Source organism: Cheilinus undulatus, linkage group 11 (genome assembly GCF_018320785.1).
Source record: "Cheilinus undulatus linkage group 11, ASM1832078v1, whole genome shotgun sequence".
NCBI classification, from domain to species: Eukaryota; Metazoa; Chordata; class Actinopteri; order Labriformes; family Labridae; genus Cheilinus; species Cheilinus undulatus.
Window position 1 is genome coordinate 2,879,329 of NC_054875.1, and position 102,967 is coordinate 2,982,295.

A 102,967-nucleotide genomic window follows, 5' to 3' on the forward strand; every position below is an offset into this window, starting at 1 on the left:
GGTTCTGAACTTGGGTCTAACCTGAGGACCTAACAGGGTCAATATTTAACCATAACACGTCAAGCTTATTTTCACCAGAAATGAATTATGGGGGTGAAAGACTTGGCACTGATGGTAAATGATTTCACAATTAAAAGGTGAACACGATAATTTGAAAACTGAGAATCTGAGATAAAAAGTCAAACTTAAAAGTTTTAAGGTAAAAACATGACATTTAAAGTCAAAACAATGTTTTTAAAAAGGCAAAATATGAGACAGAATACTGAAACCATGAATTTAAAAAGTCAAAAACTGAGATAAAATTAAAAATGGTGAGTTTTTAAGGTAAAAGAATGGGAAATATTAAAGTTAGTAGTTCAGAAAGGTCAAAACATGAGGTAAAAGTCAAAAACATGACTTTAAAAGGTCTAAATAGGATTTAAAATTTAAAATTGTTAATCATAAAGGTAAAAATATGAGATAAAAAGTCAAAGTAATGAGATGTAAAGGTGAAAATATGAAATAAAAAGTCAAAACCATAACTTTTAGTCATAACTGAGATGCAAAATTGAAAATACAGAGGAAACACTAATTTCTTCTGACTTTTATCGAATTATTTTTACTGTTTATTTTTTCTAATTTTTATGAACCAGCAAGGAAATTCTAAATTATCAAGGTTAAGGTTACATCTTTATACTGGAGAAAATCTGTAGACCTCATACTGGTGGGCCAGGTTTTACTGCACCATGGGCCGCATTTGGCCCCCTGGCCTCGAGTTTGACACCCGTACTTTAGATAGTCATTAGTTTTTAGGCGCCTAAGCAGTGAATTAAATTCTCTTTGTTTAAAATGAAACTACTCAGTTTTGAAATGTTAAAATCATAAAAAGTTTACTAGAATGTAAGCTTTATGAGGGAAAGAGTGTGCTTTTATTCATAATCAATGATTTTGTGTTTCTATCTGAATTTCCCTCATTTTTTTCAGTGTTCAGGGTTGGATGCTCAGACTCCTCTCTTATTTATATCACTAGCTCTAAATAAAGCGAGAACTGCTGTAAAGCACTAGTCCAGATCTCTAACCTCTGATCTACCATGGCGCCCACGTAAAAATTCATGTAGCCCTGCCTTGTTTTAACAGATCCTCCTTAAGAAGTATTATTCTGCTTTTTACTAGTCAAACTGTTTAGAGTCAGTTCAACACACCTGATAAAATGTTTGATAAAAGTCACCATACAAGGGGCGTAGGTGGCCGAGTGGTTAGGCGTACGCGGACGGCCTGGGCTCAAATCCAGCCTGAGGCCCTTCACCGCATGTCTCCCCCCCGCGCTCATCCCTGTTTCCAACTCTATCCACTATCCTCCTCTATCAAAATAAAGGCACAAAAATGCCCAAAATAAACCTTTAGAAAAGTCACCATACAATATTGAGACAGAGGCATCAAAGTTCGGTGTATATGACCAAAAAAACTTTTGTCTTTTATCATGTAACGTTTCATAAACTGAACATTAAATCAGATTTTTTAGCCCTGGTCCAGTAAGCCGACAAATCTCACATGGCTCTTATTTTTGACTGTTTTCTACTCGATCAGTGGGTTGTTTCTGAGTTCAGGTCTTTAAAAGTCTTGAATTTAATTTTTAAAGTGTGTAGGAGCCCTGTAGAAAAGCCTTAACCTGCATTCTTCCTAACAGCCAGTAGGGGGCGCTAACTTACTGGATGCAATATCATCCAGCCTATGAATCCAGAGACACTTCCTCTCTGCTGATTTATTCCTTCAGTAAATGTTTTCCTACTGACTTTATGGCCATGATCTCTCTTTCAGCCTTCTTCAATGCAGCATTTTGCTTATTTAGTAAATTATAATCCTATTTACAGTCAGATCAACCTCAGGACCCGCCAGCTATCATTGTCTATTATTGTCAATGAATCAAACTTTATTTATACAGTGTGCTTTACAAACAGATAACTAAATAAAAGGACATATGACGCTCTTCCATCCACCAAACCCTCTAACACCCCACAATCCACACACAGTGTAAAAAAAACCTCATAAATAAAAGAAACCATGAGACAAATATTTATGACTCTAGTATGTACGGAGGAAACACTGGAGGTTAAAGTAGAATAAAATATTAAATTAAATAAAATTGAATAAAAACATGCTAAAAACACTCAAAGATAACTCATGGAAATATTCTCATGTAAGAAAATAAAACACTTCAGGAGAAGTTGGTGAAATATGATAAACAATAGACCACTAAGAGATAATTCTGAGGTTGAAACAGAACTAAATGAACCTAAATCACTAAAATAGATTAAGATGAGGAAAATAAAATCAGGTCAAAGCCAGAGTGAAATGACAGGTCTTGAGTTTGTTTTAAAAACAACATTTAAACCTTTGTTTCTCAACTGGTGGGTAGGGACTAGGGGTGGGAATCACCAGTGGCCCCACGATACGATACGATACGATACGATACAGTGAGCATCATCATACGATATATTGTGATATATCGCGATCCTAACGTCAAATGGAACGTCCAGATGGATGGAGTAGTGGATGGCCACCATGTCCCACCTAGGCTGTGACGTCAGCAAGGAGGGGGCGGAGTCATGGGAACAAAGCTGGCAGCACTTTTTCCAGCTCTTAAGCTGATTTAGCATTAGTCTTGCCCTCATGTTTGTTGTATTTCGACAGTATTTTATTTTCATGTAGCACTTCTTACAAACCTCATGTGTCGTGTCCGTCTCATTCGTGCCCTGCTGTCGTTCTAACATCCTCCTCTATGACCGTCACCTCTGCCAACCTCACTGGACAAACAATTGATTTTACTTTTCCATTATCATAGACTTGGGTTCATATTAGCAATTAATTTGAAAAGAAAAACATTGATACTTGGTGGACGAGACGATACGATATATCACCAGACAAAATATCGCGATAATATGCTGTATCGATTTTTTTCTCCCACCCCTATTAAGGACCCAAACATGGATCGCAGATTCGTGCCTGGAACAAAATATGAGGCAAAAAGTCTGATGTGCTTTTATTTTGAAAGGAGAGTCTTCATGTCCAAACTGCCTCATTTTACAGTAAAAATATTATGATTGAAAAATGTTAGAAAATTGGGGTGTTGAATCGTCGTGGTGGTCTGGATGCTAAACCAGTTTAGAACCACTGGTCTAAAGCAAGGATTCCCAGTCTGGGGTCTGGACTCCCCCAAAGATGAGGCTCTGCTGAGAGCAGCTCTAAAACCTCGCTGTGTTCTTGTTTTTAAATTCCAAACAATAAGAGACAGTCTCATTCTCTTCATTTTTGAAGACATTTCCTTGATGTAGCTCTCTCATACCAGAGCGTCTACAAAATATTTCAATAAGTGCAGCCTCTTTTTTTTTTTCTTTTTTTTTTAAATCTGTTTTCAAGCTTTTTGTGATCAATAAACCCCTTTAAAAATGCATTTTTTTTATTCAGAAGAGTTGCACGGTCTACAAAATTACCGTCCCAAGAGATGCCAGTTCTCATAGTATAACCTGTGAACCTGTGGATGAGCTTAAATATATTTTTACCCTGGAATATTACTTTATAAACTACAGACCTGGTCGATTCACAGTGGATTAAAAACTCAGACAGCCTCTGTGATTATTACTGATAGGTAATGCTAACCCCATGCAAATAAGCTTTGGAGATGGTAGATTCCTCTGGAAACAGGTGTTTATTTCTCCAGTGAAGGCAGCTGTTGATTTAAGATGACTTCAAGGCAAGACTTCCTTTTCTGTGTGGCGTAAATGTCGACATAAACACCTTCATCTTTTGTCTGTGACATCTTTTTGGTCATATTTAATAGAAACAAACATTCATGATACCAAAATCCACGTCTGGAGGATATTTTACAGCCTGTTTAAAGGTTTACCTCTGAACATAGAACGAGGCTTCAACTCAAACTCTCAGAACGAGATAAAACTGAACTTTTATGCTGATGATTTGACGTTTTTCCTCCAGAAGCTGCTTCATGTCAACCCTGGAGGAACCGGGAGGAGTCAGACCAAGAGTAAAGAAATTCACAGTGAGAACAGAAAGGATGAGACCAACGCCATTACAGGAAGCATTTCTTCACCACAGACCACAGCTCCGCCCCCACAGACAGCCGACAGAGCGCGCACACCAGCCAACATTGAAGCCGCAGAGAGGCAGACAGCGGAGGAGACGGCCGACTGGTTTCAGCAGCAGAATAACTCCAACAGCAGGATACAGGAGCTGGGTGGGGGCAACCCTCGGAGCCCCGCTCAGAGCGTTTACATGAACGGGGATTTACAGGGAAACACTAGCACCTGGAGTGGGAGCAGGGCGTGGGAGAGCGCCTCGTCTGCTCAGCAGGAGTGCGACTTCACCGAGCTGGAGGAGGAGGAGAGGATCGCTCAGGTGAAAGCCCGCCTCCGACAGAGCGAAGCCGCACTCCGGAACATGAAATCCTCGTAGTGACATAAGAGAGATGGAGACTTTTAATATGAAAGTCTGAAGGATGTAAAATAGAGACTTTTAATGTGAAAGTCTGACGGATGTAAAATAGAGACTTTTAATGTGAAAGTCTGACGGCTGTAAAATAGAGACTTTTAATGTGAAAGTCTGACGGATGTAAAATAGAGACTTTTAATATGAAAGTCTGAAGGATGTAAAATAGAGACTTTTAATGTGAAAGTCTGACGAATGTAAAATAGAAATTTTTAATGTGAAAGTCTGGACCATATTAATAGAAAAGACGAGCTTTGTTGTGAAAATCTTCGTTTTTGCTGCTACCTTTTTACCATCTTCTTTAGTGTGCTTGTGTTTCTTCCCTCCGTTAATCTGTCTCATGATTTTCATATTTAATGTAAATAATCTTTTGGCCCGGTGTTTCATCAATGATGACTTAAATCTGATGACTTTTTGTTTGTGCAAATATTTGCAATAAAGAAACGAGTGTAAGCAGAAAAAAAGGTCTTTACCTGTCATTAACTTTATTTATGGAGCATATTTTAACAAAGTTGCAGAGTTATGGCGTGCTTTTTTGAGACCATGCATCTTCTATGAGGTAGTTTATTTGAAAATAACGTGACAACATGGAGATGCATGCTGTGCAGAAATAATCCTCCAGGTCAAAACACTGAAGTTTAAACATCAGATCAACTTTGGAGAGAATATAAACAGACTAGACTGATGGATCATTTAACTGTAAACTTGTATAAAAATATTAAAGTATCAAACATCGAACAGTGTCCTATAGAACCAACCAAAGCTCAGCCCTTCTTGGTTTCTGTTCCTGAGTTTGACAAAATCTCTTGTTGCCCCACTCCTTCACATTTAAAACAATAAAAAATACACTGGGATGTGACCAATTTGAAACCAGTAAACTTTCCAGGACTGACCCTCCTGAAAATCTGCATGTACATATGAGGACTTTACACTTAGGCTTTTCTACAACATAAAAATACTGCAATTACATTTTGTTGGATAATTGTCCAGGATATCCATAACAATTTAAGTAATTTGATTCAAATGTTGGGAAAATCTCCTTTGAAATCTTAATGAATTTCCATGAAAATTTAAGGGAATTTCTTTGGATATTTTGGAGGACTGTCTTGGAATTTTTCAGGTATTTCCATAGAATATTTAATGATATGTTTTTATATTCTGGAAAGCTTCATTGGAAGAATTTTGGACATTTATTTGGAAATTAATGGGGAAATTTATTCAGGGAATTTTTAGGTATTTTCTTGAACATTTAGAAAGTGTTTTTCAAATTTTGGAGAATGTGACTTGAAATTTTTCCATTGTTTTTGCTTTGAAATTTTGAAGTTTTTTGGGAATTTTATTTCTTTTAAACGTTCCAGAATTTCCACAGAATTTTGCAGAATTCATTTGTTAATTTTTGTGAATTTGATAAGAAATTTGGGGAGAATTTGCTATGAGATAGTGTGAAATTTTTCTATGAAAATTTAATGGAATTTCTTTGTATATTGTAGAGGACTTTACATGGAACTTTTCAGGCATTTCCATGAGAAATTTGGGGATATGTTTTTATATTCTGATAAGATTTATTGGAAGTCTTGGGTAAAACTTTGAGTGGAAATTGGGAAATTTATTTGGAATTTTTTTTTCTGATTTTGGAGGATGTCATTTTAATTCGATTGGTTGAATTTGCTTTGAAATTATTAAGTTTTTGGGGAGTTTGGTTCTTTGAAACTTTCATAAATTTTCATGGAATTTGGAAGAATGCAATTGTTACTTTTGGGCAATTTGATAAGAAATTTTGGGGGGCATTCCTTTAAAATTTTGCTGAATTTGTCTCAAAATTTCAGGAATTTACAAGCAATTCTGTGGTCATTTCTAGTTTATATATATATATAATACTATATGTTATATATTATACTATATGTTATTTATTATACTATATATTATATATTATAAAGTATATTTAGGCTTTAAGACAAAATTTCACTGCAACATTTGGAAACATTTGAAGAAATGTTTGCGTACTTATGGGATGCTTTAAAAGTTTAAGAATTCTCAAAGAAATAACATAATTTCTGTGATATTTTAGGGGATACGTGTGGTTTTAGGAGAGGAAGAATTCTAATAAATTCAGAACTTTGACTTATCCCATATAAACGAGTGGAAATAACTTCTAAATAAAGGCTCTGATATCACTGTCAGCTGTGAGGCCTTCTATAGGGAGGGGTGAGCCTTTAGAGTCCTGTCCAATCAGGTTAATTTAGCACAGGTGGATTCCAGTCAAGGTGTAGAAAAATCTCAGCAATGATCAGAGACATGGAAATTTTTTTTTTTCTTTTACTGTAGTATCAGGATGAATACTTTCTGAATGATCTGTATTTGTGGTCAAATGAACATCCTGGAACCAGGACGCCTTTCCTCCAGCCGTGTCCGATGTGAGCCATCAACACTCTTAGATTTCAGTATCACAGACATTTAAAGCTGTGATTCTGCCTCGTTTTCATCTCTTACATGCTGACAAATTCTGAGGGATTTCCCTTAAACTTTGCACCAAACGCCACCTTAACTCAGGGGTGAGCAGATCAGATTTGGGAGGTCAAAGGTTGGAAACACTCACCACTGTCTGTTTATTGTTTACCTCCTTATGCACCAGGCTGGAGTTGTAGTTTTTATTCATACAGTCCTCTAGAGGGGACACAAACTGAATCACTGTAACAGAAACGTGTTTAAGTCGAGTCTCAGCCTTCAGAAACGCTATCATGTTTATATTTGTGATAAATCTGCAGGGAGAACAACAGAACTTGTTCCTCCGCAGTGACAGAGCGTTTGAAATCCTCTGATAGGAGCTGAGGAGGGAGGAAACGTCGAGCCGTGGTCCTCCTCCTCCTCCTCCTCTTCGTCTCCGTCCTGCATGAATAAAAGTCTGCAGGTCTGCTCCAGTCTTCCACACAGACAGGATGCACTCGTCCTCTGCCCGACCACGGACTCTGAAGGTAAGAACACACACTCTTTATTTCTCTAAACTGGGACTGAAACCATGATTCTGACTGCAGCTCTGGCTTTTCTACATCTCAGAAACAGAAGCTACATCTTTATGAACATTTTCTGTCTTCTCCTGATCCACAAGACTCCTTCAAGTCTGCACAGTCCTGGTTTAACTGTAAAAACTCATAAAGGTCTTTAGATGGTATTTGCCTCTTATTTAAAGAAGAAGAAGTTGAATTAATCCAGCCGTAGTAATATTTTGTGTGGTAGACATGCAAAATTAATTCTTTTCCTGCAGCAAAGCATGCAGAAAAACATCAGCGTATGATAAAGGAAAGTCAGAGCTTTTTTTTTGCATTGAATTGAAGCATTTATTTTAATATATAAAGCAATCCTTCTGAGTGTTGGCAGATCTTGGGTTGCAGTTTGCCTTTGATAGTAATAAATAAACATAAAACATTGTTTTAAGTAGTGGCTCTTTTCTGGTCTAGCCTCAGGACGTATCATGACTCAACAATCCTTTAGATGGAGCAATGATTGAACAAATAGAGGATAAAACAAGCACATATAAAAGCTCAGAAATCCAGGGACAGCATGCATATATATCTTTTTACTAAGTTTCCCAGGATAGCATGTAAATTTTGATTGTTTTCTTGAGATCTTTGGAAATCCACACATCGTCATAGCAACACCAGCCTTTGTATACCAAAATAATCACAAAAACAAGTAAAGATCTTCAAAAAACATCAAAAATTACCTGTTACCACATCAAAACAGAGTGAAATAAGAATATATTGCTGCATGTCCACTCAGGAACAAACATCCTAGACTTTTTGCCCCATCTTTTTTTCTAAGCCCACATTTGTGACCCACTAGAGCAGCTCTGAGACCATTCTTCAGTTGAGAACCCCTCATTTAACGGATATAGTAAATAAAGGACAGAGTTTTGAAAGTGAAGCAGGACTTTATCTCTGTAGTTTGGATTTAAACAGTTCTGCAGTCTAAACAGAGCGGGTGAGGACACGACGTTAGCTCACTGGTGGACGGGGGGGGCAGACTCCCCCACTGGAGCTCTGTTTGAAAACCCTTTGTCCTCTAGGTGAACAGATCTGTAAAAATGTGCTTCTTACCTGTAATTTACACATACTCCGCAGGTGAGCAACCTCACACACTGAAGTGAGTCTAGTCCAGTGGTTCCCTGAGGAGTTCATGCAGGAATAGGACAACAACAGTTGATTATTTTGCCTTTTCTGGGTTGATTTGTCGTCCATACTGACATGATTCTATGTTTTTATTGATTCCACCATGGATGAGTGCTTTATGATGTTAAAGGGTTAATGTTTGCTTAAAGCAGGGGTGTCAAACTCAAGGGCCAAATCCGGCCTGATCAGAAAGCTCCAAACAGGACCACTGGAAACGTTAACTTTTGAGGTAAAAAGCCACAGAAACATTAACTCTTTAACTTCCTGAAGCACTCACCCATGATGGAAGCAATAAAATCATAGAATCAGGTCAAAATGCAGTCTGATCTGGAACCGTAGCTCTAAAGCAGGGGTGTCAAACTCATGGCACGGGGGCCAAATCTGGCCTGTCGTAGACTTATACCCAGCCCGCAAGATCATATCATACTTTAATTCTAACTGGTACATCGGTATGAGGTCTGCAGATTTCCTCCAGAATAAAAATATAAACTAAACACTGCTGATTTAAAATATCCTCAGTAAGTCATAAAAATTAGAATAAATAAGAATAATTAGATTAAAAGTCAGGAATGTGGGAAATAATAGACTTGTGATTCATTTTAAACTCACATTTTAAAGTTTTATCTCATGCTTTGATCTTTAAAATTCATGATTTTGACTCTTATTTTGTCTTTTGACATTTTTCATTCAAAATTTTGATCTTTTTTTGTCACATTTTGAATTTTTAGACTCACAATTTAATGTTTTGACTTGTGTTTTGACCTTTAAAACTCCCAATTTTGACTTTTATCTCATATTTTGACTTTTTTAATTCCTCATTTTGAGTTTTTTTAGCGATATTTTGACCTTTTAGACTCACAATTTAACATTTTAAGTCATGTTTGACCTTTTCAACTGTAACGTTGAATTTTAAGCACATATTTTGACCTTTCAGGCTCAGTTTTACATTTTATCTCATATTTCAACCTTTCAAACTTGTGATTTTGACCTTACTCTCATAGCTTTACCTTAAAAATCTTCATTTTGACATTTAATTTTGAGTCTACACCTTCTGAACTTAAACGTTTGACTTTTATTTCAGATTTTGAGCCTTTAAACTGATCATTTAGACTTTTTAATATTAAAATAATTTATCATCAGTGTTAAGTTTTGTTTTTCTCATATTTTCTTACTGTGCAAAATGAGTTTAACAGTTTCTGGTTGAATGTTGACCCTGTTAGGCTCTCAGGTTAGACCTAAATTCAGAACCCGGCCCTGCTGGGACTGAGTTTGACACCCCTGCACTAAAGAATAAAGAAGACAAGGATCCAATACTTGTAAATATTAACTGTGACAGTCAGAAACTGTATTTATAGTTTAAACTTTATTGTGATTTTCACCTTTTTCATTCGATGGTTCTGTTCAGAGGCTGTGGTCCTTTAAGTGGGCCGCTCTGGACCGTGGCTCCTCTCCTGCATGTCCTTCCTCGCTCTCTCTCCAGTTTCTGTCTCTTTCCACTGTCCTTTCTAGAATAAAGCCCAAACAGAAACTTCATTTATTTCCACTTCCTCTCCGTCTCAGGTGTGGTGTGTCCGGCTGTGTCTGTGTTTCTCCACCATGTGTCTCTCCTCGGAGGCCGCCAGACTACGCTGTGGATCCGACCTCCTCAGTGACCTCTTGTTCGTGTGTGGGGATCGAGGAATATACTTGGGTGAGTCTGCTGTGGAGTTTTATACTTTTATTGGACATAAATGTGACAGAGAAGTTCCTGTGAGGTCTGAATTTATCTGGTATAAAAGCAGAAACAGGAGACGGTTTAGCTTAGAGTTCAGAGTCCTCCATGATCTGGTCTCAGACCAGGTCTTGATGCTTGTCCTCTTTCTCTCATATTTCCAGTCTCTCATCAGCTGCCCTTTCTACGTAAAGGCAACATCACCTCATTTTTTTTTTGTTTTGATTGAGAGCCCCCTAGTGGCTGAATTTACATGCAATGATCCATCAAATATATGAAAATCCCGTCCCGTCTCTACTGTGATTATTAAAAACATAAGTATCCTGTATCTTGTTTGGCAGGTTGATAATATTCCCTCTAATGTAGATGTTATTAAATATTACAGAGAGCTGATAGGGCTGCTGTTATCAAGGTTATTCTACCCTGAGAGTTAACACGAACACAGCAGAGCTTCATATCTCAGATATGGTCATGGTCAAAGCGTCTACATGAAAACAGTAGAAACTGAGAGAGTTATCAAACCTGCATTAACAAACACGTCCTGACCAGCCACAACAACCTCAGCTGTCCTACAGCTCAGCGCAGCGGCGCTTTACTCTCACAGGAAATCTGATTTTCTGCAGCTAATTTACTTTAGATACCGTATCTCACAGCGGGTCAGCTTTAGACACAATTATATCTACACCCTCATCACCTTATTTGACGTCATATCTTTAAAATGCACGTAGAAATTTACCCACAAGCCTTTTCACTCTGTAACTTTTCCCCCGCTCTGACCAAGGCCTCCATCTGCTATCAGAGCGATGTTGATGCTCCAACATGGCCGCAGGACGCTGTGCCTCAGTGTGATATGTGTTGTTAAAACAAGTTAAATAAATAAAAACAGACTTTATCAAAACAAAAAACAAAACAAAACAAACAAAAAAAAAAACAATGCAGAGAGAGAAACAGCACAAAGATGCTCAGATATAAATCACCATGAAGACTCTGGGAGTTTAAAACAGCCCCTTATGGTGTTCTGCTTAACTGTGGACTCTTCAGACGTGGCACTAGGGGTGTCTCACCAGAATGGTTTCTAGATTTTCTTTCACTTTTCTCTCTCACAGAGCTGGTTAGCTTGTTATACATCAAGGAGAGACAGTAATGCATTAATAATAATAGACATATTAGTGATTTATGTGTTATTTTCTGACTTGTTTTAACACAGACACAAAACTAACTCTCTGTATGGAGTCATTATTGTCGCAAAACTCAAGAGCACATTTTCAGATGGTTCAGATGAAGGAGGAAGGAACAGGTTGACAGTGTTGTCTTTGCTGGGATTTTAATGCTAGGTCTGTTTATTATTAGATATTTATGATAATTAATAATTATTATAAATAACTAGAACAAATAATCAATATTAATAACTAACAGGGCACCACCTGAAGACAGGGAACAACGACCCAAAAGGAGCAAAATCAGTCTCAATTAAAATTTAAATATCATTGTTATTTCACTAATAAATAGAATTTAAATAAATAGAAAGTGTAAAATCAAGCATGGCCCTCTGCACAAAAACATCTTTATTCCTATAATAGAATTTATTCAACAAAGCAGCACCAATCAGAATCAAGGACTATTAGTTAAATATTTATTATAAAACTAAACGACAACAAATAAACTATTATAAAGAAAAGCAAAGGGAAAAATTTGAGCATGTAAGAGAGAGAGAGAAAAGTTTTAGACGTTTTTAAACTAGCCGACTAAAAAAGAAGACAATATGGCCGACACACACACGGCTACACATGTGCTTCTCACATGTTTAGCCTGAAAACAAAGAAAGCTCAGGCTAAGGAGTCTACAAACTCAGAATAATAACTACAGCAGTCACACAAGTGTTTGTGTAGGTGAAGGCACTGTAGTGGATATAAATGGACACAGCAAAGGAAATCAACAACACATAAGCTGAGGCAGAATGACAAATAAAGCTGCATTAGCTTTAAATAAAAAAAAATAAATAATAATAAATACAAATTTAAAAACTAAAAGATAATAGTAATGAAAATAATAAATAAATAAAATAAATAAAAATAATAAAATAAAAAATAAAATAAAAATAAAGATAAAAAAATGATGATAATAATAAAATAAATAAATAAGAGCTGCATTAGCTTTTAGTGAGTGCACATGAAATGCTCCTACAGCTGTGATCCAGAACTGGGTAGAGGTCAGTCTGTTGGAGTTCCCTCCATGGTTCCAGCAAGTTAAAAGTTGTGGGGCTGAGATTTGGCTTTAGGATGAGAGCAGGGCTGGTATCGTCCTGCTTCATTTACCAGTGGGCTTTCTGCAGCCCTCCTGTCAGGATGGCGTCTTGTAGTTGACCTGCCAGTTGATGAATGTGCCAAAGTTTAGCTGAAGCTGGAAGCACGAGCTACAGCCCTGATGAGGGGATCGTTGTGGGTTTTATTACCTGTGGACCCCTTGCAGAGTCTCCTCAGGTCTGCAATGTAGACCAAGTCTTTGTTTCATGAAATCCACCATGACAGCTTCCCAACATGTTCAGCCAGGAGTAAAGCGTCTAAAAACGCCAGGGCCAAATGTTCTTCCTAACACACCGCTGTGTCCATCATACTTAAAAGGCCATCATCAGCAGACTGCAGGGAGTCTAACTCCACCCTCGGGGTCAGAGAAGTCTACCTAGTACCCCAGCAGAGGGGGAGCAAAAAGACAGACAGTACTGGTCGATTATTCTGATAATTTCCTCCAACTTTTGAGAGGACACATGCTATTAATTATATATTGTATTGAACCGAAATGAGCCAGACCAAATAGAGGAAACAGCTTAAATGGTGGACGACCCCCCTCTACTTCCTGCCACAGCCGGCTGTTTCTGCCCATATAAAGATTAAAATTTGTTCTCATCTGTTTGTATGGTGCTTGTGATCTCTGTAAACATAAAAACTTGATTATTCTCATTTTTTAAGAACATTACAAAAGAATCTCATGTTTAATATTCTTCTCTCTGGTGCAGGTAGAGGTTCGGGGTCTCGTTACAACACTCGGCCCCGGGGTAAAGGGATCGTGGATCAGTGCTGTCGACCTGCCGGCTGTGAACTTCAACATCTGGAGCTGTACTGCGCTAAACCAAAGAGTCAGCCATCGACCACGGCATATCCATCAACGACAACAACAGCTTCACAAACCACCACAGAACCTGTCACGGTGAGTCTGGACTACATCAGCACACTTCCAAATAAAAGAAAGAATCAGCTCATTGGTGGACTGGGTGCAGATTTCATCGATCCTCTCAAAGACTAGACACAACAAAATGAACGTAAATGTGAGAAATGTGACTCGTAACCTGAAGTAAAACCACAATAAAGCTGATATCTGTGTTAAATCCAAGCTGGGCCAAGGTTAGCCACCCCGTTAGCCGCGCTCTCCGTCCTTGAGTCATCTCTGTATTCTGTCTTTGTCCTGCAGGCACAGCAGATGTTCCAGACCGTGTTTCAGAAGAGACTTCTGCAGAACCTCGGGGCTCCCAACAGTCCAAAAAGAGACGCTTACAGAAAGAAATCAAAGCCTTCACTGAGAGGGAAGAATAAAGCTTCATCATGGCGCAGGAGGACGAACACGACCAGCGTGACTCCTTCAGCCTCCAGGGGTCAGACTCAAAGAGTGGCGAGTTCTGGATCGTGACTTCAATTCTCCTGAAAGAGTGAATATTCAAAGACCTGGACGGGTCCCAAAGACAGACGGTTACAGCTGAAATACAAACTTAGAGATTCTCCTCCTCTACGTCTGCATCACAAATTTGAAGAGTTCCATGATCGGATCCTGCCTCAGGATTGGCTGCTGTAGTGCTCGCCTTTGGTGCGTTTAAATGCACAGCTAAGGCTAACTACAGTTAAAGCTTGATTTAGCAGACTGGTTTATGTATGGATGGACGACTGCACAGCTCTGTTTACATCATAAACGCTCTACTCTTTATGTCTGGTACGGATCTCCAGCTCTCTCTGTGTTAACAGTTTGATTCTCCTGAACTGAGAGACGATGAGACGGGTTTAGAATGATGTTAATATTTGTTTTTTAATGCTGGCTTCACTAAGATGTTGTGTTGCTGGTCCCGTCTGCTGAAGATATTTTTTTTATTATATTTATCATTTACATCCTGTAAGGCCTTTAAAGATCAAAATAACTTATTCTGCAGCATTTCACGTGCATTTTTACACTTTTTAGAGCACTTTCTAACTGAATAATAGTCTTTATCAGTTCACTCAGTACATTTACATGCACTGGACCGAGCTGTTATAGCTCCATTAGGATGCTGAACTGGTAAATGCCCTTGTCCCAGTATAAATGTCCAAAAGGGAAATCCGTTTATTGATATGATTTAATGTTGCACTACTTGTGCAAAACAAAAGGCTTCATCTGGTCTGATCTGAAGTATTGGTTCTTGTAAATTTACGACTTTCAAAATCAAAAATGTTGACTTTTTCTCGTAAAATTTTGACTTTTCAATCACAAAAATGTTTTTTTTCTTCTTGTGTTTTTAAGACATCTTAAACTTAAATAATAGGATTTTCCCCCTCGTAAATTCAGGACTTTCTAAACTCAAAATCTTTAATTCATTTCCTCATAAATTTGTGACTTTCAAAATCTCAAATTTTAATTTTTAAAATAAAATTGAGATTTTACAAACGTGAACATTTTAAATATTTTTCGTATTAATTTATGACATCATAATCTCATAAGATTGTATTTTTTTCTCAGGAATTTCTGACCTTCTAGTTGAAAAAGAGGGATTTCTTTCCCCTCATAAGTTTCAGACTTTCAAACTTCAAACTTCAATACTTTGATTTTTTTCATGTGGTAGTGACTTTTAAGCTTGAAATTTTTTTTTTTGTAAATTTGTGACTTTCTAAAAAGTGAAAAACAGGATTTTTTCACCTTATGAATTTAAAACTTAAAAAAAGTTTTCTCATAATTTTCTGATTCTTAAACTCTAAAAAATTTTTTTATAAAAATAATACTTCTGAAACATGACATTTTTGATAATTTTTCTTAATCTATTTTTGACTTCTCAAATTAATTAAATTATATATTTTTGCGTGTAAATTTATGACTATTCAAACTCTTAAAATAGTTGTCTGTTCTCATAAATTTGTGACTTTTAAAATTAATAGATTTATTAATTTATTTAATTTATTTCATCATAAATTTTCAACATTTCAAACTTATTAAATTGGACTTTTTCACATGAATTATTGACTTTTCAAACTCTTAAATTTTGACTTTTTAACAGTAAGTTTGTGACATATCAATCTTGTAAATTGAAAAATTTGGATGTTTTTTTGTAAGTTGAAAATATTCTAAACTGAAAATAGAACTTTTTTTCCTCATGAATTTAAGATTTTTCAAACTCAAACGTTCGGAGACTTTTCTTGTAGTTTTTTTCAATTTTTTACACCCCAAAAATAAAAACAACCTTTTACCTCAAAAACTTTGAGTCCCCCCGTATATTAGTATTTCAACATTGAAAAAAAATTCCCCATAATTGTTTGACTGTTTAAACTCAAAAATGTCAGTTTTCTGTCTTGAAAATTAACAAATCCTTTTAATTCTTAAACTTTTTTAGAGTGGGCCACTGACAAGAAAGACTGAAATTAAAAATGGTCCCTCTTTCTCTATCAGGCTTGGTAAAAAAGAAAACAAGAAAAAAAAAACCTGACTTGCATAACAAATTCACAGTACAAGGCCATTTTGCCTCTTATTGAATTATTGAATTATTCACGGTGAATAGAAAATAAAGAATGGGAAAGGTTGATTTGTTGCTCTGACTTGAACTGTTAGAATGTAAACAGAAAAGTCTGAACAAATCTGTATTAGAGCATAAATGAGCCTTTAGTCCAGCTTAGAGAAACTCAGTCCACTTTTATTCCCACTCATTACCTTGACTTTGTCCCCCTGCATGTAAACGTACTGAGTGTTATTGTGGAGAATGTACTGATTGAGTTTGTGCACTTTTTGCACCGTCTGTTATGTCTGCTTCAGTTTTAATTACATTTTTCTGGAGATTGGTGTTTATTCCTTGTTTTTATGTATAAAATGTTCCATTAAAATGTTATTTATTTCAAAATCATGTTTATTAAATACTGAAACTTTTAAACATTGTGGCGTTTGTCTCGTCTTTTATTGAGCTTCTCAGCTAAAAGCGGCCTTTCTCTCTGCAGGGTGGTTATTTTGAGTTTGAGCCGTTATAAAAATATGACAATATTTAACACACAATGATCTTTTGTTTTGGCGTGCAGCCCCGGTATCATCCCAAACAGCTGACTCATTTTTCTTTGACATAACTACAGCTATCATCTCTTCTAAAGGTCTCTCAGAGCTCTGAAGGCCGTCTGAAATCTCTGTTGATCCTGATATTAGAATTAAACGCTTCTTCATGTTTAATCATCATAGTTTGGTGTGTTAAAGGTAACCTAAGTTCAGAGGAGTCTGAGAGGTTGTGTGGTGAGACTTGGAGCATGCTAACTCAGCTGGAATGTACCAGAAGTGCCAACCAGGCCGCTCACAGCTGTGCGGATTTAGGACCGGATATTGGTGGGATTTTAGGAGACCGCAGGGCGGCGATGGCACACCTGATGCTTTCATGTGGATTAGAGGAGCTTTAAAAGAGCTAAATATGAGGCTGGCTGCACATGAGACGGTTTCAGGACGGATTCTAGGCCTGATTCAGCCAAACCCCAGGACCACACACCTCAAGGGGGTTTAACCATGAGGCAAGGGAGGCAATCACCTGGGACCGGGTCCTCTAAGAGACCTATAGATGAGCCATTATAGGCGTACATAACATTAAGGCAGGGGTGCCAAACTCAATCACAGCAGGGCTGGACTCTGAATTTAGGTCTAACCTGAGGGACTAACAGGGTCAATATTTAACCAAAAACTGTCAACCATGTTTTCACAGGTAATAAATTACAGGGGAAATAAAACAGTGATGATAAATGATTCAGATTTTTTTTAAAAAGTCAAAAAGATTAAATATCACAGGATTAATGCTACTGTGTGTCCATGTCAAATAAATACTGAATAAATAAATAAATGAATTAGTTTAAAGGCTCAACATCTGAGATAAAAAGTCAACTTGACAAGTCCTAAAGGTCAAAATACAAAATTAAAAGTCAAAATGAGGTTTTAAAAGGCAAATATATGAGATAAAATACAAAAACAAAAATTTAAAAAGTCAAAATAGAGGATGAAATTCAAAATTGTGACTCTAAAGGGTCAAAATATGAGATAAGGTTCTCAATCAAGTGTTTAAAAAGTGAAAACACAAGATTAAGAGTCAAACTTAGGAGTTTAAAAGTTCAAGATTTTATTTAAAATGAAAATTTGTGAATCTTAAAGATCACAATATGAGAAAAAAGGTAAAAACAATGAATTTAAAAGATCAAAATATGAAATAAAAGTTCAAAATCCCAAGTTTCAGTCATAATTTTGAGATGCAAAATGAAAATATGAAATAAAAACACAAATTATTTCCTTTCCCCCATTCCTGCCTTTTTATCTAATATTTCTGCTCTCTACTTATTCAGGTTTTTATAACTTAACAAGGATTTTTTTTTAATCTTCAAGGTTAAATTTACATTTTTAAACCAGAGAAAATCTGCAGACCTCATAGCAGCAGGCTAGTTCTAATAAAGATGTGATCTTGTGGGCCGTATTTGGCCCCCGGGCCTTGAGTTTGACACCTGAGCATTAGAGGGACACATCTCAGATAGGTTCAATGATTAAGACATATATCTTAAAAATAAATAACATGCCGGAAGTGAATAAAAAAGCATCGAGAGAGAGTCTGACTTTTCAGAAAAGTCCCCGGCCCCAAATCTTCCAGAAAGCCGAAATCCCCAGCTAGGTGGCTGTGAAGCAACAAATAACTGCACAAATATAAGTAGTTCAATAGTAAACTCCATCAAAATTGTAATTTCTGCTGAAATTGCGTGGGGATGCTAAGAACTGCTGAAAATAGCCAAAAGGACAAAAATTGCTGAAAATAGCATAAAATAGCATAAAACAGCATAATACTAGCAGAAAATGGCATTCAATAGCACAAAAAGGGATAAAAATAGCTGAAAATAGCCTAAAAATAGCAGATTTTGGCCTAAAAGTAGCTGAAAATTGCATTCAATGGGTGAAAAAGCATATATAGCTGAAAATAGCATGAAAATAGCTGTATTTCAAAGATCATGAAAGTTAGAAATGAGAAAAGTCATAGCAGTCGAATGACGAAGAAACTGATTTTTTTTTAAGTTAAACAGCGCTGATACGACAAAGTATGAAGGAGGAGATAGCCAGTGTGGAAGAAGAAAAGTAAACAAAATGGCCGACGCAAATATCAATAGTGTGGATGCTCAGCATCCCCACTAATGAGGTTTTGAAATGACAGTTATCATATAATCTTAATCCATCTGTTTCAATGCATTATGGTCCCTTTAATTTAAACAGGCTTTTTTAAACCTGCTTGTAGCAGTAGTAATGTCTTTCTATTTGAACTGCCATTGACTTCTGCTGATGGCAGGGACCTGAGGAGACTTCATCACTATCCTTATACCTCTGTTTCAAGGACAAGGAGGCTCTCTACAATGAGGAGAAAGGGAGAAAGACAGAAATGGGAGCAAGCTTTGGAGTTGGGAAAAATACTGGTGTTTAGAATAATCAGTCAGATGAAGATCTAACATTTAGTGTCTCTTCTGCTCCCTTATGTTGTGTAATTGTCCTTTAATTGTGGATTAAATGACAGCCTTAATCCTGCTGCCTGTGCAGCGAGTCGTTCGCTTGGTATGATCTGTTTTAGATCTGGTTCAGATCTGGTTTATATCTGGTTCAGATCTGGTTTAGATCTGGTTCAGATCTGGTTGAAAGGTCTCTTCTCAGGCTCAAAGGCGTTTCTCACCTTTAGACTCCACAACAAAGTAACAGCTGTGGGCGGCGAGCTCGATAAGGCTGAAGAAGGAGCAATTTCTCCTTGTGGTGGCGGACGTCAGACTGTGATAGTGATTCCCTCCCGTGCCCTCCCCTGCAGAGCCGGAGCAACCCCCACCCCCACCCCCCATATCTGATTCTCATGGCCATGAGCGAGCTGTTGTTGTCGGCCTGAAAGGTCAAACGTAACAATGTGAGCACAGTACAGCCCAAAATCATAATGGAGAAATACAGTTACTATTATGTAGCGTCACAAACGCTGGTTTGACATGAGAAACGTAGACTTTCTGCAGCTCTCGACCTTTGCTGTGTTCTGTTTCACTTCTCTCCACAAAGTTTCAACTAACACACCTTTCACTCAGACGTCAGGGTTTGACGTTTTTCATCTGTGTGACTAAAAGGCAGCTGCAGGCAGGGTCACTACTGCACAGAGACGATATTTATGCAGGAAGGAAGTCTGTTAGACCACATGGGCCGAACCTGGCACCACAGATGCATTTGTTTCACACATCCATCTGGTAAACTTCTCATAGACAGTGTTTGGAAAAAGGCAGAGCCTTTGGAAAAACAACTCGGAGGGTGACAGAGCTACATAAGAGTATGAGGAGCAGACTGATGTGTGAAATAGTGACCTTTGACCTCTAAAATTGAATGAGTGATGGGTGTTTGTCAGTCAGATGGTGAGTCTGGGTTTGGAGGATGCTTGGTGAACATTTTCTGTCTGACTGTGGGGTTTAGTGGAGGGATAATGGTATGGGGCTGTTTTTCAGGGTCTGGGCTAGACCCCTTATCTCCTGTGAAGGTTAATCTTAATGCTTTAGCTGATCAAGACATTGTCAACCTGTGTCATTGGTCCATCCAACATAATCAGCCAGTGGCTGATGTTTGCAGATACTGCTGCATCTGTGCATCCCTCAGCAGAGCTGTCACCTGCCTCTTTCTGCTTATTAAAGCTTTGATGGTAATTACTGCTAGGATTGTTAACACTTTTTACAATGCATTGTGGGATACAGAGGGTGCACAATCAAAAACCTCTGCAAACTGGAGTACTGTGCTCTAGAGGGTGAGCTTTAGGTCATGGCGTGTTTCTCATTTTCATCCTAATAGCTGCTGTTATGAGGCAGCGGCAGTAACTCTGTGTACGTACACAAACTCGGCTGTTTTCACTGCTGCAGGCTGGCAGAGGAAACAGAGCTGAGCAGGTGTTTAGTAGTTACATGAGCGCTGGGTTTTCCCACTGAGTGAATGAAACATGAACACAGCAGATAAGGCCCCTCAGTCCAACGGGACAGAGCGAGAACGCCGTAGTCTGAGAGCGGGGAACGACGTGTGACATTAGATCAGGCTGACTTTTAGTCAGAATTATCTCTGAGTGAGTTTGACTTAAAGACTCACACAGAGGAAAAGAGACAGAGAGAATTACCTGAAATATTTTAGCTGTTTAAACTTTGGGCCTCAGTCACTAACCGGTCTGAAAAACAAATAAGATTCTGACATTTACTAAAGATTTATTCTCTCTGATTTGGTCTCAGCTGAAAACAAAATCTAAGATGCTCCAGATCTCTCTGACCAACATTAAAGTGCTGATATCACAGGATAAAATGTTAAATTTAGCACCCAAACACACTGGATTAAAAATAAGACAAAAAAGTAACATTTTAATTCTACTTTATTGCCTTTTTAATGATTGGAACACATATATTAGAATAATATGCACAAATATATATGATTTTATTATGTATAAGTAGTAATTTAACCATGCAGTGTTTGATCTTTGCTGCAGAATCTTAAAATATGAATATAAATCTATCAGGTGCAGGAGTTTAATCATAACACACTTCATTAAAAACCGCCACACACAGGTGTGTGTGCATTAGCGGGTATGAAAGAGTTTAAATGATGTTACATCATTTAAAAGTCAGATTTTAGAATAAACACAGGTTTGATTCAAATCAGACTCACTTTTAACCCTAATTTAACTATTTTCTAATTCATCTGAATCCATTCCTCCATCCAGCACATATCTATTATCAACTACTGGTGCTATAAATAGATCTTAAATCTTCTTTTTTATTGTTATAATTTAAAGCAGCTCTACATCCACTTTACAACTAACAAAGTATTGTGATTGTTTGTGTAGATTATTTCTACTTACTGACATCTTTCTACTCCTCTCTCTGTGTGCCTTCTGTGTTTGCACACTGCCCTGCAGACTCATGAGCATTAAAGAGGCGTTTCTCTATGTTAAGTAGGATAAACTTACATCTGCTTCCATCATTCCGGTACCTGGAATTCAACAACTTCAGAGCACAAGAGAGAGCATTTCAGCCTTTTAGGAACGTGTTATGAATCTCACAGAGGTTTTGCAGAGGAACTTTGAGAACTAATTTAGGAAAAATCTGAGGAGGATGCTGGCGAATGAGGCCCGTCAGTCTGAGGCCTGTCCACACTGAGACGAAAACAAAGTTTTCTGTAAACACGGGATCGTTTCAGGAAATGACCATTCAAGCACGGAATCACTGAAAATGCTGTAGTATATCTGCCAAGCCTGTGAGTGGCACTGTAACACTGCTACTGAAATGCACCAAAAAAGAGAAGAAGATACAGAAAACTGCCCCAAACTTTCTCCTGGTTTCCCTTCTGGTTGTTCTCCACTGTGGATTTAAGAACATCTGGTGTTTGCTGTTCTCGGTGGTAAAGGAGCATCAGATTCTGCTGTAAAAGCCATAACAAGCTCAGTAGCCTCTGCAGCACGAACACAACCCTGTATCCCGCCATTGCTGTTTGGCTCCATCCACGCCTGTGGCTTAATTATGACGCCCCGCACATATGCTATGTATGACGAAATCGTTTCAAGAGAGATGGGGTTGGCTGTCCACACAGAGACGAAACGGTAAGCGTTTACAGATTTGTTCACTCTGTTTCAAAAAGTAGCATTTACAACCTCCCAAAACGCCGCTTCTGTGTGGATAAAACGCCGACACGACAACAACTTTTGCGTATACTCCTGAATTTGTCTCTATGTGGACTGGGCTTAACTAAACCTTCCATAGACAGCGTTTGGGAAAGGGCAGTGCCTTTGAAAAAAAATCTCTGAGGGTGATTGGATGAACGTTCTGTCTGTCACATCTTTACGGGCCAATCAGAGCAACAAAACACGTGACGTAGCAGCTACCGAGGAGTTAACTCCATAGAGAACTGCATAACATGAACCATGGCAACTGTAGACATGTCAGTACTTGACTTTTGTCGTTTTTGAAAAGAAAACATCTCACTGCTGTTCTTTGTTCTTCTTTTAACAAAGAAAAGTCATCAAGTTCTGATGAAACTGGAGCTTTAGCAGCATCCACGCTAATCTCTTCCACCATATCTGCACCGGCCTCTTGTCGCTGCTTGCTTACGTCACGACTCCACCGAAACCGAAAGTACTGCCCCTCGTCACTGATTAATCCTGCCACTTTCTAAAACGGTTCAGACGGGAGCTTTGAAAGATGGATTCACCAGTGAGAAACACGGAAATGAGCGTATCCATCTGCTTTGCAAAGCTAGACTGGGCCTGAGTCCGTCATCAAATAAAGACAACAGAGAATTCATTCGAGGAGAAGTCTTGACCCTGAAATTCCACATAATCTGGCATAGTGGAGCAAATCCCTCCCCTTCTTGTCAGTCTGTGCAATTAAACGGCATAAACTCTTGTCCTTGTGATGCGCACTAAAAGCACCACTCCTCTCTACACTGCTCGAGAATCTATTTTCAGTTGAGCTTGCAGCCAAAACACGTCAATCCACGAAGAGCAGGTCGATCCAAACAGCTGGAAAACATGCAAAGTATCCGGTCAACTTCAACACGATGCACAGACTCCTGATTGTAAATCTCATCATTATATCAAACCTGCAGTCTGATACAGCAGGTGGCGATGTGTACATAGCTGGTTTGCAAATCTGCAAAGGAGAAGAAGGAAAAAGAAGCTATGATGGCAAACACTGGGGTCATGACCTCAGCTACGGTTGCATTCACACCTCATGCATAATATGCAAGAATCCACCTCCCTCAGTGGGCCAGGACTCAGTGACTGAGTGTGGTATGATTGCATTCATGCTGTCTAAACAGAACCAGACTTTGGGCTCCAGGTCTGGGCCCCTGATGTGAAAGACCCCAACATTACTGGAGTCAGGCAAAGAGACTCATGTTACATCTGGTAGATTCAGGCAAAGGAAGACAAGGAACATCTTCAGCCATCCTTATCATGTTTGGTAAGTTGATGGCCATGCCTTCAGGCTGCTGCTGTGTAGATGAATTATTGTTGCAGCCAGAGTGGTTAGATGTGTTAGCATGGCTTTGTTTTTGACAGAAATATTATAGAAGCAGGTGGATCAGCTCAGGTATGAGGGATGAGAGCAATCATAAAGTCTGTGGACTTTTTCCACAACATTTAGACTTTTTCCTTGAAGATTAGGATGAAAATAAACATCTTCCTCCTCGTCTTTTTTTTTTCATGCCTGGCCCTCATACTCTTCCAGTTTCTGGTCCAGGTCGGCTCCAGCATGTTTTGGTGTTAGCAGCTGTTGTCTTGCAGGTAAACAGCTGCTGCTGATAGTGAAGCAGGAAAAAAGGGAGCGTTCAGATCCTGCAGCAGCCTTGAAGGAGAGATACAACACAGCCTCAGTGAAGCTGAGGGGCTGAGGAGGGCCCACCTGTGGAAATATCTCTGCTCATGTGCAAATCAACACAGAAAGAAAGGAGAGCATTTTCTGCAAAGCACAGCAGAAAATCTCTGAGAGTCTGATGTCAGAGTGTCTATGAATTTATGCATCAGTGTCATTTAACAGGTAAGACACTCGATACCTCATATCAGTGTTGTCTTTACCCCGTGCACATGGTGTGACCATTTTGAATTTCAATAAAACTGCAGGAGAATCAACATTTCTGATGCTTTTCTGCTGAGGCCTGTGAACCTGATTGACTGATGAGGGCTCAGGGTTAGGCAGGGTTGTCAGGTCTACGGTTTTCCCGCAGAATTGGGCTACTTTCAACGTACTGATGCGAGTTGTCCTCCTCCTTTACAGCATAAAGCTTGATGCACCCTAATATTCAGATTCATGCTACTGTGGATTAATTGCTCTGAACTAATTTCATTCATATGAGGGTTTCTTGCCATGCAATCCAATCCAGGGGGAATCTTTAGAGCTAAACTGTAGATCCACGAGGAGAGGGTTCCTGACTGAGCTGTGCAGAAATGTCTAAACCAGTGGTTCCCAGCGTTTATTCCTCAGGGCCCCCCAACTCGCATTAAAGAAAGCTAAGCCCCCCTCGGACCCACTCGGAAAAAGTACACGTCATTTGATATTGTTTTATTGACAAAATCCCAACATAACAGACCTATACAGACTTGCTCTGGACTAAAGATCTTTGTCCAAACTATCCATTATTACGACATTAGGGCCACTCTTGGAAAAAAGAAAGGCGAATTTCAAGAAAGAAAATCAGATTTAAAAAGTTAATTCATAGGAAAAATAAATTCTGATATTGTGATTTTTTTTTTCTTGTTAATTCCTGACTTTTGAAACTCTGAAATGTTGGAAATATAGGACTTTATATTCTCAAAAATCTGGATTTTTTTTTCCAAACTAATTTTGACCTTTTTGATTAGAAATCTACAGATTCTCCTCATATTTTAATCTTTTATGTTGGCCCCTGTATTCCATTGTGTATTAGGTTTGTAATCATGTTTTTAAATGAACATCTAGCTTTGAAAATGTCAGAGCAGACAGGGTCCCCCCCCAGGGGTCCCCGGACCCCAGGTTGGGAACCTGGTTGGTGTAAACCATACATGATAGTTATTCCTGTTTGTCTTTGTGATTGAATGCACTCTGTGTTTGTTCTCTTGGCCTGTTTAAAGGGTCTGTAATCTCAGTCTCAGCGTTGTAAATTGGGTAAAAGTGATATAGTGATAAGTGTCTGAGCCTGCTGTTAAGATAAGTCAACATGTAAACACACAGATGATTACCCAGTTTGACCAGGAGAGAGTATCGTCTTTCTCTAATGCGTCTTCTTATCTGCCGCTGACACACTTCTCTGTACAGTAACAAGGAAGTCTAAGCTGCTTTCTCCTGCTGCAGTGGTGGACTAAGGATGTTTGAGGGGCCAAGATAATAACCAGGACACCTGCTGTATGAGGTGGGCACCAGCATGCAGAGTTTAAAGTGAACTGGTTGGAAACCCTGGGTAAGGTTACATGTTTGTAATCACTGGTATTCAATCAAACACAAAAGTACTGAAAAGGTGAGGGATATTTAACTGATTAACATTCATTTCACCAACAGTGCTGGTGTTTATTTTTAGCAGTCAGCTGACTTTGGCCCTAACCTCTGATAGATGTGATGTTTGAGCCTCGACGAGCAGCATGCTGGATTTATCTCTAACTCGCTCTTTGACGTGGGCTTGGACTCGGTGAATCTGGAACATGTGGGACAAGGACTTCATGATTATTCACTGTAACAGACTGTTTCTCTGAGAGACGTCACTACAACATGGACAGGAAGTAGATATGACACTGGCAGAGAGAGTTTCATTACAGCAGAGTTACTCCACCCTGCTCAACCAAAGAGCCAAATGTTAAAAAGTACATTTGCATGAGCCACAATCTAGGTGGTGAAAGTGGCAGTTAAAATAAGTTAAAGGTGGCAAAAATGGTCAGAAGGTGACCAAGTAATGAGTTAAAAGTGGCAAAAACGTTGCAAAAAAATGAGTGAAAGGTGAATGAAATGGGCAAAAATCAGAAAAAAAGGTGGGGAAAATGGGCAAAAAGTGGCATTTAATCACAAAAAACAGCGTAAGTGGGTGAGAGGTGTCAAAAAGGGGCAAAAAAAATGCAAAAAGCTGGATAAAAGAGTCAAAAACGGGAGAAAAGTAACAAAATAAAGTGGCAAGAATGAGCTTAAAGTGGAAAAACTGGGAGAAAAATGGCAAAAAAATGGGTGAAAGTGGCAGAAAATGAGTAACAGGAGGCAAAAATGGTCTAAAAGTGGCAAAAATGTGGAGAAAATGATTGAAAAGTGATTAAATAGGCAAAAAGTTGCATTTAATTGCAAAAGATAGCCTAAATGGGTGGAAAACGAGGGAAAAAGTGCAAAAACCAGGATAAAAGTGTCAAAAAGGGAAGAAAACTGACAAAAAGAAAAAGCAAAAATGAGCTTAAAGTGGCAAAAACTAAAAGAGAAGTGGCAAAAAAAAAGGCAGAAAGTGGCAAAAAAATGATCACATGTGGCAAAAATGGTCCAAAAGTGGCAAAAACGTGAAAAAAAAAGAGGGTAAAGTGACTTCAATGGGCAAAAGCCATAAAAAAAGGTGGGGAAAATGGACACAAAGTGGCATTTATTACAAAAGACAACCTTAATGGGTGAGAAGTGTCAAAAAGGGGCAAAAAAAAGAAAATGCAAAAAGATGGATAAAAGTGTCAAAAAGGGAAGAAAACTGACAAAAAGAAGTGACAAAAATGAGCTTAAAGCAGAAAAGACTGGGAGAAAAGTGGCAAAAATTGGGTGAAAGGTGGCAAGAAATGAGCAACAAGTGGCAAAAATGGTCCAAAAGTGGCAAAATCGTGCAACAAAAAAGAGGGAAAAGTGACTTAAATGGGCAAAAATCCGATTAAAAAAGCTGGGGAAAATGGGCAAAACACATCAAAGAGTGGCAAAATAAGAATTAGTGGCATTTAATTGCAAAAGGCAGCTTAAATGGGAGAAAAGTGGCAAAAAAGGCAGCAAAAGGAGCAAAAAATTGCAAAATGCTGAATGAAAAAAGTCAACAATATGCTAAAAGCGGTAAAAAAGGGAATTAAAGAAGCAAAAAATTGCAAATAAGAGCAACAGAAATATGCAGGCAGAACAAAAAGGTTGACAATAAAGTTTAACAATTAAAGCCTGAAACAAACTAACTAATGTGACTTGCAAAGGATAATTTCTTAGGTGAATTTTTCCTTCAAGGTCTCAGTCAGCTCTGAGTCTGTGTGGATAGGTCTCAGTCTCAGCTCTGAGTCTGTGTGGATAGGTCTCAGTCTCAGCTCTGAGTCTGTGTGGATAGGTCTCAGTCTCAGCTCTGAGACTGTGTGGATAGGTCTCAGTCTCAGCTCTGAGTCTGTGTGGATAGGTCTCAGTCTCAGCTCTGAGTCTGTGTGGATAGGTCTCAGTCTCAGCTCTGAGTCTGTGTGGATAGGTCTCAGTCTCAGCTCTGAGTCTGTGTGGATAGGTCTCAGTCAGCTCTGAGTCTGTGTGGATAGGTCTCAGTCTCAGCTCTGAGTCTGTGTGGATAGGTCTCAGTCAGCTCTGAGTCTGTGTGGATAGGTCTCAGTCTCAGCTCTGAGTCTGTGTGGATAGGTCTCAGTCTCAGCTCTGAGTCTGTGTGGATAGGTCTCAGTCTCAGCTCTGAGTCTGTGTGGATAGGTCTCAGTCTCAGCTCTGAGTCTGTGTGGATAGGTCTCAGTCAGCTCTGAGTCTGTGTGGATAGGTCTCAGTCTCAGCTCTGAGTCTGTGTGGATAGGTCTCAGTCAGCTCTGAGTCTGTGTGGATAGGTCTCAGTCAGCTCTGAGTCTGTGTGGATAGGTCTCAGTCTCAGCTCTGAGTCTGTGTGGATAGGTCTCAGTCAGCTCTGAGTCTGTGTGGATAGGTCTCAGTCAGCTCTGAGTCTGTGTGGATAGGTCTCAGTCTCAGCTGTGAGTCTGTGTGGATAGGTCTCAGTCTCAGCTGTGAGTCTGTGTGGATAGGTCTCAGTCAGCTCTGAGTCTGTGTGGATAGGTCTCAGTCAGCTCTGAGTCTGTGTGGATAGGTCTCAGTCAGCTCTGAGTCTGTGTGGATAGGTCTCAGTCAGCTCTGAGCCTGTGTGGATAGGTCTCAGTCTCAGCTCTGAGTCTGTGTGGATAGGTCTCAGTCAGCTCTGAGTCTGTGTGGATAGGTCTCAGTCTCAGCTGTGAGTCTGTGTGGATAGGTCTCAGTCTCAGCTCTGAGTCTGTGTGGATAGGTCTCAGTCTCAGCTCTGAGTCTGTGTGGATAGGTCTCAGTCAGCTCTGAGTCTGTGTGGATAGGTCTCAGTCTCAGCTGTGAGTCTGTGTGGATAGGTCTCAGTCTCAGCTGTGAGTCTGTGTGGATAGGTCTCAGTCACAGCTGTGAGTCTGTGTGGATAGGTCTCAGTCACAGCTGTGAGTCTGTGTGGATAGGTCTCAGTCTCAGCTCTGAGTCTGTGTGGATAGGTCTCAGTCTCAGCTGTGAGTCTGTGTGGATAGGTCTCAGTCTCAGCTCTGAGAGTGACTGGGTACTGGTCCACCTCCTCTCAGGGTTTAGTCAGGGTTGGTTTTGGACCCAGTCATAAATAAATGGTCAACTGTTTAGTTCTCTAAAAACCGCACCGACACAAGCAGACTGTTTACCATATTACATTCATTATCATGATAAAATTTTATCAGTTCTGTTTCCTTGAGCCTGAAATGTAAACAGAATAAAACAGGAAGTTGATAACAGGCCACTGTTATTTAACATACTCTAGGTTAAAGATTATTCAATGGATGTGACCTACTGCGGTTTGATATGAGAGTTATATAATGGCTCTAAATCTCTGAGCCTATCTAGGTAAATGACAAACTCATTGTAAGAAATGACAGGTAAACCTTTCTTTAACAGAAAAGTTACCTTACACTTAACAGTGCTGGTTTGCAATGCACTCTGGGTAATGATGTTCATTACATATATACATGAGTCATCCTTAAAACTGCTCTCAGCATAAAGAATGACTGTAGGATTAAGAACATCACTACCCAGCATGTATTGTGCAATAACTGCAGCCTACATTAATTTATTAACATTAATTTATGTTCTAAGATTTCTCAAAATTACAAAAAACAGTGTTTCTTTGAAAAAAAACTATCTAAAAACACAAATGTTGATCTAGTACACTCCTCCTTTCTTCTTTTAACAAGAGACCTCATTAAAAAAAAAAAAACTCAAATAAAGCTCAGTGGGCAAGTCAGAAGTCAACTGCACCTTTCTATTAATCTCTTATTTCTGTCCATAGCAAGTTCCTTTTTAATTGTTGAAGTGTGTTTAATTTCTTAGACAGGAGAGGAAAGGACTTGTCCAGTAGAAGGCGCTATTGCAGCATATTAAGTCCAGACTCTTGGCCTGCAGTCTTGAATCAACAAAGATGGAAACTGTTGTGCAGCCTTTGTCCGCTAGGCGGCGGTAACGCAGCTGTAAATCGTCGGTGAAACCAGGGCAGAAGAAGATCACGAACCAGAGGAACTGAGGAACTCGGCTGGTGCTGCTGCCCCCCATCATGTTATTGATCACCATGTCGGTGTTAGAGGAAAACTGAACCAAGGAGAACCATCCTGAGCCGAAACGGGGAGTTTAACATGGCCGGAGAGGAGGAGAGGGGGGTGGTTCGAGTTAAAGTCAAGGTACGATGTTTATCCTGTTTTCGGTTTAGGAGAGAGTCTACCAGCCGCTGCTAGTTAGCTAGCTTCCCGTTATCCTGCTTATAGAATCCACTGCTGAGTGTTTGACTGTAAAAACAACCACGTCGACAGGTGAACACACCTATGTCACCGGTTATTTTACCGTGTTTGTACAAGTCTCCTCCTCTAACCGAGTATTTGACCGTGTTGTTTACCGACAGCTTTGTTATTGTTGACGCTGACTGCAGTATGACAGCCGGAGGAGTTAAGCACTAACCACACAGCTACTGTTGTCATGGACGGCAGTAAAATAAACTATAAAGAAACCTGTTAACGGTCATGTTTACCCGGTTACAGCATAATAACCAACAGCAGAGAGACCCTCAGACTCGAGCTGACGTCACCTGCCTGCTCAGCATCTGCGTGCGTGGACGCGCGCAAGCAAGGCTTCATGACGTCATATGTTACCTGAAGAGAGGCTTTCTGTGGGCCTCACCTCTCCCCTCATACTGCTGCATGTTTAAATTAGAGTGGCTTTGAAAAGCTGAGTTTGTCCGTGATTTTACTGTAAAAGTCAACCTTTCATATGCTGTAGATCAGGGTCATCAGCTACATTAGTTCAAGGGCTTTTTCCTGATCAGGCACTTTCAAATAAACTAAATAAGCTTTTTAATAAATGGTCTAATCAGCATTTTTGTATATATATTTTTGTTTGATTTCAACTGTTTGCAGTCTTTAGGCTCCAACAGTGAAATCAGTCCCTATATCTCAGTCACCGAGGGGCCACTGAGGTATTTAAGTATATTTCAGTGGTTGTAATATTTTCAATGCTGCATCATTTCCTACAGATTCCATAGAAAACGTCAGTTTTTATCAAGGGTGAACTGATAAATATGTGTCTAACATACGATATACGTGCTAATAATGGCTTACAGGTGGATTTCTGAAAAATTAGTCATTTTTAATAGCTGTAGGGAAAAATAATCCCAAAATACAGCAACATTTTCCCCTAGACCAGTGATGCTCAACATGCGGCTCTTTTGTGTCTTAATTTGAAATATTATTCCCCCAGAAAAACTTAAAGGGAAACTTTTTTGCCCTTTTTCACAATATTTTGCCACTTTTCACCCATTAGAGCTACCTTTTGCTATTAAACACTACTTGTTCCCCATATTTTGCCCATTTTTGCCACTTCTTTTTGCAACTTTTTATCCAAATTTTTCCCGTTTTTTTTCCACTTTTTACCCATTTAAGCTACTTTTTCCTATTAAATACCACTTGTTTCCTATTTGTTTGCCCATCTTTGACACATATTTTTGCCACGTTTTTTTTTTTTTTTTTCATTTTTACCATTTTTACCATTTTTGCCTATTTAAGCTACGTTTTGCCATTAAATACCACTTGTTTCCTAACTTTTTGCCCATTTTTGCCCCTTTTTTTCCACTTTTTACTTTTGTTTTTTTGCCACCGTTGGTTTACTTTTAATGCTACTTAAGCTGTTTTTTGTTTTGTTTTGTTTTGTTTTGTTTTGTTTTTTACCACTGTTTACCACTTAGACTGTGGCTCTTGCAAAGGTATTTTTCAACAGTTTGGCTCTTTTGTTGAGCAGGGTTGAGTAAAACTGGTCTAGAGACTCTTTCCTCTGCACATATTTTGAATTTGATCATGTTCTGGGGGCTGGATGGGAAGATATGGGGGGGCTGATGTGGCCTCCGGGCTGCCAGTTGATGATCACTGCTGTAGATTGATGACACATTAAGTTAAATATTTCAAGTTTTTTTGTTAGTTTGTTTTAATCCAGATACAGCTCATGAAAAACAACAATCCACTATCTCAGATTATTAGAATATGACATTAGATTGTGTAAAAGGGTTTATGATACAGATATTTTACATTATGAAGCCCACGTTTCATTGATAGCAGACTTAATCACTTCTGTATTGTTGGCTCTGCTTCTTGGTAATTCTACAAACATTTCTGTGGACCTCAGGTCAGACCAGCTGGCTGGCCAGTCAAACACAGCAATACTATGGTTAGTAAACCAGTTACTAGTAGATCTGGCTTTACTGGGGACAGGTACCAAGTCCTGCAGGAAAAGAAAGTCAGCATCTTCATTAGGTAGGAGTGTAAAGGTGCAGTACACATTTACATACCGAACTGTTAGAGTACAGCACTTTCTCTGTCCAGTGCAGATGTGTACTGATCCAAATACATGTAGGAAAAAAATATAATTCAAATCTGAGTTCCCTCAGACTAGAAAGTGAAAGTTTATCACACTCATCATGGGAGCAAAAACCATACATCAGTTCTTATAAATGGAAAGAAGAACATGAACTCAAAGCAGATCAGCTTTGTAACTCAACCCACAATGCAGTACCTTAGACAGTCTTTAGGTGGAAAATGAACTTGAGTTGGCAATTAGGAGAATCACATTCTAGTTGACTAGATCTACGTTCGTTCAGCCCCTCCCCTCCTGATTTGGCAATGCTTTTTTAATAAACGTGTTTAAAGCTATTTCTTGGGGGGGTTATCAAAGAAACAGTTAAACAGATATTTTTGTTTGTTTTTTGTTTTGTTTTGTTTTGTTTTTTTGACAACAGCACATCAGTTTTTTTGGTGCAGGTTTTTGGGAGGATTAGCTTTGTTTCTAAAGAAGTGGAGGATCCAGGGAAATGGTTGGGAACCACTGCATGAGATCAGTGGTTCTCAACCTTTTGTTCTATGAGCCCCCCTTACTGGCGTCATAAAGGAGCTGAGGACACACACAAGCTAAAAGTGATACATGGATGTAAAAAATTAACATCAAATTTAAAAAAATGTTCAGATCTTTATAAAACAGCCCCACACAAAGGTTTTCTTATCAAGATACCTTTGCATGAACTGCTCATGAGAGTTTTATCATGATTTTGGTTAGTACAAGTGAATCTGATTTTGGCATCTTCAAAGCAGACAGAACCTCGCACCCCCCTGAAATCTCTGTTCGTTAAAAGAAGAACAAAGAACTGTAGTGAGTTGTTTTCTTTTCAAAACCCACAAAAGTCGTGTCCTGACATGTCTACAGTCACCATGGGTTGGCTACGTAGTTCTCTCTGGAGTTTACACCTCATAGCGGCTATGTCACGTGTTTTGTTGCTCTGATTGGCCCATGAAGATGTGACAGACAGAACGTTCATCCAATCACCCTCAGAGTTTTTTTCAAAGGTTCTGCCCTTTCCCAAATGCTGTTTATGGGAGGTTTACCAGATGATGTGTGAAACAAATCCATCTGGCGTGCCAGGTTAAACCAAAACCGAGTGCCTTGGACTTCTTGCCATTGAAAAAAAAGTTTGTGCTATTATTTGATTTTTCTTACTGGAGTCATATCAAAGTTTAAAATTCCTTTATGAAAATAAGGTCACATACCAACTGATAAAGCTGGTTTATGTGGATGAAAACATATCCCAGGATTTTTTTGGCTAAATGGTTAAACAGTTTATATCTGGATGTTTCTAAAAGGTCTATTTTTGGGCTTTGTATGACTTAATTTAGAGAGGAGGATGGTGGATAGAGTTTCTAAACAGGGATGAGAGTGGGGACGAGACATGCGGGGATAGCGCCACAGGCCGGACTTTAACTCAGGCCAACCACATAAATGGGACACAACCTAACCACTGTGCCACCTAATCTCATTAGTGGGTTTTTTTTCTGTAAAGAAAAAGTAAATGGTTGTAGTAATACCAGAATTATAAAATTTGACATGACTCCATTAAAAATGAAACATATTGATCCATGTTTGATACCAAATTAAAGTCACTGGCAGTTAATGCTGGGCAATCTTTTGTTTTTAATGATGAATTTTAACCCCTATGTGCTATCCTGCTTCTCTGTTGTTTGGGTTTAAGGTTGTTAACATCTCTGTGCTTTTAAAAAACCTTTCAACAGGATCAAATCTCCATCAATTTAATGATTTGTGGTATAAAAAGTGCAGCAACTTAATGATCTGTTATATTTCTAGACAAAAGAGTGATCCCTGTCTTAATTACAAAAACACTGACAATATTTGTAAAAGTAGTTTGCTCTTTGTCAATGCCAGCCACTTTTCCAAATGTTAACATGCTTGTGCAGTTTAGACGGTGTGCAGGAGTTTGCCTGAAATATTGGATATCTAGGACTTCTATTTTTCTTGCTGTAGTACCAACCAGGGACCAAGTTTGTTTGATTTTGACTGATTTTGTTAATATTTATTTCAAACAGATGACTGATCATGTGTTCAGTAGGCTTAAAACTGTCAGTGATTCTTATTTTAAAACATCTCTTTATCAACATTAGGCTTGGCATCGTTTTTTTTTTGTTGTTTTTTTTCTCAATTCAGCATCAGCACATTGATATTAAGGATAAAGATGCTACATCTTATTCAGAACATATCATTATAGCATCTTAAAAGCCTGATATATACCCCAGCCCAACTTTTAGCGAAAATAATGAGATTTCTGCTATCTTGAAAGAATGAGTTGTCGGTGCATTTGCTGTCACGTCTCGATGCAGAAGTCTCAGCTCCATTGTTTGGTTTGAACCAGGGTGTGATTTATAGCTTTAACTGTAATAAGCAGATAGAGAAAAAGGGTTTGTTTCCACAGAACCAAAGATGTTTGGTGTGACAAAGACTCTTCTTTTGTTTTCCAGAGATCACCGTATCACCGTTTTCTTTATTGTGTCATAATAATGTCTCCCCACAGAATCATAGTTGTTTTTTTATTGATCTGTGCATGTTATTCTGAGGTCATGGTGTAATGTTTTCCAGAAATGTGATGGCGTGCTGCCTGTGGAGTTTCGCTCCTTTGCCGTCGATCCTCAGATAACGTCACTGGAGGTCCTTCAGCACATCCTCATCAGAGCCTTCGATCTAAACGGGTCAGTAACGACACAGAGGCCTTCTGAATCTGTCTGAGCTCCTGTATGAGTGTGTCAGCATTTTCTTCTTCTGTTTTTATCCAAACCAGGAAGCGTAATTTCGGGATCAGTTACCTTTCTCGGGACCGGAGCGGTGCTGAAATGTATCTGTCTCTGCTGTCTGACTGGGATTTGGATGTGGCCTTTCTCTCTGCAGCCAAGCCACACCTGCAGCTTAAAATAGACATCAAACCGTCAGAAGACAGTAAGAACACCTGCTTATCTCTAAAGAAACTAACAGATATGTTATGTAGAAATGCAAAACTTTAGGAGCCTTTAATATATAACAGAATAAAGAGGTATCTGCACACACTCTTCATTCTCATTATGATTCAATCACGGGTTTTTTATTGAACTCCTCATTTTATGTTCATTTTCCTTCAAACAAGGATTAAAAAGATGTTGAAATGAACATGAATGTGTTAATGACAAGCAGATTTTTTTAAAGATGTATTTTTGGGCATTTTTATACCTTTATGTATAGAGAACGACAGTGGATAGAGTCAGAAGTAGGGATGAGAAAGGGAAGAAAGAAGCCACAGGCTGGACTTGAACCTGCCGCCTGCGTACATGTGACGTGGTTTAAACCATTAGACCAGTGTTACTCAACCCTGCTCCCCTAAAGAGCCAAATTGTTGAAAAATACCTTTGCAAGAGCCACAATCTAAGTGGTGAAAGTGGCAAAAATGGCTTGAAAGAGCAATAGAAATAAGTTAAGGGTGGCAAAAATGGTCAAAATGCAGCAAAAATAGGTGAAAATGGGGAGAAAAAGTGGGAAAATGGTTAGAGAGTAGCTAAAATGGGTGAGAAGTGACAAAAAAGGAGTTGCAGGTGGCAACAAATGGTCCACAAGTGGCAAAAACATGGCAAAAATTTAGGAAAAAGTGACTAAGATGAAAAAAAAAGCAGTCAAGATTGGCAAAAATGGGCAAAAAAATAGGAAGCAAGTGGTATTTAATGGCAATAGGTAGCTTATTTGGATGAACACTGGAAAAAAATGTTTTAAAAATAGGGGAAAAAGTGTCAAAAGAAAAGGCAAAAATTTGGGAAAAAAGGAAACAAATGGTATTTAATGACATTAGGTAACTTAATTTGGACTAAAAGTGGCAAAAAAGTTAAAAATAAATAAATAAATAAATAAATAAAAAGGGCAAAAATGGGATTAAAAGTAGCAAAAATGTGTAAAAAGTGTCAAAAGAAGTTGCCAAAATGGGCAAAAAAATAGGGAAAAAAAGGGGTATTTAATGGCAAAAGGTAGCTTAAATTGGCAAAAAAGTAGCAAAAGTGGTGAAAAGGGCAAAAATTGGATAAAGTTGCAAAAGTTAGTTGCAAAATGGCCAAAAAAATAGTAAAAAGGGGTGTTTAATGGCAAAAGATAGTGGCAAAAATGGGGAAATTGGCAAAAAGTTTCCCCTTTTTAAGGTTTTCTGGGGGAATTATATTTGAAATTAAGACATAAAAGAGCCACAAATTATCACAAAAGAGCCACATGTGGCTCCAGAGCCACACTTTGAGTATCACTCCTTTAGACTGTCTGCGGCCCAGACAAGCAGATTTCTTTCTGTGTTTATAAAGGCAATGATCCCTGAAAGAGGATGGGAAAAATTTAACTGAGCTGATGCAGCTTTTTAAATTTCTGTCTGTTTAACTCACATTTTAAAAATATTTTCAAAATATAAAGATAGTTCAGGCTTATCAAACTGTCTTTATTTTCACTGGAATTGTAGTAATAAGAAGTGAAGTAATGATGATGTGACACGCTTTTAGCATGCATGGATATTTGATGTGAAATGCTGTTAAATGCATGTTTGAGTCATGGCTAACTGAGACAAGTCATGATTTTCAGTGCAAGAGGAACAGTTTGACTTTTCAAGTGGACCTGCATTTTTAGGGCCTGAGCTCCGAGGGTACGAGAGCCCTATTGAAATTGGTCGGTTTCGTCATTATTATTTTTATGCGTTCTGAGTTTTTTTTGGCCCCTTATCCTTCCCAAAAACAAACAAACACCCCCCCCCCAACATATGTTTGGTCTGAATAATGTGAGATTGATTGAGGTTTCACCAATGGCCCTCAGGAACTGCCTCAATAGCGCCTCCTTTTGTGCTTCTAAGGAACAGCCCCAAAAAACTTTGACCTAGAGTTAAGAAATTTCTTGTGTAGATTCGGCTCAGGGATCTATACAAAAGTCTGCTGGTGCAAATCTCTAACTCCAACAGAAAATCTGCCAATTTGAATAAATTAGCCATAAAATTAAGGTGTTTTTGGCCTGTTCCAGAGCAGTGTCAATTTTGTCGACTAAAACTATGACTAAAAGTGTTCGTTGTCAGCCTTTTTTTTCCACAACAAAAACTATACTAAGACCAACAAAAATAGACCTATGATGACTAAAACTGACAAAAACTAAATTTAGTTTCCGTCAAGACGACTTAAACTAGACTAAAATGTAATGTAGTTTTCGTTGGACATTCAAAATCTGTGATATTTCTCCACTGCGGGTAAATCTGTCTAAAAACAATGCATCTGTATCTATTCTGCCTCTCAGCTGTAGAAAGCAGGGACCCCAGGTTTGGCAGAGAAAACACTACCATGATTTGGTACCAGATTTAGGCAAGAGAATAAATGCTTGGACTACAAGTAAAGACTAAAATGTGAGGACTATTTATGGACTACCACTAGACTAAAATGTTTTTGAGTTTTTGTTGACTAAAACTAAAAAGGATAGAAATTACTAAAATGTGACTAAAACTAAAAGACATTTCATTTAAAGACTAAAACTAAGACTAAAATTAAAAATAGCTGCCAAAATTAACACTGTTCCAGGTGTCATACTTCTTGTCCTAGTTGCATTTTATGACTTTTACTTGAATTAAAGAAACATTTTCCAGTTATATATTCTGTTATCATAGCTAAAAAATAGTGTTAAATTGTATTTAGTGGGCAAAGTGTCTCGTCACAGCCCTACTTTGTACTGATTTATGTAAGTTATGCCCTTATGCAGAAACTCAGATCAAAAAGTCTTAAAGAACCAGAAGAAAACGCAGCAGATACTTTAATAATGAGCTTAGAATGGATCATAAAGAGGTATTTTTTAAGTGGTCCATGGTTTGAGACAGAACAGCTTCAGTGTGTTGAGTGGGAAGTCTTGAGAGATGAACATTGTTCCATAAATAGCACTAGAAGACATTTGGATAGTGTTTCTAGTAGAGCCGTATCTGAATGTCAGCTGCAAGGAGAGTTTGGTGCTGTAGTCTCCACAGCTAAATTACATGCACCAAATAAGTGTTTCTTTTGTTTGGATCAAGTTATGTTGAATTTGTTCTTTAATATTTACGGTTTATTCTACCAAACAGTCTGGTTCAGTTCACATCGGTGCATAATTATCCGTGATTTCCCTGTCATAATTTGGGAATGGCACCTAAAAAACTGATCCATACCATTTTACTTTGTTAGCATCCTTCTGTAGTGTACCTAGCTGACTTTTAAGGGTGGAGTAAAACACGCTGCAGGCTTACATCCCTGACTGCCAAGTGAGGGCGCTGTAAGCTGAGGAAACAAAAGCAGGATCAGGGTTACTGTGCTAAACCATACCAAACTGTTCCACTGGAGGTGCGTTATGAAAGCATCTATGCATGGACACAGTCATCATTGCTAATAAAACCATATTTTATTGATCCAGAATGTTCTTTTACTGAAGCTTCATATCAGGTAAACTCCTCTTTCGGTGCATCAGGATTATGAAACTGCTATATCTGCCTCTGCAGGTCCTGTCATGGAGGACTGGGACATCATCAGCCCCAAAGACGTGATTGGCTCAGAGCAGCTCCTCGCAGAGAAGACCAAGTCTTTGGCGTCTGCAGCTCTCCCGTTCACACAGTCTCTGCTGTCCCAGGTTTATCTCTCTTCTTTGACCTTCACCATAAAAGTTTTATATACCTTCAGGAGCTGTTTTTTTTTAACCCCATGTTGTTTCTGTTGTTGTCAGGTGGGAAAAACCCTGACCAGAGTGCAGCAGGCGTTCAGCTGGACGTACGGCGAGGAGATCAAACCGTTCAAACCTCCTCTGAGTGACGCTGAGTTTCACAGTTACCTGAACGGACAGGGTCAGTTGACGCGACCTGAGGAGCTCCGGCTGAGGATCTACCATGGCGGTGTGGAGCCCTCGCTGCGGAAGGTGATTTATTTTTTTATAGATATTGATTTAATATTTGATTTGTACCCTTAGTAAATAATTTCCTAATGAGTTTATGGCCTGTATAGTCTTTGTAAGAGTGAAACAGACCAGAAACCAGATTCTAATATGTGGTTTATTAGCCGTTTTTATTTTCATTTTATCCAATCTTAGTTTGATATTGGGGTTATTTGTCAGTATTTTGTTATGCAGATGTATTTATTGGTTGTATTACATTGTTTATTATCTATAATGCTATCCTCTCTGTGTCTTATGTGCTCCATGATCAATGCATTGCTGTTTGAACGATGGAATTACTGCTTTATTCTGTTCTTAATAAACACTAAATTATCGTCTGTATTTCCACTGTTCTCAGGTTGTTTGGCGGTACCTTCTGAACGTTTACCCCGACGGGCTGAGCGGTCAGGAGAGGATGGACTACATGAAGAGGAAGACGAGGGAGTACGACCAGCTGAAGAGGGAGTGGACAGCACGGGTCAGCCCTGAGGACCTGGAGTTCATCCGTGGAAACGTTCTGAAAGACGTCCTGAGGACTGACCGGGCTCATCCATACTACGCCGGCTCTGAGGACAGTCCACATCTGACGGCACTCACAGACCTGCTCACCACGTTCGCCATCACGCATCCTCAGGTATAGAGACGTTTACTGCATTGGTTTGGACAGGCCTAGATTTGCAGCAAATAATAGAAAATTAAAGTTCTCATCAGATCACCCTTTCAGTCTCATTAACCCTGTAGGATCTGTTTAACATTATATGTCAAAAAGTGCAAATGTCATTTTCTTTGTAACTCCTGATTAAACACACAGCCTGGTATTTTTTTTACCTCAGCTTTAAACAACCAGTTGTAGCCAACAGAGTTGTGATATAATCCTTTTTCTCCATTTCAGGGCCATAGAACAAGGTTGAGCTAGTCAGCAAGGTCAATGCACAGAAAGTTCCCAGAAAAATTCCTTTAAAATTCCTACTGCTTCTCTTCATCGGATTACCTAAATTTTGCATTAAGATTCTAGAAGGATCCTTTGTGTATTCTTGAAAGTTTCATGAAATGTCCCCAAAACTTTTCATGAAAATTCCTGAACTTTCCTAGGATGGTTTCTCACAAAATTTGAAAAAAAGAAAAAAGAAAAAAGAAGATCATGGAAAATCTTGAAAATGTACATTTTTCAAAAGTTATCTGGATAAAATTGCCAGGAAAAATCTGAGAAGAAATGTCCTAAAAGTCCCAGAATAGGCTCTAAAATGTCCATGAATTGGAAATCCTTAACAAAACACAAAGATTTTTGGGTGAAATGGTTTTACCCTAAATGTTTCTTAAAAATTGTAGACAATTTTTTTACAAATTTCCCTCAAAGTCCCCAAAAATGTTCTGAAATTTTTGGGGAAAAAAATTGGAAAATTCCCAAACGTTCCCATGTACTTTCCTGAAAATTCTCATTAAAGTCTTTCAGAATGTACTCACAAGTTCTGCTTAATTCTGTCTGAAATTCTTGAGTACTTTAAAAAGTTTAATCAACTTCCTGGGAAAAAGTATCCAGGAAATTGTCAAAAAAACTCCTGGAAAAATTGCAGAAAATGACCTTAAAAGTCCCAGAATAGTTTAACATTTCCATGAATTGGCAATCCTTAACAAAAATACTAGAAATTTTGGGGTAAAATTTTGTGACTTTTTCACAAGTTTTGCTGAAAATTTTTAGAAAATTCCCAAACGTTCCTGTGGACTTTCCTAAAAAATTCTCATGAAAGTCCTTCAAAATTTAAATACATTCTGCTCAATTCTGACAGAAACTGAAAAAAATTGAAATTGAAACTGAAAAAAAAATGCTGAAAAATTTCTGTAAAGTCCCAAAATCTTCCATGAAAATTCTGGAAATTTTTTTTAAAGAAAAATCTCAAAATTTTACACAAAAATACAAGACAAGTGTGGGGGAGCTCTTTTGTCCCAAAATTCTTAATTTCCTTAAAATTCCCAGTTGCTAAATTCTTGAAAGTCACCTTGGAACATCTCTGTTAGTGCCATGAAAACTTTGGAAAATTCAAGAGAAAATTCTTCATGCTTTCCACAAAACTCTGCAAATGTTTATTTAAGTTCCTAAACTTAAGCTGTAAACTGAATTGCCCTTCGGGGATAGATAAAGCTGCCTGAACTGAACCGAAAATTTTCAGAAGTGTGCTGAAATTTCTCAAAAATTTGTAACTTTAAATTTGTGAAAATCAGGCAGAATTTTTTGTGATTTTTTAAATATTTTTAACCTAAAATATTTAATGATAAAGGCTACAATGTTTTTTGACATACGCTTCAAATTTGACTGTTATCGTGATACTTTGAAACTGAGAAATTTTAGGGTAGTTATGGACTTCAGTCACTGGCACACCTATCTGTATTGTTAAAGGAAAGTTTTCTTTAGTTTCAGTGTGTGTCAGACTTTAAAGGTTGTGATTCTGCAGAGGAAATAAAATTAAGTCTTTAAAACAAGAGGTTTAGTACATATGAATGGCTTTTGTTTTTTCACAAAATAAGTGAGTAAATCTTAGAGTCCTGTTTTCTTCAGTAACTTTGTTAATGCGTGTTTTTCAGATCTCATACTGTCAGGGCATGAGTGACATCGCCTCCCCTATCCTCGCTGTGATGGACAATGAGGCGCACGCCTTCATCTGCTTCTGTGGCATCATGAAACGTTTAGAGGGGAACTTCCGTCCAGACGGGCAGCTCATGTCTGTGAAGTTTCAGCACCTGAAGCTGCTGCTGCAGTACTCGGACCCTGAGTTCTACTCTTATCTGGTGTCCAAAGGAGCTGACGATCTCTTCTTCTGTTACCGCTGGCTTCTTCTGGAGCTGAAGAGGGAGTTTGCGTTTGACGATGCTTTGAGGATGCTCGAGGTTACGTGGAGTTCTCTGCCTCCAGATCCTCCTGAAACTGAAGTGGAGCTCCTTGGACCGCCACAGGAGGCCGAGGAGACGATTTCCTGCAGAGACAAAGAAAAGACTGTGGAGAATTGCCTCGGAGATGATAAGCAGCAAAAGGAGAAGCAGCGTAGACGGCACATGCTGAGGCCTTCTAGAGAAGAACCAGACATGAGCAGGAGTAACGTGTCGGAGGAAAAAGGGACTGAAAAGGGAAGCGAGGGCAGTGAATGTCAAACGCCTCAAGGGACCACGGAAAAATCGGACCTACCAGCTGCTCCGTTTGAGAGACAGACTAGTTTTGGAGAGTTTAAATATTACACAGCTAGAAATGAGGACAGCTTTGATATGGAGGACGCTGAGCCGCCACAGGACATGGTGGTTTCAAAGTCATCGTCGAGCATCCAGAGCCGCCAGTCCACGGTGGACAGTGAGGAGGATCCAGGAGAGAGAACGCCGCTCATTAAGAACTGTGAAAACGGTCTCTCTCCCGTGTCCTCCCCTCCTCTTTTCCCTAGTGGCCTCCCCATCTGGAAAACAGCCCCCTCTGCCTCCCCACCATCCTCAGCGTCACCCTCCAGCTGGCCGGGAGCTTCTCCAGATTCGCCTCCTAAAGCGACATCCCCATCCTCGACAAACGGAAGAGACACCTTCACCAGAACTGTCCAAAAGGTCCTGAGCTCCTCTGCCCAGGTGCTCGGCAGCACAGGGATCAACTCGCCCACGACCCCGACTCTAAAAACATCCGTGGCATCTCCGTCTCACACTCAGAGTCGATCCCTTCTCTCTTCACCCATTCTGTCGTTTGGAAGAGGCCCCGCGCTGTCTGGCAACAGGCTATCCTCCAGCAATCTCCCGTCACCTGGCAACAAAACCCCCAGCACAGCAGCTAACACGCCCGGATCTATGAAAGGCGAGACCACCAGCATCAAACCGTGCTCGCTGCCGCCTCCTCAGGAGTTTGGCAAAGGAAACCCATTCATGCTGTTCCTGTGCCTGTCCATCCTGCTGGAGCACAGAGACCACATCATCAAGAACAGCTTGGATTACAACGAGATGGCCATGCACTTTGACCGCCTCGTGCGGCGCCACAACCTGAGCAGGGTGCTGCAGAGAGCCAAGGCCTTATTCGCGGACTACCTGCAGAGCGAAGTGTGGGACTCAGAGGAAGGAGACGAGGTCAGCTCGGACTCTCCGACCACAGCCACGGCTGCCCCGCAGTCTCCTTCTTCCACCATCTCCGCCCGACCCATCTACAGCCCTTTAGCTTCGCCTCTGGCTTCATCTCCAAACTCAACCTACAACCTCGCCACCACCATCCCCTCCCCAACAGCTCCAGTCGCAGTTTCTCCCTCTTCCTGATTCCTTACAGCATTCTTCTCCTCCCATCCTCCTCAGCAGACTGTTCATTGGAGGTGCAGAACTTTTTCAAACAGCCTCCCATGTTGGACTGAGCTGTTTATAATCTCATTCTGTGTATGCTTGAATACATTTATTCCTTATATCTGTAGTCATCGCTACTTTTTCTTATCCATCAGCCTTTGAACGTTTCTGTTGTCTGTCTTTAAAGAAGGGATAAAAGAGCTATCCTACCCCTGGAGACGCTGATGCATGAGATGTTAAACCCTGTGATTCAGGTGTTAGAAGGTCAGACACTTTCCCTAAAGCAACAAAAAGCCACTTGGTGCATTTAGCCTGTGTTGCCCTCTTTATAAACTTTGTTTACAAGCTCATGTTTCTGTCCAAGAAGTCACAAAAGTGTCTTAACATAAGAAGTAGTTAGATCAGTCAAAAATGAGGAGAAATCTAGGATCAGATTCATTGAATACAAAGGTGTACATTGGTTTTTCTCATTAAGGACTTCTCAGAGGACTTTAGGAGAAACAAGTATTGTCTGAAAAGATCAGGGAGGTGTACCATGAAGCGAGATCAGAGGGTAAGCCCAATCTGTTCAGCCTTAAGTCACAAGGCTGACTCATTTACCTGGCATGGTTTAACTCAACCTGGGAGGGACCAGTTTCTGTTTTCCACACAGGTTTTGGCTTAAAACTAGTAAGAGAGTTACCCTTTTTATTAGTGCTGCTTTCTTCCCTAATTCTGTCGTACCTCAGCTGTCCAATCAAACACAGGCAAAAACACTTAAGCAGACTTAAGCAGAAGCCAAAACAGTTTGTCAAATAGCAGAATGATAAACAGTAATTATCCCCAGTTTTTCCCTTTCTCAATCACTAAACTATTCACTCACCCATCATTATTTCAGTCAGACAACCATGACCATTCCTTCTTCTATGGATGAAGTGTCAAATGGCACTCACAGCTTAAAGCAGAAAGTCTGAATTAACAGAGAAAGTTCCTGACCAGCTTTCTGGTCCCTGATATCTCTAACTGGAGCTTAAAGCTTTGGTGAGCCCTCTTAGAGAAAGCCTTGGTATGCTGAGCTCACTTTGTGGTACACCACCTGATCTTGGAAGCTGGAAAAATACAGCAAACTAAATATAGTTTACTATCCCAGCTGACCTAGACTGTCACCTTTAACACAAAATATTTCATTAATTCAACAAAATAAGAGCTTCTCCCTTCAAATATACTCAGTCTGGGTCTAAAAAGAAGGCAAGTAGCAAAGCCGCATTCAAAGTTGATAAAAATTGACTCCAAGAATCCAAAACACCTGAAAGTTTGCTTGTCCTGGATGTTTATGAATCATTTACTAAAAGTAAAGAATCCCCTAATAGAGATAAAATATCTACGGCTGATTATTGTTGATTTTCCTGTCTCTTAAGTGCTGTAGTATCTGGATTTGTTGGCACAGGCGGACACCCGATAGATGGGTTAAAACAGAAAAGCATATTTGTTTCACACATTCCACCATCTTTGATTTCTTTTTTTGTATAAATGTTTAAAACTGTCGTAGAGGAGCCAAACAGAATTTCTGTCTTTATATCCTGTCATCTTGTTAGCGCCACACTTTAGTAAAGTTTTCCATCAGTAAAACAAAGATCAACTGTTGTGCTGCTCCTGTCAGAAAAAAGGGAGAAAGTTCCAGAATGATTTATTTTAAAATCCACGATGCAGTAAAGGTAAACCAGGGGAGACGTTTGTGATGGAAAAGAACATTCAAACTTGACAGCAGAGGTTCTTGGGTTAGTGCAATGATTTATATGAAGCTAAATAATCCTGAAATATTCTAAAGTGTTTTCATGTGCTTTTATTGTCTGATCTGTTTCTTTGAATAACTGGTAAATAAGAAAAAGTTATCTTTAGTTTAACAGGACAAAGTTTTCTGTTGGGTTTTTACTAGCCGTGTTAAAGCAAGGTTGAGACTTTTCAACGCCACATGATACAGTCTCTGTTATTTTAAAGGGAGATATAAAACATAAGGGTGCTAATACTCAAATACTGACATTCCCAGGTCCCTTTAGTGTCCCATAAAGATATGAGAGCTGCAATGATGTCTCTTACAGACAGAGAGTGGAGGATTTCACTGTTGAAAGTTCATATTGATGTTTTATTTTCCAAGAAAATTCTGAGAAAATCTTGAAAGCGTCCACAAAAATTCACATTTGTTTCAAAAGTTACTGGGAAAAATTCCCAGGAAGAGTTCCAAGAAAAATAGTGGAAAATTTCCTGCAAAGTCCTTAAAAAAATCCTTGAAAACTAATTTTTTATTGTTACCATGGAAGTTGCTGTAAATTCCCATGAAAGTCTTTTTAATTTTTTCATGAAATTTGTGTAAAATTTCTTATGGAAAATCTCGAGTTTCCTTTAAGGGTTTCTTGAGGACCATTCCCTGGAATAATCCCAAGAGTTCTTGGGAAAAGTGCTTAAAATTTCCTGAAATTTCCCAGCAAAGTCTGTTATTCCTAGCAGAGTCCTAAAAATATTAATTTTGGAAAATTTGAGAAAATTCTTGAAAGTTATCATGGAAGTTGTCATGAAAGTCATCAAAAATTAAATGATAAGTTTGTGAAAATTCTGTGAAGATTCTTGAAAATTCCCAAAGAAAAAAAATCTTAAAATGTTCATGAAGTTCCTGGGGAGTATTCCCCTGAAAAAGTCTAGAGAGTTCCTGGAAGAACTGCAGAAAGTTCCTGAAGTAATATCAACAATGAAAATTGTGGAAAATTATCCAGAAAGTTACAGTGGAAGTAACAAAAAACCCTATGGAAGTCCCCAACGACTTCCATGAAAATTTGGGGAAGTTCCTGTAAAAATTCTGGACATTTTTCACAAAAATCACAAAGTTTTACAAAGACAAACGCTCCAATATGTCCACAAAAATGCCTGAAAATTTGGCTTGAATTTCAGAACATCTTTGACAGTTCTTGGGAGAAAATCCTGAATTTTTATTGCAAATTCCGCCAAATTTTCTGCAACAAAACAATATAATGTGCAAAAAGATGGTTTACTGTAGACAATACAGAGTATTGCTGTGATTCGAGGTGTTCAAACTTTTATGTGACTTTAGTTAAAATCAAATAAAACTGAATCATGTTTGGTTCCACTGAGACAAGAAAATAAGTCCTAAACATTGTCTCATATTTAGTTTTCATTTCCAAAAATGCCTTTGAACTCCTGCACAAGTTACCAACATGCTTGTGCCATTTGGAAATGTGATGTTATGTTTGCTTGCAAACGTTGCGTTTGCTTGCAAACATCACATTATTGATTTTTTGATGATAAAAATCATGAAAACAACACAGACTGTGTCATTTAAATTGTGGTATTGAAAATAGTCAAAGCATTGAAAATTCTTACAACCTTAGAGCTTGTGTTTTTGTCCCTCTGGTAGAAAAATGTAGTTTGATTTTTGCCAGTATGATTTTTAATTTAAAACCCAGTTAAATGGATGCAGTACTGTAGAGATCTTTTTATTATTACCACGCTGATTCTGTTTGTGCTGGACTTAAATACTCAAACCAATGTACTGTAATTTCTTTAATGCTGTAATTTTTATTTTTCATAGATGTATTATTTCAGCACTTTTACTCTTTCCCAAAGATTTTTTTTCCAGAACATTTTATTTACAGTTTAACACACAACAACAGGCAAAGGGAGCTTTTGCTCCTGCTCTGTTGTTGCTTATGAGGAAAGGGAGAATCCTGGCTTTATTATTTAACCACTGACTCCTTTCTTCTGTGTTACAAATGGAATATAAAGTGGAATAATATGATGTTAAACACTTGACATGGCCAGTGACAAAACTAGTAGCTTATATGTGACCTTTTGGCATAGAAGTGCCTCTCTTGTTTCAATCAGAAGCCTTGTTCCATGTTTGTTTTGTGCTGCTCGTTTTCGTCCACATTGTGCCGTCATGGGCCATTTTTGCATTCTAATTATAGGGTGGAGTTGTGCTTTATGGAAGCCTGGAGCTGCATGCATCCATGGAGCATTTCAGTTTGTTTTCACTGTGATGAGGAGTCAGTTTTGTTTGTTTTATTGAGATTTTGACCTATTCGTCTTGTTATCTTGGGGTGCCCATGCTCATTTTCCCATTTATAGATTAACTCGAGGGAAACCAGCATTGATTTTCCCAGGAAAACAAGATAGATATGCTGAGATCTTGAGAAACAACCAGAACTTTCCAACTATTATGGGAAAATGAGGTTAAATGTATGGATGCATGCTCAGTTAAGGCCTCTGTTAGAGAATTATTATTTAATTGGTCCTTTTTTGGCCCTCTGATTGGTCTGTTGACCCACCAATCAGAGAGCCCTTTCTCACAGCAGCCCTCATTAAGCTCCATCCTCCTTGGTTTCTTGTGCTAGGTTGGACAAACTCTACTTTCTGGGCTTTTCACCACTGAAGACAGTTGAAAATATCCTATGGTTTGAATTTTTAAAAATCTGTATTCTTTATTCTTTTGCTGAGGCCAAGTTTATGAAGGAATCAGAGCAGTTAACACTAGGGCAGAACGATTTTGGGGGAAAAATCTAATTGCGATTTTTTCACCTAACATTGCGATTGCAATTTAACATGTGATTATTCTTCAGGTTCCTCATCTTAGAAACCATTCTATATTATAACACACAAAGCTATTTCCCCCAGAAATTGATATACAATCTCCCAAAATCTACAAATAAATGTTCAAAATTTCTAAGAAAATAACTAAAAATTTAAAACTTGCCCCCATAACAAAGCAATTAAATCAAATTCCCAAAAATGTACAAATAAATTCCTCAAATTTTCATAAAAATACTAAAAAAAATCAAATCAAGACAGAAAAATCTAATCAACTTCTTAAAAATTTGCAGATAAATTTCTCAAATTTTCATGAAATTACCAAAAAGTTTCAAAGCTATTTCCCCCAGAAATTTGAATCAGATCTCCCAAAATCTACAAATAAATGTTCAGAATTTCTAAGAAAAGAACAAAAAATTTAAAACTTGTCCCCACCCCCAAAAAATTAAATCAAATTCCCCAAAATTTAGGAATAAATTCCTTGAATTTTTCGAAAAAATACTAAAAAAAATCAAATCAACACCTCTCCAGAAAAATCGAATCAGCTTTTAAAAATGTACAAATAAATTTCTCAAATTTTCATGAAACTACCCTAAAAATTTCAAACCTATTCCCCCAGAAATTTGAATCAAATTCCCCAAAACTTACAAATGTTAAAATTTCCATAAAAATACCTAAAATTTTCCACAAATTTTCCAAAGAAATTCAAATCAGATTCCTTAAAATTTACGAATAAATTTATCAAATTTTTAAGAAGATACTTTACATTTTCAAAGCAAGTGCCCCCCCCAAAAAATATTCAAATGAAATTGCTAAAAATGTGACAATACATTTCTCAAGTTCTCCAAAAATATCTAAACATTTCTAAGCAAATTTCTCAAAATTACAATCAATCTAACAAAAATGTCTTCATGCAGTTACTTTGTCCTGTAATGCAAATTTGATATGAATTGCAATGAAAGGGGTGAAGATATAGATTTCTTATTCTGAAGAAGGCAAAAGTGTACAAGGAAAGTAGGAACTTTTATCAATTATTCTAGAAAATATTGGCACTTGAATGTTTGGTATTTCAAAACACATGTCAGGTCAAAGAAATGCTGCACCCTCTGTGGTTTGAAAATTGCAGTAGGTCTTGTTGCGATTTAATCTACATTTCGATTAATTGCCCAGTCCTAGTTAATACCAAAAAAAATTGGTCGTATCGTGAGGTATTTTCAAGTCTCTTGTATGGGAAAGAGCCAGCAATGAGATTGTGTCAAACCTTGCAACAGACACCGAGGGAAAGCTGGGTTTAATGACAGGTCAGTCGGTTCAAATGCTGTTAAAAATGCAACAAAACGTGCAAATTTCAAAGACCTGAATCTTAAAATGTGAGGGATTCATAGAAATTTAAATCATCTTGCATGAAATCCTCCACTCAGCGAAATCTTGCCCATGTGGAAGCATCCTGTGTCTGTTCGTTTCAGTGATTGGACTATGTAGACGTGGCTCGGTCTTATACGATGTGCACTATCTGTCAGATTACTGTGGATGAACGCCGTGCGTGGCTGAAGACTGAAAGGGAACTCAAACTGAAAGTGTGTGTATGAAGCCTAAAACATAATGGTTTTGTAACAGTGAGCACAAATCCCAGACTTTCCTCTCCACTCTGTTTGGACCTTGAACCGTTCATTTCAGTGAGGAAGTTGGGATGTGGTGCCAAGTGGAGGTCACTGCTTAGCTTTACTTCACTGTTTGTTTTCAGTGGCCTATATTAGATTTTCTCAGTCGTCTTTTATGCAGGAGGCTGAACTGAAAGGGGGTAAATCCTCCTCCAGTAGGCGAGTTAGCAGAGACTAAATAATTCTGAAACCTTCAGACAGACCCCATGTGGTTATTGTGGTTGTTAAAATCCAACATTTGGTTTCACCTCCTTTTGTATATCAGTATTTAAAGCATATTTAAAAGAAGTAACTGGACTGGCTTGGACTCTGAGCTAGCAATATGTGCATTTGTAAAAAAAAAAATGATTTGTTTATCTCATTAAATTATATATGTGCACAAAGGTAAAATTTTTAATCATACAACACAACAATGTTACTGATTGTATATTGGACACAAATAAATAATCAATGCAACTGATGGACTGTTTTTTCCTGTATTTACTCTGAAAAATGAAAGCAGTGATCTGAAAATCAGCATGTGCTCAATAAAAGTTACAGATGAGGAGAAAAATATTAGCTCCACTTGGAAGGTTTCAAAGTTAAACATCTTTTCCAATCATCCTAGTTTTATTTTGGATGCAAACATTATTTTACTTTGCACACAGAAACAAAATTATTATACAGGAAGCAAAAACTCCCGGGGTCTAAATGACGATCCTCTGATGCCAACAGTCAGTCCCGTCTCCTTGGGGCTGGATAACAGTCTGCAGTTGTTTGTCGTCTCCTGAGGAATCCCAGAATCCTGTTCTTCTTTGGCCAATCCTTCGAGCTCCTCCAGATTTGATGGTCCTCTGGCATGGACCTTCATCTTCAGTTCACCCCACAGATTTTCAACAGGGTTCAATCAGGGCTTTGGTCAGGCCAGTCATTAAGGTTCACTCTGGTCTTCTGGAGGAAGTTCTTCACCAGGAGCCACATGTTCTTGGGTTCATTGTCATGTTTGGAGACAGCGACGACCCAGACCCTCTTCTTTCTCCAAACATCACAAACGTCTCTACAACCAAAGAGGTCTAGTTTGGTCTCATCTGAAGAGAGGACACGCTTCCAGGATCAGAATCTTTCTCCAGGTTGTCCTTAGCAGATTTCAGTCTGGTTTGAAAGTGTCTCCTCTGCAGAAGTGGACTTCTTCTTGGTCTATTCCTGCAGGGCTCTAGTGATGGTCTTCTTTGAGTCTGCAGTTCCTGACTTGTCTAAGTCCTTCTCTAGAGTCTTGTCTGTTGTTCTGGGGTCTTTAGACACATCTCTCACTTGTTTTCTTTCCAGAGTCTTTTAAATCAATCGCTTCCTATCTCTGCCAGGCTTGCTCTGGACTGTCTGCAGGGGCGTAGCTAGAGATTTTGGGCCCCCAGAAAGGATGTTACAAAGCCCCCCCGCCGTCCCTTAACCAGCTAGCCAAGCAACAAATGATACGTCGTTTTTACAAATATCTCTGCATTTTAATTTGTTTTTAACCATAATTTCCCCATTTATGAGCAATATATTTACTGTGGTTAAATTGAATTTACCTGCATTATTTGCAGCACTAGACTGTACCATTTAGACATGTTTAAGGGAGGAGCAGAGGCCCCCCAATATTTTATATTACTCTATTTGATACAAATTTCAGTCTGTGGACCAATTCATTCAGTCACTTTTGATTCAATAATGAAACTAATTTCTAAGAAAACATAAATAGAAACACTTTTTTCATTGCAGGCTTCTCAAGGGCCCCTCCCTACTGTGGGCCTGGGTAATCACCCTTTCCCCCCTGAGCTACGCCCTGGGCTGTGTGGCTCTCTTTAAGTTTCTTGATGATCCTTCTCTCTCCAGTTCTTGACTCTTGGAAACGCGGTGATGACTTTGTAGATCATTCTCTTGTTTGTGAGTATCAAGAATTGTTTGTCTCCAGTCTAAACTAATTTCTTTGTTTTCTGCCATGATACTTTCTTCAGTGACAGTTCAAACCCTTACTACCTCCGCCAAGGAGGTTATGTGATCGGGTGGGTTTGTTCGTTTGTTCGATTTTTAGCAACATAACTCAAAAAGTTGTGGAAATGTTCAGGAAATGTCAGAAATGGCATAAGGAAGAACTGATTCAATTTTGAGACTGATCAGGATCACCGTCTGGATTCAGGAATTTTTTAAAGGAGTCTGTACTGTTGGGAGACAGAACTAATGGCGGAGATCTGCACTGTTACCACTTTACACCAGGAGATGGCAGGCATGAGTAACTTTGATCCCAGCAGCATTTTTGGTGTGTTTCTATTCAAAGCTTTGGAGTTTATAGAGTTTGAAAGACACACGCCCGGTCAAGGAGACAAGTCGGAGCGTAACAGAGAGAAAGACAGCGAATTGTTGCGACAATACTCACAATGCAGAATAGAAGAATATTCACCCTCTGCCATGACTTCCAGTCATCTGGTGAGACCATGGGTGAGACTGTCAGTGCGTCTGTTGGCACCGCCAGGCAACGTGCCTATTATGATAGACCACCCGTGGTGAAGTCAAGACTGTACCTCACTGTATTTCCACCCCACTGAGAGTATAGTGAACGGCAAATGCTGCGGTGGGGAGCACATGGGGATGGATCCAGGAATTTTATCAAGGATTCTTCACTATTTGGAGGTTGGGTCAATGGCGGAGGTCTGTGTCCTCTGAGTGCTCTTCTAGATGGAGTTTTTAGACTGAAGATAACCCTCAGATCAACTTTATTTTACAGCTTTGAGCATTACAAAGTTAGACCATCATTGAACAACAATGGTTTGTGCTGTGGCTCAACAGAAAGGTCACCTCTAAAGGGACCCTGGCAATTTTTGCTTTCTGTATAATAATTTTGTTTCTCTGTGAAAAGTAAAATAATGTTACTATCCAAAATAAAACCACGGATGTTTGGAAAAGATGTGGTAAAAATTCCCTCTGTTTATCGTCAGTTTTCAAGAGGGGATAATAATGTTGTTGTTGTCTGTAGGCTATTCTAGTCACAGGGTAGAGCTGAGCAGTAAATTTAATGATGTTAAACATGCTAGACTAACACTGATCAACAGTTAACTTTGACCTGATACTCAACATTAGACCTTTAGAGACTAGACTTGGTTCTCTGCCCAGAAACAGTGGATTGCTCTCTGTGTGGATTGTGAGTTTCTGCTCCAAGTGAAGGGGTTTAATTATCTCCGGGTCTAATTTACTATAGAGGGTAAAATGGAGCATGTGATTGAAGGTCAGACTGGTGCTGTGTCAGCAGTACTGCAGGTAATGTCCCAGACCGTTATGGTGAAGAAGGAGCTGAGCCAAAAGGCAACGCTGTTTTTAATTAATTTATGCTACAAACCCCCAACTATGGTCATGAGCTTTGAGTAGTGACCAGAAACTATTCTCCACACTGCATGCAAAACACTGCAAAAATAGCTGAAAACTGATTTCATTCTGTTTAGCTCATTAAATCAACCATTTATATTTGCTCTAGAGTTTAAAAACATAAATGCTGGTATGATAAATTAAAATTAAAGCGTCATGTTATTTCTTCATATTTTAGTAATGACAGCGGTTAGCTTTGGACTAAAAATGTGGCCCTTTGGCACTGAGAATAAATTAAATGTGGCCTTATTTCCAAAGTTTCCCACCTCTGCATTTAATCATTCTCGTGGTGCAGTACCGAAGAAAACCACCAGGTGGCGGTGATTTTGTTTTCACTCTTGGAAACAACGTAGAAGAAGAAGAGGTAACTCTTGTGTTTCCAGCTCCGGGTCGTCAGTCTCCTTCACAAACAGGCAAAATGTTGACCCGACTGGCACGGCTCGGGCCCGCTTTGCCCCGGTTACTCTCCGGTCAGCCGGCCCGGTTCGTTTCTCAGTCTAAACCGAGCGGTGCCGCCGGTTCTGCGGCTGTGAAGGAGCTTCACGCCCCGGTGGACCAGGGTGGACACGGCGAGGTCGACCCGTACGTCAAGGTGAGATTCTGCCTGTGACAGCGTCCATAACCGGCACTGGCCCATAGGAAGTTAGGGGTTTATTTAACACTGGGACTTACAGAAATAGGAGTTACTGACAGTAAAATAATGTTAACATGTGTGATGTTACACCTCTGTTTATGCTATCAGTTAGCTACAACAGCTAACTAGCCGCTAGCTGCGGCTAACCGTTTGTGTCCAGCTCTTTGGGAACGGTAAAGTCTTTAAAATGTGCTTTAGAAACAAAGTACGTAATGAAAACTGCACTTTTAAAGTAGAGACTCATCTAGACTTCAAGGAAAAAGTGACGAAGGCATTTCTCTACAAAGAGCATCAACATGATGAATTATATGCCATAACCGACTAGAGCAGTAATTACAATAATAAACCTTAGAGCTCAGTGATTGGCTGGATCAGCTGGTCCTGGCTTCATTAAATGTTAACTAACTAGCTCTGCACAGTGAGGATATGTGACTCATATAAAACACAACGAAATCTCACAAACCAGTGCTTCATTTATTGTGATTTGTTCTCAAAAATCTACATAATAAGCAATCCCCATTTCATGAAACCCCATCCCTCAGTGCTGCACGACTTATTTAGTAATAATGTGTGATTGCTATTAAACATGGCAGTATTATGATTGTGAATAAATCCACAGGTGGTGTTATAAGACTTGCTTGGTTATAAAGTAAAATTCAGAGAATAATGATAGTTTTGAAGTGTTTCTCAACTCAAACATACAAATGTTAAGTAGCGTAAAGAATATAAACCTAAAGTTTTTACAATACTACGTTCAAGATAAATTTTTCAAAAAATTGAAGTTTTTCCTTTTTTTCAATGAAGGTACTTCTGCAAATTGCAATAGTGGCACTATTTTAAACTTAAAGTCCTTTCTGCAGGTATTTTGTAATCTCCAAGTACTACTAAATACATGGATAATGGCAGCCTTTAATGTAATTGCATAGTCTGACTTCTAGATTGCAATTAGATTAATTATGTGGTAGGGCTGGAAAATTAATCTCAAATTAGATTAAATCCTAATATGGCCTGGTGCAATTTTCAAATCCCAGACATTGCAATATTTCTTTAACTTGAAATGTGTCAAAATAGCAAAATAGCAATTTTTGCAGGGGCAGAGATTTTATGCACAATATGCAAACATTCAAGTGTCATTTTTTTATAATGGCCTTCAAAAATCCTCCTTTTTGTGTTTTATGTATGTTTTTCTTAGTCAAAATGAGTGACATGAAAATCACAATGCCCTAAAACAAAGCAAATGACATCACATTTGCAATATGAGCAAAAATAGTTAGCTCATTCTGTATAAAACTGATGAAGCCTAGCGTTACTTCACAAAAGTCATACCCCAGCTTCACCTCCTGCACCCCAGCCTCCTCCTTTATAGCTTAAAGCTTGTTGCACCCCTATATTCAGATTCATGCTACTGTGGATTAATTGCTTCAGAAATAATTTCATTGTTTTCAATACACATGGTCTTATTTATGGAATTGTTTATTACTTGAATTTGTCGAAAAATACAAAAGATTAACCAAAGAATAATTTCATAATGAATCGTAATTGCAATATTTAGGAAAAAAAATCGCATTTAGATTATTTTTGCAAATTGTTCAGCCCTAATATGTAGCAGTACCACCATTGCTGTCTGTCAAGCTGCCGGAGTGTGACACAGAGATGCTCAGATGCCTTTATTTCAAAGTAGAAGTACTTGAATTTGAGTACTTACCAATGGGAATACAAATATAAATAGTTAATGTACCATTCATGTTCTTCAAATGGTTTTGAAAACCATAAATGTACCCCACATCCCAAACAAGCAGTGAGAAGTTTGCAATCTTCTCCTCTTACAGTGTTAGAATATTATTTAGCAGATGCTTTTATCCAAAGCAACGCACATCTGAGAGTAAAACACAAGCAAAGATCTAGACAGAAGGAAACAATATCAGTAAATGCTGCAAAGTGTTTTAAGTCTGATTGGTTATAGGTATTCCCATGCAGTGCTAGAGGCTCTGCACATGCTGTATAGAAGCATTTTTGTTTGTTTGTTTGTTTGTTTCCTAAACTAAGCATGAGCATAAGAAACAAAACACATCATCAACATGAGACCTCTTACCCTCATCAGCTACATGTCCTTCGCCATGTTGCTGAGTCCTGGGCCGATCACAAAGAAGGGCCTAAACCTTTCAGAACTAGAGTGGGACAGTGTTGTGGAAACTCATTCTACCATTGGTGACAATAGAGAATAATCTTATTCTTATTTATCTTAAAAGCATGAAAACATGCAAGTGAAACCAACTGAAGGACTCTGCTGTGTCAGATCCTCTGCTGTGTGGATGATAATCGGTCTCCTCTCTGTGTTTGCTCAGAATCCAGACTACCATGGCTTCTCCAGCGACCCTCATGTGGATTTATGGAACATGAGAGCAGTCTTCTTCTGTGGTATCTCAGTGGCTCTCGTTATCGGAGGAACATTTCTTGCCTACTTACCAGACAACAGGTGAGTTTGCATCATGTTGTGTCAGCTGTCAAATTCATCACTGTCAAAAGAATGGACGTTGTTGAAGTCGTTTGAGTTTGCTGAATTTGTTCTGCGTTTTGTTTCAGACCATTATGAACGTACAACCCAATTTATCTCTCTTTTACTTTGGCAGTTACAACAGAAGAAATGTAAAGTCCAAAGCAAAGCATTATAACTATTAGGAACATGCACTGTAAATCAGCTCTACTGCAGAATGAGTTCACATTAACTCCTGTCTAAGATCAGAGGTATTGTGTTTGTCCATCCCTGGATTCAGATACCTGTCTTGTTCTCCGTTTTGTTACTGGAAAAGAGATAATGAAACTAATTTGAGCTAAATAAATAAGAGACTCATACTGGTCTTTGCCTGAAATGTTCAAAACCACCTCCTGGTGGAAGGATGACATAAAAGTTTCAGTTTTTAGTGAACATTTTATATCTGAAGCTATTATTTTTCTCACTTTTGTCTTGCTTTGTATTTCCTATAGACATTGGGCCAGGAGGGAGGCAGAGCGTCTGATCGTGCAGAGAGAGGCCGAGGGTCTCCCTGTTATTAGCGAGAACTACTACGACCCAAGCAAAATCATCCTGCCCAGTGCTGAAGAGAAGTAGAGTCCTGTCTGCACTCACTGTATTCATAATTATTGTATTTCACTATGAGAGAATAAATGATGTACTTGTTTAATTGTTCAATCATCAAGTGTGGACAGTTATTTTTTTAAACAGCAATTTAAACAATTCTTTATGTGAGAATCTCATGATTTATTTCACATCCTTGCTGCTGTTTTCAGAGATTAGTCATTTCAGTCATTGTTATCAGGCCTGAGTATTTAGAGGCTTAACTTGTACCTGCGAATCACTCGTCTCAAATATGATCAATATTTATGTGAGAAATTGCACATAAATTCCTGTTTTAACAACACAAATGAGTTGGATACGGTCCTTCCAGTCACCTTTTAAGACACATTTGATTATGCATCCTGTAATCACTGCACCATGTCAATGTTATATACAATGATAAATGAAAATAATAAAGAAGAAAAGCAGCAGTTCTCCTCTAAATACTTTACATGCATTACCAGTCAGTTACAGTCTTCATTATTAATGGTGAATTATGGTGGTGCTTGTTTCCACGTCCCTAAAAGTCAGGATGAAGTTCTAGTCATGTACCAATATGAGTTAATAAATCAAATAGTGGATAACACAGCAGAAAGCATGTTTGTGCCTCACACAGCTCCAGGTCATTTCCAGAAATTTAGCTGTTTTTATCCACAACTTGGAAGTTTTTTATTGACTGGAAAACAGAAATCTTCACATTCAGGGGCTATTATCAGAGGATCTTGCCTGTTATTATCTTCAAAATATGATATTATTATAATTAATAAATTGTGCAAGATTTGAATGCCTGACCACTAACAGTTAGAGGCTGCTGCCCTGTGTGAACCTAATAATGGATGTATAGAACATTCAGGGACCCATATCTGCTCAAATTTTGCACTTTTTAGAAACCAAACTTTGTCACATGACATATTTTTTATTGCCAATGGTTAAACCTGGAATTCAGTAATACTGTAGAGCACAAGGGTCAAACTCAAGGCCCGTGGGCCAAAGCCGGCCAGTGGAATGATTATATCCGGCCCGCTAGATCATAACCTATTTTTATTCTAACTGGCCCACCAGTATAAAAATGTGACCTTTAACTTGATTATTTTAAATTTTCCTCGTTAAGCCATAAAAATCTGAAAAAGTAAAGAGAAAGAAAGATTTCACAAAAAGTCAAGAATGTGGGGAAAGAAATTAATTTGGGTTTTATTTCATATTTTCAGTTTTTCATCTCAAGATTACAACTCAAACTTACGATTTTGACTTTTTATTTCATGCTTTGACCTTTTCAACTCATAATTTGGACTTTATATATCACATTTTTATCATTTAGATTCCCAGTTTTAAATTTTAAGTCAGATTTTGACCTTTTCAGCTCCTAACTTCGGCTTTTTAATCCTATATTTTGACTTTTAAAAACTCGATTTCATTTTTTTTTTTGTCATATTTTGACATTTTAAATAAGTAATTTTTACTTTTAATATCATATTTTGACCTTTTGCACTCCCAATTTTGAATTTAAGTCATATTTTTTAACTTTTTTAAGTCATAATTTTTAATTCTAGCTCAAGTCCTAATTTTTTGCTTTTTAATCCAATATTTTGACCTATCAGACTCACAACTTAACATTTTAAGTCATATTTTGACTCTTCAACTCATGATTTAAAAAATTGATTTTGAACTTTCATAATTATGCTTTTAAACTTTCTCCTTGTATATTTGCTCTTTAAAAACATTATTTTTCTATTTTTAATATGTTGTTCTGATCTTTTGAACTAAAAGTTGGAATTTTTATCTCAAATTGGAGCCTTTAAACTTATCATGTTAACTTTTTTGAATTTCCAAATTATTTATCACTAGTGCTGTTTTTTTTCATGTTTTGTTACTGGTGAAAATGAAGTTGAAAGTTTCTGGTTAAATGTTGACCCAGTTAGGCCCTCAGGTTAGACCTGAATCCAGAATCCAGCCCCTGCTGTGATTGAATTTGACACCCCTGCTGTAGAGAGTAGTGCTTGTTAGACTCACAAAAGAGTATTTCAAGATTTTTCACATTGCCAATGAATTAAGTATAAAAAGCTCCCGGACTCTCTCTGTTAACAGTTAAAATATCTATTTTCCTGGTCATGTAGATCTTAAGTACACTAGTGAACACAGTTTGGCATCCAGCCTTCCTTAGTCAAAGTCAAAATATAGACACGTTGTGGCATCAAGAATCAGGAAGGCATGATGATTAATCATGTTTATGTTTCTAAGGTCTGCTAGACCATGCTGTTGAATTAAAGACATTTCAGCTGCATAAATCATTTTAGTTTTTTCTGGTTTATTCACAAACAAACAAATGTGTTCTCAAATAATAAACAAATACTATCCATACTGACTACCAATCAGAAGTCCAAGGATAAATGCAGGTGCATTGTTGGTATCAGTAATTCCACATTTAAGGTGATTCACTTTTTTCCAGCAGCAAAGCTTTTTTGTGAGTCATTTAATATTGTTTTTGTCCTTGTATTTCTTTTATGTCCCTTTTGTTTCGCAGGTTGTTGTGTGTTACATTTTCCCAGTGTGGGATTACCTTAGTTTATCATTTAATTTAACGCATCAAAGGTATGTTTTGTTGAAAAATGTAACATGGAAAAATGGAATGGAATGGATAAGAATTCAAAGATCATATTTCATCTGACTTTTTAGATGTGATCAATCACTGCAGATCAAAAAACCCCATGAGTGCAAATCTTTTTCTTTCCTGCATTGCTGAAAACCAGCTGTGTACTTATTCTTTCTCTTAGATTAAAGATGAAAAGAAGAATATCAGTGAGGCTTATTGGCCATTTTAGGCTGCAAAAAGATGCTGAATGAAATTAGTTATGATGATTAATAATTGCTTAAAAAATGAATTATGTGAAGAAGTTGCATGCCAAGTTTTTTAAGTTGCCATCAATGAATTTTAGAACATTTGCAACACTGGGGTTCCTAATAGAGTACAATGCTTGCTCCAAATAACAGCATCTTCTTGTTGTTTTGTGCAAAAGAAAGACCCAAATGATAATATTTTCATTTTAAGAAGGTTAATATTGAATGTAATAACAACAAGCATGCTTCTTTTACTCAAACAAGAAGCCTTAAATTTAAAAAAAAAAAAAAAACTGAAGAAAAATGCATTTTTGCGTTTTTCTGGAACTGCTGAAACAGTAAACACATACATACTCTGTGGGTACTTGAATGCAGCCTATCACAGTGCGCATGCGCTCTGGACTGAGTGGTGGCGCCAAGTAGGCATGTCCACAGAGCTGAGTAACTGTACACTGTTCTACACGGCAGCTAGACTTACCATATTTATATGTTAATTTGACCATACTCTTACAAATGTAATCGTTAGATTAGGTTAACCCGCGGTCAAGAGGGAAGTTCAGAAACTGCGTCGCTTTTAAACTCTCCGTTGTCTTCTTGTTGTTGCTGCTGAAGCTAGGAGATACATAATGACTTCACTAACTCTAAACGGAGTGACGGTTAATTTTCCTTTTCCTCCTTATGACTGTCAGAGAGACTACATGAGCAAAGTGGTGGAGTGTCTTCAGAAGGTAAGCAACGTTAACTTCGGTCACAACTAATGTTACTAAGCACAAGCTAAAACTACGCCATCTAACATCACAGTTTCTCAGCCGTAAGTTGATGTAGGTGGTACGGTGAAATGTGCGATCGTGCTAACCGATGACTTTCAGCCGAATGCATCCGAGGTAGTTGGAGTTGCAACGGATGTTAAAATCCTTAATACCTCTCCGTAAACAGTTTAGTTACAAGCGTATGAGTACCCTTTGACTGTTTGACCAAGGAATCTGAAATAATACAGCATTAGTCAGGCAGGCCACTTTCCGTGTTTGTTGTAAAGTCACCAGTTAACACGGTCACTCGTTACACCGATACACCAGCAATCACTACTACTGGTGTTGCTGAGTTATAAAAATTAAGTTATATTTTTGCTTTATTTGAAGTGGCAGCTCTTTTATCATGTAAATTACTCTAAGTGATGACAGTTTATTTTCAGACTCACTTATTCTGACGGTTTTTCCTTTTAAAACTACAATTCCATTTGATAAATGCATATACTCGTAATGTTCTGATTCTTAGATAGTAATAATCCAGATTTTTAAACTTTTATTAGATTCATGAAAATAACAAATGTCATCTATACTTGTTTCAACACCACTGCAACCAAAACAGAAGCTCTGGGTACTATATACTGAATAATTTCATGTTTATAATCCCTAAACTTTGCAGGCAAATTAAAGGACTCCCTCTAAGTTGCACAGTTTTATGCAATTAAAGCTACATGTTGTTAATGTACCAGAATTTAAAACTTTGTTGAGAACAGATTGTATTGGGCTGCAGATGGCTTTTTTTGGTTTAAGATGAGCCCAGGTTTAAGTGCAGCCTGTGGCTCCTTTCCTGCCTGTCTCTCCCCCACTCTCTCATCCCTTTTTCTGACTCTATCCACTGTCCTCCTTGCTAAATAAAGGCATGAAAGCCAAGACATATCAATATAATAACAACATCTGTTGTGATACAGCAGTAATAAAAACAGAAGGCCTACGCAAAAGTACTGATTTATTTCTAAATGCCAGAAATTGCATGCAAACCTGCACAATTCCTAAATGGCACATGAGCCTTAGCAATGTTTGGTTGCTGATGTTTTTGTGCCAAGTGAACCAAATGAGATTCCTCAGAAGGGGTTCTGGACTCTGCTTTAGAGATAAGGTGAGGAGCTTGGATATCCAGATGGATCTCAAAAGAAGAAAAAGAAGTGGTGCTGCTCCATCGAGTCAAAGGGAGCCAGTCGAGGTGGTTCAGGCCGCTGATTACGATGCCTCCTGGTTGCCTCCCTGTGGAGGTCTTCAAGGCATGTGTAGGAGGAGAGTCCAGGGCAGACCCAGAACTTGATGGAGGGATTTTATATCTCATCTGGTCTGGGAGTGCCTCAGAATCCCTCGGAGGAACTGGAAAACATTGACATCCTTCACAATCTGACAAAAAAATGTCACACTTGATTTAAAGAGAGCTCTATCTCTGTTGCTCTGATAGAAACTCCTCACAGAGAACAACCTGGTGTTTGTGCATTCCTGTGTGTTCCAGAGGGTGAACGGGGTCCTGGAGAGTCCCACAGGTACAGGTAAGACGCTGTGCCTGCTGTGTGCCACCCTGGCATGGAGGGAGCACTTCAAGGACACCATCTCTGCTCGTAAGATATCAGAGAAGCTGGGCGGAGAGGAGATGTTCCCAAACACACCCCTGGCATCCTGGGGGACGGCTGCTACAGACGGAGACACACCAAGTATGTAAAATATTGTACTGTATATCACTGAAGGGTTCTGTCCAGCTTAAACTGTCTCTCAGTGTACACATTAGCTCCAGAATCTTGTGGAAATTTGAGCAGATAGCTCAGTTTATGTGATTGCTTAAAGAGAGTGTTATAGCTCCTTAAAAAAAGTTAAAATGAAGAAGCTCGTCTCAATAAGGTACGAAATTCAGTGCTCTACCATCCCAGGGGCAAGATGGATAAGGAATTTATTATACTGTTGTCCTTTGGAGAGAAATTGCTATAATTAAGACTACGTCACTGTCAGTGTACTAAATGTAACTCCATGAAACATGATTATTTTGTGTTCTTGTTTTCCAGCCTACTACACAGATGTGCCAAAGATCATTTATGCGTCCAGGACTCACTCTCAGCTGGCACAAGTGATCAACGAGTTAAAGAACACCTCATACAGGTAAACCCTGGCATATTTAAATAGTATCAAAGAATATATAATGTGCATTATTTTGTTATGGGTTAGGTGGACTGGATGAATAATGTCAGTCTCTCTGCTGGTTCAGACCAAAGGTGTGTGTGCTCGGCTCTAGAGAGCAGCTGTGCATCAACCAGGAAGTGATGCGTCAGGAGAGCAACCACATTAAGGTGATCTCATCTTTTACAACAATCGCTTGAGTAAAGATTTAAACGGTATATTTTAGTTTGAAAGAGCAATGTCAGAGTTAAAAACTAATGGCTAAATGAGAGCTTTGACGTAATATTGCTAGTGCTAAACGTTATCTCATCGGTTGAATAATCATTTTATTACTCAACTGTCAAAATAATCAGTACCTGCAGCCTTAGTTTTAAGATTTTTCCTGTGTTTGCACCAGTTAATAATAAGACAGCAGAGCAGTGTTACTCCACCCTGCTCAAGCAAAGAGCCAAATTGTTGAAAAATACCTTTGCAAGAGCTACAATCTAAGTGGTGAAAAGTGGCAAAAAAGCCTTGAAGTAGCAAAAAAAAAATAAGTTTAAGGTGGCAAAAATGGTCAAAATTCGAGGAAAGCGACTAAAGTTGGCAAAAGCAGTCAAGAGTGGCAAAATAGGGCAAAAAAATGGGAAACAAGTGGTATTTAATGGCAAAAGGTAGCTTAAGTGGTCAAAAGATGGTTTAAAAAAGGGCAAAAATGGGATAAAAGTGGCTAAAAGAAGTTGCAAAGAAGAAGAATAAAGTGGTATTTAATGGCAAAAGGTAGCTTAAAGGGGTGAAAAATTGTGGAAAAAATGGTGAAAAGGGGCGAAAATGGGAAAAAGTGGCAAAAAGAAGTGTCCGAAATAGGCAAAAATTAGGAAAATTGCAGGAATTTGCTGGAATATTGCAGGGAGCATGGTTAGTATAACAAATAAGCACATGGAGCAGTCCACATACACCAATATGAGCTAATACATTTTATTATTCTTTCTCGGGACTACCAGGTCCACATGTGCAGAGCCAAGGTTTCCACCAGGTCATGTGTCTTCTACAATAACGTCGAAGGTAAGAGTTGAAAAATGAACACACCATGGCTTTAATAAGTGAAACTGAACTATGGAAATATCAATAACCCTATGAGGCTTCTGCGGGTTAAATAGATCTGTTTTTGAAGCAGTAATGATGTTAGAGCAGGGGTGTCAAACTCAGGGCTCGGGGACCAAATCTGGCCTGTGGTACAGTAATAACCGGCCCACATGGTCAAATTATATTTTTATTAGAACTGGCCCATCAGTATGAGGTCTGCAGAGTTCCTCCAGTATAAAAATCACATATAAACCATGATAATTTAAAATATCCTTGTTTAGTCATACAAATGTGAAGTAAAGAGTTCACATAAAAAGTCAGAAATGTGAGCAAAGAAATTTTGTGTTTTCATGGCATATTTTCAATTTTGCATCTCACAATTACAACTTAAAGTTATGATTTTGAACTTTTAGTTCATATTTTGACCTCTTGGAGTCACCATTTTGACTTTTTAACTCCTATTTTGACCTTTTAGGTTCTCAATTTCAAATTTTAAGAAATATTTAGATCTGATAAATCATTATTTCAAACTTTATCTCACATTTTAACTGTTTCAATACCTAACTTTGACTGTAAATCCCATATTATGACTTTTTGGATTCACAATTCAAACTCATATTTTTACCTTTTAAACTCAAGATTTTGACTTTATCTCATATATTTGCCTTTCAAATAAATTATTTTGACTTTTGATTTTGTGTTTCAAGAGAGATTAAATCGCAATATGGCCTGCTGCAATTTTCAAATCACAGAAGCTGCAATATTTAGCCTATTTTACCTGAAATTTGAGACAAATACCGGTTTAAACTTTTTTTTTTTGTTATGCATTAAATATCATGCAATCATTCATGTGTCATTTTTTGAATAGTCTACTAAAAAATCCTACTTTCTTCATTTTTGTACATTTTTCTTATTAAATATTAGTATTAAATCAAAAAGATCACCCTCCCTTCAATACTAAAATTCATCCTTAATTTGCAATATGGGTCAAAATCATTACAATTAGATAATTTTTCAAAATTGTTCAGCCCTTGCTCACTCTAAAATTGTGTTGGTTATAATATAGAATTATTAATTTCTTGTGTTTTTCAGAAAATACAAGAGATGAGGAACTAAACAAATAATTGCATATCAAATCACAATATTGGTGAAAACATCACAATTAGATTGATTTCCCAAATTGTTCAGCCTTAGATGCAACCCTTTGAATGAATAAATTTGACTTTTTATTTCAGCTTTTGATCCTTCAAACTTTTTATTTTGACCCTTTTTTAAATCTTAAAACCATTTATTACCTGGGCTTAGTTTTTAAGTTTTTTGTTTTTCATAATTTATTAAAGATGAAAATGAAGTTGACAGTTTATGGTTAAATGTTGACCCTGTTAGGCTCTCAGGTCATACTTACATTCAGAATCCTGCTCTGACTGAATTAGACATTTTATTTTACTTATTTAACCTTTATTTAACCAGGCTACTCCCAGTGAGATCAAAGATCTTTTTCCATCCCTGGGTTAGAATATTCTTAGATCTGTTAGTGCCCAAAAATCTCTTTGAATACTGATTTTTAAAATCTTGTTCTACTTTAGAGAAGAGCACCGACAGAGAATTGTCTAATTCTATCCTTGACGTGGAAGATTTGGTCAAATATGGCAACAAACAAAGGTAAGGGTTACTGTTTCTAAAAAACTGAGTTTCCTGATTTGTTTGTCTTTTGCTTTACCCCTGAATGTCAAGTTTTCTCTTTTTACCCTCACTTTAGATGCATAAAAGCTTAAAATCATCACTGTTGAGAAGAACCGGAGAATAATTGTGTATTCATGAGAAATTCAGAAAGGAACCAAGATTTTAAAAAAAATTGCTGCCTAAATGTTGGATTGATTTTGATGAATTAATCACAGGGGTGTAAATGATTTAAAAATCTATGCTGATTAATCAGTGATTCCACCACAAAACCAGCTAAAGTAGCTTTGTACCTTTGCTTGGAACATGTTAATTCTCTGTGCTCTTAATTTTTATAATCTTCTGTATAAAATCCATATTCTATGGATTAACAACATCCCAGTAAATGGACAATTTGCCCTCCATTTGATTAATTAAAATTCATTCAGTACAATCCTTGTACTTAATTTGATTAGCACAGAAATGGTTGACAATCAGCCATCATTGGATTTCTCACAGAACTTCATCTTAAAGCCTGATTAATGCTTCTGTGTCAGAGTAGACACTGTTGATCCCCATGCAGAGGACTACACACGTAGCTAATGAGCACCTACTCTAAAATGTAGCTACACATCACAGCAGTGCAGACCATGAGACCTGTGATTGGTTGGCTGGGAAGCACTGGGGTGAAAAACAGTCTCTGAATAATGTCTCCACACACATTGCGTGTATTCTGATGTCAGATAAATGTCTGCAGACAGAGATAGAATTAGATGAATATCAGGTGTGCATTTCCTCATATCAGTCTCTCTCATTGGCCAAATAAGTGAAAAACATCCCCTCCTTCATCCTCAGCTGATTCAGCAGCCTTCTTTTCAACCTTCTCTGATGTCTCCTCCTTTCTTGATTTTAGTAACTGCAGTATAATCTTTTTTGGGGGCCTTTTGTGCCTTTATTAGATAGAGGAGGACAGTGGATAGACTCAGAAACAGGGATGAGAGAGTTGGGAGAGACATGCGGTAAAGGGCCACAGGCCGAATTCAAACCCAGGCCGCCTGTGTACATGGGTCGCGCCTTTAACCACTCGACCATCTGCGTGCCCACTGCAGTATAATCTACGTCTAATCAAAATGTGTAAGCTCCAACTTCAGCATGTTTTTTTTGTTTTAACCCAAACACGGAAATTTTGGCAACAGGACCAGGAAGTGGCGTGAAAACCACACTGCCAAGTAGATCTGGGGCAGAGTATTGCAGAGAGACATGGAAACAACACCTGCAAGTATGAAGCGCTCGCAGTGGCATACATCACTGCAGCATAAACTTGACACAGGAGCATGAATCCGGTTTACACTGAAGCAGGAAAGGGGCATAAATCATGCATGGGTATAATTTAAGTACTAGGATTTTTTTATATTATCTTGTGGCTTTGCTGTTTTAAGCATAACTTGTCCAGCTCTAGGAAAACTACAAAATAAGTGTTAGTTTTTGCATGCAGTATGCAACTGTATAATTCCAAGTTGAACGTTTTTTTTTTCTGCAGGGTCTGTCCTTACTACCTCTCCCGTTCACTGAAGCAACAAGCAGACCTGATTTTTATGCCGTATAATTACCTGCTGGATCCAAAGGTGAGCTGACTTACAGACTGATGTGAAGGAGGAGAAAACCCTCATGTCCTTCATTTGAAAAATAAAAATTATATATTAATATATGTTAAGATTCAGTTAGATTAATTTAATTGTCTGAGCAAGGAGTGGCAGAAATTCTTTTCTGATGAGGCTCAAACAACAAATAATACTTGCATTAAAACAGATTTAAAGCCACATTGAAAGCTCACCGAGTACATGCATTTAAGGGCAAGGGTTTAAGAGCAAAAACTGATAAAAACAAGTGCTGTATGGCATCCATTTTATATTGTTATGGCTGGTTTTTGCAAAAGGAATGAAGGATTTTAAAAATGTTTTTCTGGGTCGGGGTGACTTTGGATCGTCTGCTTGAAGGCAGTAACTACACTATCTTTATTGTAATTCCATGATGCCTTATTTTGGTAATAAAGACAAATTTATAGAAGCTCAAACACAGCACATATGTTTTGAATAAGTATTACAGTTTTTCTTTTTATTATTCACCAAAAATAAAAAAACTGGGGGAAAAACTGAAATCTGTATCTTCAGAAAAGGATGCCCTACTGGATTTTAGTGATGACTGTTAACACGGATTATGTAATTGCATGTAAATGAGAGTTTTCTAATGAAATGTCCTCTGCTTTATATATGTCATTGCTTTAATATAGAATTTTTTGTGATGTCGTCCCTGTTGTGACACATCCAGATGCATGCTGGGATAATTTTTTCATTGTTTTGTTTCACAGAGCCGCAGGGCGCACAACATCGAGCTGAAAGGAGCCGTGGTCATTTTTGATGAAGCTCATAACGTGGTGAGACTCTATTTATTAAATAACTTCCTTACCAGTTACTGTTTTTAACCCATTAACTAAAATGTTACCAGTCACAGTAAAGGCAATTTAAAATATATTTTATCATAGTTTAAGGGCAGTTAACGTGTTAGATCTTTTTGATCAGTCAAGCAATGAAACGGTCTCACAAGAATAACCAAGCCTTTTTCTCCCAGTTATGTTGGAGCTGTATGAAGGAGGTCTTCTCTAGAACATCTATGTGTTTGATAATAATGTTAAAAGTTGCAGGATCTTGAAGCTGGTCGTTCTTTTGGGTACAGATTTCTACTAAAGGTGAGTTAATGTTTCCTGTCTGCAGGAGAAAACATGCGAAGAATCTACCTCATTCGACCTGACGCCTTACGACCTAGCTTCAGCGATTACAGCCGTGGACCGTCTGCTGGCCGAGCAGGCTAAAGACGTCGGCATATCAGATGACTTTAACGTAGAGTCCCTCAGTTCTGGTATGACTGATTATAGATGCTGTTACATGGACACAGGTTTTCAAAAGCACTGATTTAAAATAATGTATGTATGTCTGTATTTTTGTTTCTTTCAGGCTTAAAACTAGACATACAATCTGTTGCTAAAATCAAACGTAAGTATTGATTAAAATGCAAAGATAAAAAAAAAAATCATTGATAGAGTGAGATTGAATCAGTTGGATCAACTTTGACTTTGACAGAGATTCTGCTCGATCTGGAAGCTGCTATCGATTCCTACGATGTACCAGGCGACAAAGGCATCACAAAACCAGGAATGTGAGTAAATCATAATTCACATATGCACCTCACCCCTTCAAAAAAAGAAAAAAAATGCTGCATATTCATGCAGACATCCAAATCTGTTTGCCCCAACACCAAATAGACATTTCCCTGCAGCTGTCTGCAAAATGTCTGCAAAGTCAGGGTGAGCTGATGCGTGAATGCAGATGAAAATAGTCACATTAAGTTTTTGTGTCCATCTCTGTCTTCCATCTCAGCTTTATCTATGAGCTGTTAGCGCGAGCACACCTGACCTACGACACTAAGACGCCTGTTTATGAAGCTCTGGAGCAGATCAGCGGATATTTAGCAGGACGTAAGTGTGATTAAACATCCTGCAGATCCTAATAGTTCGGTTCAAAAAGGGAAAATCCTGGTTATTTTCTCCATTGATGATTAGCTATGATGCCAGAACCATCCATCTGGGTTTATCACAAGCTACCTGAGTGTAGAATGATGATTCAGGTTCCTTTAGAGGACTCTGTTTGATTTGACAACAGCCTTCTTTTAAAGAAATACATGATTCATTCATGAACCTTGGCATAAAACCTCCAGTACCCACAATCCCAGAGTGTCACAGCTCCATCTCAACTTCAGTTAATCTACCTTCTGATGCTCCTTTTGAACTTTAGCACGTTGTCTTTACCATGTCTACATGCCTTAATGTGTTGGTTCCTGCGACGTAATTGTCTGATTAGTTATTTGTGTTAACAAGCAGTTGAAGAGGTGTACCTAATAAAGTGGTCTGTGAGTGTATATGCTGTTTGTATCATGCAGATCTTAAACCATATGCTATGTTTCTTATTAACTTATGATTTCTGTTACGTTTCTCATCAGAGACTGGATTATTCCTGAACACAGGCGGACTACAGAAGCTCTCCGATATCATACAGGTGAGCTACCTGGTGGAAATACTCCATTATCAATGAACTACGTATATAAACAGATAGTTTTTGTTTAATTACAGACAGATTATTTATTCTTTCCTCGTCTTCTAGCTGGTGTTTTGTGGTGAACCAGCAGAAAAGGATCGACAACTGAGGATGCAGTCCAACACGGCTCATTTTAAGGTGTGTGCCCTTAAGTGTGCATCTTAGCATACTTGTTATCAGTTATTCATTCAGAGGGTTCCATATTTGTGTCTCTTTGTCTCAGGTTCATATCCATCAAGACAACAGCCATCAGAAGAGGAAGAACACTGATGTCTGGGCTTCATCTTCATCAAAGAAACAAGGTAATTTTCCTCCTGATCTCAGCTTCCTGTGCTCTGAATTGTCTTCACTAAACGGGGTCTTTGTCTTGTAGGAAACATTCTGAGTTACTGGTGTTTCTCTCCGGGCTTCAGCATGCAGGATCTGAAGAATCAGGAAGTCCGCTGCATCATTCTGACAAGTGGGACGCTCTCCCCGCTAACATCATTCACCTCTGAGATGAGAATGTGAGTCACTTGTGTTTTCAGATCACCTGCAGAGCTTCATGGACATAAAACTGCAAAAAGGTCTATGTTAACAATCTCCACAGCAAAGTTTTATTAGGGATGTATTTAACTGTAATTAAATTTAACAAATGGTAATAAAATATAGATTAGCACTGCAGCAAATAAGACATTCATCACGTTTATCACATGAAATTATTAGCACTATAAATAAGACCAGTTCATATTGTTCTTTTATGAGACCATGAACCTTTATGCTGAATCTCTTGTGTTTGTGTTTTTCTGCAGAGAATTTCCGGTGACTCTGGAGAACAGCCACGTCATCGAGCGTGATCAGATCTTTGTGAGCGTGATTGATCGAGGTCCGGATGGGGCGGAGTTGAGCTCAGCGTTTGACAGAAGGTCAGAAACATTTCCTCCATTTTCTGAGACACTTCAGCAGTATTGCGTACATATTTTTACCCTCTTGTTTTTGGGATGTAATGTAAAATAACCATCTTTACTTTTGTGGCAGGTTTGTTCCTGAAAACATGTCGTCTTTAGGAAACACTGTTGGTGAGATGATTTTATCCTACCATGTTTTTCAAGCTGATATGACACCTCTCAGTGTTTGGGGTTAATCCTAGGCGGTGGCAGCCACATTATAAGTAGTCAGTGTGCTGCCACTGCTGCAGATTAAAGACTGAAAGGATGTTTTTAAGTGCTGAGTTTTTATTTCCCATTATTTTTGTGGTGTTTAAATTTGATTGTGTAGATGTTCATATGACATTGTTGTGTTCTCCCCTCAGCCAATCTGAGCCGTGTGGTTCCTCACGGCCTCCTGGTGTTTTTTCCCTCCTTTCCTTTAATGGAAAAAACTCTGGAGTTCTGGAGAGTAGGTGGAGATTTAGAAGGAAAATTAAAGCCTCTAGAGCAGTGATACTCAACGTGTGGCTCATGAGCCACATGTGGCTCTTTTATGTCTTAATTTGAAATATTATTCCCCCACTAATCCTTGAAAAAGGGAAACTTTTTGCCCCTTTTTACCATTTTTTGCTACTTTTTACCCATTTAAGATACTTTTTGTCTTTAATTACCACTTTTTTCCTACTTTTTGCCCATTTTGCCACTTTTTTCTGCCACTTTTCCCTCATTTTTTTCCACTTTTAGCCCATTCAAGCTACCTTTGCCATTAAATACCACTTGTTTCCTTTTTTCCCCATTTTTGCCACTTCTTTTAGCCACTTTTTCCCGTTTTTGCCCATTTGAGCATCCTTTTGCCATTAGATACCAGTTGTTTTCCATATTTTCCATTTTTGTCACTCTTAACTGCTGTTTGCCTATTTTAGTCACTTTTCACTCATTTTTTGCCTTGTTTTTGCCACTTTTAGTCCATCTTTTGCCACCTCTAACTCATTATTTTGTAACTTCTCACCCATTTTTGCTACTTTCTGACTCTTTCCGCTTTTTCTCCCAATTTTTGCTTTTTTTTAAAATCTATATTCACTGCTTTTTGACCGTTGTTGCCATCTTACTTTTACTGCTACCTCAAGCCGTTTTTGCCACTTTTCACCACTTAGTTTGTGGCTCTTGCAAAGGTGGCTCTTTTGCAGAGCAGAGTTGAGTAATACTGCTCTAGATCACCCTAATGATTTCTGATTTAAGTGTTGCTGTGAAGGATGAGTAACCGTATTGTCTCTAACCAGGCTAACGGACACGCAGATCGGATAGAGAATTTGAAGCCCATGTTCGTTGAGCCTAAAGGAAAAGGCACCTTTAATGAGGCATGTTTTATAACATATTTCCTGCATAAATTTGAAAACTCATCCCACCTATTTCAAGTTTTTACAGGTCTCGTGATATTCTTGTTGTAAAAGTAAAGCTTGATTTCCTCTCTCTTTCTGTTCTCAGGTTATTGACGGATATTACAGCAAAGTCAATGATGAAACATCCAAAGGGGGGTCGTTTTTCGCCGTATGCCGAGGAAAGGTGAGGGTTTTTCCCCAAGTCTGGAGAGACCTCACGTGTCAGTATTTTATGGTTTAGTGACGAATCAGCTGTGTGTTATCCTCATACATTAAATGACCAGAAAGTAACTCTTTCCTCTTAAAGGTAGTAGAAGTGATGATACATCATCACGGTTGTTTCATAAGGCTCGTGTGTAGGAGTAGGAAGAAATAAAAGCTCATTAGTGCCATTAGTGATGTTTTTAGAGCCTGATCCACGTGTGTTTTTAAAGCTGAGGATGCCTTAATTGGAGCAGCTTTTTGCACATCATTAGTGAATATGTCTCCCATTTCAGGCCAGTGAGGGTCTGGATTTTGCAAACACCTTCGGTCGTGGAGTCATCATCACCGGCCTTCCTTTCCCTCCAAAGATGGACCCACGGGTCATCCTGAAGATGCAGTTTCTGGATGAGATGAGCAGAAAGAAAGTTCCTGGAATGAAGGTGAGGAGCAAATGTTCAGTAAGGGTTATTTTTGTCCTTTTAATTGCAGCTGTTGATTTTATTTCTCTGTGTTTGTGGTTTAGTACCTCTCTGGTCAGGAGTGGTACCGGCAGCAGGCTTTCAGGGCCGTAAATCAGGCCATTGGTCGAGTCATTCGCCACAAAGAAGACTATGGAGCCATCTTCCTGTGTGATCAGAGGTCAGATGGAGTATTTTTTGCTTACACCTCTGCTTAGAAAAAGCACAATTATCACCAGATTCATTTTAAGGGGATTTTAGACCAAACAGGAAATACACACCTAGCTTTTTTGAAAGCCAAGGGCTGATTTCAGTCATTTTTGTCACAACTATCAAACATTCATTAGGTTTGTTATTTTGCTTGTGAGGAGTGTATACTTTTCTCTGTTTTATATGATATTAAAGTCAGTATAAGTTAATTTTGGCCTGTTGGTTAGACTTAAGAAGGGATTTTGAAATGATAGCTGAGGCTTTTTCCTTTTCCTTTTGTGTTTTGTGCAAATGATTTTGTTCAGAAGATATTTGACCTATGAATCATGTGTAAATAAATGAATGAAACTGGCTCCATTTAGAGAGCTTTTTAGATGCATAAATCCAGATATATATTTCCAATACTTTGGGGTCTTAATGGCTAGATGGTACAAAAATTTTGGAATTGCTCAAGTATAATGCTGAACTTTCTCTGCCAGCCCCCCACCCCTAACTCTAAAAATACGTAAATGATAGAAAAATATGCCGCCAGTCACGATTTTTGTTAATAAATTCAAACTGACTGCAACATAAAGCGCCATGTTTTGTAGAAATAACAACTGTTGGCCTAAAACTGACTCTGAAGATGAACAATTCCTTAAAAATGAAAACTTGGGGGCGCGCCCAGTAGTCGAGTGGTCAAGGCGCGCACCATGTACGCAGGCGACCCGGGGTTCGAATCCGGCCCGTGGCACCATCCCCCGCATGTCTCTCCCCACTCCCCTCCCTGTCTCCGACTCTATCCACTGCCCTCTCTCTAATAAAGGCACGAAAAAGCCCAAAAATAAATCTCAAAAAAAAAAAAAAGAAAACTTGGTTAAATCTTTTTAAGGTTTACATTTCTAGTCCTGCACTAGTTTCAGTGAATCTTGTAGGCTTGATTCCTCAGGTCCAGGGTGCAGTTTTCTATTTGTCTTGATCTGTATTTTGCCTTCATTAATACAACAGCAGAAAATCTATCTCACATAGGAAGGATGTTACAACAAAGAAGAGTGGCTGCTCTCCTGCCTTGAGGTGGGAACACCTTTTTCCACTCCAGTTCAAAATGCAGACAGTGTCTTGGATTTGAACTGCAACCACATCGTTGAATCTGATGTGACATCAGTTACCTGTGCCTCTTCTCCGATACAGAAGTTGTCAACTAGTGGCGCTTATCCCTTGCCGTTTGCCCTGGGTGGCCCACGGCTCACTTTGTGAACCACTGCTTTAGCATATAGCCATGAAGTAGGCTGTAATGGCTGCAGTGTAAGTCTTAAATCTAAATGTCCCCGATCAAAGTTCAAAGTTTGTTTCCACTGGTGCTTTTTGAGGCTAAAAGGCTCAGACTGTGGGGGTAAGCTAACAGGACATGTACTCTCAGAGTCAGCAGAGAAACAGACAACATGACAACAACTTTACTGACTGTGGCTTATTTTAGGCCATGCTAGTCATTTGTTTGTCATTGTTTAGAGCTGTCGTTCTCAACCTTTTCAGCCCGCGACCCCCAAAATAAAGCTGCCGGAGACTGTGAACCCCCACTGTACCTGAAGGTGATTGAACACAGCCATGCACATTCAAGAACAGTCATGTGGAGACAAGGCCATGCATAAGAGAGATAAAGGGGAGGCAGGGGTGATAGTATTCCGGCACCGTGCCCGATTTCCGGCATGGCGGCGTTTGACTGCTGTGAAAAAAAAAAACTACTTTTGTGAACTTGTTCATGCGGGACAGCCTGATGTCAAGTCCCGAGTCAGTAAAGATAAGTGACGCTGTCCATCAACCACACTAGGCCTACTAGCGAATCAGAAGTAGAGTGTGGGTCACACTAGGCTTACTAGCCAATCAGAAGTACAGCGGAGGCGGGTCTTGCGGAAGTCAAAGCTTAGGTTGTTTTCCTGCTCTGCCGTTCAGTGAATCTACCGCTGATGAATCCCTACCAGTGTTGCTAACTTAGTGACTTTGTCGCTGTATTTAGGGAGTTTTCAGACCCCTCTAGTGACTCTTTTTCAAAAAAAAGTGACTAGCGACAAATCTAGTGACTTTTTCTGGTGTTATTGGAGATTTTTGGAGACTCTGACGTGAAAGCACACATCGTTGTTGCTCCGCGGGTGCTGCCATGCGGCCCCTCCCCGTCCAACAGCACTCACAGGCAGCCCAATCCTCGCGCAGTGTCCCGCTCAGCTGCAGTCGTGGCAAAGCCCACACCAATTGCCTTCATGTATTCATCAAAGTTCTCACTGGAAGCAAGAGTCCAGGTTCCAACAAACTGCTCAACCATAATGAAGGAGCTGAAACTCAATCTGCTACACAAACTCAAGATATCGCAGGTCGTCCTGATTCATCGAGTAAAGTGGTATGGTCAAAAATGTTCATGTTTCACTGGGATTTGGTGTAGGCTTTTAAGTGGGACCATAAGGTTTTAAACTAAACTAAACATAAGAAAACTAACTTTCTAAGAAAAATAGAACAGTAAATAGAATAATAAACTAAAAATAAAAAAATTAAAGTAACTCTGTCAGAGTATCTCTAGAGTCATTTTTGCCTATCCCAAGCCCAGATAAAGGAGGACGTTTGGAATTGTGACGTATAAAAACAAGAATCAACAGAAGCAAGTTCATTTGTAGTTCTACACATATTAAAGTTCTTTTAACTCACTTTTTTCTCTCCCTCATGATGTTTTTCCTCTCTCCTACAGCGTCCATTACAATTGAATGCATACTGCTGATTATGCAAATTAGGCGGTTACGTCATTTAGCGACCATTAACTTTTACTATATTGCAAAGATCCACTTTTGTCGCTATTGGCCTTCCTATGTATATGTCCTCCAGTCGGGAAAAAGTTCAAGCTCAGGATTTTTTTTCCACTATCAGCCATGAGGGAGGGCTTTCTGGGACCCAGCAGCAAAACCATGGTCCATTGGGACGTTGAGCTGTGAAAACCATATTTTATATGTGACCTAAATAATAATAACTCTTATCAAAGAAACAAATATCTCTATCTATTCATTTGTGTAGTAAATAGCCTTCTTAAAATGTTAATAACTTTTATTGAAAAATTAAAAATGGGTGAAAAATTGCTTAAATTAGTGAATAATGGTGAAAATTGGTGGAAAAGGTGTTGAAATAGGAGTTTTAAAGAACATAAAGAGATAAAAGGTGATAAACAATTAGATGGAAGTGGCAAAAATAACCAAAAAAATTGATTAAAATGGGAAAAACAGGTACAAAGAGTGGAAAATTGGGATTATAAAGTGGCGGAAATAGCTTTAAAGTGCAAAAAAATTGGGGGAAAAATGGTGGCCTGGGATGAAAAATTGATATAAACTGGCAAAAATGTGTGAATTGTGGTTAAAATTTGGCATAAAGGGGTGTAAAAAGTGGTTGGTAGTGGCAATAATGAGGCAACAATAGGCAGAAAGTGGCAGAATTGGTTTATATGTGACAAAAACTGGCAGAAAAAGTGGTGGAAAGGATAAAAAAGTGACACAAGTGGTTTTTAAGTGGCAAAACTGATAACATTGGCGAAATTGGTGTTAAAAAGTGATGAAAAAGGGTTAAAATTCAGTCAAATTGGTGTAAAGTGGCAACAGTGTCCTTTAAAAAATTTTCTTAGTTTCTAAGGCATCTGGTGACCCCCTCTCAGTGTCTCGCGACCCCCAATGGGGTCCCAACCCCACGGTTGAGAACCACTGGTTTAGAGGAACAGTCAGATCAATTGTGCATAATGCCCACACTGTGCACCCCTGCTTGTGCACATGCATGAGTAATTGTACCATGCTGAAGCACACCTCTTCCCTCTGTGCCAGGGCCAAGGAAGTGGGCTTTGCTTGAGCTGGTCCAGGACAATACACTGGTCAAACAAACTGGACTTTGGAGGTCACACACTTGCTTATCCCATTCCGGGTCGCTGGGGAGCTGGAGCCTATCCCTGTGATTGGAAGAGAGTCAGGGTAGACCCTAGACTGGTCACCAATCAATTACAGGGCTGGCATATAGAGACATACAACCTAGCACACCTACACCTACGGGCAATTTAGAGTCACCAATTCACCAAACAATCCGGTGTACGAGGAGAGAACCTGCCTGACAATGGTGTTAGTAAAATCCCAAAGGATACAAATATTTTTGATGGGGAATAAGATGTCTTTTATTAGCTACATGATCTTTCTTTACAAAAAATGTCATTTTATTTCTAGAGTTAATTCTCCTTCCTGGCTAGTTTTTGTGCTGTACTTTTTTTGCAGCTCTGCAAACTTTCAAAAAGCCGAATCGTGATTCTGTAAACTCCCGCTCCATTGGACTAATGTGTTTGTTTTCTGTCAGGTTTAAAGGCTCGTCTGCCCGGGCTCAGCTTCCATCATGGGTCAGGCCTTATGTTCGTCTTTACGACAGCTTCGGGAATATTGTCCGTGACGTTTCTCAGTTCTTCAGAGTCGCACAGAAGCTGGTAGGTTTGAGCTTTCACAGGGTTTACAGAAACCTTACAGTTACTGACAAAAACTAAAAGCCCTGGTGTTCTTTGGATAAATCGCTCACAGCAACATATGTGAGTCCATTTAAGGAGAATGGAGTGTGAGAGCAAGACTTTGAGGTAAAAGATTAAACAAAGAACATGTGACCTATGTCTTGATTTTTGTACTGAAAGACTAATCTCTAAAAGTGAGCACAGCTGAGTTCAATGTTTCACTTCTTTTGCTAAGTATACCACATACTCTGAAGCTGTCCCAAACGCTCTATGAAAACATATCAGCCCACTAAAGTCTGACCTGGTTGAGTTTGAGCTGTGTTATGTTGAATGTTTCAGCTTTTATTCACCATATTCGCTGTGTTTGATTGTCCCAGAGACCGTACGTAGAGAAGAAGGCTCCAGAAAAGAGCTGTGGAGCCTCGTGGGAACCCAACACTCAGTCCTCCATCTTCTCTTCCTGCCCCTCTTCCCAAAGCTCTAGCGCACAGAAAGCCAAGGTGCTGGACACCCACCTGCCCAGTCTGAAGAGGAGGAGACTCAGTAAGTAGAAAAGAGGAACTTCTAAACGTTTAGACAAGGATATGCAGCTCAGTATTTCATAAGAATCTTTTTTCTTTAGATGAAAATGCTGGAGCCACTGGGATGGCCCGAATCTGTATCGAGTATGAACATGAAGTTCAGGAGAGCCACCGTAGACCGGTCAACCTGCTGGATGCTCTGGAGCGAGGAGACCACTGCAGCAGAGACGACGGAGATTCTGCTGTGGGAGAGGAGCGGGTAAGCTGTATTCTGTCAGATGGTTTAGTTGTTTTACCTTCAACCTGGATCAAAAAAAGCTTAAAACAACTTTATTAACAACATGTCCCAGTTCATTGAAAGAGAGTTTGCAGGGAAAGACATCATAAAGCAGCCACTTTTACAGTGATAAAAGTGAGATTCATGCTGTGAAGTAGGTCAGAACTTCGATTACCAACGTGACAACAGCAGTGAGGTCGGACTGTTTGTGATTTTATCACCAGTAGGACTTTACTGTTTGATCAATTGTCTGTTTCTTTTGTAGGCAAACCGTTTATCCACGCTGTCTCTTCAGTATGACAAAAGGATGGAAGATGAGCTGCGGGGAGGCAAAAGGAAAATCAAATTGGTGCAAGAGCAGGTACATGCCACGTTCCTCTTTTTCTGCCTTTAGCAATGAAAGGCCAAGCGTTGTAATCTTCATCACATGTTAAAGTCAGAGCCTCCACTGAGTCGGGTTGGCCTCAGTCTAGAAAAAAAATCTCATTTTGGTGCTAGAAACGATACTTTGAGTTGCAGTGAAACACATGAAGCATGAGTGAAGGTGCTGATATGAACAGTTTGGGTTTAGACTAGGGCTGGGCAATTAATTGCAAATTAGATTAGATCTTAATGTGGCCTGCTGCAATTTTCAAGTCGCAGAAGTTGCAATATTCCTTCAACTTGAAATGTGTCAAAATAGCACTTAAATAAATAAATTTTTTGCAGCGGCAGAGATTTTATGCACATTATGCAAACATTCAAGTGTCAGTGTTTTTTATAATGGTTTACAAAAATCCTCCTTTTCGTGTATTGTGTATGTTTTTCTTAAAATGAGGGACATAAATATAATAGTGCCCTTAAACAAAGCAAATGACATCACATTTGCAATATGAGCAAAAATAGTTAGCTCATTCTATCTAAAACTGATGAGGCCTAGTGTTACTTCACGAAAGTCACACCCCAGCTGTGATCAGCTGGTAGCCAGCTTCACCTCCTCCACCCCAGCCGCCTCCTTTACAGCTTAAAGCTTGTTGCACCCCCATATTCAGATTCATTCTACTATGGATTAATTGCTTCAAAAATAGCTTCATTGTTTTCAGTACACATTGTAACGGCCCCCGGTGTGGTAAAAAAATGCAGCGAGTCTCGACTAATGCTTCTCGTTGGGTTTATTGATGTACTCAAAGCACCGTGAAAACTAAAACAAAAGTCAAAGTCTTAGTGACAATTCACATCTGACAACAATGCACAAACCCCCCCAAATCAAACATCATCAAAGATGAACAAACAATATATTTAACACGCTTCATATTGCATCACAGTATCTCAGATAAACAATGAACATTTGAGGCAACGAATAAGTTTGTGCAAGGAAAATACACAAAATGTCCTTAACAAGAATGTGACGTCACACGCCAACAACGGCATGTAGACGCACACCTAACAAATGACCACTGGGCGACTCTACCAAAGATACAATTTAACAAGACATAAACAACTCTTACATACCTCAGTCCACTCACCAAAGGTCGTTAGGCTACATGAAATCCCCACAAACTCCTAAACACGATGTGTTTAATCAACATACTGTCGTTTCTTCAAGTCGAACAAAAAAAGGTCCTCGTTTGTCTCTTTACTCTTTCAGTGCGTGACAGTCTGGTCTCCGGCGCTGCTGCGTCCCTCACTCATGCTACCGGGACAGTAGATTCCTTCTGCCGTCAACCCGGCAGGTCGTAAAATACCTGGGTGATACAGACTACTGACCAACAAGGGAAGGCAAGAGTGCCGCCGTGAGGCTTGTTGCCGTAATTGTAGATGAGTCGCCCGGATCGACAATAATCACAACAATATTTACAAACCAAAACTACCCAAAACCAAGCCACCATCAAAGCAACAAAACAATTTGAAATATAATCAATACAACATTATGCGGTCAGTTACACACATGGTCTTATTTATGGAATTATTTATTGCATGAATTTGTCGAAAAATACATTAGATTAACCCAAGAATAATCACATATTAAATTGCAATCGCAATATTTGGAAAAAGAATCACAATTAGATTATTTTTGCAAATCATTCAGCCCTAGTTTAGACAGATCAGCAACGCAATCAACACCAATGATTACAGAAAGAATTAATCTGCATAAATCAAAGTATCAAGCACCCACTTGAGTGAATAAAACATTCTGTTAAACATTTTTTTATCTACATGAAATAGAAAAGTTCTTTCTGTGCTCATTCTGCCATGGGACCCTTATGTGGGAATATTTGATGAGATGATAAGTACCAATTATATACATGGGGGTTGTTAAACAGTTCTGGTGCTGATCAGAGATTTAGTGATAAATTTATGAAGTCTGATTTTATTTCTATGAAACACAGTGCAGACGTGATCTTTTTAACCCTGTCTTTGCTGCAGAAAAAGAGCGTGTCGGCAGATGTTTCTGATGAAGTTAAAGCCAGCAGGGCGAGGAGCTTCTTGGCAGACATGAAGAAATGTCTCAGCCAGGTGAACTTCGACCGTATCGTCCAGGCTCTGCAGACGTACAAGAAGACGGACGACCTCGATGCTCTGCTGATGCAGACTGCTGTTTTGACCGAAGACGCTAACACTCACAGTCTGCTCCGGGGTGAGTCCCCTGAATTTCACTTTATAAAAACGACACCGTTTTAGCGTTAGTGAAGCTTAAGTCATCACCTACAAAACATCACTGGTTTATATGTCAACACAGCTATATTTACTTTATTGGTGCATTATTAACCATAACCTAACCCCTAACCACACCCCTTAAATAATACTTTACTAAAGCATCAGTAAAGCAGTCATTGCTTTGTTTATAAATGATGTATCAGATACTGTTTAAGTCAATTCATATCTTAAGTCAGTTTGTTTTTTTGTGTTCTTTATTTACCTGAGCATCCATGATGGGGTGCGTTTGTGTTTCCATGTGCAACCTTTCCTTTGTGTCTCAGGCCTCTACCAGTTCATTCGTCCTCACCATAAGAAGAAGTTTGATGAAAAATGCGTGGAGCTGACGGGTCAGGGCTGTGGATACAAACCAGATCACTCTCTGGCAAAGGACGTGAAGAAAGCCCTGCTGCAAAGCGGTACGAGACACACGTATCACAGAAGCAGACACTCAGACGGGGCTGTGACATCTGTTCAATGGTCCCTGATGATTTATCTGACAGCACAGTGACCCTGTCTTTTTCTGTCTTTTGTTTTTAAAGCTTCAGACAAACCTCCTGCTGTGGGTCTCGCCTCCTCAGGTGTGACGTCTACCTGCTCTCAGCTGAACACACAACAGCTCAACCAAGGAGGACAACACCTGAGCCAGCAGGGGTTAAGGGAACCGCAGAAGCTCAATGAACAGCAGAAAGGTGGGACTGAATGTCATTTTATCTCTAAATTATTTGGGGTTTAGAGTTTATAGTTAAACATTTTATTTTATCTGATGTACTGTAGTTGAGTTTGTTTGGTTTTTAACTGTTAGCATGCTGTTTTTAAGTTTTTCATTGTATTTTTTTTTACATCTTCCAGCTCAGGGATCACAGATGTAAATTAGCATTATAGCTAACTCTGGCTCAAAGATGCATTATGTAGAATATCTGTCAGAGTGTCTATATTCATTTAAAAAAGCAACTATTCAGATTTTTTTTTAATTTAGGTTTAATTTTCAAACATTTCCTAAAGTTTTCAAAGACAGAGAAATTCTCAGTTTTCATAATTGTAACTGGACGTGTCTTTTATGAAGTGAGTTCGATCCCTCAAACTCATCTCTGTATCATGGACCTCCTGGTCTATTCACCCATGCTGCAGCCATAAAAATAACATTCCATTCAACATCATCACATTAAATATTGAATTTTAATAAATAAAGCCTCTTTTTCTTCAGGTTCTGCTCCCAAAAATGAAGCCCATGCTGCTTTTCTAGCTGATGTGAAAAAATCTTTGGGAGCAGAAAAGTCGTCTCAGCTCTTTCAGGCCGTTCTAAACTACAAGAAAACAGACAGCTACGAGAGCCTGGTGAGCACCGTGGTGAGCTTATTAACCGAGAAAGACGAGGACTTCAGCCTGCTCGTCCGTAAGTTAAAATCCCTAAATGCTGAGTTTTTATGTTCTTGTCATATTTAAAGGTGTGCTCATCATTATTATAATTGTTTATAACTGTTTTCTTCAGGATTTGGCACGTTTATTCGCCCTCATCATAAGAAACAGTACAAAGAGATGCTGGACGCTCTGATTGGTCAGCCCGTCTCTGCTGCTGAGGTTCCTGCTGCTGTGAGTGAAGAGCAGCAAGAAAACGGTACGGAAACCCCTGTAGACTAGAGGATTTTGCCTCATACTCTTTTTATCCTATTGTGTTTGCATCACTGTGTTAAACCGACCTGCAGTAACGTCCACATTTGGGGCTTTTTGTTGAATTTATGTCGGAGGATTGGTGTTAAATAAATGGCAGTGTGTATTTTGTTTGTGATAATGAGCAAAAATTGAACACGTTTCTTCATACAACCCTATAAAATTGTTATTATTAGTATTAAAAGCATCGCATGTTCATGTATTACCTTACAGCTCGTTTTATTTTGTTTTTACAGTTTTATCATCGCCGCCTCTCAAGACACAAAGCAAGATTTCCAGTTTCTTCTCGAGCAGCCAGAGAAAATAGAAATAAAATGTATTTTTAAAAAGGAAAACTCAGTTAAGTTTCTGCTGAACGAGCCGGACCGGCTTCATTTTGGAACCTGGCTTCATCCCCGTCTGGACACTGAAAACAAATCTGCTGCAGAATAGACGAACTCTCTGATCTGCAGATTAAAATATCAAACTACCACTAAAATCAACTGAACTCTGTGGTATCTTTATGTATTTGAAAGCAGCGCTCAACTCTGAGCCATAGCATTTTATATTTTACCTTTATGAAAGTGCACAGACTATTCTGTATGAAATGAATGTGAAAATAATGTTGAAGATTAAACTATTTTTATTATTTTTCTATTTTATTAAATTAAAATTGAGTTCACATGTGCTTCCTGTTTCCTGTGTAACAGCAGTGCTGTCTGAGCTCAACAACAGAGCTCAACGATCTACAATAAATGTCTGTTTTTGATCATTTAGACCAGCTAGTACTCAGATTAGTGTGGTTCGTTTAAGGAAGTATGGCTGAGGTGGACAGTTAAAGGTAGTAAGACTTCTGCAGATAAACCAAAACAAGAGCATTTAGTCACTGTGCAGTCAGTATGCTTGGACATTTACCATCCGAATACAAACATGCTCTAACATGTTGATTCATTAAAATTAAGTGTCACTTGGTGTGTAGGTTTTTGTAGATATTTTAAATTTGAGGAGCCATCACCGTTGCTTTAAAACTGTGAAACTTAACAGTAAAAATCAGTGCTACAGTATGCTCTGCCTTATTCTGCTAGACAAATTTATTGCCTGAAAGTTTTAGAAAGTTTAGGACCTGACACTTTTTTATTTATTTAATAAAAAAGAGGCAGTTTTGACTCCAAATAGAACAAAACACAATTAGCAATTGACAGAGCGCATGATAACAATAAAGCACTTTATTACAGAAGGTGCATATCTTATTTTACTCCATTTTTCTAGGACATAATGAAAATTTGGTAGATTATCAAGGAAATGCCTTGTTATCCGAGCTTTGTCATCAAAAGAAAAGAGATAAATAAGTTGAACTCTTGAAGCAGCTAATAAATTGGAAATAACCTGCATGATAGGAAAACCTAAAAAAAACTTGTCTGAATTTATTCTATGTCCACTATTATACTATCCTTGGTTTTCCCTGGCACAAATTCCTGGACCCTGGACAGATGAACTGGGAGTTGCTCTGGAATTTAAAGGGAACAGAAATTGGAAGAAATGATTTAAATAAGACGGTTGTAAAAAAAAAAAAGAAATCTGATTTTTTTCAGCAAAAAATAGGATTAAAAATCACCCTGTAAAAAAAGTAAAGTAAAAAAATTTAAAAAATCTTAAACATGACTGTTTAATCTGTTCTGTTTTTAATAATCAAACAGAAAGAAATTATCCCAAAATAAATCAAATGAAGAGGGGCTGTAAATAAAAATGGTTCATATTAAACAATAATTCTAGAGCCTGCCTAAGTCTATAAAAAAGTTAAGTTAAAAGTGTCTTCAGTGTTAATCAGTTTTAGCATGTCTTTAACATTTTTGTAAATATTATTGTGCTTATATCCTCAATGAAAGAGCATTTTGTCATTGAAGTTATTTTTCCCCATTTTTTATATTCTGTTTGTTTTATGTTATCAGTTTGATTTTTCTTTTTATTTCACCAATTTCAGCTATTTGAGCTTTCTAATACAAAGCAATGCTTTATTTGTTTATTTATTGACGTGTAATTTTGAAAAGAAGAAAACTGTAACTCACGTTATGGACTTTGAAGTCTCGCGAGAGGTCCCGTAGCAGAGTACTTCCATCATGGCAGGCTGTAAGTTGGTGCTAGAAGGAAGAGTTAGTATAAACGCGTTTGTTTTAGGCCTCAGCGTGATTGTAATCCCACTTATCAGGACCTTTTTTGGACGTCTTGACTGGGTCTTTGATTATCTGACAGAAACTCCCGGGAAAATCGCGATTTGCTTTCATATTGCAGTTGTTAACGGCCTCTTGCTAACCATTTACAGGGGACCTCTGTACAAGGTAAGCACTGACGTTAGGGAGACCACTTCCTGGTTTCTGCTTCATTTATTCTCTTTTTCATGTAATCATACATGTTAAGTTTTAAAGCAGCCTTTTGGTGATATATTTTATCTATTAGGAGATAAGACTGCGGGTTTTGACAGCACTTGTGTCGGCATTCATTGAAACAGTAGGCTCTGTAAAGCTCCCTGCTAGCTAGCATTAGCCCTCTAACATGTCTTATGTTAGCTAATCTGATTAGCTAAAGAAGAGTCAGACAGCTTGTGATGATGCTCCAAAGATAGAAGCCTAAGCCAGGTAAATCTGCTGAGTCTCACGGCCCTCTTCTCTCTTAGTATCTTTAATTTACTCTGTTAGCAGCCCTGACAGCCTCTGTGTGTGCAGGCAAACACTGAGAAAGAACCTCAATCTGATTTCTAGGGTGTTTTTGGTTTATGGTTGATTTTTTATCAAGGCTTAAAGTATTTCAAGAATAAACAAACGTCCGTTATATATTTAACACTATCAACTAAATGAAATGGTTAAAGGTGTATAAGGGAAAAGCAGTCATTTTAACAGTGTTAGAGTAGCACTGACTTGATTTTATTGCATGGATGAAATCCTAAATAGGGCTGGAAATATATCAACTTACTAAGATGTATAAATATATTATCAATATATATATCAAAGCGATATCAGATAAGACAGTTGTTTTACTGTAGTACCAGACCTAATGCTGAGTAAAAAGATAGTTTACAAAAAATCACTATCAGTAATATGGTTATTTACCATAAGACAGTCTGTGATGTTAGGACTAATGGAGAATCAGCGCTTTATTTATTTTATTTAATTCAAGGAGAATTTTTAGGAATGCACGATAACGGATTTTTATGCTGATATTTAAAGATTAATTTGAACTAGCGCTGAATGATTTAGTACAATAATCTAATTGCATTTTTTTCCTCAATATTGCAATTCCAATTTGATTTGCGATTATTACCTAAGTTCCTTATATTATGTTTTTTAACCAACTTACACAAGCAATGAATCAGTCTATATTATAACCAGCACAATATTAGTTAAAACTAGAGCTGAACAATTCTAAAAAAAAATATCTAATTGTGAGGATTTTGACTCCTATGGCACATTGGGTAGGAACTGGTGTATTGAAGGGAGTTATAATTATTATGTCATTCTTATATTTAATAAGAAAAACATACAAAAAAGTGTGATTTTTGTAGACTTTTCTAAAAGAAAAAGTGCCTGTGGATGATTGCATGATATGTAATGCAAAACATCTCTGCTGCTGCAAAAAAGTTTTAAACTGCTTTTTTGACACAAATTTCAGGTTAAATAAATATTGCATCTTCTGCAATTTGAAAAGGAGGCCATAATGCGATTTAATCTAATTTTAGTTTATTGCCCAGCCCTACTTTAAACAAATTTGAATGTATAATGATGAAGAAAGAACAAACTTGAGTTCTTAAAATACACTTTGAAGTTTGTAGATTGAGAATGAACAAAGAACAAGGCCTGAACTGGCTCTAACTAGGTCTGTTTGCCCAGCCTAAACTTTACAAACTTATTAGTACAAATAGCAAAAATTTGCAGTTGGTTGGTTTTTAAATACCAGCAGAATTTTTTTTTATCCGATGATACAACATCAGCCAGATAATACTGTGCATCCCTAGCATTTTTATTTATTGAATTTCACGACTGGGTATTTTATTTTGTAATTCTTCAAGTACATGATGACATTGTGCAGTTTGATAAAAGTGCTTGTGTGACTTTTGGCACTTGAACCACATGGATCTGACTCAGAACCAGAGGTCACGTTCACTAAAATGTTTCTATATTTAACAGAAGTTTTTTTAAAGGGTTATGTAATATAAAGAAGGCTGTCATTTTAACCAGCTGGATTAATGAGAATGACCCTGCATGCCAGCACACTCACAAGGGCAGATGCACAGACCTTTTCCATTTTGCAGACACAGCCCATCAGTGAGGTTATTCGATCTCTTTAGAAAAAAATGAGTTCCTCTGCTATCTGTGCTTACAGCGCACTGGAGGTAGCTTAAGGCATCAGTTATGGAGGGCTACAGCTGATGTGGTGCAGAGGCTCAGCTTGCTTCAAACTCTGCAGTTTTAAGCAGTGAGCACGAACTCTACACACAGTCTCATAAACAATTGCTTTAATTTTAAATCAAAGAATTAGTTTGTATGAATTATTTTTACACGCACCTGTATGCAGATGCTGCAAAAATCACAGACACACAGAGGCTTAGCCATTAGGGAGCTATTTCTGGAAGTTAATGTTCACTTCTCTTCAGTTTTCCTCATTAAGAAAGAGTGACAGCCTCATGTAAAGGGGTTTGAATGCTCTGTGGTATTTATGAGATTGCACATAAAATTTCCAGTGATCAGAGGTCTGGACTAATCAATAATGCTTAGCCTAAATAAATTCTGTTTTATGACTTTTTCATTATTATCATTAACATACTGAAGGAGTTAAATCAGTCAGAGGCTATACCTGCTCCACATGTGTGGAGACAGAGTCGTTGCACATGTAGAGGAGAATGTGAATGTCCTTTCTTGTTTCATTATTATAACTCCTAAAATTGAATGCTTTGTGGTAACTCTGAAAGTTAGACTAGAACAAACCAAAGCTGCGCATGTGTGGATGTTTTCTCACCCTGTTCAAGTGTGTGGAACAGTCAGAAATCCTGCAGAGCGTGTGAAAAATATGCAGGGCTCCACAGTACAGCCTTTCAACAACTTGAAAATTGACTATGGTCTTCAAACGACTATATCCTGATATTCAAAAATAGACTAAAAACAGTCAACAGTATCTATATGGCATGTTTATTTGCTTGCTTGAGGACAGAGATTGTGCGCCACTGTCACAGCATGAAAGTAGATTGTGCTGCTGTGTTCATCTGTTCTCTCTGAGATAATGGCCAGTATTGGGTATCTGTTTTATTATCAAAGTTTTTAACCCTGCTAATTAGGAAAGCTGATTAAAAAAAAATTCTCTTAAAATGCGAGTTAAGCAGTAATGATCTCAGGCAGGTGGGTCAAATTTCCAGGCTTAACTTTACCTAGGTTAACTTTACCTGGGTTAACTTTATCTAGGTTAACTTACCTGGCCTTAATTTAACTGGGTTAACTCTGGTGGATGTTCTGACGTGTTGCAGGTTGCAGTGAGAGCGTGTTTTCTGGGAGTCACTTTTGGTCTTGGCTTAATTATCAGCTTCTCTGACACCACATGGACCCATTTTGGCTGGTACGTAGATATTTGTCCTCTTGTTTTTGATCTCAGGTTGTGTGTTAGTGCCGTGTAGTAATGGCATCTCTCTGCAGGTACATGTGCTCCCTGTCGTTCTTCCATTACTCCGAGTACCTGGTGACGGCCATCATCAACCCTCGGAGCCTGTCCCTGGACTCGTTCCTGCTCAACCACAGCGTGGAGTACACGCTGGCTGCTGTGTCATCATGGGTGGAGTTCACTGTGGAGAAGCTCACAGTTCCAGGTCAGTCAGATCCGGGCTGCATTTAGACCGCTCGGAGACTTTGTGTTTATCTTTATTATAATAAACCTGACATTTTTGATAGTTGTGATCCTTTTCGTTTCAATGTGCTCTAAACAGCACAACATCTATTTAAACTCAGTTTCTGATGAGAAACTTCAATAATTACAGCTGTGAAGATGAGGAATATGTTTTTTTTTTCATCGATATAATACAGATTTAACAGAAGGAGACATGGCCTTTTATAACTTTTAACCCGCGTTCTCACTTCTGTTGTAAATGCATGGTTATTATTTTGTTTTTCCACTTAACAATGGAGGAGAATCAGTAGTGATATTGATCTTTGATTGACCTGAGAAGCAATCAGATGGCCATCACAGATCCTGTTTCATCCCATCCTTTCTCTCAGAGCTGAAGCAGCTGAGCTGGCTGAGTTTCGTGGGTCTGATCATGGTGCTCTGCGGTGAGGGCCTGCGGAAGGCGGCCATGTTGACGGCTGGATCCAACTTCAACCACATCGTCCAGAATGAGAAGGCCCAGAGCCACGTGCTGGTCACCAGCGGGGTCTACTCCTACTTCAGGCACCCGTCCTACGTGGGCTGGTTCTACTGGAGCACAGGGACACAGGTGAGACAGGACGGCTTGGCATGGTGCTTCTGTTTAAAATCTGTTAACAGATGCAGAGCCATGTTTTTGGTTGACACTATGTTTAAAATTTATGCCTCAATGAAGTCATGAAAAATCAACAAATTCTTCTTTTGTTTGTTTACAGAGTAAACAATGCAGTGTTAAAGTTTCATACTCTAACGCAGTGGTTCTAAACTGGTGGGTCGAGACCCAAAAGTGGGTCGCGAAACCCTTTCCATTGGGTCCCGGATGTGTGCCTGGAAAAAAAAATTGCGCAAAATTGTCAGTGAGACTCTATAAAACATGCATTTTTCATCCTTTGTCATTGTTTTGTTACACCTTTTGTACTGTCTTAGGCCTAATTGTACTATCTTTTATGAAAAACATCTGATTAACCAAAAAGATCTCCAAAATTTGGGTCGTGATGCTTCTTGAGGAGTTGATGGTGGGTCCCATGACTCAACCAGTTGAGAACCACTGCTCTAACGTTGGCCATATTTTATTAGCTCCTAAATGTGAGTCTAAATGGACCACAGGCCAAAGTTTGACCCCCCTGTTTTATGCCCTTTAACTCTGACAGCCTTGTAGATGCTTCTATGACAGCTGTCTTCCTCCTGTCCTGTTCTCTGATGACCCTGTCGTCTGTTTCAGGTCATGCTGTGTAACCCCATTTGTATATTGGGCTACACGATAGCCAGCTGGAGGTTTTTCCGGGAGCGGATCGAGGAGGAGGAGCTCTCCCTCATCCACTTCTTTGCTGAGGACTATGTGGAGTACAAGAAGAGGGTTCCCACGGGCCTGCCCTTCATCTCAGGGATCCGCGTTAACTAGTCCTGAGCTGGATTCTGGACTGAGCAGACTTTAAGCGCTGAAGCAGGTCAAACCTGGTGGGTGTGTGTAGCGTCTGTCATGGCGGCCGGCTGCCCTCCGTTGGAGCTCCGAGCAGCCGGCTGAGAGCTGCAGCTCACAAACAGAGACGGTGATGGCTGGGACGGCGGCACGCAGCTGGGCTGCTGATTTTCTACCAACTTCCAAAATCCAGTTAAAGACCAGGAAACCTCCACTGTACTCGTTTACTCCAATAATATCAGCTTCGTGTGTTTCTGTTGTGTTTCTGTTTGCATGCTCAGTGTTTCCACTGATGACCTGTCGACTTTAAACAATGCTGCACTGGACCCACGAGCACCAGGAGGATGTTAGAGACTCACTTTGGCTCTTTAGATGGAGGAGTTTCAAAGGAAATCCAAAGTTTAAAGCTTTTCCACTGTATAGGGTTATCAGTGTTTTTAAAACTTATCACCATGTTCTCTAAATGAAAAATGTCCTTTTGGATATCAGACAGACATCACTGAAGGGTTCACGATACCAGATCTTCAAACTTCACACTAGTAAGAATAAACAAAACAAGCTTTTCTGACTATTATCAGTATCTAAGAGGAAGCACAGACATCCTCCCCTGTGATGTAGCCTCTTTTGTGTTTTTCTTGTTTTATTTATGTGTTGTTCATTGTTAAGTTTGTGTTTGTGATAAGTTACCATCATTAACGGTATCATCCTTTCCACCACCATCAGCTCGTCTGTCGTTTATGCTCACTTTGTTACAAACCGACCAAATGACTGAGATGTGCGTGGATGAGCGAGGCTGCCTCTGCCTCTCTCCCAGATATCTGAGTGGCTCTACACTGCTGCTATTCACTCTTTAAACACTGATCTTATTGTGTGTGAGAGAAAACAAGTCAAGGGGATGAGTGAGAAGGTCAGTAAAGAGCTCAGTAACTTAATAAAGAGAACCATTTAGAGTTGATGACACTGTCAGTACTGTAGTTTTTGAGTTTAACTGCAGACTGTCATCAGAAGTGGATATACCACTGCTTTGTCAAACACTGGTTTAGGAAGGCCTCACTTTGGCTGTTTGGCATCAGGATGTAGTCACGTGAATTTACAGAAAATGAAGAGTGGATGTGGCTCTTTCAAGCATCTTTTAGTATGACTCACTGCTTAGAAAAACATCTTAAGATCTCTGCAGTGGAGACAAGGATTGCCATGGGACAAGATTAAAACTTGGCCCAAAAATCATTTTTTAAAAAAAGGAAATTTCTCGCTGAAGTACACAGAAATGTGCAAAACTTTTTGGCAAGTTTGGGCCAAAAACTGAGGTTGAAGTAAAGAGTAGATGTAGCGAGTGAGGGCACCATCGAGCGGGAAGAAGGACTGACACAATCCTGATCATGCTCTGGGTGTCCTTGCATGTTACCAGGGGCATAATCTGTTAAAAAAATAACAAAGTCCACACCTTTAGGATGAAGTCAGGGGTGGATGAGAAGAGTGAGCATGGCTTTGGGTTCTGCCCAAGTGGGTATTTTGGTTGCCACAAGCTCCTCCAAAACAACCAGCAGTCTCTGGGGGTATTACTGAGGGTCCTACATGCTTAAAACTTATGCACATGACTATAACCTGTGAGGAAACTTGGATGCTGCAGGAATATTCTGAGAAGTAGACTCATATTCTCTTGAACTTTTACACAGTATGACCTCTCCTGCATTGCTGTATATTAGAAAGTGAGCTCATCAAGGCACTTCTGCATCACTTCTAAAAAGCTCTGTGCTACTTCCACTTCTGTCGGACAGTCTGAGGTTTTAACTTCTACAACTTTACGTGGTAACAAACTCACAAGGTCTAGGATGGAAGGAATACATCATTTAGGAGATTGTCCTATTGGCATGACTGTTTCATATATCCATTGGGGCAACACCCAATAAATGGTGTTTGAGTTAACTAAAACTGGACTAAGATTATTTTTTATGAAAACTAAAACTATAAAGGTCAAAAATGACTGAGATGTGACAAACTACTTTATCCTTAAAACTAAGAATAAAAAGCTGTCAAAGTAAATACTGAACTTTCTCTTCATTGGCGCTGATTGGTCCAGCAAGGTTTTCAGCTTGAAGCTTTACAAGTTAGATCTGACTGATGATGGACATGAAAGCTGGACACTTCACTGACTTTGCAATGTTAACTTTTGAGCAGCATTGATCATAGAAATAACAAAGACTGTATCATTTAAAACATGGCATCAAAAAGAGTATCGGAGTTTTATCTTTCTCCCAACTCTACCAAGGACAATGACGGAAATGTTAATATGTGCAAGCAAAATATTTTTGCGCTAATGATTCAGGTTTGAATCTGACCTTCAAAATAATTCTCTCTGCTTCAAAAGTGAGCAGACATACAACTGTTTTATAATCTGAAATGTCCCAGATCTTATTAAGAGAAATATTCAACCACCTTATTTAAGTTTTGGCCAATGGTTCAATCTCCTAATGTGTTTCTGAGATGCAGTCAGACTGAATGTGTGTTTCCACGCGTTTTGAGGCGATTGCAGTGTAAAGTGTCACACTTGTAGCATTTTTTATAAAGTGCACTCTCTAAGGCTGAAATCACACTAAGCAGGGTTTGAGACAAAGATCTGCAGCATGGCACACATGAGGTGAGTTTTGGATTTGTTGCACTTTTACTGTATAAAACTTTTATCACGGCGTGTATCACAGCAGGGAGAGGGGAAGAACTGTACTAGTACACGACATGTATTCATGAAAGTTTCTCAACACCACGTATGAAATAAAATCAAGGCAATTATTACTCAGTCTCTGTCTGTGTTTATTATCATCATTAATATCAAATAGAAGCATTGGAAACAACCAATAAGAGTCAACTTTATGTTTGCTATATTCAGGTACAAATCAGCCCTATAAACTTTCTATGCTGTGACAGACATTGAGAAAAAATGTAACTGAATAATAATAATAGTATAACAACAAAGCAGAATATTTTGTGGCACACAGAAAGCTGAAATCAATAAATGTTTGTTCATTTTTGCTATATTAATGCCTCCCTGTCATATGAGCCCAATGAGGACCTGTTTCTGCCAGATAAAGGAACAGAAGCTTTGATCATTAAAAGAAATGTATATAACATCAGAATTATGACATTTAGAACTCATTTATAAGTCAGAAGTTACAATTATTAAAGAAAGGTCATAAATTTAGATAAAAGTCATGACTTTAAAAAATATACGTATGAAAATAACAGTATTATCATCTTTTTTGTTAATCTTTTTTAATTCTTATTTCCATATTATGACCATCTCATACAGCTATTTAAAATTCTAATAAATAATTAGGACTTTGATTTTTATAAATATTGCATTCTACCTGATAATTTTGACATATTAAGTCATCATTTGGACTCTATTGTACAAGTTTTACATGACTTGAAATATGACATCTCTTCAGATTATGTTATTTATTATTACAATGTTAAATATGCCCATGGTTTCATAAATACTGCATTCTATCATGTTATTTTGTGTAATAACTACATATTTGCATATTAACTAATATTTAAGACTTTAATTTGTATAGTTTGGACTCGTATTCAACAATTTCAAATTGTTATCTCAACCTTTTGGCCTTTTAAATAATAGAAACTTGTCGTTTTACTTTTGTCTCCTAATTTAAACTTTATGTCTTACAAATTTGATGTTTTACTCACAATTATTTATTTTCTACATAACTATGATTTATGATATCGATTTTTAAGATCATATTATGACTGTCTCATATATTTTTAAAAAAAGAAAACAATTATGACTTTTTATTCACAAATATAACATTTTGTCTCAGGATTTTGACTTATTAACGCATAACTTGGGCTCATTGTCTCATAACTTAGACATTTGTTTTTGTTTTTTTTTTCCTTCTTCTTATAGACCCATCATTTTGGCCATTGAGTTGATAAAACTTGTAATTTAACTTTTGTGTCATAATTACATCTTTAGGTTTTATCTTGTAATTTTGATGTTTCGCTCATAATTTTGACTTTTAGTTACAAAACTATGACTTAACAGGCCTAAATTTTGATTCTTGACCCTTTTTTTTTACCTTTAAAAGGTTGGAAATTAGTTCAAACCCGGTTGTGAACTTTAGACGGACTCAGCACTGTAAATTATTATTGCTATTTGTCTTATTTTTAAGTTTTCTTTCGCGTGGTTTTGTTTAGGCTTCCGTTCTCTAGTTAATCAATCTCAGATGCATTTATACATCCATGACTCGGTGATCGATTAGCAAATGTGACGCATGCGCACGGTTTGCTCTTCCTTTCTGCTAGCTTCTCCGCCATGGCGCCCATTGTGAGTAAAATCGCGTGTCAATAAATCCTATAAGTCTGTTGTATTTTCACGTGAATGATCATGGAACTGAGTGGGATGTAATTAATGTGTTCTCGTTGCAGTTTTGGATCAATTGTAGAGTTTGTGTTCTTCTTTTTAGTGTCTTAATGTCAGTCTGACCGTTTCCGTGGCCTTGTAGCTAACATTAGCATGTTAGCGTCGGTAGTCCGAAGCCCACCACGTTGTTACACAGCTAGCATGTCAGCACGACTGCATGACAGCAGCTTGTTTTACAAGTTTAACATATTTTAAGGGTAAATGGTCGGTTTATCTTTATTTTAATCTTCAGCTATCTCACCTGTTAGTTGGATGGAGGTAGCCGGACTGTTGCACTAGTTTTCGGTGAACCCGGAGCGATGTTCGAGCCCTGGAGCGTCAAATCAGTTTACAGTTAATTTTGTGATTTTTTTTTTTAATTTTACCACCAACAGTTCTAGCAAAGATTTCAGGGCTGAAGAGATTTTTAAACTTCCCTGCCGTTGTAGTATAATTAAGTTATGTTTTTTGTTGAGATGCAGTGAATCGAAGGTCCCAGTCACCAAAAACTGAACATTTAGTTTGGTTTTCTTACCAGATTATGTAAACAGACGACAACACACTCTAATTTTATCAATTCTTTCCCCTACATAGCGTCAAGTATCATAGTCAATCATTGAAATATCTTTAACAAACATATTTGATCGTTTTACAAACCAAATATTGAACGTTATGAAAATTTACTGCTGAGAAGATTCCTATAGTTGTATTTAAGATTAGGAGAGTTCTTGTGTAAGACAGCCAGCTGTTTGTCTTAAAGTGATACGTTTATGTGATCTAATGTTTTCTGTTTTTGTTAGCAGAAGAAGCAGAACACCGGCAAAGGTGGAAAGAAGAAGAAGCAGGTCCTGAAATTTACTCTGGACTGCACCCACCCTGTGGAAGATGGCATCATGGACGCTGCCAACTTTGTAAGTTCACTTCTTATTGGTAACATTTCTCTTTAAGCTGGGCGCGCTCTGTGCGCTTCTCAGACAATTCACATAAAACTTAAGTCACACAACTCACTTGGAATTCATCCTAATTTTCCCCTGGATTGTGTCTTGTTGTGCAATGCACAGGGAAACATGACGGCCGACCACGGCCTGACCAGCTGCTCCAGACCAGTCAGATGGACTTCTGGCATGTTAGATATTTTGGTCATACAGCTACACCTACTTCCACAGTGAGAGCAGAATCTTCAACTTGGGGACATTTTTTCCTTTTGTAATCATTGACATCAGCAGACATACCTGTCTGGTGTGCCCTCCCTAGCTTTAATAAAGGTAATAAACAAGTACAAAAAAAAACGCAGACCTGCAACTAATATGGACAATTTATTATTTAGTTGCTAGTTGTGTTTGTGATGCTGTTTGTTGGTAAGTGAGAAAGATTACAGGAGGGGTTTTTTGTTGCCAATTGTAGCAACTTGAAGTATGAAAACGACAATCTGAACCATTTCAAAAGGAAACCCCCTTGACAGTTGTGACAGCTTGTTCCAACTTCACTTGCACAGTCTTGAAACAGAAACCGTGCACAATGATCACACGTAAACAATCAGTCACAGTGTGAACTGATATTCCCCTACAACTGTTGTAGAGTTATGTTGATATCCCACAGCGTAAGCCTGGCTTAAGTCTGTTTACATCAAGTTAAATTCAAACAACATGAATGTGAGATTTACCGGTGTGAATTTTTCCTGGAAGTGTTTGTCCTACATGCCAGTTGTAAATGTGTGATGTTTCCGTACTTGTGTTTGTGGTTCTCCAGGAGCAGTTCCTTCAGGAACGCATCAAGGTGAACGGCAAAGCCGGCTCCCTGGGAGGTGGTGTGGTCTCCATCGAGAGGAGCAAGAGCAAGATCACCGTGTCCTCTGAGGTGCCCTTCTCCAAAAGGTGAGCAGCACTTTACCCTATACTCTCACTTGTGCGATATTCAGGTTTAAGAATTCAGGAGGGAATGTGGACAGTGCTATGGAGATGATGGTGTTAGTGTCACTTAAGCCAATGTTTGGTGTACGCTGTTGTATGAGAGCATCTCTGTATCCAAAGGGGTTGCAGCAATCGCCTCAGGGTGTCTGGTCAGGACACTATTTCCACTGCACAGGTGTAGTTGTAGAAGAAGGAGATGCAGTCCAAGCTTATGTTCAAATGGTTTATATGTTCTTTAGTTGCAGCGATGCATGAAATATACAGCCTTTACTTTAGTTTGCTTGTAGTTTTACACCTTTGTATGTGTACTTGAGTGTGTGTGGTTCTACAACAGAATAAAGGAGAAATAAAGTAAAATTAGAAACTAGAGTAGCAATAACTAGAGTACAAAGACCTGATAGAAATACACACTGCTTAGCTTAGCTGAAATATAGCAACTAGTACAAACACCAAGCAGTCAATAAACTGTGCATCACATGTCCACTAAATACATCTGCAGCACACAAAGTAATCACACTAGAAACATAAATAATCTTTGCACAAACAACTAAATAAATGCGGCACTGCCACTCTAACAAGCTACGCTAGGGTTAATTAGCTCAAGTAGCTAGCAGTTAGCACCATTAACAAGGTAGAAACACATCAAATACATTCACTTTAACTATGAAAATCTACCAGTAACAGTAACATTGTAAACACAGAAACATGCAGAAATGTAAACTCGTGTCTGACGGATGTACACACGACAATAAAGTCAGACAAAACTTCCCTAATCCCCTCAAGTAACTCCGAACTCGTCTGTGCTCCTCTCTGTCACTCTCTCTCACTCTCCATGTGCTGCAAGGATGCTGCATTTAGGTGCGCTCAGACACGGGAGTTTCATGATCAATAAGGAGAAACTGACTCATAATCAGGCAGTTTGTTACAGCTATTGTCCGTAAACTCATACAGCTGTGTCGTACTGAAGCAGTGACTAAAGTATGTGTCTGTTTTTCGGGTCTCCACTAGGGCTGAACAAATGCATTGTCACTTGCAATGGTGATGCGTAGTAGTCACATTTTGAGGACTTGCAATGTTAGCCATGTGACCAGAAGCACACCAGGCTGCCATTTTTGTGCTGTTGATGTAAATCAAAACCGGAAGTCATCCCTTTTCTTTGACTAACCTGCATTGGAGTCTGCCTGAAATCATCAGGAGCCAGAGAGCTTAGTACTGTCTCTAGGTAGGTAAAGCTGCTGTGTGATAGATGGGCCATACTGGCATGATAAACTTAGTCCTGCTAAGGTTTCATTTGTATCTGCATGAGGAGGAATGTAAAGTCTAAAGTCAAACCTCCATGTTCAAAAATGCCTGCCTTACCATGGACCAGACTTCAATCACTGTGGGAATTTAAAAGCCTTAAATAAGTCCAGTCATGTTGGTTGTTGGTCCTGAAGCAGACGCCTCCCTCCCTCTGCTCTCCAGAGAACATCGTCTGTTTTATGTGTATTGGGAACTCTGACTCGTTAGCTGAGTCTGTACTCAAAGGGTTAATTCAGATTTTTATACAGCAGTTCTTAAAGTTCCATCGAACACCAATCCGGCTCATGAGTTGATCCAGATTATTCTGATGACTGAACATTTGTTACCAAAATACTCGGTAGAAGAGGTCGGCTAGCACGATTCTCAGCCTGACAGAGCCTAAAGGCATGCGACCATGGTTCAACTCATCACTGCTCTTTCACAGGAGGAGGAACAGGTAACCAGAGTTTGTCAACAAGAAATATTTAAATGTGAGGAGCTTGAGACAGCAGCTGTTGAATCCATGAACCAAATGTAGAAACTGAAGTTGAGATGCTGATCTGACATCATGAATATGTACCTTTAGTGTTTTTAGAAAGGCGCTAGACTATTATAGTTTATTCTGCTCAATTTCCGGCAGAAAGAGCTGTTAGTCTGCTCTGTAAACTGATGTTAGCTCAAGCGTCAGGAACAGCTGATAGTGTACAATTTCACTTACACTAAGTGTACCTTGATTCTGGGTGTCTGTTATCCTTTTTTGCTAAGTAAGCTAGCCAGCTGCTTCTTTACTAACATTAGTGATATACATCCCTTTATTTACTAAGAAAACAAATTTAAAAAGTTGGTTTTCCTTTAGATAAAGGAGACCGTGGATGTCTGAGCTGGTCTGGTGCCTCTATTTTACTGTTGGAGACATTTTGCTGCCTGGTTTGGATTCATGTACTAGCTTTGGGGCTGGGCTCACTGCAAACCAAACGTGTACAGGGGCACACTTAAAATCAGGGACGGGGATTAAAACCTGGGTCCTTAAAGACCAGGTTCTGTATTTATCAAAAACCTGAACACTGTGTCATGTGCTCTGTGTGTGGATTTCTGGATAAACTCGGCGCTGTGGGGTCGCCATATCAAAGTGCTCCCACATGAATGCACACACTTCCACTGTCTGTCACACGCTGGTTGGTTAGCATGCTACATTTATTTAATATGTTGGTTATTTTCTACTCTTAAATGCTGAAACCTCAGTGTGTGAGTGTGAGATTACAGAGACCACTTAACAGGAACTCAGTATCAATAATAAGCAGATATAAAGCATGATTAAACTCCCTTAAAACCTGTTTAATAAGGTAGAAAGGGAGTGAGGTGGCTGAGTAAATGATGTGAAGCAGGAGTTGAATGAAACAGCCACTGCTGGTAGGTAGGGCTGGGCAATTAATTGCAAATTAGATTAAATTGCAATATGATCTGCTGCAATGTTCAAATCGCAGAAGGTGCAATATTTCTTTAATCCTAAATTTGTTTCAAAATACCAGTTTAAAACCTTTTTTTTTTTTTTTTTGCAGAAGTGACATTATGCATTACATATGCAATAATTCTAGTGGTATATTTTTAGAATATTGTACCAAAAAAATCCTATTTTCTTCATTTTTGTTTGTTTTTCTTGTTAAATATGATAATTATATTAAAAAAAAAATACCATTCTTTAAATACAGCACGTTATGTCGATTTGCAAAATGAGTCAAAATCATCACAAACAGATACTTTAAAAATAGTCCAGCCCTAGTTTAATCAAATATTGTGTTGGGTATAGTTTGAAATTAATTATTACTTTTTTTGTTGGAAAATACATGAGATGAGGAGCTTAGGAAATAAGTACACATTTAATGGCAATAGCACTATTGGGTAAAAAAAAAAAAAAAACACTATTAGATTATTTTCAACCCTACTGGTAAGTATTAGATCAGTGATACTAAACATCCGGCTCTAGAGCCACATGTGGCTCTTTTGTGATGATTTTTGGCTCTTTTATGTCTTAAAGGAGACATATTTTACCCCTTTTTCCTTTTAAGTGTGTCATTTTGGGACACCTTTAGAATAGTTATTTATGATGTGCAGCTCAAAAAACTCCTCACTTACACTGGCGATAGGAAAACCCCTATTTTCAGCAGATCTCGCCTACCGCTGAAAACGCTCCGTTTCAGTCCTGTCTCTTTAAGACTCAGAAGTCCGTGACCTTACTGTTCTCTGATTGGCCAGCTTGGTCAAAGCTTCCTGGGGGCTGATCAATGGGCCGAACTGTTTTCTCGGCCCATTGATCATCGAGTTTTGGTTAGTTTACTTATTGGGCTTTTAATCAGCACAAGTCAAGACTTAGTAATGTAAAGGTACACAGCGTTTCACGGCATAGTTTTGGGTAAAAGGGCGGATAGTTATGAACAACTGATGACAAAGTTTAGCACACATTAGCTTCCCACTGACCCATGGCTCGTTTTAAAGTTATGTTATAAAGAGTTACAGCTTGTGGTTCTAAGCCTCCCTGGGTGATCTTTACAAGAGGGAACAGCTCCATGTTTTAGCAGCAGATTAGAAGCAAATCCAGCGTCTTACTGTCCTTTACTGACGAAACAATCGTCGGTGAAGTGACGAGCACAGAGAAAAAGTTTGCTGGCGGTCGGCTCGATGAGACAAACAATTCCCACTGCTTTCTGCTGCTTTCCTCCTTCGGGAGCGCATACAGAGTAGATTTATCGTCACAACCATAAAAACACAAATAAGTTTAGAAAACATGCTGACCGGAATAAATCCACATGAGAGCAAGAATCCAAACAACAGCAGCGGTGTATGCTGCGCCGGGGAGGGGGTGTGGCTGAGAACGAGCTGCCGGGAGGGCAGTTCTGAGAGCCTCCTGTGGGAGGAGGGGAGGGGAGTCATCTGCTCAGAGCCGTCCAATGGGGAAGCCGGAAAACGAGCTGACGTCAGCTTGTATCAAGTCTCGCAACGAGCTGTTCAGAGAGGCCGGTAATCTCGTTTGCAGGGTTTATGGAAAGACGTGTGTCTCTTGATAAAATGAAATCGGTATGGTTTAGAAAGGACCCTCAACATTGTAGCATTGTATGCAAGTGTTAAAATATGACTTAGTATAATAAGTCTCCTTTAATTTAAAATATATTCCTTTTAAACCTTGACCTCAGACATTTATCATTGCAAGTTACATTAACCAGTTTGTTTCCCACACTTATACAGGTTTTAATGGTCAAACTGAAATGTCAACCTTTATTTTTTTCCCCTTTTCATATTTTTTTGCCACTAAAATCCATTTCTGTTGCTTTTTCATCAGTTTTAGCCACTTTTAACCTTTCTTTTTTAAAATTTTTTAGCCCATTGTTACCACTTCCTTTAGCTACTTTTTCATCCATTTTGCCACTTTTATCCCATTTTTGCCCTTTTTCATCAGTTTTAGCCACTTTTATCCTGCTTTTTTCAATTTTTTTGCCATTTAAACTGTCTTTTGCCATTAAATACCACTCTTCCCAATTTTCCCACCTTTTTACAGCTTTTTTGCCCACTTTAGTCACTTTTCACTCATTTTTTGCTGCTCTTTGACCACCTGTATCTCAATTTTTTGTGACTTTGCATCGATTTTTGCCACATTTCCCCCATTTGTCTCCATTGTATGCCTATTTTGCCCCTTTTCCCCTCATTTTTTGCCACTTTTAATCAATTTCTGCTTCTTTTAGCCCATTTTTACCACTTCCTTTTGCTACTTTTTCATCCATTTTTGCCACCTTTATCCCATTTTTGCTCTTTTTCATCAGTTTTAGCCACCGTTATCCTGCTTCTTTGCAATTTTTTGCCCATTTAAGCTGCCGTTTTGCCATTAAATGCCACTTTTCCCACTCTTGTGTTGGCATTTTTCAACAATTTGGCTCTTTGGTTGAGCAGGATTAAGTAACACTGATTTAGATATTTCATATTTCCTCCAGTCAAAAGCTGCAGCTGCAGGAAAGTTCTCTTTTTCTATGTTTTAATTTATCAACGTTATATCAAACAGAGGGTTTATCCTTGTAGAATGTGAACTTAAGCCAGAAATTAGATCAAATATTCAAAAAGATAATTTAATACTTTAGATAATTAATAAAGGATTTAATAACAAATGTTAAAAACAATTTCAGAGAGAGGGTAAAAAAAAAAGATTTGATATTTGTTCTTTATTCTAAGATTTATTTATGTGCTTTTTGTGCCTTCATTGATGGAGGACAACAGTGGATAGAGTTGGAAACGGGGTCGAGAGAGCGAGCAGAGACATGCGGGGCCATGGGCCAGATTCTGACAGATCCTTCACAATCATGCAGACTGTCATTTTACAGTGCAGTTTTTGCAGCAATCTGCTTCCTGTTGGTTGTCCAAATGTGATTCTCTGATTCTTTCAGCAGGGTTTTGCTGTAAGCGTGAGAACAGAAGCCATGGCATTTCTACTGCAAGTTGCATAGTGAGATCCGGACTTCCAGAGTTTGCTGCATCTATGAGATATCTAATTTTCTGTCCTGCAAATTGTAGTATTCCCCTTCTTAAAGATATGACTTGCTTTTATTTTGATGGTGAAGAAAGGGAAGTATGATGAAGGTGAGCTGTCTGGTTCAGAGGACATGTGAGTCATAGATGAGGAAATTATGACTGGACCAGTGTTAGAATAAAAAAGTTAACTTCTGTGAGTGAGAGTGAAGGAAATTCAAGAAAAAGTCCCGGTTAGAGATTCCTGGTGCCTTGTCACCTCCACCTGTCCTTGTTCCCCGTCCATGTTGACACAAGAGAGTGAGAGGGACTTGGATCAGAGCTTACTGTGTCGTCCTGCTTTGTTTGCAGGCTATCAGGATACTATTTAGATTCACTGTAATCAAGCTGATTTTACAGCTGACTCTCACATTCGTCATGTAAAGTTAGGAGACGCTGATAGTTCCACAGACTATGATCTGTCAGTGATTTAGCTCTTTATCTTGAGTGTGTCTTTTAACAGTGCAGCTACTAATGTGGCCTTATATCCCCTCCATTGCCAACAGATGGGCCCCAGAAGCCTGTAGGGTTTATCCAAGCATCCCATTGTCTTCGATGCAGGCAGTCAGGGTTCAAATCTGACCTGTTACTCCTTTCCCCTCTGCCATTTCCCGCTCTTTCTCCCCAGTCTCCAACTCTATCCTCTGTCCTATTGCCATGCAAGGCACAAAAGCCCCAGAATTAAAGATCTGCATGTGAACCAGTGAGGAGTGCTTTATTATTATTACTAAAGGCTGAGGTCACCGGATGTCTAGTAACCTTTAAGCTCTTGGCTGTTTCGTTCCGACATCTTCCACGTCTGTTTTGACACCGTTGCCCTCTTGCTTTGTTTTCTAGATATCTGAAGTATCTGACCAAGAAGTACCTGAAGAAGAACAACCTTCGTGACTGGCTGCGCGTCGTGGCGAACACCAAGGAGAGCTACGAGCTCCGGTACTTCCAGATCAACCAAGACGAAGAGGAGGAGGAAGATGAGGATTAAAACAACAATTCATGATTTTGTACATTTAAATAAATGTTGTTTACAGTACAAGCGCTGCTTTCATGCGTGGTCTTTGAGATCGGGACAGGCGGGGCTCTGAAACCAACATGGCCAGTAGATGGAGGTCTTCTCCCGCTGCTGGTTTGTTGAGGTTCAGTGCTGAATGTTTCTGCAGAGATAACTTTACTCAGATCTTACCTGACTAAAACAGTGCCTAAAGGACCAAAAGTAAAATGGTATAGTAGTATTTAGCACTGACTACAAATTGCTCCAACCTTGCATTTGAAGTCAGGAAAAAAACAGTTAAGAAAATTGTAAATGTTTCTCTTTTTTGCATTAATGCATAAGGCAATAAAGTTTTAAAATTCCTAAATCTTTGATACAAATCTTGTGAAATATAAATTACATCTGGGATCTTGGAATAAAACGGAGTACAGGTATGATGCCTCATTAAATGTGAAATACCAGAATCTCTCTTCAGTGTTAAAGGCTTAAAGTTCCATTAATTTTGGAAGGAACTATTTTAACAATATTTAAATCAGAGGAAAATGTAGATTTTATTTCAGTTTATTT

At 38.6% G+C, this 102,967-nt stretch overlaps 7 protein-coding genes across 12 annotated transcripts in view; all 7 read left to right on the forward strand.

Annotated features, from left to right (window-relative positions):
• Nucleotides 1–4,964, forward strand: part of LOC121517893 (mucin-5AC-like) — an 11,035-nt gene extending 6,071 nt beyond the window's left edge. For 2 of the 4 annotated variants that reach the window (XM_041799990.1, XM_041799988.1), the window contains exon 4: nt 3,973–4,963. In XM_041799990.1, the coding sequence (XP_041655924.1) occupies nt 3,973–4,449 (477 nt within the window). In that variant the 3' untranslated portion in view covers nt 4,450–4,963. Of the gene's footprint in view, nt 1–3,972 lie in introns of all 4 variants that reach the window. The other 2 variants (XM_041799989.1, XM_041799991.1) reach the window with 2 other exon arrangements.
• A 2,228-nt stretch (nt 4,965–7,192) lies between these two features.
• On the forward strand, nt 7,193–15,377 carry LOC121517695 (insulin-like growth factor I). Its single transcript, XM_041799662.1, has 4 exons — nt 7,193–7,454; nt 10,209–10,338; nt 13,373–13,563; nt 13,825–15,377. Exons 1-4 carry the CDS (start codon nt 7,419–7,421, stop codon nt 14,038–14,040), a joined length of 573 nt encoding a protein of 190 aa, XP_041655596.1. The 5' UTR covers nt 7,193–7,418; the 3' UTR covers nt 14,041–15,377.
• Nucleotides 15,378–22,135: 6,758 nt separating this feature from the next.
• On the forward strand, nt 22,136–43,294 carry tbc1d25 (TBC1 domain family, member 25). Of its 2 annotated transcripts, none has more exons than XM_041799561.1 (7): nt 22,136–22,222; nt 34,551–34,660; nt 34,750–34,904; nt 38,461–38,588; nt 38,682–38,870; nt 39,244–39,519; nt 41,466–43,294. In XM_041799561.1, the coding sequence occupies exons 3-7, from the start codon at nt 34,802–34,804 to the stop codon at nt 43,152–43,154; spliced, it is 2,385 nt and encodes a 794-aa protein (XP_041655495.1). In that variant the 5' UTR covers nt 22,136–22,222; nt 34,551–34,660; nt 34,750–34,801; the 3' UTR covers nt 43,155–43,294. The 2 variants fall into 2 exon arrangements, with proteins under 2 accessions (XP_041655495.1, XP_041655494.1); XM_041799560.1 differs by lacking the exon at nt 22,136–22,222 and adding an exon at nt 29,611–29,773.
• Nucleotides 43,295–53,145: 9,851 nt separating this feature from the next.
• ndufb11 (NADH:ubiquinone oxidoreductase subunit B11) lies at nt 53,146–56,610 on the forward strand. The gene is made up of 3 exons (XM_041799796.1): nt 53,146–53,378; nt 55,766–55,896; nt 56,406–56,610. The coding sequence occupies exons 1-3, from the start codon at nt 53,205–53,207 to the stop codon at nt 56,527–56,529; spliced, it is 429 nt and encodes a 142-aa protein (XP_041655730.1). The 5' UTR covers nt 53,146–53,204; the 3' UTR covers nt 56,530–56,610.
• A 3,174-nt stretch (nt 56,611–59,784) lies between these two features.
• rtel1 (regulator of telomere elongation helicase 1) lies at nt 59,785–82,623 on the forward strand. The gene is made up of 33 exons (XM_041800376.1): nt 59,785–60,098; nt 61,648–61,846; nt 62,192–62,285; nt 62,392–62,473; nt 63,287–63,347; nt 64,955–65,030; nt 66,568–66,652; nt 67,396–67,461; nt 67,799–67,943; nt 68,039–68,077; nt 68,165–68,240; nt 68,462–68,559; nt 69,081–69,136; nt 69,242–69,313; nt 69,399–69,477; nt 69,549–69,681; nt 69,967–70,080; nt 70,193–70,233; nt 70,467–70,552; nt 71,364–71,441; nt 71,569–71,646; nt 71,960–72,106; nt 72,190–72,305; nt 76,676–76,799; nt 77,195–77,360; nt 77,440–77,597; nt 77,881–77,976; nt 80,022–80,232; nt 80,576–80,710; nt 80,834–80,983; nt 81,499–81,687; nt 81,784–81,909; nt 82,199–82,623. Exons 1-33 carry the CDS (start codon nt 59,997–59,999, stop codon nt 82,267–82,269), a joined length of 3,549 nt encoding a protein of 1,182 aa, XP_041656310.1. The 5' UTR covers nt 59,785–59,996; the 3' UTR covers nt 82,270–82,623.
• Nucleotides 82,624–84,058: 1,435 nt separating this feature from the next.
• Nucleotides 84,059–90,214, forward strand: icmt (isoprenylcysteine carboxyl methyltransferase). Its single transcript, XM_041798463.1, has 5 exons — nt 84,059–84,277; nt 87,451–87,539; nt 87,617–87,786; nt 88,193–88,410; nt 89,062–90,214. The coding sequence occupies exons 1-5, from the start codon at nt 84,059–84,061 to the stop codon at nt 89,239–89,241; spliced, it is 876 nt and encodes a 291-aa protein (XP_041654397.1). The 3' UTR covers nt 89,242–90,214.
• Nucleotides 90,215–93,492: 3,278 nt separating this feature from the next.
• LOC121517495 (60S ribosomal protein L22) lies at nt 93,493–102,442 on the forward strand. Of its 2 annotated transcripts, none has more exons than XM_041799313.1 (4): nt 93,493–93,598; nt 94,477–94,584; nt 95,423–95,547; nt 102,250–102,442. In XM_041799313.1, exons 1-4 carry the CDS (start codon nt 93,587–93,589, stop codon nt 102,392–102,394), a joined length of 390 nt encoding a protein of 129 aa, XP_041655247.1. In that variant the 5' UTR covers nt 93,493–93,586; the 3' UTR covers nt 102,395–102,442. The 2 variants fall into 2 exon arrangements, with proteins under 2 accessions (XP_041655247.1, XP_041655246.1); XM_041799312.1 differs by having other exon boundaries at nt 93,499–93,598; nt 94,474–94,584.
• The last annotated feature ends 525 nt before the right edge of the window (nt 102,443–102,967 follow it).

Coding starts and splice junctions, on each gene's coding strand:
- rtel1 (XM_041800376.1), top strand. CDS start 59,997: ATGACTTCACTAACTCTAAACGGAGTGACGGTTAATTTTCCTTTTCCT. Junction 69,314..69,398: donor CCAACACGGCTCATTTTAAG/GTGTGTGCCCTT, acceptor TCTTTGTCTCAG/GTTCATATCCATCAAGACAA. Junction 81,688..81,783: donor GGACTTCAGCCTGCTCGTCC/GTAAGTTAAAAT, acceptor TGTTTTCTTCAG/GATTTGGCACGTTTATTCGC.
- LOC121517695 (XM_041799662.1), top strand. CDS start 7,419: ATGCACTCGTCCTCTGCCCGACCACGGACTCTGAAG. Junction 10,339..13,372: donor GGATCGAGGAATATACTTGG/GTGAGTCTGCTG, acceptor TCTCTGGTGCAG/GTAGAGGTTCGGGGTCTCGT. Junction 13,564..13,824: donor CCACCACAGAACCTGTCACG/GTGAGTCTGGAC, acceptor TTTGTCCTGCAG/GCACAGCAGATGTTCCAGAC.
- icmt (XM_041798463.1), top strand. CDS start 84,059: ATGGCAGGCTGTAAGTTGGTGCTAGAAGGAAGAGTTAGTATAAACGCG. Junction 87,540..87,616: donor ACATGGACCCATTTTGGCTG/GTACGTAGATAT, acceptor ATCTCTCTGCAG/GTACATGTGCTCCCTGTCGT. Junction 87,787..88,192: donor GGAGAAGCTCACAGTTCCAG/GTCAGTCAGATC, acceptor CCTTTCTCTCAG/AGCTGAAGCAGCTGAGCTGG.
- ndufb11 (XM_041799796.1), top strand. CDS start 53,205: ATGTTGACCCGACTGGCACGGCTCGGGCCCGCTTTGCCCCGGTTACTC. Junction 53,379..55,765: donor AGGTCGACCCGTACGTCAAG/GTGAGATTCTGC, acceptor GTGTTTGCTCAG/AATCCAGACTACCATGGCTT. Junction 55,897..56,405: donor GCCTACTTACCAGACAACAG/GTGAGTTTGCAT, acceptor TATTTCCTATAG/ACATTGGGCCAGGAGGGAGG.
- tbc1d25 (XM_041799560.1), top strand. CDS start 29,729: ATGGCCGGAGAGGAGGAGAGGGGGGTGGTTCGAGTTAAAGTCAAG. Junction 34,661..34,749: donor AGAGCCTTCGATCTAAACGG/GTCAGTAACGAC, acceptor TATCCAAACCAG/GAAGCGTAATTTCGGGATCA. Junction 34,905..38,460: donor CATCAAACCGTCAGAAGACA/GTAAGAACACCT, acceptor CTGCCTCTGCAG/GTCCTGTCATGGAGGACTGG.
- LOC121517495 (XM_041799312.1), top strand. Junction 94,585..95,422: donor TCATGGACGCTGCCAACTTT/GTAAGTTCACTT, acceptor GTGGTTCTCCAG/GAGCAGTTCCTTCAGGAACG. Junction 95,548..102,249: donor GAGGTGCCCTTCTCCAAAAG/GTGAGCAGCACT, acceptor TTTGTTTTCTAG/ATATCTGAAGTATCTGACCA.